The sequence below is a fragment of the Vulpes lagopus genome, chromosome 5 (assembly GCF_018345385.1).
Source record: "Vulpes lagopus strain Blue_001 chromosome 5, ASM1834538v1, whole genome shotgun sequence".
NCBI lineage: Eukaryota > Metazoa > Chordata > Mammalia > Carnivora > Canidae > Vulpes > Vulpes lagopus.
Window position 1 is genome coordinate 79,462,022 of NC_054828.1, and position 144,179 is coordinate 79,606,200.

Below are 144,179 nucleotides of genomic sequence, written 5' to 3' on the forward strand. Positions count from 1 at the left end.
GAAAGACAAAGTCAAACTTTTTTCTCCTAGTGATCTGCGCACAATTATTTATCACTGAGAATTTGGTCAAACAACAGAGGAGAACTTACCCAAAATCCTAGTCCCCTTCTTCCTCTGTTGTCATCGGTGAAGCTAAAAAAAAAAGTTCTCTGAAAGTAGCAAGTTGTGTAGTATTGCTTAATATTCCTGCCAAAAAAGGCTCAGTCTTTGGCTCACAGATGTCAGTGACAAAATCATGGCTGCAGGCAGTCTGCAAAGCAAGAAGCAAGAGCCACCGGGGAAAACAGACAAGGGTCTGGGCAGGAGGGGGCATCCTTTGCCAGGATCTTAGGGGAAAACCACATGGGTAGGGAGGGAAACACACAAATAAATACATTTCTAAATTAAGATGTAAATCCAGTTGGTGAGTCAGAGTTCCACCGTCCCATGAAAAATCTGAAAAGTTGTTAAAAAGTCAGAGTTTGCATTTTTTTTCTTTTTTTAAAAAGTGAAAAGTGTATGCATGTAAACATTACAAAGTAAACAATTTAAAGTAATTTCGAGGCTTCTGTCTGAACATTGCTCAGGCTCTTTCTGGGGATATTTTTATAATTAGGAAAAAAAAAAACCCAAACTTTTTATAAAGTTTCTTTTTCACTAAGAAGTGCAATTTCATCTGTGTGAACTGTGGCTAGCTGCTTCTTCCATTCATACCAGTGCTTCTGGCGGGAACCCCTCCCGGAAGAGCACTTTGTGGGGAGCCCTATTTGGTACAGCAAAAGAGTGCATCTCACACTTTTCAAAGGACACACATCCCAGGCCAGTTTTGGTCTCTGGGAGGATTGTGGTCCCTGTGGTCCCTGGTACAAGACCCTGGGATTTCTTCCTCCTCCATACAAGGCCCAAGGCGACTTGGAATTTGGCCCAATGATCAGAGGCTGGGGTCGGGGTCAGTGCCTGAACCTCCCTAGTCTTGAGCTACAGTGGCAGTTTGAAAGGAGAAGGTACAGCATGTGAGCACACGTTACTCTTCTTACTATCCGGTGTGATCCATCCATGGTTTTATGTCATACCCAGGGCCACCTGGTCACACCCACAGCTAAGTACCCTCTCCTCTTACCAAGAAGGGCCTGCACACACTACGACAATCCTGAATTTTCATTAAAAAGCGATTAACTGTGTGGGTTCAAAGGGCACTGGTGTCACTAACATAGCACCTATATATATGTTCTCAGTTTCCTTCTGTATATATAATCACCTGTGACCCACCTCCTCTGAAACAGCATGGATAAGAAAGGACTGGTAGGAAAGACCCAAATCTAGTGTCCTCCAGGCCTCCTCGTCTTCCTCTGGTCACCCACGCGCTGGTGGGGCAGACATGGGGCCTGAAGCGCATCTGTGCTGCTACTGTTAGTGCAGTGTCTACCACAAGTGGTCCCCCTAGGTGGGTGGGACACAAAGGGGAAGCTGGGTGGGAATCTGCCCCTCCCCGGGGCACAGAGATTGAGTGTGTGTGGGGGGAGACTGGGTGACAAGCGGGCAGCACAAGCAAGGGAGGTGGAAGGGACGATGGCGAGCCAGGGGTGGGGGAGTGTGGCTCATCCGGCCCATTATGACAAAGAGCCGCACATGAATGGCCATCATTTTGTATGACTTTATTGCTCAAAACAAATGAATCTTTTTTCCCTTCGGAAGACAGAGCAGTGTTAGATCCGTCAGAGCCGGGATAAAAGCGCAGAGGACTGCAATGCAGGGCATGAGTCACCAGTGAGCCTCAGAAAACCCCACTGGGATGCTTCCGAAAGGCCAGTGCTATGCAGGGGCACATGCCTTGGGGAGCAGAGGATCTCTTTTGGTCCGCGTCCTACTCCGGGTATGAGCAATTGGGCAGAATGGATTGCTCTCAGATCTACTTTGTAGGCTGTTCACATGGCAGGTAAATTGCTGGTTTCCTTCGTGTTCCTAACAGGAAAGCAAACATACCACAAAGCATACCCTTTCTCACTAACCCCCTGCAGGGGATCTTACAAAGACCTGAAGGGCTGAAAAGGTCATGGAAAATGCATGGTCTTCATCCAGGCAATTTCTGAGTCTGTGAAGTCAGGCAGTCTCGCAAGCAGCGGCACACCTTCAGGTGACGGAGCCCGCGCAGCCCGTGAAGGACGTGGGGCGTCTGCAGGTGCCGCCGCCAGTCCCCCGGTGGCCAAAGCCTCTGCCACCCACCGAGGGCAAGGGATGGGGACGAGGTGGCTTTGTCCTCCAGATGCCATCCCCGGGAGCCACAGCCTCCCTGCAGCTCCCGTGAACTACGGACATTTAGCTCCTAGGACCCCCTTGTGTCTGCTTTCCCTGGGGCCCCATGACCTCAGCACCACTGGAGGGAGGGCCCACTCCTTCCCTTGTCCCCAGTCTCCTCCTCCCTGAGGCCCTCTTTACTGCCCTGGACAGAGAAGGCGGTGTATTTTTCTTCATATTCATGTTCATTCTTAAGGCTAAGGTGGCAAGATAAGGTGCTTGGTGGAGAGCCAAATTCTAGATTCCAGGGCCATGTCAGCACACTCACATAAAAGCAAATATAAAAGAAATGGAAAGGGGGCAAAGTAGCAAAAAAAAAAAAAAAAAAAAAGAAAGAAAGAAAGAAAGAAAGAAAGAAAGAAAGAAAGAAAAAAAGCCTTTGGGCTCAGTAAGAAGTTAGATACTGCAAGTTTAGATTTCAAATGTGGTCTAAACCCCTGAAAATACGGGGATGGGTAGGGTGGTCAAAACCACCAGTTTAGCCTTCAGCACAGGTCTATGCAGGCCAGGGGGTTGCAGCCGGCGGCACTCCCAACAGGCAGCTCCGCTCTCCCCACCTCCCCAAGACCAAGAACTCTGAGAGCCATCATCCTCCCTCCCCGCAACCCCTCAAAACCAAACATACTAACGCACACAGGTCAGAGATCTATAAACCGGTAGGAGAAAAAAATTAGACAAAGGGTAACCATTAAAAAGCCGCAGCTGGGAAGACACACACGTGATTGTTCTACCAGAAAGTGCCGTGGGAAGAAGAGCCATGTGCTGGTAAACGTGTCCGCGCTCAGGACTGGACATGCAGAGGAGAGAGAGCGCCAGGTCCCACCTGAGATTAGAGAGGACTGGGTTTTAGTGTCACACACTTCGCATGAAAAGCTTGCTGTCCTCTTCCCGCCCATGCCGCTCCTGTGCCACCTCGGTGGCCGCTCCCCCCGCTGTGGTCCTAGTCCATCTCCATGGACATGAGCCGGCGGCGCTCACGCCTCGTCTCCTGCACCTCCTTCTTGCAGCACCAGTGGGAGCTGCAGTACCCGATGAGGCAGGACAGGAGCCCGATGACAGTGGACAGGCCCACGCCGATCAGCAGCGGGTACTTGAAGGCGTTCAGCACTGGGAGGGAGCAACAGAGGGATGCCGGGTTAGGCCTCGGGAAGCCCACTTGTCACCTTCCCACCCCATCTTGTCTCCCCCAGGGGGCAGCTCGGGCTCAGGCTGTATCTAGCACCTAGTGCGGTGCTAGAGACAGGAGCCCTCTGAGCCGTCCACAAAGTGAGCAGATGACACCTGACCCCGATCCGTGGGGGAGAAAACAAAAAAAAAAAAAAGGAAAAAGGATTTCATTTGATGTCTGCGAGTGTCGGCTTGCTTTTTAGGGTTTTGGCAGGAGATGGATCTTTAAAAGTCAGTATAAGGGCACGGTGCGTTCGACAGCAGATGCATCCTTAAAAAAAAAAACTGTTCATAAATCAATTCTGTGCATCAAATAACTGAAGTGTGTTGAGGGGAGCTATTTTAAGTAACACTGTAGTAAATTATCTAGCAAAGTGAATAATCGCTCCCTTGTATGGGAAATCTGGGTTTTCATATGGAGCTACTTCAAGCAAGGAATTTCTAAGATGCAAATAGGGTATAAATGACGAAGTGTCAGGAATGCACAAACACTACACAGATCGCACACATTCAAATCCCAAATCCCTTCTCCCAGAAGCACCAGCTCTCCTTGGGTGGTGGCTGACATGCTGGCTCGTGCCTGACACTTAATGTGGCTCACCTTTCAAAACAGCCCTATGAGAGACTGTTACCCCACTGCATGAGAGAGGAAACAAAGGATCACAAAGGCTAAGTCATCTGTGGACAAGCTGGGTTCCCATTCCAGTCTCCTCCAAACTGACATCTCAACAGGGAAACACACTCAAAGGCTCTCCTGATCCTCAGAGGTGCTGGGGCTTTTATTCTCTCCATGGAATCTCCCCATTCTCATTTATTCTGAAGCTTTTTGCAGAGAAGACATGTTCCACATTAGCCAAGGAACAACTGCCCCCACTCTGGGATGCTTGGGGAACAGGCAGGTGGGGAGGGGACCCTCTGAGCACCTAGTTAGAATGACTCTGGTGGTCAGTGTGAGCTAACAAAGCAGAGAGCCCCATTCCTATCCCCAGGTTCCTGAAAGATCCCCCTCCATGCTAATGACACCAGGTGTAGCCTCCCTTCTCAAGAAGCAAAACCAAGAGCGGGGCGGGAGTGGCAGGAGCCCACTCACTGCTCTCCGGGGGGACCAGAGCCCATTCTCTTGATGACATTCTCTGCCTCTGCCTAGCAGTCCATGCTGACCCCATACCAAGGAACATGGGTTTGCACAGGATTTGCAGAAAGCATCAAAAATCTTTCCAGGGAGTCTTGAGAATCATTCCCTGATGGTGGCTCCAGCGCTGGACACCATACCGGGGGAGGCCTGTTTGTGCTCCTTCTGGGTACAGGCCCAGGCCAGGTCTAGAGTGAGTAGGCTGTGCTGTGGCACATTCCTCAAATGGTAGCAACCTGAATCCATCAGTAGCAGCATGGCACAGACACTCAAACAGCATGTCATTCTTACCATCCATCTTCACAGTCACGAAGATGGGCTTGGAGTAGATCTCTGCCTCCTTCTGCCAGGAGCCTGTCGGGGACTTTACCCACGGAGTCACAGAGCAGTAGTAGTTGCCAAAGTCCTGGTCCTCAGAGCCATGCACCTGCAGTAAGAATTCTAACACGCTCACACGCTCCAGGCTGAGCTCACTCTTCCAGTCTCTCTCGGCTGTGGTCACGATGCCTTTCCGATCCAGGGATGATAGGAGGACAGGAGCCTTGTCCAGACCGAAGGAGTGCACGGCAAACCAGGACACGTCAAAGGCCATGTCATCTGCGGATTGATTGCAGACCAAGCCGAAAGCCTGGGTCAGCGCAACGGGCAGAAATCCCACCTATGGCTAACACGCATGCACCTCCCCAGGGGCCAGCGCTGCCCCCCATGCCTTAATCTCTCGGATTCCTCCCAACCCCAAAATGAAGGTACTACCACGTGCCCTGCCCTACCTTATTCGAGGTCACAGGGCCAGGAGCAGTGCACACAGCTTCACCCAGGGAGTGCAGCTCCACAGTCCACCCTCTCAACTGTGCCGCCGCCACCACCCAGCACATGGAATGCCCAAAACCATCCCCCGCAGGGGACACGGAACATAGAGCTGGCAGGCGGCAACACTGCAGGCTCTGCCTCCTAAAGCAGGGCCCTCTGATGTTTCAAGCAGAAGAGCCCAAGACCAGGAGGACGCTAACATAGTCTAGGACAAAGGGTACCTCAAGGGGAACCATACAAAATCGAGAGTTATAGGGAGGTTAGGTTTCAATGTTCGCTGTGGTTTTTCCCCTACAGATGTGCTGAAGTCCAAAACAACAGGAAAGACATGTCCTGCTGTTGTCCACTGGAAAACAGGTGAACAGTCCCAGAGAGAACGCTGCTGAATCTCAAAGCACTCTGCAAAATTAAGGTTCTCAGGGCCTCGAATAAATTAATGTGGGCACAGGAAAAAAAGATGACTCTGGCACAAGTGGTAATTCTCACAGAACGTAAAGATAAGAGTATAGGTCATAAGCCCCTGGCTTCTTCTGGCAAGTCTCTAGTGATACCAGCTGTGGCAGGCCTGGGGCACAGGAAGGCCAGGAAGGACTGTATGGCCACAAACACTTTTTATTTTCCATGCACTTGACAAGGCTTTCTTTATAAACATTAAATAGCACCATTTTCATTAAATAAAAAGTAACATCTACTCATTTAATGGAAATAAAATTTTGTCTGAAAGCAAATCATATCTGCTTATGTACTAAAAAGGAACATAAACAAAATGAAAAGCAAGACTTTCTATAAAATTATACAATGATGTTTCCTTCCCAACTCACTTGGAAATGTCAAGGGCCCATGCAAACCTCAATCCCACCTACAGGATGACGGCTCGCCACTCTAAGGCTCAAAGTACCTTCTTTCCCTGCCTGCGGGCCCACTGTGACCGTTGAGCAGAAAATCTGATGGTTGCCAGTGTTATGGGTCACCTCTGACCAAGAAGCCTGGCTTCCCGGGGGCAGAGGGAGTGCTGTCAATGCCCTCCCACCCTCAGGGTGCCGGAGCAGAGTGGGTCCCTAGACCCCGATTGTATGCTCATCGAAAACTCCAGCTCAGTGCTGTTGTGACCTGCAGGGGCTGGGTTGTTACTGGAGGCAAAAAGTTACTTGGGAGTAGATTCTAGCCCCAGTCTGGCCGTGCCTCATGGAGCTGTGGACAGCCTGCAGGGCCAGGCTACAGCACTAGACTCCCAGCACCGGTACTTGCTAGCCATGTGGCCTGGAGGAGTGACTTAATGCTCCGTGCCTCAGTTTCCTCAGCTGTAAAACGAATACTGCAATTTCATGCAATGAAATTTAGAATAGCACCTGCCTGGCACATAGTAGGTGCTCATGACCTGCCCACAACGAACGTCCTGACTCCACACTACGACATACACAGTCTAGGAATGGATGCTGCTAACAGGGAGGGCCTCACTGCCTGTAGCGGAGCCTCTTCGGGCCCGCCCTGGCCAGCTGCTGATGGTGTGGGCTGCTAACATTCTCACCCCTGTACCCTCTTCCGGAGGATAGGCTTCAGCTGATGGAAGCCGCCTCCTGAAGGTTCAGAAACACCCTTGCTCCCATAGCATTCAGCCTATGCATGGTGACTCACCAATGGCAGGGATCTAGAAGGCCAGTCCCTTTACTCTGTGGTACCACCCACGCCCCAGAGCTTCCCGGCAGGTGGTGGTGGATAGTTAGACTTGTTCTGAATTCACGTCGTTGCCTGGCTTCTTTCCCTGCTCTGTCTTGACTCCCTTGCTCCCTGGAAGCACACCCTTAATTAGTCACTTGCACGCTGATCTCAGGCTTTGCATCTCAAGATCCTGACCTAAGACACTGACCTGCCCTGTCCCTCCCGTCCTGGCACAGAAGTGCCTGGGTGCTTGGCCCACTCAGACAGTATGTCCTTTCCAAAAGAAAATTCCTTCACAGCCCATCAGATGAGTGAGGAAATACTAAATTACAGTGTGTGCTTAATTACTCAGAATCTTCCACCCACACAGTCCAACAGTGCAAAGTTCTGGAAAACTGTGATCCGCATGATAACAGCCACCTATAGCTTCTGTAATTACACTGGAGGAAAAAGACTTTTACATGAAGGGCGCACATGCTGACCCATTAATTTGCTGAGAAAGAACATTTCTTTTTTCTTTCTTTTTTTTTCTGAGAAAGAACATTTAAATAAGTTGTGTATACAGCTTACGTGAGCTTCAACTGTAAACATGGTAACGACTTCTGGATGGTAATCCCTGCCCGTTTCCTCTCCACTTTCACTTTCGTTTTCCCTTCTGAATCCATCTCTGTGTCCCTGATCCTCTGCACCTCGGCTTACTCAGAACTGAGGCTCCCCACCCTGTGCCCTTGAGAACACAGCCAACCAACTAGATGGATTCTTTTCCTTTTCTTCCATCTTCTGCCAATACTTCTTTTTCCTACCTCTGCAGCTCAACCAGGTCCAGGTTCCCTGTGAGAGCCAATTTGGTATCAGTGAGCTAGTCCAGGGGTCAGTGGCCTACAGCCCACAGGCCAAATCCAGCCCACCACCTGTTTTTGTAAGCAAAGCTTCCCTGGAACAGGGTGGAGCCCATTTGCTCATATGCTGTGTACGGCTGCTTTTACACTACTGCGACAGAGCTGAGTAGTTGCTGCAGAGACCATCTGGCCCACAAGGCCAAAAATACTTCCTCCCAGGGCCCTTTCCAGAAAACAACTGCTGACCCTGAACTGGTTACCACCTGCACCCTCGACCAGAGGTCCTGGAGGAGCTGGATCTCAGCTGGTAGCCAGCTTGGCCTCCCCTCAACACAAGCTCTGCCCAGGCCCCTGCTCATGCTGTCCACTCCGGTTCCACTGCAGGCCCTCCGCGCTTTGCTTATGACCTGCCCTTACTACAGAAGGCGAACCTGCTTCCAGATTCCACCCCAGAGCTGCAGGTCCAGTGGTCTCTGCACAGAACTCTGAGTCTTGTACAATTTGGCCTTTTCAAGGGGCCAATAGCAGAGAGGCCATGGCTCTGCTTGTGATGGGGCAGGTGATACAAAGCTGCCCAAGGACAGACCGGCCCCCCAGGCAGTGAAGAAGGTTCTCCAGTCTCATTAGAAGAACGCGGTGGTAGGTACAGTCACGCTCGGCAACAGACACCTTATGTGCTTTCAGTTCTTTTAAACCCCGAGGGTCTAAGAGTGAGGCAGGGACACTATCTGGTCACTGAAGCAAAAGTGTAAAACTGATGGCCCACGGATCTACGTTGGCAACACATATTTTTTTGCAAAGAAAAGGTATATAAAGATTTCCCAGGAACTTAAACTATGACAGCACCGCCTGGTCACTTGCTACCTGTTTACTCCACTCTGTGCCTAATCACAGAGATAACACTACCTGATACTGTATATAAGAGGACTGCTTTCTTGTCTGTCTCCTTAACCCGGCCACAAGCTCCATGATGACAGATGTGGACTGTTTTCATCCCTTCCCTATTCCCAGTACCTGCTAACAGAAGCAGCTCAATAAATCATCTGCGTGAATATAAATGCATCAAAGACAAAGTAAAGGAGTGGGACTCTGCCAGCAGGTTTTAAACCAGCTTGAATCGGCCCTGGAAGTGGCCCACCGACGGCCTTGGCAATTCCAAGCCCAAGGTCTTGATGTGTTTCCAAATCATCCAACAGATGGATGCATCCATTAACAGTATTTCTTAAGCTCCCCCTGAGTACCCATTACAGAGTGAGGCAGTTTGGGGATTCACGCAGCCCAAGCCTTGACCTCCACATCTGTGTCATGGTGACATGAGAAGCGTTTATAGAAAGCAACAAGGGGGGATCCCTGGGTGGCTCAGTGGTTTAGTGCCTGCCTTCAGCTCAGGGCATGATCCTGGAGTCCTGGGATCAAGTCCCGCATCGGGCTCCCTGCATGGAGCCTGCTTCTCCCTCTGCCTGTGTCTCTGCCTCTCTCTCTCTGTGTGTCTCTCATGAATGAATGAATGAATGAATGAATGAATAAATCAATCTTAAAAAAAAAAAAGTAGGGCAGCCCGGGTGGCTCAGCGGTTTAGCACTGCCTTCAGCTCAGGGCATGATCCTAGAGACCCAGGATCAAGTCCCGCGTCAGTCTCCCTGCATGGAGACTGCTTCTCCCTTTGCCCCTCTTTCTCTCTCTCTCTCTCTCTCTCTCTGTGTATGTCTCTCAGAAATAAATAAAATATTTAAAAAATAAAATTAAATTAAAAAAAAAAAAAGAAAGCAGCACGGGGTAGGGGAAGGAGAGAAGATGAAATACCTGGATCCAGTGCTCCTTCAACAGTGATGATACAAAACAATCTGATCAGATCTCCCCGGATGACTGACGGTGTGTCCGAATGCACGGAGGCGTTAAATACAGGCCCTGGAAGAGGGTGAGAGCACCGCATTATTCCCGCTCAGGCTGTTGTTTATATTCCATTCCTGGCACTCAAATGGGCATCCGTGTATGGCCCATCTTCCCTGGAACTGGGCTGGGTGGTGCTCTCAGGTTGCTATTCTCCTCCTCAGACACGTGCATCAGGCCATCCAAATAAGCATCCTCTTTAATTACAACCACAACAGAACTCTTGCTACAGGACTACTTTTGCAGGATACCGGTGGCTCGGTGGTTGAGCATCTGCCTGTGACTCAGGTCATGATCATGGGGTCCTGGGATCGAGTCCCACATTGGGCTCCCTGCATGGAGCCTGCTTCTCCCTCTGCCTGTGTCTCTGCCTTTCTCTCTGGGTCTCTCATGAATAAATAAATAAAATCTTAAAAAAATTACTTTTGTTTCTGGCTTTTCCTTTCCCTCTTCTCTGATGACAAACACAGTCCCCTTTGAGGGCCACCCCCACCTACTATCCTGATGCAGCCCAGGTGGCTTCTGGTTCTGCGTGGTTCACTTTCTGACAGAGGTGGTGGGAGATCAGAGGGAACAGGACTGAACTAGTCCCACTCTGGGCCCGATGGAGTGAGTGGCCTCGCTGTGCTGGGGACAGGGGCTCTGCCATTAGGAGGCTGCAACGCTGTCAGCTGACAGACATGCCTACAATGACGACACTCCATAGGGGACAATGGGAGCACCAGAGGCATGGCTCCAGTCTGTCAGGGAAAACCGAGGCAGCACACGGATATTGCTTCAAAACACAACCCAGACAGGATTGGTCTCACACACCTTCCTGAGAACACCCCCTTGATATTCAGTTTGCTTTGAAAGATTCTTTCCTTCTTCCAGAGGCCAAAAGATGTGTCTACCCAAACTGTGCAAGGCAAAGATGCGCCAAGGTTCTGAATTGTAAGCATAAAAATGGGCTACAAAATATGAAGTACAAAGACTGAACACATGGAGATAATTTAATGCTAGAATTTAATAATATTTACCACACAGTCAGTTGGATGCATTTGACTGTAGGTACAATTATTATGCTATTTGATTACGAGGCATAAATAAGTGAGTTTTGAATAAAAAAAAAAGTATGCCTTGCATGGAAGGAATCTGGCTCCTATCCCCTTCTTAGAGAGAGGGGCAATGTACTGCATTTTTTTTTTAAACCCTTTACTCTTCAGTTTTGGGTGACAGTGTTACACAGCTTTAAGCCCATCTGATCCTAAGAGCCTGTATTTATCTTATTCTAATAAGAATAGGCAAACCTAAAGAAGGTTCCAGAACACCAGTGCCATGGGATTTCCCCTGGGTTTCCTGGGAAGCAAAAAGAGACAGCCCTGGACACTGGTTCTGAAACTCATCAGAAGCTAAGAACACAAGTGTTACTACTTTTAAATCAGATCACCAAAAAGGAAAAAGTGCTTTAACATCCAAAAGAAATGACTGAGAAGTGTGTAAAGGTCACACAAACCAATGAGGCAAAGAGCTAAAAAAGCTGTATTTTCACTTCACCATGAGTGGAAGACAAACTACTCGGACTGCTTTCCTTATTCCAAGTCCCAGAGTAGTTGGTGTTCTGCTGGGAAAAAGGTAACAGGCAGGTGCAGGACCCAGCAACCCAGGGAGGTGGGGCAGCCCTGAGCAGGTGGTGGTGAGAGTTCAGATTAACCAGAGAGCAGCAGAAGGGCATCGACTCCGGGAGTAGGGGAGAAGGTAACAGAATGGTGGTCACAGGGCATAGGGAAAGGGATGAGAGCAGAGAGGACGAGGAAACCTGACCTACTTGTGAGCAGCCTGCCCTTTGATCAACTCCTCTCCCAGCCATGGTTCCCACAGGTCCTGACCACCTTGGATTTGCTCTGTTTATTGCAGCGAGGTGGGACAGGATCAAGCCAGTGGCTCTGCCTTGGCTCGGTGTTCATGCCTGGGGGGCACTTCCATACCTGGCCACTTGGGAATACAGGTTAGTAGCAACCAAGGTGGACAATGAGGACGTTTTTTTCTCTGACTAGAAATTTCATGGTAAGAAACCACAAAATGATAAAACGTAAAGACCCTCAAAATGGATTTAGTTTTCTAAATTGGAAACAGAAAAGACAGACTTACCAATTTGGACAAATCTCACTTTCTTTTCTTTACATTTCCAAAGAAAACCCAAAATGCCTTCTAGGTCACAAGTTACGGTTCTCATTTCCCCTATTGGCTGTGGATGTGGGAACAACAGAATATTTGTGCTAAGGCTCACCATGCAGACATGGATTGGGGAAAAGGCCTTCATTGTAAAATATTCACAGCAGTGGATTTCCTTCTAATGAAATCAACAACTCACTGTTAATGTGGGTCATTATCCCAGGCTGGGAAATATTTTTATTATGGTCAATTTCTGTGGTAATGCTGTTTTTGTGAGGGATTTTGTCTGGTTAACTTCACAGATGACAGACTCCGGCACGGAGAATTTAAGTGAACACCAGAGTCACTAGATGTCCCCCGATTCCCAGTCTGCAGAGAGTACATGGGTCACACTGAGCTTTTAAATACAAACATTGACAGAATCATGTGCTAACCCCACCCCCTAAAAAGTGCTGTACACAGTATTTTTGTGAAAGCCAAAATTGCCGACCATCTGCATGTCCATCAATAGGGTAATGGCTAACTAAATTCTAGGAGGTGTCGTTAAAGTTGTTATTTACCTAGAATTTGTTTTAACATGAAAACTGCTTATTTTAGAAGGTTAAGGGGGGAAAGATCACAAAACTGTATACCCAGCCTGATCTCAGAGTCATGAAGAAAACACGCATTGGGAAGATTTCCAGGAAGACAAACACCACAAATTAAGTATCTGGTTGGTTATGGGTAACTCTTTTCCTTCTACTTTATCGTATTTCCAAGTTTTCTCTATTCAGGAGAAAAACTTTGTTATTATCCTTTTGTAATGGTAAACGCCTTGAACACGGTAACATTTATTCTGTATTCTCCCTGACACTTTGGGTCAGTGAAATTCAAGACTCAGCAGCGCCCCTTGGAAACACAGTCCTCACAATCAAGAAGCAAGCACCCCATAGCCAGCGGATAGAAAGGTGGACACCAGGAAGGACCTCTTTGTTATGTGTATCTTATGGTGTACTGTTGATTTTTAGGAAGTGAAGACTCTTCAGTATCAAGTCAGTATTTACGGGGAGCCATTTGGGGCAAGGGACCTGTGCTAGGTGGATCTGATGGCAACTTCTCCTAATTAAATTGTCAACTGGCCATGACAACTCCGTGGACTAAATAAAATAAAAATCTTAGCCAGTCTATTCAGCCTGGAAGCTACAGTCATTTTTGTTTTAAAGATTTTATTTATTTATTCATGAGAGAGACAGAGAGAGAGGCAGAGACACAGACAGAAGGAAAAGCAGGCTCCATGCAGGGAGCCTGATGCGGGACTCAATCCCTGGACTAGGATCATACCCTGAGCCGCAGGCAGGAAGCCACAGTCATTTTATCTGTTATGCAGAGATTTAAAGAATTGAAAAATAGATGCAATACCTCCTATTCCTCACCCAGAAATACAAAAGATTTTATGTCTCCCCGGTTTCCCATAACAATTCTAGAGAAATATCAAATAACAAATGTAAAACAAGATGGAATAAACTCCTACAGAGAGTAAAACAGATACACAAATAAAAGACAAAAACCACATAATCATCTTAATCTCACTAGACACAGAAAAAGCATTTGACAACATTCAGCATCTCTTTATGGTAAAAACACTCAACAAACAGGTAATAAATGGGAAACTTCCCCAACTCAATAAAGGGCATCTATGAAAAACTCAGTTATGATGACTTTTAATGGTAAAGGACTGAAAACTTTCCCTGTAAGATCAGGAACAAGACAAGGATGTCCACTTGTGCACTACTATTCAACAACATTATTCTAGAGGTGCCAGCCAGGGCCATTAGGCAAGAAAAAGAATTGGAAGGTATTCAGTTTGGAAAGGAAAAAGTAGAATTGTCTTTATTCACAGATGCCGTTTTATTGTATTTAAAACATCCTAAGGAGGGGCACCTGGATGGCTCAGCGGTTGAGTGTGTCTGCCTTTGGCTCAGGTCCTGGGGTCGAGTCCCGAATTGGGCTCCCCACTGGGAGGCTGCTTCTCCCTCTGCCTGTGTCTCTGCCTCTCTCTGTGCATCTCTCATGAATAAATAAATAAAATCTTAAAAAATAAATAAAACATCCTAAGGAATCAACCAAAAAGCAATTAAAACTAATAATAAGTCTAGCAAGGTTGCAGAATCCAATAACAATACACAAAAAATCAGCTCTGTTTCTCTATACTTGCAAGGAATAAATGGAAAAGGAAATTGAGAGCAATTCCATTTACAATAGCATCAAAAAATAAAATACTTAGGATATATTTAATGAAAGAAGTTCAAGATTTGTACATTGACAACTACAAACACTATGGACAGAAATTAAAGACCCAAATAAATAGAAAGATGCTCCATGTTGATGGACTGGAAGGCAATACTGTTAAATGGCAATACTCTCCAAACAGATCTACAGATTCAACACAATTCCTACCAAAGTCCCAGATGTAATTTTTGCAGAAATCAATGGGTAATCCTAAAATTCATACAGAAATGCAAGAAACCCAGAATAGCTAAAACAATCTTGAAAAAGAACAAAGCTGGAAGGGTCATAGTTCTTGATTTGAAAACTTACTACAAAGCTACAGTGATCAATGTGGTACTGGTATAGGAAAAGACAAATGGGGCAACACCATAGAACTGGGAGTCTAGAAAAATCCTTAAATTCATGTTTGAATGATTCTTGACAAGTGTGCCAAGACAAGTCAAGGGGAAAGGAAGAGGCTATTCAACAAGTGGTGTAAAAATGGCTGGGTGTTCACATGCAAAAGAATAAAACTGAATCCCACCCTCTGCTACACACAAAAATCAGGGCTTCTGGGTGGCTCAGTCAGTTAAACATCTGCCTTCAGCTCAGGTCACGATCTCAGAGCCCTGAGATTGAGCCCTGTGTTGGGCTCCCTGCTCAGTGGGAAGCCCGCTTCTCCCTATTCCCCAGCTGGTGTGTGCATGCACACACGCTCTCTCTCAAACAAATAAATAAAATCTTTTAAAAATTTTTATTTAGAACAGATCATAGCACTAAGTATAAGAGCCGAAATTGTAAAACTCCTTAGAAGGAAACAGAGGCATGTTCTTATAGCATAAAAACGTTTTACTTAACGAAAAACAAAGTCAATTCAGGATAGACACAAAAATGCCCTTTTTTAAGTTAACCTTGCCGTACACGACTACCACCAATAACTATTAATGAACTGGTTGACAGATATATTCATCCATACCACCACAGCTCTGGCAACTCAACTAGTTGATGGGAAATCTTTTTCTAGTCCCAAAGCAAGGTGAGGCATAGGCTGGGATACTCATTTCCTGCGTGGAAATACTGGTCTATGAGCCAAGCCAAACACAGTACCCAGCACCTGCAGTCCTAGGGACCCCTAAGAGCAAAAGCCAGGGGCTTGATGCAACTGGGGTCTTGGCTCTGAACCGTACACATTTGGCAAGTCATGTAACCCTTCTGGAGACTCAGTGCCTTCTTTAATTATACTCCACCGTGTTCTCTAAGGTAGCTAAAATAGCTGGGTTTTGGTTTATCCATTAAAAATAAGAAATAAGCATTGTAGGTACACCCAAAAATTTGTACACAAAAATTCATAGGATCATTCCTAATAGTCCAAGAACTGGAAACACGCAAATGGCCACTAGGTGATAAATGGATAAAACAAAATGCAGTGTCTCCACACAGTGAAGTATCATTCAGTCACAGAAAGGTACTGACACATGCTACAACATGGATGATCCTCGAAATAAGACCAAAAAAGAGGGGATCCCTGGGTGGCACAGCGGTTTGGCGCCTGCCTTTGGCCCAGGGCGCGGTCCTGGAGACTCGGGATCGAATCCCACGTCAGGCTCCCGGTGCATGGAGCCTGCTTCTCCCTCTGCCTATGTCTCTGCCTCTCTCTCTCTCACTGTGTGCCTATCATAAATAAATAAAAAAAATAATAATAAAAAAAATTTTAAAAAAAGACCAAAAAAGAGAGAAAACGGTATGCTACAGGGAAAGAAAACAGACATGAAGAGCATACGTTATATTCCATTAATGTAACATAGATGTCCAAAACAGACGAGTTTACAGAGATACGAAAATAGATTCGTGGTTGCTAGAGGGCTGGGAATGGAAGGGTGTCAGCTAAGGGATACAGGATTTCTTTGGGGTATAATGAAAATACTCTACAGTTGACTGTGGTGACGGTTGCACAACTCTGAATATACTGAAAGCCATCGAAGGATACCCTTTAAATGAGTAAGGTATATGGCATGTGAATCACAACTCAAAGAGGAAAAGTGCTTAAGAAAAAACAGCCATTGGATCAAAATCCTAGGGTCGCTTTCTAGTTCAGTCTGTGGTTCAATAGGGTCCCTCGCTCACCTGCAGTTTGGAAGTCAATCTCAATAGGATTGGAGAGGCTGGTGGCTGCTTCTCGCCACAGGCTGCCCCTGACAGGAGACCAGGCTGTCACCATGCAGCGGTATAGCCCTGCATCCGAGACCTGAGTCTGGTACATTCGGTAGCGAAATTCATCTTCCTGCACTTTCTCCAACACGACGCCGTCCACCCGGGATGCGTCTGTCCAATTCTCCAGCTTCACCACAGAATCCTGGTCCAGGGAAATGATGTACTTGGTTTCGTTGGGGCTGGTGAGGTCCCCCACAGGCTTCTCAGCGGTGATGAGAACAGAGTAGCGAGGCGACTTAATATTCTTGGAAGACACTTTGCAAGTCATCTCAAATGTATTCCCTGCAGCAAAGAAAGGCTTTGGCTGCCTTGCCTTCACCACGAGCACAGAATCTAGAATGAAGTACCAGAAAGAGGTGATTGCCAACAGGACAAGTGAAAACAGATATGTGTCTGAAATGACAAGGAAATTGGACTTTATGTGCAAATTGCTGTGCGATAGCACTTGAGGAAATCAGAAGGAAAATATGAGTGTCTGTAAGCAGGCTACAAACCACCAGGCTGGATAAAGCAGAACAGTCTGATGTGATTTAATGGGAGACTACTGGTGCCCTCAAGGATGTGAGGCAGAGCTCACTCTTCGTTGTGAAGAGGAGGAGACATAGCGGAACACAACACCCAGGTCAAGGCCATAGGCCACGCCAGGTGCCTCCTCTCCCCTGAGGTTCTGCTGTGTGCAGGGAAAGTCTCCTGGGAAGAGCAGAGCAAGGGAGATATGGGCTCTTTCTGTTTGAATCATATGATGGTCACAGTACAGAACAGATTATTACTCGGGCAACTAGAACACATACTCCTCAATCTAGTGATTTCCACAGAGATACTGTTTTACCATTTTGAGCAAGTGTCCATGGCTACACTCACTTTAGATTTAAGTACATTACTCCCTGCTTCTCTGTGAAAAGAGAAATCCCGAAGCATTACATACTTTATTTTTTTTTTTTATTTTTATTTTTTTTATGATAGGCACACAGTGAGAGAGAGAGAGAGGCAGAGACATAGGCAGAGGGAGAAGCAGGCTCCATGCACCGGGAGCCCGACGTGGGATTCGATCCCGGGTCTCCAGGATCGCGCCCTGGGCCAAAGGCAGGCGCCAAACCGCTGCGCCACCCAGGGATCCCGCATTACATACTTTAGAAGTCATCTCTATTATAACTGCTCAATGTCAGGCACTTGGAAGGTACTTAAATACTTGTTGAATGGAAGAATAAATGAAACACATTCTTTTTATCCTTTAATAAGACTATTAATTCTATAATGTCTGATTATACAATGAAAGTTTTATGTTGGGGTTTGTGGGAAGAGCTGTTCCACCTATTAAGCAGAACACGCGTGTTATAGAATCTTTGGTATCACTGATTCCTAAGGCTCTAGTGAGCCACCCGCACACTCTCCTGTGGGGTTGGTAACCCATTCACTCCTTCAGCGAGTACTCAAGGAGAGCCTCCCATACCGCAGTCACTGGGAATATGCTGCAGTAGACAAAGGATACAGAAATCCCTCCCCTTATGTGCTAGTGAAGGACGATGAACAAAATAAATAAGTAAAATACATGGTATGATACTGAAAGGTGTTTGACAGAGGATAAACCAGGGAAAGAGGAGAAAAAGTGTGTGTTGGGGGGGTGGTGCTGCGGAGTGGCAGACAAGACAACACAATGTGAGACAGAGTGGCCAGGGATGGCATCCCTGATGAGGCACCAAGGAGCTGAGAAGGTGAGGGAATGAGCCTTGTACCCACGTGGGGAACAGCATTCCAGGCAGAGAGAGGAGGCAGCAGATGGCCAAAAGGCAGAGGCAGGTCTGGTGTGTTGGAGGAACCATGGGAAAGGCAGAGGGGATGAAGTGGAGTGACCACTGGGAAGGGTTATAGGTGAGGTCAGAAGGTAATGGGGGCCAGTTACCAGAGGGCATTCAAGGGTACCAACAGGACTTTGGGCTTTGCTTTCAGTGAGATAGTAAACCTTTGAAGGTTAGGGCAGAGGAGTTTCACGATCTGACTGACATTTTAATAAGACTGCTCCAGCTGCCGAGTGCAAGGGCAGAAGCAAGGAGTGCGGTCAGGCGAGCAGTGATATAATCTAGGCAGGAGACAGTTGGTGGCTGGCTAACGGGGGTGCATGGCAGTGGCAAGACTTTATCTTGAAGAATTAGGAATTAAGGATGAAGCTTTTGGACTGAACCCACAATGAAGGTGCTGGAGAAGGCAAAAAGGGGACCAGAAGCACCATTCGGGACAGAAGTTTGAGATGCTCATTAGACAAGTGAAGGTGTCAACAAAGCAAAAGAGTGTTCAATCAGGCATTCTGGAAAGAGATCTGGGGTAGAAATGTAAATGTGGGAGTTACTGGTGTGTTAAGTGTATTTCAACCCATGAAGTTAGAAGACATCACCAAGGGGATGGGGAGAAGACATCACTAAGGGAGGGAAAGTCAACTAAAGAAGTCTGAGGACTACATCCTGAGACAGTCTCATGTCTGAGGGTCAGGGAAATGAAGAAGATCCAGCAAAGGAGACAGTTGCTGTGAGGTGGGAGGAAGGCCCAGAGAGGGTGGCATCCTACAGCCAAGGGAAATCCAAGGTATTTCTGGGAGTGGGGGAGTGACCACCTGCATTACATCCTGCTATGTCCTGTAAGACAACGAACAACTGGATTTTGCAGGACGTCAATCACTACCAATCTTAACACAAGGTCTAGGGGACAAGTCTGATAGGAAGCAGGTGCCAGAGAGAACAGGAAGAGAGAGAGCGGAGACACGGAGTACAGACATTTCAAACACTTTGGCTATAAAAGGAAAGGAAGAGTAAAGGGAGAGGGTAGAGGGACTTGGCAAAGGGAAAGACAGAGGGAGAAGCCAGATAAAAATTACTTTATAAAATATAAAAACGGGAACAGGAGGTCTAGCCATGTTTATAGGTCAACAGGAAAGGTGCAGAAAAGAAAGGAATATTGACGACATAAGAGAGAGAGGGGCTGGCCTTTGCTAGGACACAGGCTGCGGGCTGAGCATGTGGAAGTTCTCTTCTGATTATTTCTGTTGCTTTAGGGAAGGAGAGAGTGGGACCAAGAGCTGAGAGTAAGGCTGGGAGAGGAGGTATGCAGAGAGAAGGTGGTATGCCATTATCGTTTTGGAGAGGAGAGAAGTAAACAGATTATGGAAATGTAGAATGATTGCCAGGCAGTGTTGAGAGCCCCGTTGACATAAATGATCACCGAATTAAAATGAAGCCAGTCAACACATTTAAATGTTTTCATCCAGCTACAAATGGAGGTAGGCAAGTAGCAGAGCGTTGGCTCTGAACTGGCTTGTGGTTTGGCCGGAGCGCAGAGCACAACAAGAGCAGGACAAGGAGACTCAGGGTGCAAGGGAGCGTTATAGCTGGCTAGGACTGTGAGTGGGGTGACTGCACATCTTACCCTCCCTTCTGCCCCTGGACATATCCAAGGATGGGAGGGGGTGCTGTTAGAAATGACACAGGGCAACAGGTGCAGACTGGACTACCCTGGACAACTGGTCCTACCAAGAGAGAGAAACGGAGGTGTTAGCAAGGCGGCAGGGTTCATGGTCTGCCAACCTTGGGGGGTTGAATGAGTGATGCTGGAGGAGTGGAGGAAGTGATCTAGAAAGACAGAAGGTATGTTTGGAGAAGAGGATGCCTGGATGTGAGAGCACGGAGGGTTTTCAGTTGTCACAACCAAGATGATCTAGTGCAGGGTGTGAGCACAGGAGGAAATGACAGAACCAGACAGAGGACACAAGAACTCCAGAGGGCTGAGGACTGAGAAAGAAAGGAACCCTCACCAGGGTTCCCAACCCTGGCTGTGCAGGAGAACCAGCTTAAAAATTCCATTGCCCAGGGGCGCCTGTGTGGCCAGTTTCCACTCAGGTCTTGGCTGGAGTCTGCTGGAGATTCTCTCCCTCTCCCCATTCGTGTGTGTGCATGCGTGCTCTCTCTTAAATAAATAAAATCTTAAAAAGAAAAAATTCCAATGCCCAGATTGCATATATACCCTCAAACCAACCACGATTGGACCTCTGCTGGGGCTCAAGCATCACTGTTTGCTTTAAAGCTCCTCAGGTGATCATGCTGCGTGGTCCAAGTGCGGGCCAGCATTGTACGTGGAGAGAAGCTACAAGTCAGTAGGAGTACTTGAGGGCGTGGCTATGAAACCAAAAGTTAACTGCTTCCCCGAGGGCACGAAAGGACCCAGGAGTGCAATGAGAGGAGGGAGCACGAGCTGACCGACAGGCCCCGCTGTGAGGAGTGTGGAAAGCAAACACCTCCACTCAGGAGACCCCAGGGCAAACAGTGGGCTCAGTGGGGAGTGAGGTTGGTCACATTCAATGTGGGAAAGAGAAAGGAACATTCCAAGCAGAGCGTCAGGCAACAGGAAATTGTGCTGACTCTGAGGGGGCCCTGTTTGGCATTGGGGGAGAGTGGGGGGTAATCAGCCAACTGAGGTGTTTCGAGGGACATGTGGTACTGCACATCTGGGTACAAGGGGGAACCTCAGAGGCCTGGGCTTCCTGTAGCGATGGACCTGATGAGTCTGATACTCCAGGGCAGATAGTGCTCTGAGCATTGAGAGGAGACGTAGCAAAGAAACTGTTTCCCTCAAGTTCTTGTCACCCCTCCCCAAAACAACCTCTCTGAAGGGATGACCAGCACCTCAGGGGCAGGTGCAACAGTCTGTGGCTGCCCCCGTTTGTGGCACCACATCCAGCAGGAACTCAAAGACATGAACACACCCCAACGGCCTAAGACCACCCAGCAGAGCAATAGTGTCAAGGGCTGCCCCCCACACACTGCGGGCACCTAGGAGACGATTGTCTACCACCCACTAAGCCCCAGCTCTCTCACTGCGATGGACCCCTCCCCAGCATCAGTATCTTAAAGAGGTTCATGCTGTTGGTACGAGCAGCAGGCATTTGAGCTTGCAGTGTCTCGGATTCCTCGCAGGGAGACTCAGCATCTAAAAATGTGCAGTGGGACGACGTGGGCCAAAACAGAACACCAAAATGTCAATGAAGAACAAAGCACCTACCTTCAGATGCCCAAAATATGTTGACAGGTTTGGAGAAGACATCCTTGCTCTTCACCCAGCTGTCATTGCGCTGTTTGGTCCACGCAGACACGACACAGTAATAATTGCCTCTGTCTTCCTCTGTAGTCCTTTGGATCCGGAAACTGAATGTGTCCGTGTGCTCCTTAGAAAAAATAAAGTCTCCGTCCTGGGCTCGCTGCTTGCTCCTGTCTCCATACTTCAGAGTCCAGTCCCCGTTCATGACCGCAAGCAGCTCACTGGCCACCGCATCATCACTGCGCCGGTTCACCCTGTAGTACCAGGATACTGTGAAACGGACACTGGCTTCAGAGCTCTTCATGTCCACTATCCGGCACTCCAGCTCCGTGAGGTCGTCTGAAAACTCGGGGACCTTTGAAGCATTCAGGTACACCTGGTAGTCTGGTTCTGAATGAGAGACAGGGGCCAGGATTTAGGGAAAAAAAAAAATCAGACAGCAACATACTAAGAATTAGCTAGAAGAACGAGACAAGCACTACTCTTGTCCTGACAATCAGAGGGCCATCCTACCAAGTACATGGATGGAAATGAAAGTCTTTGCCCTGGATTGGAAGGATCCAGAGTCTGTTACTGCAAAACTTGTTATAACAATGCTGCCACCACTATGGTCCCCAGGAAAGCTTTCAAGGCCAGAAGCCAAAGGCCTGCAGTCCCAGTCTTGACCTTTCCATGGTGGAGTGGGGGCACGGGGGTTGTCATCATGTCATCAGTTTCCCTGGGGAATTTAGTCTTTAAGAAGGATCTGAGAAGCTCGGTGCTCACACTCTGCCAAGGTTTTGCATGGAATGCCGAGAGGTGCCTACGGACCTCGGAAGTGCCCGCAGCACAGGAAAACCCCACACCAGAGAATATTCTAGCACTCGAGGCCAATCCCCACAGTGGCCTGGGTTCCTGCCATCCTTGGCCGCACTCTAAATGCAAGGCCCTCGGATCATCGCTCCCCCTAACAGTTCTCATTCTCGCTTTCCTGATCCTCTGACCTTTTCCACTCTATCTGTGTCCAATGGTCAATAAACACCTGTCCTCACGCTCCCCAGATGACATTCATTTGGGAGCCACGCGTTAACTGTCCCAGCCAATTCAGCCCGCTCCTTTAGGACCCCTCCACTCCCCTGCCAGATACAAACTGTGACAGGTGAGGGAGGACAGCCAGCCCCCTCCTGGCGTCCCCTACAACCCGTTGCAGCCCTCCCAGTCTCCATTTGTGTGGACACCCCTCCTCCCTCTGATGTTCACTGCACCCACTTCATCCGCTTTTGCAGCTCCGCATTTCTGTCTTCACTGACCCCAAGGCCATCATCCTCCATACCTGCCAAGAACTGGTATTGGAACCTCTTCCTCGCCTTCGTCCCTCTGTCCCCAACCCTCCTCAGGTCATTCCCAGTGCTTATTCCCAATGACCTGAGGATCTTCAGCACCCACACCGTGTCACACCACTGTGGTCACCTGCTGGCAGTGGCCTTCTCCTGTTGACCGCCCTGCCAACTTCCACTCATTCTTCAATGTAACCTCCTCTGTGGTCCCCTCCTGGGTCCCCAGAATGTGGTACCCTTTCTCCATACTTCCAGATGCCGTGGAGGGACACCTGTTCAGTAGCAGCCCCTCCTGTTATCACGCCCTGTTGAAGATCTCCTCTCCAAGCTCCAAAGACCCAGCCTTGTATGCAGGAGGCACTCAGTTACTGTATGCCGCCTGGCTTGTAGAAAAGGCCACATTTTTCTCCTGTGGTGACTGGTCTGCGAGGAGGAAACCAATTCCCCCTAAACAGAACTTTCCATCTGCCACCACTATCTTTATTCCCATTACCTCAATCAAACAGTTGAGTTTTATTTAATGTTGCTCTTATTTACAACTCATTCAGATTATAAACTGCTGAGGTTGAGGGACCTGTTCTTTTGTGATTTATGCTTCTAATAAAACGGGTAGCATTGTGACTTCTTCAAGAATGATTCAGTGGCCAGGAAATGGAAAGAACTCAAAATCCGCATTCCTTCAAATGTCAGCTTCACAAGCATTTAACTGCAAGTGAGTGTGGACCCCATGGCAAACAGGGTTAAACTGACGGGACCCGGCCGGCAAACAGGAACACGCTGTGTTGCAAGGTGGACACTGTACAGAGACACCACAGCTGCCAGAACATCACCCTGTCTCTTGCTCCACATAGGCGAGTGTGCTAGGGTTGTAGAGCTGGGGGGGTGTCCTGCCTCCTGGGCAGAGGGCTAGCACTCCACACTGCCTCTGCCGTAACCCCGACTGTGGAGTAAATACCATCAAAATGCCCTTACACCGTCTGGTGAGTAAGACAAGGTGTTCCCAAATGGCCTTGCATCCTAGGCTTCAGACCCTTTCCGTCTGGTGGACTTTGCCAGAGCAGCCCAGGTGCAGACAGGACAACCAGGTTCCTCTCACGTGGCAAGGACAGCCACGGACTGGCTGTGCACCTGGCATGATCGCATCCCTCTGTTGGGCTGCCCTGGAAGGCTGCACCATTGAGAGTGCTCAGGACATGGCAGCAGTGGCCACTGCCCCTCACAGAGCCCACCTCCCTGGGGGGCATAACACGAAGACCCTTCACCTATTCCCCTGTTCCCCCAAACAACAAACCAAGGCAGTGAAGAGCAATGGTGAAGAGCCAGGGATCTGGAGGCAGACTGTTGGGATCCTGGCTCTGCCACCTACTCGTACACTTGCGTACATTTCTTAACCTGTCTGGTGCCTCCCTTGTAAAAACTAAAAACAGAGACAACAATAGTAACTAGCTCACAATGTGGCTGTGAGGATTAAGAGTTAACATATACAGGGGCACCCGGCTGGCTCAGTCAGCAGAGTATGTGCCTCTTAATCTCAGGTTGTTAAGTTCAAGCCCCAGGTTGGGTGTAGAAATTATTTAAAAATAAAATATATTTTATATATTTATATATATAAAAATATGTATTTAAAATATATATGAAATGCTTAAACTGGTGCCTAACGTGTGCGTATGTATATGTACACATACGTATTAATACACATATACACACACACACATATGTAGGTATTTGTGAACTACTCTTCACCATTTAGAGATTTAAAGAGGTCAGTAACATGCCCGTACAGCTCCAAAGTGGCAGATATGAATCCAGTGCCATATCTCTGCTACCTTTGAAGTACATCCTCACCTCTCAGATGAAACAAGCTCTCTGACTTCTTTTTTTTTTTAAGATTTGTATTTATTTGAGTGAAAGAGAGCAAGCGAGCGAGTGTATGCATGCACAAGCGGGGGCGGGGGGGCAGAGGTAGAAGCAGGCTCTTTGCTGAGCTGGAAGCCTGACACGGGGCTTGATTGCAAGACCCTGGGATCATGACCTGAGCCCAAGGCAGATGCTTAACCAATTGGGCCAGCCACGCGCCCCCAAGCTCCCTGTCCTCTAAACTCTGTATTTTCTCACTACCACTGACTGGCTAATGACCCGTAGCAACATGGAATGCCACAACTGGCAACAACACTGCCACGGTACCAACACCAGGAATCTGACCCAGGAAGACAACTCCCCACGGGTCATCACCTCAGCCTGGATGACTAGCACAATCCAAATGGCCAAAGGCAATCTGTTGGATTTCTCTTCTGTCTCCTTATCAGTTACCAGCTCTTATAAGTAAATCCTTCAGTCCTTCATGGTTTACCTCCTTCCTCTGAGCATATTCCTTCAAAGTGGTACTTTGAAAATAAAGGCTGTCAAAGTTAGAATGAAAGACGGCAGAGAACTGGTGACATATGTGGTCAGAACCCTGGGATACATGGAAAAGGTGGCCACTAGCTCCCACACCAACCACCTGAGCAGCTCTCTCCCTCTCCTTCTACACTCTGGCCTGGCCAAACCCAGGGTCAAGGCCCTGGGAACCTTGGATAAGAATCCAGCTGCTCCCCTGGGTTCTTCCTTAAGCTCAGACCCTAACATGGGCACAGAGTGGGCTTCTAGGCATCTTGGTTTCATGCTTCCATGGCATCACCATATAGCACATCTGTACGCTAATCAACTCACTTCCCACCTCCCTCTGCCAGTGCACTTGCATGCACACACACACATGCAAGCATACATGCACAATCCCACATTCAGACACACATACACCACACTCATACATGTACACATACAAGACATAACACAAGCACACATTCATACACATGCACATACACTCATATCCATGCATGCATACACGTTCATACACACGCACACCTATGCACACGTGCACATATACATACATACTCCTATATCCACACACACACACACAAGCACACATTCATACACATACACACATACGTATGCATGCACACACATACATACATGCATACACATATATCCATGCACACATACACACATATAGAAGCACATATCCATCCATACACATACATATATACACACATGTGCATGCAGCTGACTCCCACTCTAAACAGACATGGCTATTCTTCCTCCTAACTTCTCAATTATTATTTCTCTGCCACACCAACCATTCACTCTCTTGAGTCACCTCCACCAGAATTGTGTGCCATCTCTGTCCACTCTGAGGGTCCCTAACTCTCACACGGCTCCCATTCTGGGACTTGCACATAGTACATGCTCTATAAATATTTGTGAACAAAAGTGGAAAAGCTCATCTACACCACCCTCATCTGGGCTCCCTTTGCCTCTGGCCAAGACAACAAAGATAACCTCCAAACCATCTCCAAGCAGAAGATACGGCTTTACCATGTCAGAATGTCAGGAGTACAGGTAGGTTCTGTGTCTTAGTGTACAAAAATTTCCCTTTATTGCTGTTTTACAATTATAAATATCGTTGGCAGAGACTGTGCCTATTCTTTGAAATCCATCATGCACATACGTCTTCTATCTAGCCTTTCCTATTAATGGAGAATGCCTACTTTGAACTCACCTGTCACACCTCGACTTCGTGTTCAACAAGCCTTCACAGAGACCCTACCTCCCACCAGGCTTTGGCTCTCCAAGGATTTTATCTCAATGCTGCCTTGATCTTTGATTATTATTGTATGTATGCCTTATGGACCTTCTCTAGGACTCTGCCCAGGGTCAGGGACTACCTACGTAATACATCTGCATGTACTATGCCTGCAGTGCCTTTTACATAAAAGACATTAATACACTTGCTCAACTGGAATAAATTTAATACTTTGCGTAAAAGTGCTCATTTCTGGGGATCCCTGGGCAGCTCAGCGGTTTGGCGCCTGCCTTCGGCCCCAGGCGTGGTCCTGGAGTCCCAGGATCGAGTCCCTCATTGGGCTCCCTGCATGGAGCCTGCTTCTCCCTCTGCCTGTGTCTCTGCCTCTGTGTGTGTGTGTGTGTGTGTGTGTGTGTGTGTGTCTCATGAATAAATAAATAAAATCTTTAATAAAAAAAAATGCTCATTTCTGACCTAAGCATTTCACTACTGATTAGCACTATATCCTGCTTGATCTCATCAAGAAATCAGCTAAGAATGCAATGGTGGTTATGTTGCAAAAATGCTTATCAGTTAAGGATGCATGCTAAAGCACTTAATGTCAAAATGACATGTGTCTAGGATAGGCTTTAAATTCTTCCAGAAAAAAAAGCGTGCGTGTGTTTGCACGCATGCACGTGCACAACTGCAAGAGAGACGAGAGATGAAATAAGATTAGCCAAATACTGGTAATTATGGAAGCTGGTACCTCTTTCTAATTCTGTGTTAAGTTTTTTTAAATTTGTATTTTGAAAAGTCAAAAAAAAAATTAACAACAGCCCACCCACATTGTAAGCCCTTTCACCAAATACTGAGGCCAGTCTAAGCATGACAGCAATACTTCTATTCTTACAAGTAAGGACCTGCCCCCTAATCTAGCTCCAGGATGCTATCTGCTCCTATGCACACCATCTCCTAAAGCTACGGCCACCAACACTGCAACCCCTTCCCCACCCCCTGCCCAAAGCAAGACTTGTTTTTTTTTTTTTTTTTTAATACAGGTCATTAAACTCCCATGTTACCACTTTCAAAAATGGTGAAAAGCTGTCAGAATCCTTGGCTAATTTATTAAAGGAAATTCTCTGAACCTACTGTGTGCATGGACCAGCACTGAAGGTTTTCACATAGATTGCCTCCTTTTTCTTTTCTTTTTTTCTTTTTTTCAGGTGTTATTTATTTATTCATGAGAGACACACAGAGAGAGGCAGAGATATGGGCAGAGGAAGACACAGGATTCAGGACGCGATCCCAGGACCCCAAGATGATCTGAGCCAAAGGCAGACAGTCAACCACTGAGCCACCCAGGTGTCCTGACTGCCTCTCTCACAATAATTCCGTAAAGATGGTATTATCATCATCCCTGTTTTACAATGACAGTCACAGCAGCTGGCACGGATTGAGGGCTTCCTATATGCCAGGGGCTGCGCTGTATTGTTTCCTTGCATTTTCGATTAAGCCTAACAACCTTATGACAGGTATAATTTTCATGTATGTTTTCCAAATGGAATAAAGAAAAAACAAAGCCAAACAAAACCCAAAGCCCAGACAAGTTGGGTTGGGAGCCTAAGGTCTTGCGCGACATGTGTGAGCAGAATTATGGCTGGGCTCCCACCAGGACCAAACTGCACAGCCTCCTCACACACCTGGTTATTAATGCTTTCTTGAAGCCCACTACGTCCCAAAAGGCAAGAGTGGTAATCATAGCTGAGGCACTAATCCTGAACTGTGTGCAACAGGGCCCTGTTCTAATACCCGCCTTGAAGCTTCGTTAGCTTGGGAGAGCTAATCAGAGGAGCAAGCTGCGTGCATGAGTTACAGGGAAAAGGAGAAGGTGGGCCCTTGTCTTTGTTGATGCAGAGTTCTAGTTTCTTGAACTGGGCAGGTACTCCACCGAGGTAGAGCAAGTTGACAGTCAGAGTTGCTACTCTTGTCAATTGCATAACAATGAAATGTTCCCTAATTTTTTTTTTAAGATTTTATTTATTTATTCATGAGAGACACACAGAGACAGAGGCAGAGACAAGGCAGAGGGAGAAGCAGGCTCCATGCGGGGGGCCCGATGTGGGACTCGATCCTGGGACTCCAGGATCATGCCCTGGGTCAAGGGCAGGCGCTCAACCACTGAGCACCCAAGCATCCCTCTTCCTTAACGTTTAAACAGACAAGGCTACAAAAAGTCTGTTGTGTTGGGGAGACACTTGACCCTTCCTTAGGAGAACCTTTATTATGAGGTTGTTTCCAGCATTAGCCTATTTTGGAAAAAATAGTAGTATCGTTTGGATGACCCTTATGCAGTTTTTCTATCTTCTTCCTTACTTGCTGCTCCCAGAGGCAGAAGAGTGAATTACCAGATTTGGGAGCAGGGGCAGGAAGGGGCCTGGGTGTGGTCATCTCAACCCCTTCTCCTTGGGAGCAGCAGCTTCCAGGACACACATCCCTAGCCCCTCCATGCCCTGAGACAGACTTGTATGCCTTAGTTAGGAAAGAACTTGGTGCAGGGGCACCTGGGTGGCTCAGTAGTTGAACGTCTGCCTTCGGCTTAGGGCATGATCCCAGGGTCCTATAAGCACTATAAGTGCTATAAGCACTTCGTGCACATTATTCCACGAAACCAAGAAAAGCAAAGCAACACACCCAACACAACACGGCTAGAAGATGGTGGAGCAGGACTCCGGATTGGCCCACATGCTATTCTGCCTTCAGAGGTAACCGTGGACAGAGAGCTGATAATAGCGGCCCCTAATGTTCCGCAGATCTGAATCTTATCTCCCGTGGATGGCACAGAACTCTGAAGTCTCTACCAAGTACTTAGCAGATTAGCAGCTCCTTTTAAAGAAAAATAATTACCTTCCTTGCTGGCACACTGCTGGAAGAGGGGACAGTCCTCTAGTGGGGAAGAATGCAAATCAGGTTTTTAAGACTAAAAAGCCCAACTCAGCTCTGCCTCCTCCTGCTCTTGTAGCTGAAACCCACAAAACCTCCTCCAATTAACACCGCAGAAGTCTGGTACTTTGGGCAGAGAGCTCAACCATAAACTGATTAGTATCCAATCCGTGCCAAAGGCTCATTTGAGACATCTGATTGCAGAGAGAGATGGCCTACTATGCAGATTAACTAGCCATTCCTCCACAGATTCTCCAGTTCTAGCCATAAACTAAATTGGATCGACACAAAGCAACATTTGTCCTCTACAGTAACTCAGCTTCTTACAGAAACTCCTTCACACACTTAAGATTTACGCTCTCAGCTTTTATAGAGAGTGGAGACGAGAAACATCCATTTAAACAATCACTCAGCCTTTCATAAAAGAACAGTTGAAAGCACTGTCCATTATGTTATCCAATGCCCTTACATAAAAAGGCGCATGATAAATTCAGTGTCAACAAAAAGTTTGGCTCTCCGTTTCCCTTCATCAGAGGTGAACTGTGCAATCACAGTTCTCTTTGCCCCAACTCTTCAAAACTTCAGAGGCAAATTCAGTGCTCGAGTGCAGCTAACTAATGCATCCCAACTACCTTGCAATATCTATCCTGATTTGTTTTTACCCTTTTTCATCTTGATTCTATATCTTACTTTATTTTTTTAAAGATTTTATTTATTTAGCTGACAGAGAGAGCAAGAGAGCACAAGCAAGGGGCACAGCAGAGGAAGGAGAAGCAGGCTCCCTGATGAGGAGAGAGCCTGACACAGGGCTCGATCCCAGGACCCTGAGATCATGACCTGAGCTGAAGGCAGACACTTAATGGACTGAGCCACCCAGATTCCCCATATCCCTTACTTTAAATTGGGCTTAATTTTGCAGGCCAACTTTGTGTGTGGTTTTTTTTTTTCCCTCCTTCAAAAGTAGGACATAAATCCTAGTAAAAGAGGCTTTTTCTTGCCCTCTACAAAATCACCACAGGCCACCCAGCTGCTGCAAGCACTCCTGGACTCACTGGACCCATGCACAGCACTGCCCTGATCTCCATGGAACATATGAGAAGACCCAAATCAGCTTCAACTCCCTCATCTGCTCTGTGCACTAACCCCAAGCAAATAAAGACAAGAATGGCCCAGCTTTTAGGACTCAATGCTCTAGGGTTTCAGGAATAAAGCTGATTCCCAGAGCCAAAATGTTTCCACATAAGATGACAAATACTTGGGACAGACTTGTCTTGGAACATAATTCTCTGTAAGTCATTCTAAACATTTCTTTTGAAATAAAAGAAACAAGCCTTCACCATTCGGTAGATTCTATTTTCCAAAGATGTCTACAGTAATGTTTCCCATCTTCCATGCCCTTTTGCTGTGTGACCTTGTTACTCTAAGAGATGGGGTCTCTGGGGCGCCTGGGAGGCTCAGTGGTTGAGCATCTGCCTTTGGCTCAGGTTGTGATCCTGGGGTCATGGGATCCAGTCCTGCATCAGGCCCCCTGCAGGGAGCCTGCTTCTCCCCCTGCCTATGTTTTTGCCTCTCTCTGTCTCTCATGAATAAATAAATAAAATCTTTTTTTTTTTTAAGAGACATGAGGTCTCTTTCTCTCTGTCCCTTTGAAGCTGAACAGACTCTGTGATGGCCATGACCCATAGAAAGCAGCCAAAGTGACACGGTGCCAAGGCCAGGGCCAGCTTTCAACTGGCTGGGAACATGTACTTCCTGCCTCTTGGAAGCCAGTCACCATGTAAGAAGTGTCACTGTCCCGAGAAGAACATGCTATGAGAAACCCAAGCCACATGCAAAGGGCCTGAGTGAAATGCCACGTGGAGATAGGGAGGGCCAGGAGAACAGTGTCATGCACACAAGAAAGCCATATGGAAGGGGATCCCCATCTCTAGTCGTCCCAGCTGTCCCTGTTTGCATGAGTGATGAACCCTGATGTGTCCTTCCCTAAATCCTGATCCTCAGAATCATAAGCAAAATAAAGATCAGTGATTTTCAGATGGGAATAGTGGCCAGTATCTCACTCACAAGGTTATATGGAAGTCAGATATTTAATGCACGTAAAGCCCTTGGACCAGTGCCCAATTTCTAGTAACCGTTTGATAAACGGTAATGATTATTTTTATCAAGCAACAAAACTCAAAGTTCTGTGTTAACACTCGCATAAGGAACCAACTTCCTCAAGAACTCTTTTGTGACAACATCCCATAATCACATAACTGAGGATGGCCTACATAAACAGAGTCCTTGGCGGGTCACCTGTCTTCCTGTCTTTTTTGGACACTCCTCCATCACCTCCAACAGGCCCCAAGATGCACGCGGTCAGGTATCCACATGCGTGCACGTACAGGTTGTGTATCTAGATACAACAATCCTATGGCATCAGGCCAGGCCCATCCATCTCTGGAGGTCCTAGGGAAAGGTCTGCAGCTGTACTCCTGCCCAACTCGCCTCCTGAATGAGTGTCCAAGCAGCTCTAATGGTGTGAGTCATAGGCAGGGTTAGGAGAAGATTCAAGAGGAAGAAAGAAGAATGCAAGCGGTTTTTCTACCATTTACGCTCCCAGAAGGTTTACCCATGTGCATGTATCTCTGCATATCCTCTAAGTTAATTGTCACTGCTTTCTTTGCAATTCTTGCTTTCCTGTGCACATACTTGAACACTACCCAGGCTTATCTAAACCATTCAGCCAATGTTTACTGAGTGTGCCCTTCATGTGCAAAACGACGTGCAAGGTGTGGGTCCTGCATACCTCCCATGGGTCAGCATAAAGCAGACTTATGACTTTCAGGACAGTGGTTTTCCTGGCACTCTGCAGGAAAACAAACAACTGGATCCCCAGGATAATAATGGAGCCTTTTCCCACAATTTAATCTCTTTATTTCTTCTCACCCTCTGGAGAACATCACCACCAACAAACCCCTTCCAGTTAAAAGAGCCCATTCCCTCCCGGAGCAACCCTCCTGCTTTCTGACACCCCCACTCCCCACCCCCACCCCACGTCTCCCCCAGGCACATCTCCCCCAGGCGATGCTGGGATCAGAACGACAGAACTTCAAAGAGGCCCTCACACTGGAGTGCAGACCAGGCTTTCAAAAAAAAAAAAAAAAAAAAAAAAACAGCACCAGAGCTGATTCTAAGTTGGAGGGGGAGGGGGTACTGGGAGTCAGCGCAGGGATTTGACAGCAGCACACAATGCACCGAGGATCAGAGCCGTGAGACAAATTCAGCTCCAGAGATGAAAAATCTTCTTTTCGGTGCTGACAACATCTGTTTTATTTTGAAGGTTGCTAAGGAGAGTTCTAGCTGGGCCAACATTGTTCCAGTTCAGTACTTCCTAGCGAGAGTCTCGCACAGGGTTCAGACGGCAGGAATAAAAAGCTCGCCAGATAAAGCCTGTGCCTTTTACTGTGCAGATATCAAAGAATCACTTTGCTACCAGGGATGATTAACACCCTGCCTGGTCTCACTCTGAATTGGCCAAGCTTCTGCTCACTCTCTTCTTCCACTTCACCCTGCCCCCTCGGTCCCCACTTGCCAACTCCCCCACTCTGCCAAATAAAGGCCCAAATAAAGGCGTAATGGGGAGAAACAGACAGTGAATGTGCGACTAACCCAGGAGATTTTGATGCAGAGACCAGGAAGAGCACAGCGTGAGATGGGGGTCATGGTGGGAGGATGCTCAGTATGACAACAGGGGAAATGATTTCCTGGCCTTTAAAGATCTGGTTTGCCCACTAACGTCAGAGGGATGCCAAATGCCTGCATTGGGGCTCAGAATAGCCACGGGACAGCAGAGAGATCGAGCTCAAAACAGCAGGGTAGGCTGACTGACTGGTAGGCTCATCTCCACCTTTGGACGAGGTAGGAAGGGAAACACCCCCTCCTCCAATCAACCCTGTCCTGCTTAAGGCTTAACCGGTAATTAATCACAAGCTAGTGACAAAAATTAAGAACGCTGGGCCTGCAGGGCAAGCATTTAGTGAAACGAGGGGCAGGGAAGATGACAGTGGTAAAAAAGAAAGGTATGACAATTTCACATATATGCCAAGCAGTTATAAAGTGAGGACCCGGTGGCCCACAGCTGAGAGCCACTCTGCTCCTCCACTGGGGACTTGTAGCGGGTGCAAGAGCCTGGGGAAACAGGAAGGCCATGCTATTTAACTGGTATCTACAAATAAAATCATTGTGGGATTCCAGGGCATTGGGGGGGGGGGGCAAAAAAAACCCAAGCACATTCCGTTAGCTCAAGGAATTCTTTCTGCTCTGGACTTTAGGAAACCACCACCTCCTGCCAGAGAGCACCTCAGAGTCTAGGATAGGAAAGGAAGAATGGCTCCAACAAAGATCCATTTCAAAGAGCCATTCAGCAGGGCCGACCCTGCAAATCTTGACAACAAAAGGAAACTATATCCTCTCAAATGAGGGTATTGAGACAACTAAGGCCACATTATCTAAACATTTCCCTTGCCTGCCAGATTCTGTTTCAGCCTGCTTTGCTCTCCTCCCCACCCCCAGCTCGGGATCTGTCCAGGCTCAAGTACGCTCACCCTGATGTAAAGAACGCCAAGATCCCGCAAAAGGCGCAGTGCTCTGACTCATCCTCATCTCCCAGGAAAGGGAGCAAGCCAGAGAGGCTAAGAGCCATCTTCCCTACCACTCACCTAGCCTGGTCACGTCCACACTGGCAGGGGCAGACCTGGCTTCGGCCACCTTGTGCCAGCTCCTGTTGTGTCCGGGTGCCCAGAGTGCCACGTGGCAGAAATAGTAGCCAGAGTTTTCTTTGCTAACATCTCGAACCAGTAAATGGTAGGAGCGTGCATCCACATGACTCAAAGCAACGTGGGGAGAGCTCTGCACCAGGGAATCCCGGTCCAGCCGTGCCAACATGAGGGAGCCAGGCAAAGTGCCATCCGGTGTCCTGCTAAAGTACCATGTCACCTCGGGTCGGACGTCATCTGCTCGGTCTGTTGTGATGTTGCAGGTCAGATCCAGCTCCTTTCCCTCAGCCACAGACATACTCCTGGCCACAGCCGCTCGTAGAACTTGAAAATGAAAAAAAAAATCTAGATAATCTGGGTTATGTGCGCCCCTCCTCCCCTTTAGATCATCTCCTTTTATGTTCTTATTTATGGCATTAAAGTTAGAAGGGTTTGTACCAAAATTTTAAGCGCTTGAGAAGTATTTACTGAATAAATAAAGGAAATCATAACGTATTTCTTTTCATTCCATGAAAACACTAAGAATGGGAAACACTTACATTTACAATATGCCAGGCACTGTTCTGAGTGCCTTGGAAACGTTAACCTTCAAAACGGCCCTAGGAGGTAACTACTATTTTTATCTTCATTTTACTGATAAGGAAACTGAAGGGCAGAGAAGTTAAGTAACTTGCCCAAAGTCACACAGGTAAAACACAGCGGAGTTGGGATTTAAAAGTAGGCTGTCTGCCTCCAGGGACCCTGCTCTTAACTGTTAACACTTGTTTGAAAAGAAGATGGACTTCACAAAACTAAAATTATACTTTCTCCATGTGCATAATAAGACTTGGATGATTTTACAGAGAAAGGACAGTTCAGTTCTGACTTGGGGACCAGGGATTTGGCGTTGGAGGCTGGAGTGCAGGAGGTGAGGGTACAACCATCTTCTGGGTAAAAGAGTTGAAAATCCTAAACAGAAGGACCAGGAAAATGAAACCAGACAAAAATGCCTTATGAGTCAAGCCTTCAAAATGCAATGCAATGGAATAGACGTAGAGCATCATTTATTCTATTAGGCATATCCGCCTTAAAGTCAAACATAAAGCATATTCTAAAACCAAAACACTGACTCTTGGATTATCCACGCTGCTGCCTTCTCACACGAGTGTGGATAATTAAAAGTAGACTATATTTAGATGAAGCACTGAAGTATCTAGTGTCACAGTCTCAAGGCAGATCTGGTTTCAGCATTCCCCTGTCAAAGCTTTTTACATGGAAACATTTTACGTTACTGAAGTTTTTTTTGTTTGTTTGGTTTGGTTTTTTTTGTTTTTTTTTTTTTAAGAAGCCGAACATCTGTAATCAGAGCAGAGAAACATTCGACTTGTGCTAATGCTCTGGGAACAACCCCTTCGATGAGAAATAGCTAACACTTCCCAGGGGATTCAAGTGGAGGCACAGCCCTGGTCTTCATCAGTGGCTCTCCTGAGTAAGCTCAGCAACAAAGGCTGGTGGCAGGTTCAGAAAAGGCTGAACCCCACAGGCCTTGTTGCCCTTCAGAGCGGACTGCTTTCCTATGCCTATTTCCAAAGCCTGACAACATTTCCCACAAGCCCTTCAGGCCAAGTTAAAGACCCACTTTGACAAATACAGAAAATGAGATGGGTAGAGTATTTATAAAAGGAAATTTAAAAGTCTGATTTCTCACCTTCACCCACCCTCCAAATTCTTCCTCCTCCTTCACCTCCTTAAAGGGGCCAAAGGTAATTTGAGGGCATCTTTTGAGAGGAGTCCGTATGGAAACCACTGCTCTGAGCCTGCACTGTGGTTCCAATAGTCCCACGTACAGTGCTTATGGTTAGGGCTGCTGGAATACTGCTGGAGTCCCTCTGTGCCAGCCGGAGGCAAAAGGTGGCCTGTGCAGTGGTATACATGCAGAGTGAAGTGCTCAGGACCATGTAGCCCGCAGAGGAAAAATACTCCCCACGAGTACTATCTCCTGCTTCCCTTCTCATATGAGCTACAGAGCAGCCACATGTTCACATTTATATGCAAGAAATGAGTCTGCCCATGGTCTTCCTAGCTGACAAAGCAGGAGGCCACAGCGACAGATCTGGAGATGTCAGACTCCCGGAAAACCAAGGACAGCCATCCATCCACAACAATGACCTCATCCTGACATGGTCTCTTTATGCTGTCTCTGCCAAAGCTGGAGGAGGCTCTATGAGGCCTGGGGACATTCCTCAAGCACTTCTGACCCCGGGGCGCAGACAGAGCTGATCACCCAGTATAGGTTCTTTATTAATGCTTGTTGGACACTAGGTCAATAATAACTTTTCTTTTTACGGGTTTTCTAAAATGTATCTTGTATTTTCTTACTTTCTAGCAGGCCTCAGAAAGTGTGTGTGTGTTTCTTCAAAAACAAAGCTTGGTTCACAGGTGAGAGCACACAGGACTTCTTGCAGGGAGACAGACCCCAGGGCTAGATGCACGCTCCTGGGATAAGTGTCATACACAAAACAAGAAGAGGCCCAGCTCGAGAGAAGTCTCACCTAGCTGGGATGGCACATCTGAGGAGACTTGAAAGGCACATCTAGAGGACTGAAGGAAGACCAGACATGTGGGGGTGACCCAGCTGCACTCCCAACAGCTGTGTGAAACGGCACATCCAGAAATTCAGGAAACACTCCATTAAGACAAAACAAGACAAACGGAGCAGAGTGGGGGAAGCTCTGCCCCGAAGCCCCTCTGAACACCAGGTCAGACCTCATTCTGGCACTTAAAGGGCCTTAATCTGTCAGCCAACAACCGTCTTAGTACTTTAGGCAGCCTGCAGCCAGCGTCCCAGGAGTACGAATCCAGACGAGAGGCAGCTGTAAAGCAAAGCTTAGGGACTCGGCACAAAAAACGCACCCTCGCCAAACTCTCACCGCCATCCTACCTGGTCCCCGGCCCCTGGACGCGAGGCCTCACCCGACCAGCACAAACCTGGCCGGCAAGGCCCACGGGGCTCCGCCTGGGTCGTTCCCCGCCACCCACCAGGAAACAGCGCAGCGCGCGCCCAGCCCGACCGCTCCCGGGGCTCACCCGTGGGCTGGATCAGCACGGTGGCCACTTCCACGGCCTTCTCTTGAATCTCCTGCCAGCCGCCCTGCTCTCCGATCCACTCGCTGACCACGCACCGGTAGGAGCCCTGGTCCGAGGCCAGCGCGCGCGCCACCGACAGGCGGTAGCCGTCGCCGCCCACGGTGTCCAGGCGCACGTCCCCCGCGCGGTAGCGCTGCTCGTAGCCGGGCCCCGGGCGGAAGCGGCCGTCGTGGCTCAGGCCCAGCACGCTCCTCCGGGCCGCGCCGCGCCGCAGCTCCCACAGCAGCGCCAGGTGCGTGTGCAGCGGGGACGCCGTGGACGCCGCGCAGCGCAGCTCGAACGGCTCGCCCAGGCGCAGGCCCAGGTCCGGGGCGGGCGGCGGGCCGGCACCCACGCGCAGGGCATCGGCCAGCACTGCGGGGAGGAAGCACAGCCGTCAGCCTGCCTCGGCCGGCCTCGGCCCATCCGCGCGCCCCTGCCCCGCCCCTCCCGCCTCCGCGGGCTCCTGCCCCTTCCAGGGCCTTCTGCGCCGGGCCCTGTTCTGATGCCCACGGAAGGGGGGGTGCGGGGGAACGCTCTCCCACTGTAATTCGGGTGTAATCTCAGCTGACTTTCTGATCTGAACAAGGAAAAAACAAAAGAGAAAGGGAAAAAAGAACAAGGAAGGGGAGAAAAGGAAAAAGAGGCACTAAAAGGACCCTTACTCCCACCAGAACTGGGCGGAGCACCCTCCCCCTTTTGGGAGCTATGCCTTGGGTATGTGTTTCTGCCACCCCTGAGCAAGCTGCTTTACTCCCCTCTGCCTCAGTTTCCCCAGCTCTACAAAGGGATGACGACTGGACGGTCTGGGGTGAGGGCAGTGGGGTGGGGGGAGGAGGATGACAGCTGGAGTGAGAAGCTGAGGTGCTTGGCACTCAGCAATAGTGGTAAAATAACTGGCTGGTACCGTCCAACACTCCTGTGGCAGGGCACCTGGCTACAGCAGGGAGCCTGAAGAATCTTCTACCAGCTAAAGCAACATGATCCCAGGAGGGCAAAAGCACAGCAAGAGCTGCCTGTGGCCTGAGGCCTGGGAAATGCATTAAGAATAACTAGGGTAGGTCAGCCCCAGACCCGGTGGCTCAGCGGTTTAGCACCGCCTTCAGCCCAGGGTGTAATCTTGGAGACCCGGGATGGAGTTCCACGTCAGGCTCTCAGCATGGAGCCTGCTTTTCTCTCTCTCTCTCTGTATCATAAATAAATAAATAAATTAATTAAATAAATAAATAAATAAATAAATAAATAAATAAATAAATAAATAGAATTAAAAAAAAAAGAATAACTAAGGTGAGCAGAAAGTATGTGCAGGATAGGAACCAGTCAAAGGAAGCAGAACCCTCAGCTGGGTACCCTGTAGTAGGGCCATTTGGGAAAAGCCTGGCTCTTTAGAGTCTAGAACAAGAGGGCCAGAAATCAAGAAAAGTTATTGGTGGGGGAAAAAAACTAAAGTAGGGATCCCTGGGTGGCTCAGTGGTTTAGCACCTGCCTTTGGCCCAGGGCGCGATCCTGGAGACCCGGGATCAAGTCCCACATCAGGCTCCCTGCATGGAGCCTGCTTCTCCCTCTGCCTGTGTCTCTGCCTCTCTCCCTCTCTGTGTCTCTCATGAATAAATAAATAAAATCTTAAAAAAAAAAAAAAAAAAAAAACTAAAGTATTGGTGAGTGCTACTGAGGAAAGGGAAGTGATAATCAAGATAACCAGAGAGGAGGCTCTACCAAGGCTCTACACTCTTAGGCTCCTCTATGAGCTGGATAAAAGAATCCTCAAATGCTACTATTCGTTAGGTCTTTGGTTTTTCTTGAAATTCCACTTAGAAACGAATTTGTGTCCTTGAGGAAAAGAACTGCTTCATTTTTACAAAGGCCTAACCCAAAGACAATTGTCTACTGCAAAATGAATATAATGACCTAGTATACCCGTCAGTCTGCGAGTCCAGTTAACATGACTCCGTTCTCGTAGTCAGATATCTGTCAACACATGGCTGAATGGTTTCAAGACCCACAGAGCTGACGGCCAGACAGACCCTGGGCCATGTGTGGCGGCCACCAGAGGCCCTACCTGGGCAGCCAGCCAGTCTCATTCATGGCCATCTAACTGCTTTCCTCACCCAAGAAAAGCTGCTTCTTTGCTCCTTCCTTCCTAAGACTGGAGAAGAAACAGGAAGACACTGGGGGACAGGGTCCCAGCGAATTCTCCTGCTGCCCCCTACTCCTCAGGATGAGAATTACAGGGGAGACAGGTGTGCATCTGACCTAACGCAGGTACAGTATGTGTGTGATAACTAAAAACAACACATTATTTACCTGCAATGCAAGAATGTCTCACGAGACTTTTTCTAACAAAACAGCTTTAGGATTTTCTATAAGGAAGAGGTGAGGAAAGAGGTAGATTCCATGTTTTAATACCTCCATAATGGATATGGTTGTTTTATTCCCTCATGGGTCGAATGTGGGGAACAGCACCTGAGACATGGCAGGGTTCTGTACATCATTACAGAGGGGATGAATACCTGGATCAGCCCCTTCTTCTTAGATCATCACGTACATCTTCTCCTTTCCCGATCGTTACCTACACTCCCTATTCTGATATAAATACTTTTTTGGAATAAGGCAGGCTACAAATAAATGTGTAATTAAGTAATAATAACAATAATCAGCTTTCTATGTTGTTGGCCCCAAACATCTTTCTATGTTCTTGCTCATTTGCCAATCAGCTGTATGATTTTTGGGCAAGTAATTAACCTCTCTATGCTCTTCCATTTCCTCATATGTAAATCAGGGAAATATCCTGCCTGATATTCTACATGGGGTTCAGAGAATTGAATGTGGGAATAAATCTAATAGGATTTGGAAAATGGAAAAACACAAAACAAAACCCTAAACCTTCCAGATACATAAGGTTTGATTCTCTGCAGAATGAGAACAAAAAGTTAGTAGGGTTCCATCATAAGCTAGCAGTTGACTACATCGTTCTTTCTCTATGTACAACCCACCCAAATTCCAGAACAAGTGGGCACTTATTTTTTTTAAGATTTTTTGTTTATTTATTCATAGAGACACACAGAAGGGGAGAGAGAGAGAGAAAGAGAGAGAGAGAGAGGCAGAGACACAGGCAGAGGGAGAAGCAGGCTCCATGCAGAGAGCCTGACGTGGGACTCGATCCCGGGTCTCCAGGATCATGCCCTAGGCTGCAGGTGGCGCTAAACCGCTGCACCACCAGGGCTGCCCACAAGTGGGCACTTAAATCATGAAGGACACAAACAAAGACATGAGCTTTGAAGTATCTGATATTTCCATCAAAGTGAATGTTATCATAACCATCACCTTCTCACTGCAAACCTTAGGAATGCTGACTCTGGAATTGCTCTGAGGCCTGATACATGTTAACTCACCTCATCCTCACAACAGTTAAGGGAAGCACTGTTTTGTAGAGGAGGAGAACGGGCCACATGGGCCATGCCAGGCCCACGGCCACACAGCTGACAAATGATAGAGCCAGCCATTGGACCAAGTGCAGGCTACCCGGCAGAGAGCTGGGCCCTGCCACTGTACCAGCCACGGGTGGTTCAGAATCATGATGAAGAGAAAGGGCCCTCACGGGTGACCTGGCCTAGCCTCTGCTTTGAATCAGTCAAGTAAGAGACCTCTGTACCTTGGCCAGGGGCGGGGGAGGGGGCAGAGTCCCAGAGGAGTTAAGTTTCTCAACAAAGCAGAGTGGCAGAGAAAAGTCTGGCCCTGGACAGGATGAGTGAGGACATACCTTTAACCTGTACCGTGTCCTCATAGTTGCCTTGGACGGTGGCGTCTGTGCTGGGGGTCGAACACTTATAGTGGCCCTGGTCTGAGGGCTGAACGTTCTTTATGTGCAGCTCCACAGCATCATTGGCGGTCCTTCTCAACGCGATCTCGCCCCTCTGCAGGCGCTCCCGGTACAGCTGGGCTGGGAAGCCCACCTCCCAGGTGCTGGCCAGCTCCACAAAGCCGCTCCCCGAAGACGAGAAGCTCCAGTCAAAGTTCTGCTCACTGGGGCCGTCGTAGTCGCTGACGTTGCAGGGGATGACCAGCTCGGTGCCCACCACCCGCACCAAGCTCCCCGTGGGGACTCTCACCACGCGCCCTCCGCAGAGTGCTGCAATGACAAGAGAGGAGAGTCACAGGAGGTCATCCCAGTCATTTTAGTGCTCCTGCTCCCAGGCTCATGGCAAAAATGGGACACCTGGCCAGCTGGGAGAAATGGTGTGCTGCTAGGGCCTGAGCAGACAGGAGATGAATAAGCCCATTCCTAGACCTGTGAGCCAGGAATACCACCCCGAAACAAATGCCTCTCCCAAAACAGTTTCCTAGGATTGATAGGGAAGAAGACAAGTATTAAAAGTAGGCTAACCATATAAACCTGAAATTATTTTAAGATTTGTGTGGAATCAGAAAAGACCCCAAATAGCCAGGGGAATTTTAAAAAAGAAAACCATAGCTGGGGGCATCACAATGCCAGATTTCAGGTTGTACTACAAAGCTGTGGTCATCAAGACAGTGTGGTACTGGCACAAAAACAGACACATAGATCAATGGAACAGAATAGAGAACCCAGAAGTGGACCCTGAAATGTACGGTCATCTAATATTCGATAAAGGAGGAAAGACTATCCATTGGAAGAAAGACAGTCTCTTCAATAAATGGTGCTGGGAAAATTGGACATCCGCATGCAGAAGAATGAAACTGGACCACTCTCTTTCACCATACACAAAGATAAACTCAAAATGGATGAGAGATCTAAATGTGAGACAAGATTCATCAAAATCATAGAAGAGAACACAGGCAACACCCTCTTTGAACTCGGCCACAGTAACTTCTTGCAAGATACATCCACAAAGGCAAAAGAAACAAAAGCAAAAATGAACTATTGGGACTTCATCAAGATAAGAAGCTTTTGCACAGCAAAGGATACAGTCAACAAAACTAAAAGACAACCTACAGAATGGGAGAAGATATTTGCAAATGACATATCAGATAAAGGGCTAGTTTCCAAAATCTATAAAGAACTTATTAAACTCAACACCAAAGAAACAAACAATCCAATCATGAAATGGGCAAAAGACATGAAGAGAAATCTCACAGAGGAAGACATGGACATGGCCAACATGCACATGAGAAAATGCTCCGCATCACTTGCCATCAGGGAAATACAAATTAAAACCACAATGAGATACCACCTCACACCAGTGAGAATGGGGAAAATTAACAAGGCAGGAAACCACAAATGTTGGAGAGGATGCGGAGAAAAGGGAACCCTCTTACACTGTTGGTGGGAATGTGAACTGGTGCAGCCACTCTGGAAAACTGTGTGGAGGTTCCTCAAAGAGTTAAAAATAGACCTGCCCTACGACCCAGCAATTGCCCTGTTGGGGATTTACCCCAAAGATTCAGATGCAATGAAACGTCGGGACACCTGCACCCCGATGTTTCTATCAGCAATGGCCACAATAGCCAAACTGTGGAAGGAGCCTCGGTGTCCATCGAAAGATGAATGGATAAAGAAGATGTGGTTTATGTATACAATGGAATATTACTCAGCAATTAGAAACGACAAATACCCACCATTTGCTTCAATGTGGATGGAACTGGAGGGTATTACGCTGAGTGAAATAAGTCAATCGGAGAAGGACAAACAGTGTATGTTCTCATTCATTTGGGGAATATGAATAATAGTGAAAGGGAATATAAAGGAAGGGAAAAGAAATGTTGGGAAGTATCAGGAAGGGAGACAGAACATAAAGACTCCTAACTCGGGGAAACGAACTAGGGGTGGTGGAAGGGGAGGAGGGCGGGTGTTGGAGGGGAATGGGTGACGGGCACTGAGGTGGACACTTGACGGGATGAGCACTGGGTGTTTTTCTGTATGTTGGTAAATTGAACACCAATAAAAATTAATTTAAAAAAAAAAAAAAACCTGAATAGCTTCTTACCTCCCGTAACTATTTGACATACCATTGTCACTCAATGTGATGTAGAAATATTTTAGGGTTGGTGTGAAAGAAAAGGACACAGCTAATCAAGTATTTACATTTCTGCCCACCCTGGATCAACCCTCATCCTTAGAGACCATTCCCTAGGGCTCCTGAGACCTGATTTACAATGATGGATGCCAATTTTCAAACCCTAGAGCAGCCTGCTGATAAAAAGATTTAACTCCGGTGATCTGACATTGCCTATAAATTAATATTAAAATATGACGACTCCACCAAGTATTAATTTTCCATTTTCTGGCTCATTTCCTTCTCTCTCTACTCTTCACCCTGATCTAAATTCAGAATGAGGGTAGGGAAGCACAAAGGGAGACAGTGCTTTGCTTGGCTGGTTGCTGGGCGTTGTTAGGAATGCAGCAGCTTGCTGGGGATGATGAGTTCAGTGGACAAAGCCAAGTGTTTACTGGTACTCCCTGCCCCAAGGGCACATACCTCCCAGGACTCATAGGGCCCTAGGGACCCTAACACCTGCAGGTCCTTTAAGAGGTCATCTTTGCTGTGAACTTCAGTGTGATTTTGTAGTGCATTTCTTATCTGTGCAGAGCATTTCAATTTGGACCATTTTCTATGAACAGGTACAGCGCTAAGGCAAACGGGAAACCATGGGCTCTGAACTCCAGGAGACCTAAGTTCGTTTATTTATTTATTTATTTTTAAAGATTTTATTTATTTATTCATGAGAGACAGAGAGAGAGAGAGAGAGAGAGAGAGGCAGAGACATAGGCAGAGGGAGAAGCAGGCTCCATGCAGGGAGCCTGACGTGGGACTTGATCCCGAGACTCCAGGGCGATGACCTGGGCCGAAGGCAGGCACCAAACTGCTGAGCCATCCAGGGATCCCCATTATTTATTTTTCTTAATTCAAAATTTCCTTTATTTTGTATTCCAGTGACGTAACACAAAACAAAACACCTGCATTCCGCACATATTCCTCATGCTGGGATAAGACCACATTCCGTAAGTCCCTCTAAACTAACTTCTTCAATATTAACATCAGGTATAGCTACTATGTTACTGAGAAACATCACTCAGGGCACCTGGGTGGCTCAGTCAACTGAGCATCTGACTCTTGATTTCAGTAGTCTCAGGACTGCAAGATCCAGCCCCACCTTAGCCCTGCACTCCCCTTGGAGTTGGTTTGAAGTTCTCTCTCCCTCTCCTCCTGCTCGAGTTCTCTAAAATAAATAAATAATTTTTTTAAAAAATCACTCAAGGGGTGCCTGCGTTTGGCTCAGGTCATGATCCTGGGGTCCTGAGATTGGGCTCCCCGCAGGGAACCTGCTTCTCCCTTTGCCTGTGTCTCTGCCTCTCTGTGTGTCTCTCGTGAATAAACAAAATCTTTTAAAAAAAAAATCACTCAAAAAGTATAAGAATTTTGAAAAGAATATTCAGTTTTAAAAAAATGGAATAAAATCAACACTATACTAACAATTATAATGGAAAGAAAAAGCATGAAGTTAGAACTATCAGAAAGAGCTCATTCCTGATACAAATAGATTATATTTTTATAAAGGAAACAGTTATGTTTTATACAGAAATCACACACAAAAAAAATTGAGTAATTAAGTAATTGAGTAATTGAGTAATTACTCAAAAAATTGAGTAATTATCCCAAAAAAGCTTAGTTCCAAGAGCAACTACCTCACCAGATTTACCCTCACATATACACTCTGAAGGAGACCTAAGTTTAAATCTGAGAGACTGACCTCTCTCACCATTGGCTTCCTCAACTATGAAATAGGGCAAGAAAGATTTATTGAATTTGTGCAATAAAATGCCTGGCTGAGAGTCTGCCACATAATAAGAGCTCAATGAGATGGGAACTTCTATGATGTCTTTTCAATTTTGTATTTTTATAATTTGTTGCGGATTGAGTTATGCTTCCCCCAACAAAACTCATATGATGAACCCTAGCTCCCAGGACCTCAACAAGTGATCTAATTTGGGAATGGGGTCACTGCAGATGTTTTCAGTTGCTGTTAGACATCATTGGTCGAGGTCATATGAGAATAGGGAGGGACCCTAATCCAATGACTAGCATCCTTAAAAAGGGAAGCCAGCACACAGACATGCATCCAGGGAGACGCCAAGTGAAGATGAAGGCAGGCATGGGGGTGAAGCATCTACAAGTCAAAGAATATCCAAGATGGCCCCCAAACCACCAGAGGCTGGCGAGGAGGCCTGGAGCAGAGACTCTCCATGATGCTCTGAAGGAACCGACTCTGCTGACAAGCAGGCTGCTAGTCTCCAGAGGGGCAAGAGAGCACGTTTCTGCTGGTTAAGCCACCCAGTTAGCGATTCCTTGTGACAGTGGCCCTAGCAAACTAATATACTATTGTTGCTTGTTTTCAATGATTTAATTCATGTTTTTCAAAGTCAAAGTTGCCTTTCAGTAGTTGTGAAATGAATTTATAGTGGTTGTGACCAGAGTATGTGTGTGTGTGTCTTAATAAAATTAAACAAAAGAGGAAATATTAGAGTCCTCTGCATTTAGTAAGGAGTACATACTGTTTGATTAGATTTTGTTAAGTACACAAAGTTGTGTGTACCAGATTATGATGAAAACATTTATCTTAATTTGTGGTGGGGTAAAAAAGAAAAAAAGTGTTGAACACTCTTTAAAAGCCATCTTATTTTCTCCTCCCCCTATCATTATTCTCTTTGAAAAGAGAAAAAGGGGAATGCCTGGGTGGCTCAGTGGTTGAGCGTCTGCCTTCGGCTCAGAGCATGATCCTGGGGTCCTGGGATCATGTCCCGCATCGGGCTCCCTATGGGGAGCCTGCTTCTCCCTCTGCCTATGTCTCTGCCTCTGTGTGTCTCTCATGAATCAATAAATAAAATCTTAAAATAAAAAAAAAAGAAAGAAAAGAAAAAGACAAGGGAAAAAGAAAGCATCCATAAGAGAGAGATGGGGAGAAGGTTAGTGTGTGCTCTGAGCAGGGGGCTCTCTGCCAGCCTGGCCAGGGATGGGTCTAGACTGCTGCCAAGTTCAAAGAAAGGATGTGGTACCCAAAAGCACTCTCTTTAAAAATAGAGTTACTGGTGCTAGCGACTCAAGATTATGGGTTACATCTCTTCCTGCAGATAACAGAACCAACCCCAAATATTCTTACAGAGTAGTGCTGAAACATGCTTTCTTCCTAAGGCAACTCAATGCCTATAGGATGACACCCATGACCTCATACCTACTACTTCTGACAAACACGCAGCATATCCGTGCCTGCTACCCAGGGTTCCTCAACTGTTCCTCAGATCTGGCTGATGCTGAATGTCCCATCCCAGGGATGGACACTGGCTGAAACCAGGTCAATCAGGATCCTCCTGGCTCATTTTTGCTGAAGCTACTCAGAAATTTTTACTTCCTTTAGAATCAGGGTACTATATGGATGATTTGTGAAAAAAGAGTCCAAGATGGTTGTGTAGGAAGAACCTGAACTCACCCTCTCTCAAGGACACATGAAATCAACAGCCACATACAGATAATTTCCCTTTGGAAGATTTGAAAACTAGATTAACTGCTCTCACAACAAAAGATAAAAGGACTTCACTGAAATGGTTAGGAGAGATGACACAGCCTTACAACACACCCACCCTCACTGCAGTGACATGTAAGAGGGAAAGATCTCACCAGACAGGCACTTCTCCTGGAGGAGTAAGGGGTCAGTGCCCCACATCAGGCACTCCAACCCTTTCGGTCTGCATCAGAGATGAGCTTCCAGAAACATCTGGCTAAGAAAGCCAGCTGAGCTGACATCCAAGGAACCCAAAGTGCCATAGGAAGTACCTGCAGTCTCACTTCCCTTCTAAATCCCCCCGAAAAAGCCCCAATTTCAAAAGCACCTGGACTGTCTGTAAAGGAGATTCATTTGCTGGTCTGGGGGCATCTGCTGGAGGGGCAAGGGATAGTCGGTGCTCTCTCGAGAGACAGATGCACTGGTGGACACCATTTATAGCCTACTGGTGCAGACTGGGTGCCTGGCCATACACCCTCCCACTGCCTTGCTGGGTCGGGCAGGGTGAATGGTTATGGCACTGTCCTGCTGCCTCGCTGAGCCTGGAGATCTTGGGCGGTTGCCACAATTCCCCACAACCTGGCAGGGTCAAGTGAACATAAACAATCACAGCATTCTCTCCTTCCCTTGCTGAAGTCCATGAGTGCAGGTGGCAGTTGTGACACTCCCCCACAGCCTCGCTGGGGCTGGTGAGCATTGGTGGTCATGGCATTCTCCCATGCCCAACTTGGGCCAAAGCCTGTATGCAGACAGGGTACTCTTCTGCTGCATCACTGAACCCCATAGGCATGCATGGTGGAGGCATTTTCCCACTGCCTTTCTTTCCCCCCCCCCCCCCAAAATTGCCTTTCTGAAGCTGGTGAGTATACCCCACTCCTACAACCTCCAGTTGCTCTGCTAAAGCCAGCAGACACACAGAAGCCACACAGGAGACACTCCTTATTGGCCAGGGCCTGGTGGCCAGGGGGCTGGTGTTACTGAGTTCCAAGGGATTGTAACAATCAGAAAGACAGTTCTTAGCAGGTCAATACCCACAGGGCCTTGCACAGACTGCACACTGACACATATGTACAGTTTTCCTGGGCAAAAAGGTCTATTCACTTATCCTAAAGCTTCACACTAAGGGACAATCATCAGGTTTCCAACACACCCAGAGGCCCTAAGGGGCACTCCCAGGGAACATAAACAAAGAGATACCATTCCTGTGCACCAGACTAGCCTCACTACAGCTTGATGAGACTTTCCAATGAGATTATACACCTGTGTAGAGCTCCAACTTTTACAACTGTTGCCCAGAGATCACCTGTAAATCTCCTTGGTCTGGAGGTCAGTGGGGTTTACAACTGCAGCCCCACAGGACTATACATATTTGCATACTTTAAAAACTGCTGCCTAAGGGTCTGGCTTCTATCAACCTGAAACTCAGTGATAAATGAGATTCGTCCCCTTGGAACACTGATAGGTCTTGGCACAACCTCAACAACAGGGACATATCAAGAATAAATCAGGCTACTTAGATAATCACAAAGGTTTAAGAGACAATCAAGAACTAGAGCAAGGTTGAACAAGAAGGATCATTTTCTACACAAGGCCATTCCTTCAAGACTGAGAGAAGTAGCTGTTTCACCTAATACGCAGAAACAGAGAGCCAAGCAAAATAAAGAAACAGAGAAATATGTTCCAAACAAGAGAACATACACACACACACACGCAAAACTTCAGAAAGAGACCTAATGATATGGAGATACAAAACTTTCTTTTTTTTTTTTTTTTTTTTTTTATTTATTGATGATAGTCACAGAGAAAGAGAGAGAGAGGCAGAGACACAGGCAGAGGGAGAAGCAGGCCCCATGCACCGGGAGCCCGACGTGGGACTCGATCCAGGGTCTCCAGGATCGCGCCCTGGGCCAAAGGCAGGCGCCAAACCACTGCGCCACCCAGGGATCCCGATACAAAACTTTCTGATAAAGAATTCAAAGTGATGGTCATAAAGATGCTCATCAAATTTGGGAGAAGAATGCATGAACTCAGTGAGAACTTCAACAAAGATAAGAAACTATAAGAAAGTGCCAAGCAGGGTGCCTAGGTGGCTCAGTTGGTTAAGCATCTAACTCTTGGTCTCAGTTCAGGTCTTGATCTCAACATCATGAGTTCAAGCCCATGTTGGCCCAGCATGAGCCTACTTTAAAAACAAAAAAAACAAAAACAAAAACAAGCAGAAGTCACAGAGCTGAAGAATACAATAACTGAACTAAAATATACAGAAAGGTTCAAGAGCAGACTGGATGAAGCAGGAGAATGAATAAGTAAACTGGAAGACAAACCACTGGAAATCACCCAGATGGAGCAGCAAAAGAAGAAAGAAAGAAAAAAAAAGAATTAAAAAAAACATTTCAAGAAATAATGGCCGAAAACTCCCCTGACCTGGAGACAGAACAGACACCCAGGTCCAATAAGCACAGAGAATTTCAAATAAAATAAACACAAAGAGGGTCATACCAAGACACATTATAATTAAAATGTCAAAAGTTAAAGATAAAGAGAGAACTTTAAAAGCAGCAAGAGAAGAGCAACTTCTTACATACAAGGGAAATCTAATAAAGCCAACAAAAGATTTTTTAGCAGAAATTTTACAGGCCAGAAGATGGTGGGGTAACATATTCAAAATACTGAAAAAACTTCTGACTAAGAATATCTACCTGGCGTGGTTATCATTCAGAACTGAAGGAGAGACAGTGTTTCCCGGATATGCAAAAGCTAAAGGAGTTCACTAAACCAGCCCTACAAGAAATGTTAAAGGGATTTCTTTAAGCTGAAAAGAAATGTCACTAATTAACAACAAGAAAACATACAAAAGTAAAAATCTCATGAAAAGGTAAATGTATAATAAAAGCAGTGGATTAACCACTTATAAAACTGGCATGAACGTTGAAAGACAAAAGTAATAAAATTAAAATTATAATAATTAGTTAACAAATGCATAAAATAAAAAGAGGTAAAATGTGACATCAAAACCAAAATGTGGACTGGTGGGGAGTAAAAGTTTAGAGTTTCGGAATGTGTTCATATTTAAGCTGCTGTCAATCCAAACAGACTGTTACATACATAGGACAGTAAATATATACCACACAGTAATCACAAAACACAAACTACACAAAAGAAAAGTAAATACACAAAAGAAAATGAGAAAGGAATATAACACTAAGGAAAGAAATCGTACCACAAGGAAGAGAAAAAGAAAGGAATAGAGAGGAACTGCAAAAACGACCAGGAAACAATTAGTAAAATGGCAATAAGTGCGTACCTATCTATAAATGTAAATGGACTAAATTCTCTAATCAAAAGACACAGAGTGGCTGAATGGATTTTAAAAAACAAGTCTCATCTACACACTGCCTACAAGAAACTCACTTTAGGATACACACAGATGAAAGGTGAAAGGATGGGATAAGATATTCCATGAAAATGGAAATGAAAAGACAGCTGGTGTAGCTATATTCATATCACACAAAATAGACTTTAAAATGAAGACTATAATAAAAGACAAATAGGGCCACTACATAGTGATAAAGGATTCAAGTAAGCAAGAAAATATAACATTTATAGATTTTCATGCACCCAACATAGGAGTGCCAAAATGCTTAAAGCAAATATTAACAGACCTAAAGAGGGAAATTGCCAGCAATACAATCACAGTAGAGGACTTTAACCAACCACTTCCATCGATAGATCTCTAGACTGACAATCAGTAAGGGACATCAGCTTTAAACAACACATTATTGGACCAGTTAGACTTATGAGATATTTTCAGAACATTCTATCCCAAAGCAGCAGAATACAAATTCTATCCAAGTGCACATGGTATCCTCTCAAGGACAGCTCACATGTTAGGCCACGAAGCAAGTCTCAATAAATTCAGGAAGATTGCAATCATCCATTGTGCGCGGTTTTTTTTTTTGTTGTTTTTTTTTTTTTTTTGTATTTCAACATTTCAATTTTATTTAAGAACTTGTTTTTGTCTCAAAAAATACAAAATTCATTCCACAGAATTCATCCAAATAAATGGTCTAAGTCCTGTGAGATACAAAATACATTTCCTAAATGGAATAAATGCAAGAGAAGACTCTTCCCCCCCTCAACAAAGCACATGCTGGGGCGCCTGGGTGGTTCAGTCAGTTGAGTGACTCTTGATCTCAGCATAGGTCTTAATCTCAGGGCCGTGAGTTCAAGCCCCACACTGGGTGTGGAGCCTACTTAAGCATCTTTCCCAACCACACTAGAAATCAATTACATGAAGAAAACTAAAAAAACTCTCCATATGTGGAGATTAAACAACATGCTACTGAACACCACTATTCAAAAAAGAAATCAAAAGAGGAATAAAAAAATGCCTAGAGAAAAATGAACAGAAATATGACATATAAAAATCTATACGAAGCAGCAAAGTGGTTCTAAGAGGGAAATTCATAGCAATGCAGGCCTACCTCAAGAAACAGGAGAAATATCAAGTAAGCAATCTAACTTTATGCCTAAAGGAAGTAGATAAAGAAGAACAAAAGAAGCCCAAAGTTAGTAGAAGGAAGGAAATAATAAAGATCATGAGCAGAAATAAATGACATAAAGACTAAAAAGATAATAGGAAAAAATCAATGGGGCTAAGAACTTTGAGAAGATAAACAAAAAAAATTTTTTTAAGATTTTTATTTATTCATTTGTTCATGAGAGACACAGAGAGAGAGAGAGAGAGAGAGAGAGAGAGAGAGGCAGAGACACAGGCACAGGGAGAAGGAGACTCCATGCAGGAAGCCCCATGTGGGACTCCATCCCGGGACTCCAGGATCACACTGTGAGCCAAAGGCAGATGCTCAACTGGTGAGCCACCCAGGCATCCCAACAAAATTCTTTAATAAACAGAACTAACTAGGCTTTACCTGGACTCACCAAGAAAAAAAGAGGAATCAAATTAATAAATTAAAAATGAAAGAGAAGTTACAACCAATACCACAGAAATACACAGGATGATGAGACTATTGTGAACAAATATATGCCAACAAATTGGACAACCTAAAACGGATCAACTCCTAGAAACATCCAATCTTCTAAGACTGAATCAGGAGGAAATAGAAAATCCGAAAAAGACCAATTACTAGTAAGGAGATTGAATCCGTAATCAAAAACCTTCTAACAAACAAAAGTCCATGACCAGATGGCTTCTTTGGTGGATTCTACCATACATTCAAAGAAAATTTAATACCTATCCCTCACAAACTCTTCCAAAAAACTGAAGAGGACGGAATGCTTTCAAATTCATTTTACAAGGCCAACGTTCCCCTGATAATAAAACCAGAAACTATCACCCTAAAAAAGATGAAAATTACAAGCCAATATCTCTGATGAACACGGATGTAAAAATCCTCAATAAAACTTAGCAAGCTGACTTCAACAATACATTAAATGGATCACATAGCATTCACACATACCATCATATATTATCAACAATACATTAAATGGATCACCACTATCAAGTGAGATTTATTCCAGGGGAGCAAGGCTGGTTCAATACCCACAAATCAATCAATATGATACACCATATCAATAAAATGAAAGATAAAAATCATATCATCTCAATATATGCAGAAAAAGCATTTGAGAAAATTTAATATCCATTTATAATAATTAAAAAAAAAAAACTCTCACTAGGGACGCCTGGGTGGCTCAGTGGTTGAGCGTCTGCCTTTGGCTCAAGGTGTGATCCTGGAGTCCCGGGATGGAGTCCCACATCAGGCTCCCTGCATGGAACCTGCTTCTCCCTGTGCCTGTGTCTCTGCCTCTCTCTCTCTCTATGTCTCTCATGAATAAATACATAAAATCTTAAAAAAAAAAAAAGCCTCTCAACAAAGTGGGTACTAAAGAAACATACTCCAACAAAGGCCATATACGACAAGCCCATAACTAACACCATACTCAATGGTGAAAAGCTAAAAGCTTTTCATCTAAAATCATAAGACAATAAGAGCACTCTCCTTACTTTTATTTGACATAGTATTGGGAATTCTAGCCACAATTAATCAAGAAAAAGAAATGAAAAGAATCCAAATCAAAAGACATAAAACTCTATTTGCAGATGACATGATGCTAGAGATTAAACAATCCCATTTATAATTGCATCAAAAAGAATAAAATACCTAAAGAATAAATTTAACCAAGGAGATGAAAGACTTGTATACTGAAGACTATAAGACATTGATAGGGGCACCTGGGTTGCTCAGTCAGTTAAGCATCTGCCTAAGGCTCAGGTCATGATCCCAGGATCCTGCTCAGCAGGCCGTCTGGTTCTCTCTCCCTTTGCTGTTCCCCTCCCCCTCCTTGTGCTCTCTGGCTCTTCCCCCCTCTCTCTCTCTCTCTCTCTCTCTCTCTGTCAAATAAATAAATAACTAAATAGATAAATAGATAAATAAAATGTTTAAAACAAAAGACATTGATGAAAAAAACTGAAGACACAAATAAATGGATAGGTATTCCATGCTCATGGATTGGGAGAATTAATATTGTTAAAATGTCCATACTACCCAAAGCAACCTACAGCTTCAGTATAATCCCTATCAAAGTTCCAATGGTATTTTTCACAAAACTAAAATGTTTACGGAATCACAAAAGACCTCAAGACTCCAAATCACCAAAGCAATCTTGAGAAACAAGAATGAAGTCAGAAGAACCACAATCCCAAATTTCAACCTATACTACACAGCTATAGTAATCAAAACAGTATGTTACTGGCATAAAAACAGACACATAGATCAATGGAACAGAACACAGCCCAGGAATAAACCCACGCATATCTGGTCAATTACTTTACCACCAAAAAGGCAAGAATATACAGTTGGTGCCGGGAAAACTGAACAGCTACAAGCAAAAGAATGAACACTCTATCTTAATACCATATATAAAAATCAACTCAAAATGGATTAAATATTTGAATGTCAGCATTAAACCACCAAAAGCTCCTGGAAGAAAACATAGGTGGTAAGCTCTTTGACATTCATCTTAGTGATGTTTTTGGGGGGAATCTGACTTCAAAGGCATAAGCAACAAAAGCAAAAATAAACAGACTACATCCAACCTAAAAGCTCCTGCACAACAGAGATTACCATTAACAAAATGGAAAGGCAACACACTGAACAGAAGGAGATATTTGCAAATCATATATTCAATAAGGAGTTAATTTCCAAAACATGTAAAGAACTCATATAAATAATAATAATAATAATAATAATAATAATAATAATAATAAAAAAGCCCAAACAATCTGATTTTAAAAAGGGTAGAAAATCTACATAGACATTTTTCTAAAGAAAACATACAGATGGCCAACAGGCACATGAAAAGATGGTCAAGATCACTGATCATCAGGGAAATGCAAATCAAAACCACAATGAGACATCACCTTCAACCTGTCAGAATGGGTATAATCAAAAAGAGAAGAAATAACAAGTGTTGCCAAGGAAGGGCAGAAAAGGCAACCCTGGTGCAGTGCTGGTGGGAATGTAAATTGTTGCAACCACTGTGGAAAATGGTACAGAGGTCCCCCCAAAATTAAATATAGAACTACCATACGATCCTGCAATTTCACTTCTGGGTATCTACCCGATCTTGAGGGTATCCTGCTAAATGAAACAAATCAGACAGAAAAAGACAAATACTGTATGATTTCACTTATACATGGAATCTACAGAACAAAGCAATCAAACTCTAGATACAGAGAACAGACTGATGTCTGCCCAAGGAGGTGGGGGGTGGAGGGCTGGGGGAGGTGAAATGAGTGAAGGGGATCAAGAAATACAAACTTCCAGAGGCTCCTGGGTGACTCAGTCGGTTAAGTGTTTGCCTTCGGCTTCAGATCATGATCCCAGGGTCCTGGGATAGAGTCCCAGGGCTGGCTCCCTGCTCAGCACAGAGTCTACTTCCCCCTCTCTCTCTGCTTGACGCTCATCCTGCTTGTACTCTCTTTCTCTCAAATAAATAAATAAAATCTTAAAAAAAAAAAAAGTAGTACAAAGTGCCAGTTATAAAATAAATGTCATGGGGATATAATGTACAACATGGGGAATACAAGTCAGTGATAATGTATTAACTCTGTATGTTGACAGATGGTAACTAGACTTCCTGAGGTGATCATTTTAAAACATATACAAGGGCTGAATCACTATTCTGTACACCTGAAACAAATATGGTATTTTACGGCAATTATACTTCAATTAAAAAGAGAGAGAGAGAGAGAGGATTTCCTCTGAAGCTGCACTGGGCAGCCCTCCTAACTAGGAGAGGAGGCCACCTAGGGCAAAGAGAGCCAGGCCAGCAGCACCTGGGCCAGAGAGAGGTGAGATGAACGTGACCTAGTGACCCAGTGACCCAAAAGCATCACACAAGCCACTGGATCCAGCCACACCGTCTAAATCATTCCATTTGCACGCACATGCACGTACTTCCTCCCACACACACCTCAGTTTCTTGTAATTTCACCCCTCCGCATTTACACTCCTTCAATGCATTTCTGTCACTGGCAACCCCAGGGCCTTCAAATTACTACATGACTATCCTGCACTGAAGCTGTCTGCCACCAGGGTTCACAAAGGAAGGTGCAGCCTCTTTTTTCTGTTTAATTTTAGTGATGACCAGACAATTCTGAATCTCCCTAAGAGCTTTCAGTCATGTGGTGGGGGGGGGGGGGGGGGGGGGGGGGAACACTTGAGGCACAGGGCAGCCTGGAGCTTAACCTCTTTGGAGCCAATGTTTCTCATCTGTGAAACAGAAACAGCCATACCCTCCCCTCTGCCCCCCACCGACCCCCAGATTGTTCATCCTCACCACAGGGCCCTGGGCTGGGCTGCGATGGAGCTGCAGCTATCTGCCCCGCAGACTGCACTCAGAATAACCTGATCACAACCTTTCCACTCCGCTTTCTTGGCAAGGTTTACAAAAGAATTCCCTAACATGTAAATCTTGTCAATTCCTGTCCCCTTGTCAAGACGTTGACGGGGTTAACAAGCTGCCCACAGCGCCCTCCAGCATGAGCCCACAGCCCTTATAAGGTCCCCACTCTTTCTTCCTAGTGATTGGAGCTTTGGAACCGGACCCAGCCCCTAGTCTCAGCTCTGTAATCCTTGCTCCACACGGTTGCCAAAATCGTCTCTGTAACACACAAATCATAGCCAGTTCACTGGTCCAGGTCCGTAACAGCTCCTCATCACCCCCAGAATACAATCGATCTTCCCAGCGCTCCCCCTCCCCACGTGATCACCCCAGTTCAAGCCACCATCCCTCTCCCATGAATTATTACAGCCTCCCATCTGGCCTCTGGCCTCCACTCGTGTCCTCCACTCCCAACACAGCAGCCAATGCTCTATTTTAAACACTTAAGCCCGATTATGTCATCACCCTGTTGCAAATTTGCCAACTGCTCCCCATCTCAGGTAAAAGCCCAAAGCCACAGAGGTCTCACCGAACCTAGCCCTCTGCTTCCAGAACCTCCCACCCACTCCCTGGATGGTAGGCAGTCATGCTCTCCCCTTATTTCAGATCTACTTCACCCTCTTACACATTCCCTGAGTGGTGCATACTCCACCTGCAGGCTCCTTAACCAGCTTCAGATCTTAATTCCTGGGTCAGCCTCTTATGTGTGCACATGCGCACACATACACACCCACACACATTTGTGTACCACCAAATTTTCTTATCACTTACCACTAATACACTTTATGTGTATTTGTACATTTTTACTATTATTTATTATTTGTTTCTTCTTACTAGAATATGAGTTCTACAAGAGCAGTGATTTTGACTTGCCTTGTTCATTGCTGAATGCCAGTGCCTAGAATGGGGCTTGGTACATAGCAGTTGCTCAATAAATATTTGCTTAATGGGTGAATAAAAGACATACAATGTCATTCATGGTCTGACCCATAGCTACCACCTTATCTCCTGCCATTCTCCTACTCTCTAAAGTTTATTCTCCAACAAAACAAATGACCATTCCTTTCTTGCAAATATCATGCTTTCTCGTGACCCACGGCCCCTGCTTCTGTGTCTCCTTCACCTGGAATGCTCTCCTTATCCTCCTGCAAGAAACTGCTCCACCACCACCTCCTCTGTGAAGCCTTCCTCATCTCTCCTGGGATCACTTGGGTACTCCTGCCTCCATGTTCCAACTCAACCTGCAAAAATACCTCTAATGCTGGCTCTGTTATTGTGCCACTGGGAAAAGTAAAGCAGGTATGAACAGATGCTTGAAAGATCAAATTCTAATCCAAAAAGATATAAACCCAAGCAGTGTCTTGCATGCAGAACAGAGACATCCTCTTCCATACAAATCAAGATTTTAAATTTTGGTAACAGAATTTCAACTTGCTATGAGCAGTCTGGGACTCAGCACGGATTCCCTTTAATATTGTTAAATAACAGCTAATAATATTTTTAAAGAAATGTAACTTGTAAAAATTAAAGCATATGGCTCTTCAAATCAAAAAGAATATCTGCATAGCCACACATTGCCAATTTTTGTCAAAACCTCTTGTAACAGTTGATAACTGAGGGAAAAAGAACAAAATTTTCCTCCAATTTTCCAATCTCTACCAGTATTTCAAAGTAACAGCCCCAGACCCTTAGAGGTAACTGAACTGTGTTAATTCAGCTCTCCGTAAATATGTCCTTACAAAGAAACAATTTTAAATTGTGGTTTCATTTGATTTTAGGGGTCAATATAAGAAACCTTCACATGAAAAGAATTTCTTGGGGCACCTGGTGGCTCAGTTGGTGAAGCACCGACTCTGCCTTTGGTTTGGATCATGATCCCAGAGTCCCAGGATCAAGCCCCACGTCCAACATTCTGGAGTCTGCTTCTCCCTCTGCCCCTCACCCCACTCATGCTCTCTCTCAAATAAATAAACAAAAATCTTAAAAAAAAAAAAAAAGCATTTCCTTATCAGCCTTGAAAGTACTATTGGGGACACTACTGTGTTGTTCAATAACCAAGAATCCGTATGATAAAACTCCCTCAAAATTCAGTATTAGAAAAAAATACCTACTGATGGACCGTTGTACATTCTTCCTCCCCAAAACAAGAAGTGTGCAGGTATCTCTTGCATTCAAGCCAGTTCACATGGCCCCAGAGTACCTTTGAAACTCAAGAAAAATAAGGGTACTCTAACATCACATCTGTGCAGTGATATGAAGGCTTCTATGCCAAAGCATTAGCACTCCCAATTCCTAAGTGGCCCAGCACCACATCCCAATGTCCTGATTCCATTAAACCCTTATAGCTAACTCTCAGCACCTTCTACTGTCTGCTAACTCCTGTCTTAAAAGAAAAAAAGGAAAAAAAAAAAAAGGAAAAAAAATTGCCTAAGCCTACAAAAAAGGCCCAAACAAAAAATAACCATCTAATTGTTACTGTTAACTTCATCTCTCTTTTTCTATACCAAATTTCAAGTCCTGTTTCCCCCAACTTCTATCAAAGTCACTTGTGATTTGTATCTTAGCTTCAAGCTCAGTACTAAATATGATGGTCAATGATGGAAATTATATGTTGTCAAAATTTCTAATGATTTCCTTTTTCTATCTCTATACCTTCCTCCTTCTTCTGTTGCCCTTGCACTTTTGGGTTTGTTTGGGTTTTTTTTTTTTAACCTTACTTTAAGGTCTTTCTTGGTTGTGCATGTGTATTTCACTGTAAATTGCCTCAAATACTTTTTTGGAAAGAGAAGAGGTAAGTAGAGTATAAATTTCAAAAGATCAATAATTAAGATTTCCCCTTCTGGGAGATTTTTGCTTTCTGCTATGATGGAGCAGCTTGCATCAGATCAACTCTGGTCCTGAAAACAACTACAAAAGACAGATAAAGTGCAAGAAATAGCTAATTGAATGCAGGGTGCATAAACAAGGTATGTAGGATCAAGGGGCCAGGATCACAGAAGAACACCACAATGGCCACTGCTTTTTCTCTTGGAACATTTGCCAACTTTTAAGTGATGCAGGCCAGAAATTAAGCAGAAGTTAGTAGCTCCAGAGTATTTCAACACCTCAAAGGGCTAAGAAGACAAGTAAAATTATGGACCCCTAGAAAATCATAGTTTGAGAAGCCAGGGCCCCAGAGAGAAAGGCAACAGCAGAGAAGCAAGGCTGACATGCTGCACTGCTTTCTCCTCAAGGCAAACAGACATCATGAAAGCTACACTGGGAGGGAAAGGGTTGGGGTTGAGTAAGTGGCTGAGAAGCTAAGAAGAAAGTAAATAGGAGGAGGCTAAAAGGTTAAGCAAAGTTTTCAACCATCTCTCAGTACTGGGGAGACAAAAATTGGAATTCTGACTTTACAAAGGAAGGTAGACAATAGTAAATACTCCAGGCTTTTGGTTACAACCCTGGAAGGCCCATATGCCCTTGGAGTGCCAGCAAAGCTGAAAACACTAGCTTTCACTGACACTGAAATCCAGTCTCAAAACATCTCAATTCCTCCCTGGATCACAGTGAGCTTCTCTTTTTCTGCTGGACTACCAGAAAAAATACAAGTAAATCTTCTTAGGAAAAAGAGAACATCATACAGAGTCTCCACAGTTTTTCAGTATTCAACCAGGATTTATGAGACATTCCATATGACAGGACCAAATTACTGAATACAAGAGAAAATAAAAACAACAGACAATAGAAATAGATCCATAAGGATCTAGATATTGGTATTATCAGTATGGACTTTAAAATAAATGATTCATTTCCTACAGAAATAGACAACAGGATTTCACCCTTTACCTAAAATCTATGAAAAAAATCAAATTGAGGGACACCCGGGCGGCTCAGCAGTTGAGCATCGCCTTCAGCTCAGGGTGTGATCCCTGGTCCACAGATCGAGTCCCACTTCAGGTTCCCTGCATGGAGCCTGCTTCTCCCTCTGCCTGTGTTTCTGCCTCTGTCTCTGTGTCTCTCATAAATAAATAAATAAATAAATAAATAAATAAATAAATAAATAAATCTTTAAAAAATCAAATTGAGATTTTAGAACTAATTTCAGAATATCTGAAATTAAGAGCTCAAAAAGGTTTGAGGGCAGGTTAGATGTAGCAGAAAGAAAGTCAGTACAAGTTATCCAAACTGAAGCCCAGCAGGCAAAACATGGATGAAAAGTACAGTAAATAGTGTACAAGACATATCGAAACAGTAGAAAAGGTTAAACATATGTGTAAGAGTCCTCCAGGAGAATGTGGTAGAATCAGGCAAAATTAACTTCTGAAGAGATAATGACCAAGATGTGAAACTGACAAAAGACATTATGCCATAGATTCCAGAAGTCCTATGGATACTACGCAGGATACATACAGAGAAAACCACACCTAGGAACATGATGGTAAAACTGTAAGAGCAGAGAAGGGACACAATTGACAGCTGACTTTTAACAGACACTGTTCATGAGACAATGGAATGACATCTTTAAAGTAATGAAAGAACGTAACTGCCAACCTACAACTCTACACAGAAAAAAATTTCCTTAAAAGGCAAACAAAATAAATGTGCTTTCCACCAACTCCCAACAATGGAAAGAGAATTAATTTAAAAAATACTAAAGAAATACCAAAAAGGAATACTAAAGGGAGTTCTTCAAATGGAAGGAAAATGATCCCAGATGGAATCATGGAAACATAAGAAGGCATAAAGAGCAACAGAAAGATAACAGAAAGGATGGAAAAAAAAAAAAAAAGATAACTGTGTAAATCTACTGAAAATTGACTATATACTACAATATTACTAATGCCTTCTGGAATTTAAAATATATGCATAATTAAAAATATATGACACCAACAACACGAAAAGTGAGAGAAAAGAGTGGAATAAATGGTACTTCATGTTCTTTTTTTTTTTTTTTTTTTTTTTTTTTTTTGGTACTTCATGTTCTAAGGTCTTGCATGATCCTGGAGGTGATAAAAGGACCACTACTAAACACTAATAAGTCAACAATGTATATTCTAATCTCTAAGATGACCACGAAAATGAAAGAATGATAACAAACTAATGGAAGGAGGGGAATAAAACAAAATACCCGATTAATCAAAGAATCCATCATTTCAGCTAAAATCATAAAAGCATTTCTCATTTATTTTGTCATCTGTTTACTTTGATTCATCAGCAAATATCTCTCAAGAGTAAGGTTGGTATAGTGTAAGGAGGAACAATAACATCCTATGTGTCTCTTATACCATGCACTGAGCTGGGTGCTATTTATAACTTACCTTAATTAACCCACAGAACAGAACCCTAAGGTAGATACTACCTCCCCTATCATAGGACTGACAAGACAAAGGACTGAAACCAAGAAAACTGAGATTCGGAGAAGCTCAATAACTTGCTGAAGGTCACTAGAGCTATTAAATGAGGGACCCAAACCCAGATTCATCTGGCCTTTACACAGCCCTATCAAGACAAAGATAGGTTGGACTGGTCTGCTTTCGATTGCACTCTCAATATTGCCACCTTCTATTGTTTTTTTTCCTTGCTCTTAGTAGGAAGAAAAAACAGCTTGAATTTCCCTATAAAATATTTCAAATTCTCCAAGGGCAATGTGAACCAGATAGGCAGCAAAGTAACAATGAGGTCCTAAGAGGAAATATTACAGATCCTCAGTATGAAACGGCTAGACAAGAGAAACAGAATTGTTAGAAACAGAATTGTTAAAAGTAACTTCCAGTTACTTCAAAACCTTTCCTGACCTATGGCCCTTATTATTTTAAGCAATGCTAACTCTAACATCTCAGACATTCATATTCAAAAAAGGTGAAAAGAACTTTATCCCAAAATCACAAAGGAAGGACTTTTGGAATCCTATTGCTGTGACTTTTCAGTGGTATGAATAACTAAGAAGCAAGATGTCATTATTTCCAGATTACCATTTCCCTACCTTTGAAGTATTTGGGGGGAGAGGGGGATAAATAAATGCCTTCCACTTTCTTGTGTTATGTAGAATGGATGGGGATAGGAAAGAAAGGCAGGCAAGTTTTTCAAGGTAAGCTATTCCTGCAATACTTGTTTCAATAATAAGTGCTTACCGGCAACCGTGAGGAATCATTAAGAGAGACAAGCTAATGAAGACTAAACTGTATTTATCTACCCTCTTCCACCCCTTCATGATATCCATGGGAAATATGTAGATTTTATTTCTTGGGTTATCATCAACATTATTCTAAATCAAGACCCACAGAGTACAGCATATCTGCGAAGGATTTTTCGCAATTGTTTCTATTATTGCTCAAATTTTATCATCTCACTGAACTGCCTAGAAGCAAACAATCTGACTTTCCAACCTGAGCCATTTGTAAGATAAATATTGGCAGTTACTGAATCCATTGGTACAGGTAGAGCTGAAATATTTTAACAAAGGGCTTATGGTATTTCAGTTTGCTTTGTCAAAGGACACCTAAATCCTTCTTTCTGAGTCCTTACGAGGCCATTAAAAGTGACTGGGGGGCTATGGATTTTCACATGCAGTTCCCAGTCCACATGTGAGCCAGAGACGAGCAAAGAGAAGGTCAAATTTGTAAGCTCTCACAGAGCCTTAACTGGAGGATCTGACTCAACAAACGAAAAACCTTTGTCTCTTCACGTCTGCCATTGAGAGCTCTGGCAGGAAGAGATCGTGCCAGCTTTCCCTAAGTGATGAAAATGCAGCAATGTACACATTAAACAAGTTACAGCCAGCAGAGAATGTGTAATGAAGTCACATATGGCAGTACTTCAAAATCCCATCTGAACGCAAATAAGGTTCTACTAGAGCAGGCCGTATAATCATTAAAGAGAAAAAAAAAAAAAGGTTCAGCTAAGACCTCGCTGAGGTACACTAGACAAATATAAGACAGTATTACTCATTCAACAAAGAGTCATTGAGCAAGAAGCCCATGTGCTAGAGGATATGGGAGAGAAAGGGTCAATCAGTCTCTGGATCTTCTTTTAAGAGACTCAGAGTACATTAAGGGCCATCAGGTCCATGTGAAAACTGCAATATAAGGAAACATATAAGAAACCAAAGAGGGGCACCTGGGTGGCTCAGGGGTTGAGTGTCTACCTTCAGCTCAGGGCTTAACCCCGGGGTCCTGGGATTGGGTCCCACATTGGGCTTCCCACAGGGAGCCTGCTTATCCCTCTGCCTATGTCTCTACTTCTCTCTCTGTGTCTCTCATGAATAAATAAATAGAATCTTTAAAAAATTAATTAATTAATTTTAAAAAAAGAAAAAAACCAAAGCAGGGTACTAACAAATGCCTTGGGGTTCGAGAATGATAGCATGTCCACCCAAAGGGATCAATGGAGAGCTTCATGCAAGTGTCAACATTTGGATGAGGCCTTTGAAAAATGGCTGGGAGGTGGGGCATTGGACAGGGGACACTGTGGACCAAGGTGACTAGAACTCAAATAAGGAGCATGAACAAAGACCAGGGTAGAGCAGGAGAGGGGGCAGGTGGGGAGCACGGGAGTTAGGGTAGTGTACCAAGGGCAGACTGGAATGGACACATGAGAGGTCTGTCGGGAGCCCTCTACACGAGGACAGAGGACACATAAGAACCCAAACCAGGGCAATGCCAGGAATGGAAAGGCAGCAGCTCTGAGGGCCATGCTAGAAGCTGACAGACTGGTGGCATGAGGGAGACAGCACAGGGAAGCTACCAGTTGCAGAAAGAGCGCCAGGTGATTTAGGCAAGGTGAAAGGTCCACCAGGCAGTGGGGAGGTAGACCCCCTAAAGGTTTCTGAGCTCCCCAAATTAACATGGAATCACACGCATGGAGGGAAGTGGGCGAAGAGGAACCCCGCCTTAACGGTGAGGATGTGGGATCACTGAGGTCACCAGAAGATTGTACGGAGAAGAGCCGGAGGGACAAACCATAGTGATCTCCTGTATTTCAGACACAGCAGAAGAAAGAGAAAAAAAAATCTCAGGCAGTTAGGAAGAAAACCAGAAAAGGCTTATATCCTAGCAGCCACAGGATGCAAGGATTTCAAAAAGAAAGGGCTGAGAATACATCTGCCATTCATTCCTGGACATGCCCATCTCCTTGCTCCCGGCAGGACCTGCCTCCTACCTACCCTGCATCCTGCATGGTATCTACAGCAGACTCCTGTGATGTTCCAGTTTGGGGGGGGAGGGGGGAATGAACAGCAATGTCCAACCTGCAGAAAAGTCAAGGGAGAGAACCGCTAAGAAAAGAAAATGAATTGATGACCGCAGATCATTGGTAACCGCCACAGGAGTGCATTTGCAGTGACGCCATGTGGGATCCGCAGAGAAAGAGCCAAGGGAAACGGAAGGATCAAGGAGGCAATAAAGAGAGGGCACAACCACGAGAAAGATCCAAAGCTGGCCAGAGGAGATAAAGGGAGCAAATGGGAGTTTATTCTGGAAAGTCAGCCCTGTTGGTTCCCTAAAGAACCTTTTAGGCCCTGTGGACATGCAGCCCAGGGTCCCTACTCATCAGAAGCTGGTGTTCTAGTTAAGGAGGAACAGCCCCGGAGGGCTGATAAATGCTCTCAACATAAAGGACCTGATAGGATAGTGACTGGGGCTGGGGGTTGAGGGGTATAGGCTGCTTTAGCCAGCGTGGTCAAGAAAGGTGACCCTCTCACAAAGTCATCTTGACCTTGAGTTCAGACCAGAATGAAGAGGAAAGGGGGAGGGGCTCTGGGGCAAGACTGTTCCAGGCACAGAGATCAGCTAATATAAAGGCTCTAAAATGGAGCAAGCTTGGTGTGTTCACAGGATAGAAAAAAGATCAGCGTGCCTGGATTATAATGAATGAGGGCCAGAGGCCTTGGGTTCTGGCTGAAATGGGAAGCACATAAGCTAGGGAATGACAGACCTTGTTTTGGATGAAGTTCGCCCCGGTTGCAGTGTGAAGAAGAGATTATGGCAGGGCCAATCTAGAAGCACAGACACGGGTATGGAGTACGTTATAGTAAGCCAAGTACAAGATGATGGAAACCAGGCCTCAGGTTGTAGTGGTGGTGATTGTCAGAAGGGGTCGGGGTCAGGATATGTCACGTACAGTGGATCCCTCAACTACATGGGAGTTAGAGGCGCTGACATCCCCATACAGCCAAAAATACACATAAAAATTTTTGACTCTCCAAAAACTGAGGTGTTAATAGCCTACTCTGGACTGAAAGCCTTATTAATATAACATAAATAGTCAATTAACACATATTCTGCCTGTTATATGGATGATATATTCTTACAATAAAGCTAGGGAAAAATATTAAGAAAATCATAGGAAAGAGAAAATACATTTATAGTACTATTATTGTAAAAAAAATCCATATGTAGGGGCGCCTGGGTGACTCTGTTGGTTAAGCATCTACCTTTAGCTCAGGTCATGATCCCAGGGTCCTGAGATGGAGCCTCGCGTCTGCTCCTAGCTTGTGCTCTCTGTCACTATGTTGGTCTCCCTCTCTCTAATAAATAAAATCTTAAAAAGAAAAGAAAAAGGAAGAAAACTAAAAAAAAAAAAAAAAAAAAAAAGTCCTGGGATCCCTGGGTGGCTCAGCAGTTTAGCGCCTGCCTTTGATCCTGGAGTCCTAGGATCAAGTCCCACATTGGGCTCCCTGTGTGGAGCCTGCTTCTCCCTCTGCCTGTGTCTCTGCCTCTCTCTCTCTCTCTCTCTCTTTCTGTGTGTGTCTCTCATGAATGAATAAATAAAATCTTAAAAAAAAAAAAAAGTTGGGACGCCTGGCTGGCTCAGCGGTTGAGCGTCTGCCTTTGGCTCAGGGGATGATCCCAGGATCTGAGATGGAGTTGCACATCAGGCTCCCTGCATGGAGCCTCCTTCTCCCTCTGCCTGTGTCTCTGCCTCTCTCTCCCTGTGTCTCTCATGAATAAATAAATAAAATCTTTAAAAAAAAAAAAAAAGCCCACATGTAAGTGAATTTGCATATGTAGTTCAAACCCATGTTGTTCCAAGGTCACCTGTGTGTCTCTGGAGCTTGGGGGAGGCCCAAGCAGAGACCTGTTTAAAGCCACAGGTTGCAGAGGTTCACACAGCGAGAAAGTATTTACATAAAGAAGAAAAAGGAGCCAAAGCTAAAGCCCTTACTTTTGTTAGAATTTAGGAGAAAAGGATGGGCAAAATTATAGAAAAGTTTTGAGGAAAAAGCTGGAGGGACATTAGGTTCGTCTCCAATGTCTCCGTCAAGTAGCAGAGAGGGGTTGAGACCCTTATCATGGAAAAGGTTCAGAACAAGTATTAGAAGGAGGGTACTTGGAAGCCATCACAGAATGAACACAAGGAGGACTGACACAAGGCAAAGACACCCTGACTTTTGGGAAACTTGGGTGGGCAGGGTTTGAGATTTTCCCCAGCAAGCTGATACAGCTCAGGCTCAGAGACAGTGGTCAGTGGGGATCACTCAACCGGAGTGTGAGGACCAGCAAAGGAGCACGGGAGAGGGTTCCGGTATGCTAACAAGCCCACTGCTGAAACATATGTCACAGGGAGTAGAGTCCAGGATGGTGAGAATGGCCCAGTGAGCTGGACAAAGCAATGTCCAAGATCAAGGATCACAATGAGGATGAAGAGTAGGTTCCAGAGACGGGAGGGGGAATTTGTTTTTTGTTTTGTTTTGTTTTGTTTTGGCACAGGGGAATTTGAAAGGAGTAAAGGGAAGAGGTTGTGGTCACAGAGGAAGATATCAGAGAGGACAATCAAGAAGGCGAAAGACTTCTGAGTGACAACCAAGTCCAGGTATGGCCATTAAATCTCACAAACTGTGTTATTTTCCCAAGGGCTGAGATGACCATGAAGGCACTCCCTGGTTCCTTGGTGGCGCAGGCTGGCTGCCGAAGCACAAGGAAGTGGCGGTGTACCCAACAGACCACAGGGAGGAGAAGGGTGCTCAGGAGATCTAAACCTGGTTCTCACCTAATCTGTACATGCTAGCTTCTGCCTCTAGTCTGTAGCCATTCATACCTGGAGATCTTGGAGTCTTCACACAGGGCAAGGAGGAGTAAGTATCTATAATCCCTGAGCCAAACAAGAACTCTGATATAGAAAGGAGACAGACTCTACTGGAAGGGACAGGCTCTTCAGGACCAATCCACCTTGACTTAGCTCTTGGGGCTGAGATAACCAGCACCTGTGGCACTACAGACAGGAGATGGCAAGGGAGACAGAGCTGCAGGGCCACCAGCAACTGAGAAACACAACTGTAAGTCACTGCTTAAAAGACCGGATCATTAACTGCACTTCTTACTAGTGAAATGCTGTATCATATAACCATGATGTCACCTCCAGTTCCGTGGCCTTTGAGAGGTACTGGGAGGCCAGAGCCTTACCAAATCTTGAATCCTCTATTACGAAATTGTGAGGATAGTGTTTGCTTGGCCAAATTGGAACTACTTTCCCAGACTCCTCCTCCCTGTGCAGTTCCAGGTTAAGAGTTAGACAGACTAGAAGAGCGTGTGAATCTGGGAGGTAGAAGCCAGGGAAGCCACAGCCCTCATGCTCTGGCAATCACCATCATTAATGGTGATGAGAGGTGGATGCACAGGTGCTGGCTGGCACTAGTTTGTCCTTGTTTTTCTTTCTGCTCCAGGTTCCTTCCCAACTACCATCCTTACCGACCAACGTATACCCCAAGACCACCAGATGCTTGGCTGCAAAGCCATCCCCACTTCCCCACCCCACGCTGCATGGCTCCCAGGTCCCTCTGCAGGCCTCCACCTGTCCACCCGTGCTTCAGGAGGGCTGACTAGTGCTTCTCTTCTGATCCTCCAGGTCTGCTTCTCCAAGCTGTCACTTCCCCAGCTCCTCCCATAATTGTGTAAAGATTAATCCCTCTAACACACGCCTTCTTCCATTCTATTTAGGGGGGCTCTCCTTCCCTGATGGAACCCTAACGGACACAGTACACCAAGTATTGAGCAGACCGCTTTGCCCTCAAGGACTCAGTAATTGACAAGAAACCACCTTACATTTATAGCACTGCTTTATAGTCTGCAAATCCTGTTCACATGATTGAATACTCAACCTTGAGAGGATTAAATAAGGAAACTGAGGTTCAGAGAAGTCAGGTGACCAAAGGACAGGTGCAAAAACCGCTCTGCAGCAGGCCACACTGAAGAAGAACCAAAATAACTCAATACTCATGCAATGACTGGAACAATTCTGTCCGGGGACCAGAGGCAGAAAAGGCCTATCTATCCACAAGGATTACTCTAGAGCGTTCTATCAAATTAACAGCACTCGCGGACCAGGCACTGCCCAGCATCCGTCACTACTCAACCATTTTCAATTCTCCCCATGTTCGAACTAGTCAATGTTGTCTGCCAAGTTCTGTGGGAACACCTGGTCCTCCTTTCAGCCTCTAGTAAAGAGAATGGGGCTTCCTATTGGATTTAAACTTGCATGTGGACATGAAAGGCACCTAAGGTAGTAGCTGAAATTCTCCTCTACTCCCTACGGTGAGCAGCTTTGTCCTCTCTCCCCATTTTACTATTTCCGGTATCCTTTTCCTGCTTTTCCTTTGCCTTGTCCACCCTTCTTCCACCACAAAGCCTTCAGGCCCACCCTTGACATCTCTAGGCATGTTGCCAGATGCCGTGGGTGGTGTGGCAGTCTCTGCCTAGCTTCCCCACTGAGGCCCAGTGATGAATAGTGTGGTAATCTGCCTTGGACAGAAGACTCTGGCTCCCTCAATCTGATTTTTCACTCCTCCACTCAGCAGTTCTTTATTGCACACCTAGTATGTGCTGAACCACATCACCAGGGAAGGTGATGAGCCAGTACCTTGCCCAGTATCAGAGCTGAGGAGAGGGAACAGGGTGGCAGCTATGCAGAAAGGCCAGGAAGAGATGAGTTCTCCAACAGTGGGAATCTTAAAATACAAGTAACTAAAGGACCTGAGGGGCTTAAAGCATTCTAGGGAAGACAGAACCAGGAAGGAAAAAAAGAAAACAAACAACCAAATTCCCCCACGACATCAGGCTTAAACTCCTCCAGGTAACATTCAAAGTGCTTCCCAATCTCATGACTTTCTCTCCAGTCCCAGCTCTTTCCCTCTGAAGAACCTGCAAGGCAACCCTCCACTCCAACCACAAAGGGTTTTCTTCCTTCATGCAAGACCAGCACACTCTTATAAATAGGTATAGGTCCACTTTTTACCCATTTTCTTCCTTCTGCCTAAAACAAAGAGCCCAGCCCTTCTCAGCCAGATAAAACCCCACTGATAAACAAGACTCAGTGGGCTCATGAGTCCACCCTGCGGAAGCCTTTCCTGATCCTCCCCTGCCTTGGTCCCCAGCCAGAGCTCTGAATGTGTCTGCTGAGGGTCAACTTGGCTCAGCCACTGCTAGCAGCCTGTTTGCTTATCTGCCTCCCTCATGGGACTGGGAGCCCCTCACAAGACTGGGAGCCCCATATCATTCCCAGCTCATCACCACGTCCCAGCCCAGCAACACGCCTGGTGACAGAATGATTGTCATCAGGCGGATCTCAAGGAACTTCTGCAAACTGGAATCTTAGAAACCAATCTTTGGATCATTGTCTAGTCAGTCAATGGGAGTTACTTAATCTCATGTATATCAGAAATGATCCCGGATTGGATTCCTGGGTGGCTCAGCAGTTTGGCGCCTGCCTTCAGCCTGGGGCATGGTCCTAGAGTCCCAGGATCGAGTCCTGAGTCGGGCTCCTTGTATGCAGCCTGCTTCTCCCTCTGCCTGTGTCTCTGCCTCTGGCTCGCTCTCTCTCTCTCTCTCTCTCTCTCTGGGTCTCTCATGAATAAGTAGATAAAATCTTAAAAAAAAAAAAAAAAAAAGGAAAGAAAGAAAGAAATTACCCCTGATCATTTTCTTTTCTTTCTTTCTTAAGATTTTATTTATTAGAGAGAGGGAGAGTGAAAGAGAGAGAGTGCACATGCAAGTGAGGAGAGGAGCAGAGGGAGAAGCAGACTCCCTGCTGAGCAGGGAGCCTGACATGGGGCTCAATTCCAGGACCCTGAGATCATGACCTGAGCCGAAGGCTGACGCTCAACTAATCTGGAGTCCCCTGATCAATCATTTTCAAAAAAGCTGTTTGCTAAGCTCATCACAGAAAGTGAAGCACACATGGCTAGAGCAACCATAACACACAGTAGCAGTCAAGAGACCTCAGAGTGGGGACTTCAGCCCCTTGGGATGTGAAACACAAATCACAATATTCCAAATCCCAAGTTCTGATGATCAGTTTTATTACCGCTCTTCTTTGGGGCTAGAGAAGCCAACGTACTTGGGTGCTTCAGAACCTTGTAGAAGGTTCTCACTATGGACAAGGCACCGAAGCCTAAAAAAATGCATAGACGGGTACAGAGGAGACACAGGTAGTAATACAAATAGGCAGAGAGGATTAGGTCAGTCATTTTACCTTGTCTATAAAGAGCACCTCTGTCTGAACTGGCCTCCAATACTCTCCCTTTTCTCCAAACTTTCAACATTTTTTTGACTCTAGCCATCCTGGACACTTCTTCAATGCCACCTTTCTTCCTGTGCGTGTGTCACACCTCCACATCTAGACAGGCAGCTACAGGAGTCACGGGACTGTGTCTACGTCCTCAAGTGCCCAGAGCTTGAGAATCATGCCTGGCACAGAGTAGATGGTAAGTAGGAGTCTCGAAGGAGGCAGACAGAAAGACAAGGCACCTGCCACCGGCAGCTCTACTGCCCCTGCCCTCAGCCATGACCAGAGCTGGCTGTTGGCCAGTGATGACAAGCAGTCAGGTCTGCGGCTGGGACTAATGCAACTGCGAGACACTTGAAGCCTGCCCTGCAAGGAAAGAAGTCTGTTTCTCCATGCTGTGGACAACCAAGACGAAGCCCAGAAAGGGAGGAGATGCCAGTTTGGGATGGGGGAAATTGTGTCGACACCACAAAGGGAGAAAGGGGTGGAGGGAGTGTGGAGACAATTATGAGAACCTATGAGTCGTTTGTCCTCCACACATGCTGCCAAGGAAAAAACATGGAGAAACTCTCATGAAGAAGAATGAAGACTTGTCCATCCTTTTGTATTCATGGCGGGGGGGCGGGGGGGGGGACATTCTCTTTTCTCCTACTCTGCTCCCCAATGCTCGATTCTAGAAATGGAGTCACAAGCCATTCTCTCAGGAACAGTGGAGTAACAAAAAAAAAAAAAAAAAAAAAGCTAGCAAGGACACATGGATAACCTCTGCCTCCTTTGCATCTCAAGATTTCATATGTGCATTTCACACAGGTGTCTTATGTCACAGGCAGCACAGATGCCATATGTACACGCATACTGCTCTACAGATGTTTTCTAAGCACACAAATTAATCACTCACGGACTTGAACTCCTGGATACTCAGATAAATGAAAATGGACTCAGTCCTGTTTTCATGGCTGGAATGAGACAAATACCCCTCCTAATAAAAAGATCATTATCAACTGATGGCTGCGCTCTGAAGGAAGTGGCTCAATGAGCACCTGCGAAAAAGGAATGTGTTCTGGGCCACCTTGCCCTGGATCTGAATGTGTCATCCTCTCTGGGGCAGCGAAGCTGGACCTGGGCTCCAAAGAATCAAACAGATGGAATCAATTCCAAGACGACATATCAACAAAAGGGGAGTGCTCCATACCTAGATTATGTGGTCGTTTCCAAGGGCATGGAGTGAGGGTCACCTGGGAAAACATCAAGAGGAGTCCTCAAAACCTGACTGTGTGTTCCTTTCTTCACACTGCTCTCTGTTTCGAGGCTCAGGTGCCCTCAACGAACATGCTGGACAGAACACAGAGCTTGCCTTAGCACTGCTGTTTCCTCAGGACCAAACTTTCACCCAGGTCTGTAATGACTCCCGTGGGTCCTCAGGCTGCAAATGGAGCTACCTCTGTGACACTACAGAGGTGTGCTGACAAAGCCCACCTCCTCCAGTTACCCACAAGCCAGGTACAAAATGACACTTTCTGGGACTTGTACTGATGTCCTGAATGCAGCTTATTGGTGGGATAAACTGTTATTAAAGTGGAACTCTGAACAGACCGCATGATTGCATAAACCTGGTTTTCACAGAAAAGCATCTAAAATTCCCCATCTTTCCTCTAAAACTTATCTGTGGCTCTTATCAAGTGTTAGGCCTTTGAAGAAACACTCTGATCAACTACCTAAGGGTACTATCGGTGATTGTTTTGTGAGCCATTATCCTTGTAGGAAACAATCCCAAATAGGATTATGGCCTGACTTATCACCTTAATTTAGCAGGCTACTTCCTGTAGGCCCCAGCAGACCTCACCGGCCTTGTGCATGTAGGCTCTGAGCTGCTCTGTGGGTGCTGACAATGCTGCCAACACCTTTCAGGGTGACTTTGTTCACATTCTGCTTCTCTGCCAACCTCCCCTCCTAAGAGTTTAATATCCATGTCCCCTGAAGTCCCTCTTACTGTTCCAGTTTAAGTCAGTTAATTCCCAGTTGGGATGCCAATCTGCCCACGCCGATCATCTCCCACCTCTAAGAAATGACACTGGTCATCTGAAATGCTCTACACTGCTCCTGGCTCACACGGCTTTCGAGTCCCACCTGCTCCGTGGAGCCTTTCCATAATAACAGCTCCTGGCCTTGCTTCTACCCCTGATTCTGACAGCCCCATATGCACAGCTATCTAATGATTCAACCGCTTCGATGTTTGAAAAACACCAACAATCAATTCTGTTATAATGGGTTCGGTCTCCAGGTCGGCCCCATTTCCTAATTCCTTTGCCATCTCCCAGTGTCAGAAACACAGTACACAGTCCCTAAATGCTGCTGAGGTCCTAAAAATTAAGATCACAAGAAAGAGCAGAAATGTCTTATATTGTAGAATAGGGTGGTGCTTGGGCACAAATGATTTATTCACAACCAGGCACTTTGCGCGACCTAAGCACCCACCGAGTGCCCGGCTCTGGGCTAGGCACTACGGCCTGAACTTGAAACTTACTGGATGAATTTCTCAATCGAAGATGATGGACTATAATGTCTTCTAATAAATAAGAAAACACTTGGACATGCCAGCCTTCGGAAAATGGAAAAATGAATAGCTGTGCCAAAAGTGGTTTTTTTTTTCGTTTTGTTTTTTGTTTTTTTTTAAGTCCTCACTGCAATCTAAGCAAAGCAGCAGCAACACTGGACAGACACCAAATCGGCTAATACTCTGCTTTGAAGACATCCTAGGGGACAGTGCGTTTATGATGCACAACGCACCTCTTCACCTCCGAGATTGTGCAAGCCAGCCAGCCGCTTTTAACATCTGCGAGAACTCACTCCCTAGAAGGCTCTCCATAAGCCTGAGAAATCTTCACATCCAAGATGAGTGAGAGAGAACACCACTAGGTCAGCAGCAAGAGTTCCGTCCCAAAGTAGCCAGGCTGCAGCAAAGACCAAGGCCAGAAACACAGCTCCCTAGCAACAACATGGAGGTTACACCCTTTTAGCTAGTGTTGCAGCCCAAATCACTTCTACCTCCCCCTTCAGACTAAGAGAATGAAAAGGAAGAAAGTCCCCAAACGTGAGGAACACATTTCTCAGCTAATTAAGGCTATTGATTGGAAACGTCTGAATTTCGACTCTCCCATCCTTTAGGAAAGTGGAAAATCCAAACTAGTGTCAATATTTGGACACATTTTAAGATGTCTTTGTCTCTTCTGTGTGGAGAGTATTCAGAAAAGGAGAGCCTGAGCAGCAAAACCATGTGCCAGGCTCTCCCCTAGACTTGAAGGCTAAAGGGGGAAAGAAAACACAAGTCACCTTTCTGAGGACTGAGAATTATTTCAACCCCAACTTACTTCTGGCTGATTTCCTCAAACAAAACTTGCCCCCCCCCACCCCCGGGCGAAAAAAATTAATAATAAGAAAAAGTCTGCCATCTAGAAATGCCCATTGCTTTCTCTGTTTCTGCAACTGCTCCCAGAGGTCCATCTAAGGTTGCAGGGAGCCTGGTGGTCGGACACCTTCATAACCTGAAGAACCGCCGGAAAAGATGGCCTGTTTCCCAGCAAGGGAAGAGGATCTAGAAGGAGAAAGTAGATGCCAATATGGAACAAAACAACAAAGTATTCCCAGAGCCCTCTGAGGCACCAGCCAACCCTCTGTGGAGAGGTGGCAGGCAGGTGAGAGGTGAGAGGGGCACGCTGCAGATAGGTGAGTGCTGCAGAAGATTCTCTAGGAGCCAGGGACGCCAGGGCTGGACCAAGCAGCCTATACGGCCACTAGTGGGGCTCAGCGTGGACTTGAGGAGTTCTGGAGGTGGAAAGGGGCCTTCCGGACCAACGAGCCCAGGCCCCACTTGACTTAGGCTAAGAGCTAATCAGCAGCTTGTCCAAAGTCACAAAGCTAGTGAGTGGAAGGTCAAGGGCCAGAATCTACGCCTCCTGTTTTAAAAGACAAGGAAACAAATGTTATCACATTTTGGCTAATTGTATCAATCCCGCTCTTATGTTTTGTTTTCAACCACATGCTTGACTCTGAGCATCTGTACTGATGGGGAGATGCAGAACAGCACACTATGGGTTCTGCGTCCAGACTCTGGAGCCAGGCCTGAGGGTCTGAATCCCAGCAGCTCTGTCAGGTACTATAACCTTGAGCAAGTTATTTCATGTCTCTGCAACTCAGTGTTCTCATCTATCAAATGGGGGTAATAACCACCTACTTCATGGGTTATGAAGCCCTCCTAAATGAGTTCCCATATGCTAAGTGCAGTGCCTGGCACAAAAGAAAGACTATGTAAAGAGCAGGAAGAAACTTCTTGGGGAGGAAATAACCCCCATATTGGTTTCTCCCCAGCCCTGAGTTCATCTTAGTCTCAGGTTACTGCCCTTTCCCTACAACACCAGAACATAATGCATCTAAAACTTTACACCACCGTCTCTGCATCCACCCAGGCCCAACCCAGTCAGTCACGAGAGGTAAATTGGCCAAAATGCCCAAAGAGGTAAAAATTGGCCAAGTGTCTATATTGGCTACTGCCCGCTCAGCCTACTGCCCCCTCAGATTTCCACTTCTGAGACCATGGATTCAGAAGTTACCTCTTTGGAGCCTCACCTCCTACCTTCCCAAACCACTCACTCCTGTGAGCCTTTGAATCTTTTTTACCCTCCAACCTTCAGCAATTCATCAGGGCTTCCAACCTCACTTACCTGCCTGTCCTAGCCATACTCCCTAGCCAACCTTCTCCATGACGGCTGTCACTAGCTCCCTACAGATTCCTGCATCCCTCATCCCATGGAGAGATCATACCATATCCCTCCCCTGCTTCCAGGCTGCCAAATTTGATGTAACAGTCATGAAACCAGGCCAATTGCCGACATGACAGACCTACACTAATCCCATCCTTCATGGCCAACTAAACACCTGCCATGTGCCCATAGAGCCCTCCCCGGCCCACTTTCCTCTAGCTCTGACTCTGACCATGGCCTTTGCCTCAGAGTTCAACAAGGAAGCCAAGGCCACAAGATAACCTATATGATGAGCTCCCTTCCAGGCTAGGGATTCTCGAAATTTAGTGGGCATTCAAATCCCCTAGGGATCTGGTTTAAATGCAATCTCTGATTCAGCAGACTGGACTGGGCCCTGAGATTCTCCCTGGGGCTGCCAATGCTGCTGGCCCCTAGACCCCACCTTGAGCGAAGTCTGAGGGAATCACATAAAATGTAATGTTTGCATTGTTCTAGATACGTTCTTCTTAATCTTCCTGACAAACCTGCAAGACAGATATCCATCTCATATTACAGATGCAGAAACTGAGGTTCAGAGAGGTTAAGAAGCCTGTCCAGAGCCGGAGGGCTGCTACAGGGCAGATTCCAAAGCCTGAGGCCTACTTTTCCTCTATGTAAGGGATTTCCAAGAGCAGAAACCATTTTAGAAAAGCACATGGAATGGCTTATTTGTAACATGAAATCTTCTTAGCTGATGAGGAGGAGATAAAGATGGGTTATGAAACGGCCACAGAGTCCCTGTGCTGGAGATTCCACTAACAGCTGAAGGCCTAAAAGCAGCTATTGAAAGTAGGTTAATTCCACCAATCAACATGGAAGAAGACATCCAACAGAGCAGGGGGAGAACTTTCCACTCGTGCAGAAACTGAAAGGGAACACACAGAGAACCTCTAACTGGCATGTCTGGGAACTCTGTGGCCATTCTTTGGGCTGAAAAGGTTGAAAGCAGAGCTGAGACCATGTTTCCCACACGGTACTGCTCCCAGCATATTCGCCCTCCACCTGGCCCTTCCCTCCTCTCTGGGAGATGACCTCGCACTCTGACCTTCAAGGCCAGGGGTACCCTGGGAATACCCCCCACTGCCCCACCTTCCCTGAGTGCAGACTCACAGTCCTCCCCAGCATGGGCCTCCCCGTAGGCATGCTGGAGGCCCCGAGGGCTTTTCAAGTCCCTGCACCCCAAGCTACTCCCCTCACGGTGCTCTTCTATTGGGGACCACTTGAAAAGGTGGATTGTGGCGTCTGCTATGGCTCTGCTCACGCCTCCACGTCAGTGAATGCTGCCTTTTCCTTCACTGTTGAGTTAGACACACAATCTCTCAAGCCAGGGCTCCTCTTCCTCTTGATCTTCCCACATTTTCGGCAGCATTTGACCAATACCTTTTAAGGAGTCTCCTTAAACCTTCTCTGCTGGCTTTTGACAGAGTGCTCTCCTGGATCTTCCTTGGTCCCTGACTATGCCTCCTAGAACTCTCCTTTCCTCTCCTTTCCTGGTCCTGCCCCCTCACTGCAGCCATTCCCAAGAACTTGCCCTTGACCCTCACCTCAGTCATCCAGGTGGTGCCACGCTTTGGGGTGATACCACTCACCAAAGTTCTGTGCAGCAACCTGTTCCACCCAGGATCGCCCACCTGAGTCAGCTCAGTTCACTGAGGAATCAGCACTCAGAATGGTGCCTGGGCTGCATACTCTTGGGGGGTCACTGAATGAATAAATGACCTCCCTGCCAGGTCACTGGGTTGCTCAACTTCCGTCCGCAAACAGCTCATCCCCAGGCCAGGCCAGGCCTAATAGGCTGTGGTTCACCAGGTAAAAGAGATAACTAGCAATCTCCATCAGATCAGAGCACACACAGGAAGTGATAATATCCATATGACTCTCTTCAGTAAACAGGGCTTCTGGTTTAGAGGCAGCTCTTACCTCTAAGCTCCAGGAGCTGAGGGCCTCAGCATCATGACACACCTACCCTATCATGGCCCACAGGCTGCCAAATTCTGGTCCAGACCAGCTCTAAGTAAGGACAAAGAAGAGCCACTGTCAGGATGTTCTTGGCTTGGTGTCACTTTTAAGGATGAGAGGTAACCCAATGGGTCTGAACACTGCTTCTGGTTCATCAGGATTCAAAGGTAGCACCCATTCTGAAACATGCCCTGAACCCTTAAACATAATTCTGTTCTTCACGGTGCTAAGCAAAATTCATCCTCCACAGAGCAACACTAGCCAGTGTTTCCCGATTCCCCTGAAATACCCTTAGTGATGTAAATGCTCACATTCCAGCTGCTTATAAAGGTGCGAAGCAGGATGCAATTAAGGTCTCAGAACATCATACTTAAACTTGAATCATGCTGCTTAGCGACTCCATAATCTCACACGAACACTTAGCGAGTATTGTGGAGAAACCAGCATTCACAGAACACAAACGTGTACACAGTGTCATTATCTCCAGTCTACTGGAAATCACATCGCTGGCCCACAACAGTATTCACTACTGCGTCTAATTCTGTTGCTTTGCAAAGACTGTACAGTTGGTGTGGAGGAAAAATATTCCAAGATCTGAAAACCACTAACTGTGCCAACTGCAGCGCTTCGCCTTTTCCAGAAGATAAATTATGAAGAATTTTTGCCAGTTCAAGTTATTTTCCCAAAGCAGAGTCGAATGGCCTTGCTACCCTGCCTTTAAGAAACCGATGCAATTAAACTGAATAGCTCTGAACTGCCCTGACAGCTTCCCCCCAACTTCATTTGATAAAGTGAGACACAGACACACAGTGACAGACAAGCACACACCTTATTTAACTGCCAGACACGGCGCCGATATGAAAATGTACATTCAATCTACAGGGTAAAAATCCGCTCAGCAGCTCATCACTGAAACAAAATAGCCATATAAATGCCGACCAGCCCCACTGCCTTGTAAGGAACGATCACTGACAACTACGGTCCCTATTCAGCAGGCTAATAAGAATAATTATAGCCAGGGCAGGCATTAATCAGCTTGGCAGATACAGGAATTCTGTTAACAAGGCTAAAATGAGTGCCAAGGAATCTCTGAAGGCCACAACACTTCAAAGACCGTTAAGCTGGATGGATTCACTAGGGTTCCTCCTGCCAGCCTTCCCCCTCCTTCAGTCCTTTCTGGAGGAAGCTGCCTTTTGGTCCCAATTCTCTGAGCAGGCGTGGTGACCTGAGAGGGGTTGCAGAGTCACCACATCTGGGAGGTGGTTCCTGGTCCAGCTCCTCCAGGAACCGCATCTGGACTGTACTCACCCCCCGCCCCTCACCCTCCTATTTTCAACTGTGCTCTGGCCGTCAAAACACGACCACCCTTTTCTGCAGAAACTAGTCTCAAGCAACGCACAGCGTAAGGTTATGGCGAACGTTAGTCAATGTTTTTTCCTTAGTACAGGCAGAATGGAATCCCGTGACCAAATCCTGGCTCTGCCACGCAACAGCTGTACGACTCTGGGCACGTGATTTAACTTTTCCAGGTGTCACCTTCCTCATGTGCAGTATGGAGAAAAGTGCAGCACCTTTCTCAAAGTGTTGTACGGATTAAATAAGAGAAATCAAATAAAACCTGATGTTCAAGATTTACTATCTAAATGGCAACCATCATTACTCCATTTGGTACAGAGGCCTCTGCAGAAACTAAGAGAAAAGAACAAACAAGACATTGAGCATATGAACACGTGCACGTTATAGGAGTGGCTTAGCCTGGGCAGTGGAGGATGTGCACATTTTCTTTTCACCTTACATCCTTTGCAACTGACACAGAGACTGCTAGCTCTCCCCTCAAATGCGTTCTTTTCTTCCACAGCCGGGGTGCTCTGAGGCTGCCAGGCTACTTTGCATTTCTCGGCTTCCCTTGCAGCTAGTGTGACGAGACTATGTTTTCTTGAATGGAATGTGAACAGAAATGATGCATGCCCCTTCCATGCCTGGCCTGTGAAACCTCCATGCATTCTCCTCCACGCCGTTTCCCCCTTATGGAGCTGGAGAGGGGATGAGGACAACTGAAGTGATCTTAGATGGGTGGAAAACAGGGGAGCTGCCATCAGCCTGGGAGCCAAAATGGCTCCAAGGAGCAGGGATACCACAGAAGCTTTTCATCTGAAGCATCCCCTTGGCACTGTTATGAAAGACATTTTCATTGTTTGAACAGTTATGCTTTGAGTCTCTTTCTTTGTTAAAGCAGCCTGGCCTACCTAATTAATAGAAAACTCTTCTTATTTGAATTTGAAAATATAGATGTAGTGCTTTTGTCATTTAAAACGATTTCAATGGATTTGAAAGAATTTTTTTTAAGACACAAATGAAGAGAATATCTTAATCCCTCCCCATGATCCTCCTACCTTTCACTCTCTAATTCAGGCTGCATTCTAGTGAGGACTGGCCTCCTCAAGCACATCAGTGTGTTGTGTCAATCTCACCCTGAGAGCTTTTAATGGCCATCTATTACCCACAGGTAAAGGGATATACAGATGTATTCATTCAGTCAGCCAACATTTACCAAATACCTACTATGTGCCAGACACCCAACTAAACAGGACGGATATCCTGCCCCTGGTGATATAATCAGGGTGGGGATTTAGACCAGAAACAAGACAATTATACACAGTGAGATAAGTAAGTGACATGACAGGAAAAGTACAGGCAGCACTCCCAAAACCAATGAATCCACCCCCCATGGCCCAGACTTCTCAGCCCTGCACGTAAAGCCTACCCCAAATCCCTTTCCAGCAGGCTCTCCCATTACAACCTCCCCCCTCCCATCTCCTGTGCCATGGCACTTACATGCCCTTCCTGAATAAACTGAGCACTTTCACTCATCCACACTTTAATGCCCTTCCACAAGTGTGCATTTCCTGGAACGCTCTTCCACCCTTCCTTTCAAAATTCTAATTATCCTCAAGGCTCAGCTCAAATGTCACCTCTTCAGCAAAATCAACCCCAAGTCAAAATTCATCCTCCTCCTCCCTGCTTCCTACCAGCACTTGGTTTCTCTGTCAGGTATTTCATTTTGTCTTGCAGTTAGCTGTTTTATTTACTATCTGACCATCCACTCAGGGAGACAGGGAGACAAATGTCTGGGACGTTCTGTGGACTCTCACGGGGATTCAAGAAACGCTGTATTGAATGGATGGACAAGACGGGTCAGGCACAGAAAACGGAAGTGAAAACCTGCTCCAGGAAGCTGAGTGGGTTCTGATGGGATCACTGAGAGGCAGACTTAGGAAAATTTCAAGGAGGAAGCGAACTTTAGGGGAAAAGAAAATACACAGGTGAGAAGAAAGAAGCAGGAGGGATGTTCCCAGATCATGCAAAAGGGAAAGGCCAGAACATTCACACAATGAAACTTAGAATGAAGTGTTTGATTCGGAGGGAAGCAAACACAAGGGGCAGAAATGTCCTCGGAAGAAAAACCATAAATAACCGACAAGCAAAGATGGGACTCCCCCCTCCCCCAAACTGATCCTTCTGGAAAATGATGAACTAAGAACGGAGGCTGGAAGGAAAGGTCAACCAGGGAGATGTTAGAAGTTATCTGTGGGGAGCTATAGCTATAGAAACAGGAAGAATGGGAAGACTTGAGTCTGTGCTGGCGGAAAAGCCACGAAATTGAGGGACTGTGTGAATGTGGAGGTCAGAAAGAACGGTGGCGGCAAGATTATGCCCAGGATGCAATACAAGAGGAAAGATGAGCTCGTGTATCAACATATTAAGTTTCAGGAGCCAGTACAACATGGAGGGATTCCCAGAGGTCACAAAGAAGCCACACTGAGTGAGATGCTGAGGGCAGAGCCATCATCTGGAACACCAAGTTTGAGAGCTGTTAGGTGGAAAGGCACTGGCTGGTGACACCTCAGATATTCCTGTTAACATGAAGCACTTAACATGAAATGCCCAGCCACTGCAGGATACCCTGGTGCACATATAACCAAGACCTGTCCAGGCTTTCCCACTTCTATTTTGGCTTTTGCCCATCTCTCTTTGCCCTTTCTCCCTTTTTCTCCCTCATTCATAGCTACTCAAGGGCATTTGTTTCAAATTTCTACATGGGCCCACCAACTGGGCCGGCACATGGGTAGTATACTGCACAACTCTAGGGGGTCATTCCCATTGGCTACAAACTAAGTAGCAGCTCCTAGAGTTGTGCAGTGCACAATCTGTGCAACCATGGGCGACGGCCTGGTTTGACCCAGACACATCAGCCAATTAATGGGCATGAACTATCACAGCAAAGAGAGAACTTCAAGGGTCCCAGGAGGAAAGGGAAAGCCCTACGCTCCAAGACCATACAAGACATGCTACAAAACTAAGCGAAAGATCTGGAAGCTTTCTGCACATGGTTGCCACTAGAGCAATATGACTGGATGAGGTCTCTTGAGAAGTGAATTCCAGAAAACCCTTCAAAGACGAAGAAAGAAAACAGGGTCGCAGCTGGAAAGGCGGGCCCATCAGCAGCAGGAGTCATAGGGGTTGAGACAATGTGGGCCCTGGTGTCAGCAGGATGGGAATGGCTGTGGAAGTCTTCCACTGGGACCCTCTGACTGTAAGTGCAAAGTAGTCGATTGCCCTGTGTGCAGCTGGGGCCTGGCTGGGACAAACAGCACACACCATGCATTCTGCAAAAGATTCAGATCTGCCTTCCTCAGAGGCCTGGAAGGGAACTCCCTGGGCAGGTCACAGGACTCCTTCAGTTCTGGCTGACACAGACCAAAGGGATCCAAGAATATTAAAGAATATCAAAGCACTGGGGGCAGCCCTCCAGCACCTTACAAACATGTATTTCTAGGGCTGATGGCTGCATCGTTATGTTAAATAACCATATTACCATAATCATGTGTATATACACGAAAATGGTGTCTGTGTGTATGGGGTAAAAGGAAAATGGAGAGGAAGAAAGAGGAAAAAAAAAATCAAAAGATTCCTTGGGCGGGGGGAGGGTGCTGGGTCAAATCACCAGGAGGCACCCAGGCTTGGGGAGGGCGGAAGACGGGGGGCCGTACAGGGACGAAAAGTAACAGGTAGGAAAAGTTGCAGAAGCCAAGGCCCCGGGTCTTTGTGTGCAAATGTGAGCCAGGCAGCTTCCAGAGGAGCTGAGGAAAAAGACTGAGGCAGAAAACCGAGCCGCCGCCGACAGGAAGGACGCGCACGCCGGCTTTCTCCCTTAGCGCTCTGGGCCGCCCCGTGACCTTCGTAGAAGGAAGTTGGCGGGTCGTGTCCCTTCCCTGGAAAGGCGACTCGGCGGGGGCCGGCGGGGCCGGCGGGGGCCGGCGGGGGCCGGGGACCCTCCGGCCGGCTCGGCCACGGCGGGGCACACCGCAGGCGCCCGCTGCCGCCCCCGCTGCGCACGCGGCCGGACCGCGGGCACCTTCTGGGCCCCGAGTTCAAGGTGAGCCGGGCTCCGGGCGGCCGACAGGTAGGGAGGGCGACGGGAAGCGGGCCCCGGGCCACTCCCCCCGGCACAGGTGGGGCGAGGCGCGGCCTGGCGGGGCCGCCCGGCCGGATCCGCGCCCGCCTGCCCGGCTGCCCGCGGCCCCCGCCGCCCCCGCCCCTCCCGGGAGCCGCCCCGCGCCCCCGCCCCTCCCGGGAGCCGCCCCGCGCCCCCGCGCCCCCGCGCCCCCGGGCCCCCGCGCCCCAGGCCGCGCGCCGCAGCTGCGCCCCGCCGCCCCCGCGCCCCGCCGCCCCCGCGCCCCGCCGCCCCCGCCGGCCGCCGGCCCCGCGCGCACTCACCCAGCCACAGGAGCGCCAGCAGCAGCGGCCTCGGCGCCAGGCGCCCCATGCTCGCCCCCGCCGCCTCTCCGCCGCCGCCGCCGCCGCCGCCGCCAGCTCCGGCTGCTCCAGAGTCCGCGCTCCCCCGCCCGGGCCGCGCGCCTGCTCCGCTCCGCTCCGCTCGCGAGCCGAGGAATCCCAGCGCCCGGCCGCCCGCGCGCCCCCCGCTCCGCGCGCCCCCCGCTCCGCGCCGCCCGCGCGCCCGCCCGCCCCCGCCCGCCCCCGCCCGCCCCCGCGCGCCGCCCGCCGCCCGCCGCCCGCCCCCCTCCGGCCGGGACCCGGAGCCGGGCGCCGGAGCCGCCCCGCCGAGCCGACGCGCAGCCCCGACCGCTTCCCGAAAGCAGAAGGAAGAGCCGCTGCGGCCGCCCGCCCGCCCGCGCCTCCCATCCGGCGCTCTGCCAGCAACAAACACAAACTTTCCCAAGCCCCTCCCCGCTCCAGGTAACGGGGCCGCGCCCGGCCCCCCGCTTAAAGGGGAGGAGGCGTCGGAGCGCCCCCGGCGCTGCCCTCGGGCCCCCGCCCCGCGACAGACTTTCCTCCGACCTTTAAAAGTTGGCCCGGGAAGGACGCGCCCGGAAACCCCGTGGCCCGAGCTCCGCTCCGGGACCCCCGCGCCGCCCCCTCCCGAGGCACCCAGCGCGCCTGCTGGCCCCGCAGCTGCCTCCCCGCCGCGCGCCCGCGCGCCCCAGGCTCAGCGCGCCCTCTCCAGCCCCGGGCGCCGGCTTGCACTTACCCAGGCGGGACAGCCCCAGAGAGGACGGGACCTTGAGGTCATGAGTTCGACCTCTCCGCGGCACAGGGGCCCCAAGTGCCAGGCGACCCTACCCAAGGCCTCGCGGCCCCGTGGCCAGAGCACAACCTACACCTCCCCGGTTCTGCCCGCTGCCCTGCGGCTGGGGGGACCTCCCTTCCCTTTCCAGGGTGCCTACGGCAGTGATTAGAACTCTCCCCGGGAATACACCCCAGGGGGGAAGACAAGCCAACCAAGTGTATAAATAGCTACAGCTCTTCATATGGAATGTACACTTAAGACTAAATATTTGTTGCTTTAAGTGGACACAACTGATTACCAATAAAGACTCCTTTTCCCCACAATAGGGTTTTGTGCCTCTGATTTGAATACAAAAGGCCTAGTATTGAAACAAAATTAGTGTTCATTGTTTAAAACCTCACAAGGGTAACTCACAAGGGGGTGCGCCTATAGGGAGCAACCCTGGTGCCCAGTGCCCCCCAAGACCACAGCCTTTCATTAATACATGCAAAAACACATCACAGATGTTAATGGACAAACTGCCCAGATCCGGGAGAGGAGGACTGCTTTTACTCTGAAGTATCATTATTTCCACTAACAAGCGTTCTTCTTTCCACCAACAAGTGTGTGATTAGCCAGGTATGGACCCCTATAAAAGGGACTCGAAAATTCTTTCCTGGTGGCACAACAATGTGAATATCTTAGTGCCTGTAAACTATACACTTAAAAATGGTAAAACGGCACTTGGGTGGCTCAGTGGTTGAGCATCCGCCTCTGGCTCAGGGTGTGATCCCGGAGTCCTGGGATCGGGTCCCACATTGGGCTCCCCTCTGGGAGCCTGCTTCTCCCTTTGCCTGTGTCTGCGTCTCTCTGTGTGTCTCTCATGAATAAGTAAGTAAAATCTTTTTTTAAAAAATGGTAAATTGGGTTTTAACATGATAAAGAAAGGATTTTTATTTCGTTTGTGCCACTGAGCCTTTCCTCACACATTTCACTCACCCTGAAATCCCTTTCCACCTCCCATCCCGTGGAACTCTCTAGAATTTCTCTGGGAAGTCTTTGAATTTAATTCAATCAGCCTCAAATGCAAGCCTAATGTTAGGCCTTGGAAGATGCTGAAACTACAGAGAAGAGAAAGGCCTGGCCTTCCTAGAAGCTCCCATCTTTTCCTTTCTTAACCACCCACAGCACTTAATGTCTGGACCACACATTTTGGCACTTGGTGACATTCAAGTTAGCACATGCTATGGACTAAATGTATTCACACAGACACCTCCATTCATTTATTAAAACCCTAATACCTCATGATGCTTGGAGATGGGGTCTTTGGAGGGTAATTAGGTCCTAAAGTTGGGATGGAGCCCTTCTGAATGGGATTAGCGCCTTTGTAAGAAGAGACACGATATAGACGTTCTCTTTACCATGTAAGGATACAGCTAGACAGTATCTGTCTGCAAGCCATGAGGAAGACCCTCACCGGGAACTAAATCTTGGACTTCTAGGCCTCCAGAACTATGATAAATAAATGTTTCTTGTTTAAGCTGCCTAGTCTATGGCATTTGCCATGGCAGCTTGAGCCCACTAAAACTACGCAACATACACACCACTCCCATGTTTGTCTAATAAAGGAATGAGTCAGTGCTAAAAACTCCTTTCTTTAACAAATAAGTATAAGTCTGGAAGTGTGCCTGGCACATAATAGGTCTTCAATAAATATTTATAGAGTGAATGATCCAGGTGCTGGGCCAGACCCTGGGAATACAGAGATCAATAAGACAGTGCCTGCCCTTGACGTGTTTATGGTCTGCATTTCGTGACTTGGTAGGTGTGGCAACAAATGCAAGGTGCCAGGTGTGATACAGGGAGCAGTCAGTCCTGGGAAAGATTGTCCAGAAAAGCTGCTCAAAGGGGATGTCTGTGAGATGAGTTTGGAACCATCGGGAGATCTTCAGCTGTGAGGTGTAGGATGTGTTTACAGTAGATGTTGTGTATTTAATATGGTAGGGATTCTTCTCCCCTGCCCTCTCCACCAGGTGTTATTAAATTAATGGTGCATTTTCAATCATGGAAATAGCAGTGGTTAGTAGTTGAAATGGAAATAATAAATAAGACTGTCTCAGGCAGGGCAAGCAGAATAAGGGCTAAAGTGGATAGCCTGTTGGCAGTGGGCAGTCAGCTGTGTCATGAGAGTCAGCCCAAGACAGCCGTTTGTAGCAGAAAATGAGTGTAAATTAATAACTCAAAACTCCAGGCAGTTGGTCATAACCACCGCCCTTTGCATAGCTCTGACTACCAAAGGATAAAATCCTAAGGAAACATAACGCCTGCAGCCGACCAGCACAATTTGATAATTCACGACTCTGGAATCTGATGATGATGCTTTTATTATGAAAGATAATTATTTACCAGAGTGAGTAACCTCCTCTACAGGTAAGGCTTTTGCCCCAACCTTTTGTTCTCAGTTTGGTTAGTCCGCAGGCTTGCCTGGGGCAGAAGGGCTCACTCTCCAGCAACTCGGACCCACACCCATCCCCAAGGAGATGAGCCCTACCCTGGGAGCCCTACCATTTCCTTTGCCAGATCTCAGGGACCCTGGGCGGCTCTGGTCACAACAGCCAGCCTTTGGCTCTTGATTATACGTATCTGTCTATAGGCATTGCCCCTGGAAACCCAGTGAAGGTCCTCACACTCTCATTCCTGACAGATTTTCCTACTGAGATCAAGAAAGTCACCCTATTATTTAAAGTTGAGAATGGGGTGCCCGGGTGGCTCAGTCGGGTAAGCATCTGCCTTCAGCTCAGGTCTTGATCCCGGGGTCCTGGGATGGAGCCCACATTGGGCTCTCTGCTTAGCAGGGAGTCTGCTTCTCCCTCTCCCTCTGTCCCTCCCTCTGCTTATGCTCTCTCTCTCTCCCTCTCTCTCTCTCTCAAATAAATAAATAAAATCTTAAAAAAAAAAGAAGAAGAAGAAAAAGAGTTACAAGGAAAGAGTGAAGAGTTACAAGGAAGAGTGAAGAGTTACAAGGAGGCCTTCATTTCCTGATGAGTGACAGTCATTCAACAGCGCCAGTAAGACCATGGGGGAAGTTATGAAACGCCCAACCTACAAGCTTGGAAAACAGTGAGGGCCTCATCTGTTGGGAAGGAGTTAAGCATGACTCTGCCGAGGGCTGGGCTCTGTGACCTTGGGTCTCAGGCTGGCACAGGAGATAGTGGAGAAAGTGTTCTTAGGTGACCAGGACTGCCCCTGATTGCACTTGTGCCAGGTCAGAAGTGTCTCCTGAGTCTCTGCCCTGCAGCATTGACTCCCCCAGGGACACAGGGCATCAAGAGTGTGGGGCAAAAAGAAGAGAATGGATGGAGGCAGGCCTTTTGCAATAAGAGCCCGCTAGAAAAGTGAGGCATTATGGCACCTGGGTGGCTCAGTGATTGAGCACCTGCCTTTGGCTCAGGTTGTGATCCAGAGGTCCTGGGATCAAGTCCCACATCGGGCTCCCCACGGTGAGCCTGCTTCTCCCTCTGCCTATGTCTCTGCTTCTCTTGCTGTGTGTCTCATGAATAAATAAAATCTTTAAAAAAAAAAAAAGAAAAGAAAAAAAAGAAAAGTGAGGCATTAGTATGAAGTACAGCATATACATGGCCCTTGCCCTAGAAGAGTTTATAATCTAGATTAATGTATCAAAAGAGCAGCAGTGCTGCAAAGGAAGGGAAGCAGGCTGATGCCAGTACAAAGTGCAACAGGAGGTGAACAGGTGAGGCACGGCCACTCTGTGTAGCCTTCTGCGGCTGCACTGACAACACCTCCTATGATGAGCACACTCAGTGGAGTTAATGATGGAGAAGAGCTGCCACGTGCCAGAGGTCCAAAGTAGCGAGAGGGGGCTTCAGGATGTCCGAGGAGGCTCTTCACCTAAGGCCAGGGCTGCCCCACCAGGCCTGACCTTGTTGTCCTGGCAGCTCGTGTGCCACGGAGGGGCCTTCCTGCCCTCACATGGAAGCACTTCACCATAGCATGGGGATGGAGAGGGGGGAAGGGGAGGGATGCCCTCCTTCCTTCCCCTTACCATTTCCCCCCTACCAGCCTTTCTCACCCCAGTTGAGCTCTGCTTCGGGATTCAACTGGAATATGATCTCAAGTCCTAGGCACTACATTTTTGAAATATTTGCTACCTAAAATGCATGCAGAGTAGGGCTGCTAGCTAAAATACAGGATGCCCAGTTAAACTGAATTTCAGATAAACCAGGGATACTTTTTAGGATAAAGATGTCCCAAATATTGCCCAGAGCACCCTCATACTTAAAAAGTATTCCTCATTAATATGAAACTCAAAGTCAACTAGGCATCCTGTATTTTTATTTGCTGAATCTGGCAACCCTCGGCCAGGGAAGTTACCTTATATGGAAATAGGTTCTTCTGGAAGACTTGGAGAAGACAAGGGTGTGGGGCGGGGGGGCAGCTCTAAGTAGTTATATTATTTTGAAGTTTTGCATTTCAAAGGAGGAGTAGACTCGCTTTGGGGTGTTATGTTGAGTCACTGGGTAAAAATTGCCAAGAGACAGAATTGGCCTCATTTGTCATAACCAGAGTGAGCTCAGTGATGAGGGGAGCTATGTTATTGGAATCCTCTCCTCTCTAAAAATCTTTCGACCAGACACTAAATGCCTACCTGTAAGGGTAGCCATAGGGGGGTTACTGCATTGAGTAGGGGCTCCAGAGAAGCCGCTCTCAGAGGCAATCCTTTCCAACGTTGAGATCCCGTGATTTACCTAAGGCCAGCCAATTCTCTTGCCTAGTCCCTCTTCCAAAGTGAAATCTTTGTCCATTCTGCCCCTACCTTTTCTAAAACTTCTACCCCTTTGGGCTGGGCTAGGTGTCTATCCTGCAGCTTAGAGAACCTAGCAAATTCATGCAGACACCACAGCTTTATTGTGAAAAACTAGGATTACTACCCCTGCTACCTACCTACTCTCTACTGGAGATTACTCAGATAAGTTGATTCTAGAACCCATTTGCCATTTTTGGTAAACATCTCCCATTTTTAAGCACTCTGTACCTCATAACCCACCTCAGCGAGTCACTTAGCAGAGGGGTACATTTTGTAATTTTGTCTATCTCAGAAGGTACATGGGGAGGGGCATTTTGCCAGCTAGCCACTTCATGGTACTTTACTGAATGACCTTTGTCCCCTGTAGCAGAAGCAGGCTTGAAGCACCTGTGTGAATGTTTTTTTCTGGTCTGAAATTGTATCCATGCTTTGTGACATAAAGCTGGCGGGGGGGGGGGGGGGGGGGGCGGCGTTCTTAATCACCCATTTGCCTCTGAGTTAGGAAGAATACAAAGTTCCTTCCTGAGGAGACTCTTGGGGACCTTGCCCATGAAAACACTAGAGGTCCACTTCTGAACCATGGTAGGCTGTCCTGGCATGGCCCTGGCATCTTCACGAGAGGATGTCAGACCTACCCCAGGTGGGCTGATTGATGGGTAGGGTAAGTGTTTCTGTGCTTAACCAGCCACCCGTCCCAGCCACCGTCCAGATGATGATTGCAAACTCACCACTCCATGATATTTTTAAAAGCCCAACTGAGTGCAACAATATTTATGGAAGATTACCTGAAGTAAATGCAGTCTGTACATTCCTCTAGATACCCTAAGATCCCCCTGAATTATGAGTTAAGTAGACCATCAGTGAGCTTGATACCTAGCTATAGCATATTGGCACCTCCATAAAGTTGCTTTTACTGAATCCCATTTTGTCATGATGCCATCAGTTAATATTGAGGGATGGCCTAACAAACAGCCCGGTGCACTTTGTCATTGTCTTCCCTGGAAGGACAGGTTTACAGATGCTCTTCATTACGTCAGGCAGCAGCCTCTCTACTTAGGACTCGTGGAAAATGTTTACTCTGTTCTCAGTACTACAAATGACTGTGCTTTCCCTTAGCAATTGGTTTCTTTTTACCTTCTGGATTCTGTACATGTTATAACTGGTGGTGTTTTGCTTTTCATGGTTGAGATTAGAAAGCTTTTGGTCAGATCTGTGCACACCCACCCTCCCACGCACCCCCCATCCCCTCGCAAATGAACAGGACAAAAAGCACAGACTTTGAATAACCTTACTTGCTACTTTATTTCCCCTTTCCCTCATTTGACTTTTTTTGTTGACTTCCTTTCTTTGAGGCTCATTCACATGTATAACACAGGAACCTGTTTCCCATCCTCCCTACTACTGTAATATTCTATTCCACACCTCCTGCCCTGCAAGAGACATTTTAAATTCTAACTCCTCATTTGCAAACTAAATCCAATGAGGTAATAATCGCAATGAACTCTGCTTCCAGAGAAAGTCTGGCATGTGATGAGGCTGAGTCGGCCACCCGAGAACTCGAGGTCCCGTATGGGAGAGGCAAGGGCATCCCATCAGGCACCCAGGAGTTCCAGAGAAAGGACATCCCTTTTGAGAACAGCAGACAGATGCCTCACCTCCCCTAACCCTGGGCACAGCCTTTGTTCATCTGTCCGCACCAGCTGGCAAATATTAGACTTCATGTGCTTTCTCTAAGCGCACAATGGGTGGAGGGTTGGAGGGGTCTGGGCAGATGGCACTGACTTGGGTGTGAATCATTTATTTGGGAAGTGATTTCAGAAAGCAAAGATGAGGAAGCAGGGGGAACCAGTCAGTGAGGGAGAGAGAGTCAATCAAACATGTGTTATCGAGGGAGGACTGCTGTGGGCCAACTGTGTAGAATGTGCCTCGGGACTGTCCCCTCTGTCCCCAGTGGAAACAGAAGGTTCAAGTATTACTCCCTCGTTCTCCAGGCTCCCCACCTCCCTACCCCCTTACCTCCCCCACCCCCACCCCTGCTGTGGCATTAATTCTTCTATCCCTCTGATTTGCACCTGTCTTAGCCTAGAGTCTTGATGCAGGCAGGTAGAGTGGCACAGGTGTGCTCCAGGTGGGTCACTAATGGCATTCACTGAACTGTCCCCCACAGCTTCGTGGAAACCCCAGGAGAGGCCAAGGGATGTGACTCCGGGCATCTGCTATAGATACCCATCACTCCTATTTCCAGGCTAGTGTCCCCCACCACACACACACAAGGGGGTGGATATCTCTACCTCCTTATTTAATGTGTGTCTTATACAACAGTCCTCTACATGTTCGTCTCCCCACTAATGAGCAGGAGGCTGCATTCTACTCAGCTTTGTACCCCAGTACCCAACACAGTGCCACACACAGTAAGCCTGGTCAGTAAATGCATAAGCTCCAATTTGTGTAGTTTGTAGCTCTCTCATCTGATGGAGGGTCACATAAAATTTTATTTGGGGGAAAAATAATCTAAAACCACTTATCTAGTCCAACTCCCTCATTTTACAGATGAGGCATCAGAGGCCCAGAGAGCCTAAGTAACTTGTCTGAGATTACACAGTATATTAGAGTGATTACAGAATATTAAAATGATTCCACAAAGTATGCCAAATGCAGACAAGGGAGCCAGTGGGAGTTACAATGTAAATTATTAGCACTTCAAATGGAGGGTATGACCACTCTGTGTTGGATTTCCAGCAGGAAATTGCTTAAAATAAATTAACTTGGAAAGTTCCTGAGCTCTGATTAAAGAGGTGAATGGCTTGAATGGGGCTCTCTCTTCCAGGAGAAAAAATTTGCCCTCTGTAAACACATTTTCAAGTAATGTACCAAGGACTTTGAATCAGAATGAACTTACTTAGCATTCTCTTCCTCCAACCCATTCATCTGACAGTGACAGCTATAGGGAGAGGTGTTTTAGGTTTTTTGTTTTTTGTTTTTAAGATTTTATTTATTTATTTAAGATAGAGCGAGTGAGAGAGAGAGAGAGAGAGAGAGCATAAGCAGGGTGGAGGGCAGAGGAGAGGGAGAAGCAGGCTCCCCTTTGAGCAGAAAACCCTGCCATGTGGGGCTCGATCACAGGATCGTGAGATCATGACCTGAACCAAAAGCAGATGCTTAATCTACTGAGCCACCTAAGCACCCCGAGATGTTTTCGTTTTTAATTTAAAAAAAAAAAAAAAGATGAGATGTGGATGGTATTATCTTAATAAATTGAAAAAACTCTCTGAACCCCGTCACCTGTGCTCCCTCCTACCTCTAGAAAATCTGCTGCTGCAGACTTGAACACATGTGTGAGATACGGAATGCCAGAAATAGTCAAAGATTTTGATGAAAACCGGGAAAGATAAAAGTTTACCACTCCTCACTGCATGCTAATATTTAAAAAAAAAAAAAAAACAGTGAAAAACTTTAACTTGAGTGGGCAGGGGAGATTGTGAGTCATAAGAACTAGTCGTCCTGCCAAATGAGAGGGTTAGAGCTCATTTGAACAGACTAAACTTTTCTTATTTGCCTGAACATGGGCCAATATTACTCTACAAAAGAGGACCTGGCTTAGGGTTTTTACAGTCCCTAATACTGTGACAAAACAACAACAACAACAACAACAAAACCCCCACCAATTTGATGAGTGTAAAGTAGATACCTGCTTCTCATCCATGTGGTGCATTCTCAAAAGTTCTCCTTCCAACACTCACTAGGCCAGAAGCTCCAAAAGTCAAGTGCTAAAGAAGTGACGATGTTTTTCTTTAGGAAAGGTGGAAATGAAGGTTAAGAGGACTGAACTGGAGTCACACAGTATAGGTGAACATTCAGGCTTGCCACTTACAAAAGCCCTTTGACCTGGCAGGAGTTATTTCACCTCTCTGGGTTTCAATAAGCACATCTGTAAAATGGGGATGATAATAATATTTATGGCAAAGTGTTATTTTGGGACATGAGAAAGGATTACTTACATATTGATGAAGCAGAAGCTGTTGGTTTGTTACTCAACAATGAGTGTCCCCACCTTCTACCAAGAGCGTGCCCCATTCCCCACTGTGGAATCATCACCCCAAACTGCTCTTCCTTCTGGGGACTGCATTTCCAGCTCCCTTTCCACCTAGATGAAACAGCAAAAATTACACAGAACTTTGAGAGGAGCAAGTTAAAAAGCAGTCATGTGGCTTTTTCATACTCTTTTCCCATCTGCTAGTTGGAAGCAGAGGCTTAAGATGACAGATCCTCAAGGTAGGAAACAAACAAGAGTCCCCAAATTTCTACATGGAGGAAAGCTGCCACTCAACGAGGAACACCTGCATTGGTCCTGTTATACTATTGAGAAATAAGCTTGGTGTTAAGTCACTGAAATGTGGGGCTTACTTATTTCAGCTGCTACAGTTATCCCAAGTAGCACAGCATCCTCCCTTTGTTTCTAAGAAACCCCACTATTTTTTGTTTTTGTTTTAAGATTTCATTTATTTGAGAGTGAGAGCACATGTGAGCATTAGCAGGGTGGGTGGTAGGGTGGGGAGCAGAAGGAAAGAGGGAAGCAGGCTCCCCACTGAGCAATGGGCCCAACCTGGGGCTCAATCTCAGGACCCTGGGGTCATGACCTGAGCCAAAGGCAGATGCTTAACAAACTGAGCCACCCAGGAGCTTCCTAAGAAACCTCACTGTTGATGGGTCTGCCCACCTCTGATGAGCCCTATGCAGCAAGGGAGGCTGGCTCCATTTGCAGTACCAGTGGGGAATTCTTGATTGTTCTACAACTCCAGATTTCTAAAGCTCTAAACTTGAAGACTTATAACTTTAATTCCCTCATCAGTGATTGGTTGAAGCATGACCAGCTGAGAAAACTCTGGCCATTGAGATGTGAGGGCATGTCTTCTGGAAGGGTCTTGCAAAAGTCTCTTTCTTACATCAATGTCACTCCAGCTTTTTTTATGATTACTGCTTTTTCTCATTTCTGTTTTCCTTCATTTTTAAGGGTTATTGAAGTATAATTTATATACAATAAAATTCACCACCACAATCATGGTAAAAAATCTTTACAGTGTACCGGGCTGGCTCAGTCAGAAAAGCATGTAACTCTTGATCTCAGGATTGTGAGTTCAAGCCCCAAATTGGGTGTGGAGATTACTTAAAAAAATAAAATCTTAAAAAGAAAATTCCATCTCCCACTTAAGATCCTTGTGCCCCTTTGTAGTCAATCCCACACCCAGGCCCTGACAACTACTGATCAACTTTCTATCACTGTAGTTTCACCCTCCTAAAATCTTATATAAATTGAATCATACACATATAGTCATGTATGTCTGGCTTTTTTCACATAGCATAATGCTTTTAAGATTCATTCATGTCATTATATGCATCAGTAGTTCATTCCCTTTTATTGCTGAGGAGTATTCTATTATATAGATATAACACAATTTGCTTATCCACTTACCAGTTGATGCACATTTTGGTTCTTTACAGTTTTTGTTTATTATGAACAGAGATACTATAAACACAGGAAAGTGTTCGTGTAGATATACCTTTTAGTTTTTCTTGAGAAAATAACTGGAAATGGTATTATTGGATCATATGTTAAGTTTTATGCTTAAATTTATAAGACACTGCCCAACTGTTTCTAAATTAACATTTTGAAATATATTACTTGGTATTCCTCCCTAAAGCATATGAGAGTTTCAGTTCCTTTGAGCCCTATCAACACTTGGTATTGTCAGACACGTTTAATTTAAGCTATTCCAATGGGTCTGTAGTAGGAGCTCATTGTGGTTTTAATTTGCATAGTGACTATGTGGAATATCTTTTCATGTGCTTATATGCCATCTGTCTACCTTCTTTGGTAAAATGTCTATTCAAATATTCTGCCCATTGTTAATTGAGATGTCTGTTTTCTTATTCCTGAGTTATAAGAGTTCGTTATATATTTTGAAGATAAGTTCTCTATCCAATACATTTTATTTTTTTAAAAAAGATTTTATTTATTTATTCATAGAGACACAGAGAGAGAGAGAGAGAGAGAGAGAGAGAGAGAGAGGCAGAGACACAGGCAGAGGGAGAAGCAGGCTCCATGCAACAAGCCTGATGTGGGACTCGATCCCGGTTCTCCAGGATCACCCCCTGGGCTGCAGGTGGCGCTAAACCGCTGCACCACCGGGGCTGCCCTATCCAATACATTTTATACAGATGTTTATTTCCAGAGTTGTGTTTCCATGATTTATCTTTTTTCATCCTTTTACCTTTACCTGTTGGTGACTTTATACTTAAAGTGCAGTTTTAGCAGATAGTATGTAGTTGAATTTTGCTCTTTTATCCATTCTAACAATCTCTGCCTTATAATTGAGGATATCTGAAACATTTATATTTAATGCAATTTCAGTGTAATTGAGTTTAAGTCTATGATCCTGATATTTGTTTTCTATTTGTCTCATCTGTTCTTTTCTTCTCTTTTAATTAGATTGAATTTTATTTCGTTTTCTAGTATTGTTTTATTTCTTCTTGTGACTTTTTGCTATACCTCTTTGCTGCTCTTTTTTAAAGTAGTTTCTGAATTTACAATAAGTGTCTTCAACTTGTCATATTCTACCTCATGTAAATGTAAAAGACTTACAACATAATACTTCCATCTCCTCTTCTCCTTTGTACTATTTTTTCCATTAATTTTGTTCTACATATGTTATAAATCCCAGACTACATCATTGTTATTTTTGCTTTAGACAATGACTTAATTTTTTTTTTAAATAAGAAAAATGTCCCATATTAGTCCACATCCTTACATTTCTAGAGCTCTTCATTTCTTTGTATGCACAGTTCACAATTTCCATCTGGTATTGTTTTCCTTCCACTTCAAAAGCTTTCTTAACATTTCTTGTACTGTAAGTCTGCTGGTGATACATCCTTTTAACTTTTGTTTACCAAAAAAATGTCTTGTTTTGTCTTCATTTTTGAAGGATATTATTTCCCCTGGATATAGAATTCTGGGTTGTAAGGTTTCTTTTTCTTTAGGAGTCTAAAGATGTCATTTTGTTATCTCTGCTTTGCAGGGTGTTTGACAAGAAGTCAGCCATTACTCTTATCTTTGTTTATAATGTATTTCTTTCTCTCTAAGTTTTCATCTTTATTACTGTTTTCAGCAATTTTATATGATGTTTTCTGCTGTGATATTCTTTGTGTTTGTCCTGTCAGGAGTTTATTAAAATTTTAAGATCTGTGCTTTTATAGTTTGTAGTGAATTTTGAAAAATTTTGGCTAGTATTTCCTCAAATATATTTTTGGTCTTCATTGTCCTTTTATCTCTTTCTGAACTCCAGTGATGTGTGTATATTAGTCACTTGATATTATTCCGGAGGTCACTGTGGCTCTGCCCTTTGTATGAAAAGCTTTTTTCTGTCTGTGTTTCAGTTTTGATAGCTTTTATTGCTATGTCTTCAAGTTCATTCACCTTTTCTCCTGCGGTGTTGATTATTCTGGTAAGCCCATCCAGTCAATTTTTTAATTTCCGGTATTGTATTTTCAGTTCTAGAAGTTCTATTTCATTATTTTTGTAGTAGTTTCCATTTACATTTTTATTGTTTTCATGTGTTGTCTGGAATTCTCAGACATGTTTATAATAGCCATTTAAATTCCTTTTTTGAAAATTCCACCATGACTCTCACCTTTAAGTCTGATTTTTCTTTCAGTTAGAAGTCACATTTCTCTGCTTCTTTGCATATTGGTTGCTGGGTACTGTGATTGTGATATTAAGTATCTGGATTTTGCTGTCTTCCTTAAAAGAGTAATAGGCTTTGCATGAGGAGGCAATTAGGCAATTACCTGTGAATCAGCTTAGTTTCTTTTTTAACAACTTAAATGTTTTCATTATTTGAAGTAATGTTTGCTCTTAATAGAAAAGTTGGAAATCTGGAAAGTATAAAAAAATAAAATAAAGCAGTCCAGAATATCATCATCCAGCAATAATCACTGTTTATGTATTTCTTTTCAATGTTTTTTTTCTGCCTCTTAAGGATACATTTTATTTTTAAAAATACATAGATATTATCATAATGAATACACAGCTCTGTTCCTTGCTCTTTTCCATGTAAGAACATTTTCTCATGTCATTAAAAATCTTATATAAGCTTAATTTTTTTAGTCTTTTATTTTGAAGCAATGTTAGATTTACAGAAGAGTTACAAAGGTAGCACAGCTCCTTCACCCAGCTTCCCTTGATATTAACATCTCCATTACTATAGTACATTTATCCAGTGTTGCCAGATTTAGCAACTAAAAACACAGAATGCCCAGTTAATCTTGAACCTCAATGAGCAATTTTTTATACAAGTATATCCTAAATATTGCATGAGACAAAATAAAAAACAAAAACAAAAATCCCCCCAAAACAAAAACCTTGATTCTTTTGAGCACTTTTTTCACCATTGTTAAGCAAGTTGCTTTTAATCTAGGGTTGGTTTAGCCTTACTACTAAGGCATGACCCTTCTGGAGTCCCTAGTGAATGCCCAGGTGTAAAGAGAAGACTCTCCACTCTAGCTGGCTGGAATACAAACAGCTGTCATTCCTGTGTGAACACAGAATTAGTCAGCTTCAAGAGTTGTTTTATTGCCCAGCCTCATGCAGTTTTACTCTGAATTAATGCAGCTTAGTTTCAACCAAAGACTCAAAGTTTCCCCTTGAGCAGATTACTGGGGGTTTTTCTGTGTGGTTTCATCTCTCCAGCATTCTGACTGCCCATTCTAAACTCCATGTCCCCAAACTCTGATCTCTGTCTCCCAAACTTAGAGAGGTTGCCATGCTCTGTGTGGGTCCCCCTCCTGCTCTGGGATCCAGAAGTGTCTCCAGGAAGAAAGCCAGGATAATTGTAGAGCTCATCTAATTTTTCCACTTCTCTTGAGAATCATCCTGCACTGCCTGTGTCCAATGTTGGAAAACAGTTTTTTTCATATATTTTTTCCAGTTTTGTAATTCTTTATGGCAAAAAGGCAGTTCCAATATCAGCTACACTTTCATGGCCAGAAATAGAAAATTCTCTTTTTTAACAAAACAAAACAAAAACTCACATACGTATATGATCTCCTTTTACCTGGATGGTGTTATGCCTGGCTGTGATGCTGTTTATGTGTAAGCCAATTTATAGACATGAAGACAAAACCAATATTATGAGAATGGCAGGGAACAAAGATGGAAATTACCTGGGTCCTTGGTGACATTGATTCATTGATCCAATTAACCCTGGAGCACGCCCCCCACCCCCACTTTGGAGACCTATTGCCACGTAAAAAAAATGTTTTTTTCTGAATTTTTCACCAGTTGGATTGGGATTTTTGTTATTCTGCCTTCGGCTTAGGTCATGATCAGGGTCCTGGGATAGGGATTCGGGCTCCCTGCAGGGAGCCTGCTTCTCCCTCTGCCTGTGTCTCTGCCTCTCTGTGTGTCTCTCATGAATAAATAAATCAAATCTTTAAAAAATAAAAAAATAAAAGTACCCTAATGAATAGGAATTCGTGTACTGATAAAATAGTAATTGCTCAGTAATTGTCAGTAGGTGATTTTTAAAATACAATTGTAGAGCACCGTGTGCCACCCAGGTAGTGTGCTAAGAGTTTTATATAGGCTATCTCACTATCATAGCAAACCTAGGAGGTACCTAGTATTAATCCCATTTTATACATACAGAATCTGAAGATAAGACAGCAGCACATTTTTCAAGCTTACAATGTTTAGTCTATGGCACGGCCAGGATCCAATCATGGCCTCTCTGTCTTCAAAGTTACACAGTTATTTAGTCTCTTCCAACGTTGGTTTTCAAGTCCTTGAGCTTAATCTAGACCAAAGTTCTTTTCACTAGAAAAGAGGAAACCGATCAAGGAAAAAGAGGACCCATCAAGACAGGGGGCTAGGACACTGAGTGTTAGTCCAGACCGAATAGTGGGGAGAGCTCTCATTTAAGCCTGTGTCCTAATTCCCCCTGCCTACCCATTTCTGAGATAAACAGTTTGAACATTTTCTGCAAAGTCATGACAGTTAGCTAAGGCTTAATACAAAATACCCAAACAGAAAACTTAAGCAAACAGGCACCCAGGAAATAGTAAGGTCTTCCGAAATGAGAGTCCCCGATATGCAGTGAGGTTGAGACCATCATCCAGGGCATCAGAATTGAACGAAGAACTGGAAGTGGGTGACACAGCAGGTGGGAAACAGAAGTTGTGGGGGAGAGGCCCCAGAGCCTGTGTCTTGGTCCCATTATGGGCAGGAACCTGACCAGTGCTAGTTTAGAGATACTGTCAAGAACCAAAATCCCTAAATCACACTCTCTGCCTGCTAGGAATACCAATGTCACAGTTTTAAGACATTGAGAAATATAAAAGATGAGACCCAGTCTGATGGTATACAAACACTATAAATCCTTTAGAAAAACCCTTCCCTTAATCACTTAATGTAAGCGAAGGTTCTGAGAGCTGTTATCAGGGAGAGAAAGAGAGAGAGAGAGGACTCTGGAGCAGTAGCAGGAACAGCAGCAGGGAGTGGGGAGGGGTGATCTTGGCATGGGCAGCATGCCCAGGCTGGGCTCTGGGAGGTCAACTGCACTTATACATCCTTCTGCAATGACACACTCCCGGCAGACTCATAACCAGAATGGGGGCATGAGGCTAAAAAAGCACATGTCTGTTCCTAACAAGTGCCTTTCCCAAAGAAGGTGGACAATGAACTCGAGTCAGCTAGTCATTGAAGACACATCAGAGGAGGGCACCTGGAGGGAGGGAGGGAGGGAGGGAGGGAGGGAGGGAAGGAGTGTGGGAGTGTGTGTGTGTGTGTGTGTGTGTGTGTGTGTGTGTGTTGGTGGGGAGTGAGCCAAGAGACATAGAGAAGGAAGGAGAGTCATCACTCTTTCCCCACTCCAATCCCAGAAAACTGCAGATGACAATAGTTTGGGTAGAACTGCCTTCAGAGGTGGGGAGGAGACAAGAGAAATCTAGGCATGACTGAGTAAAAAGAGCAATAAAAATCGCATTAGCTATGGAGGAGAACATGGAAAAATGAAAACAGAATCTGCTGGGGGGTGGGGTGGGGCTGTGCATTTTTTTTTAAGTCTGTTATTTCAATAAAGAGCTTTTGAAAAATGACATCCTGTGTTTGAGTCAGGATTCTATCTGGATAGTCCTGAGTCCCCTATTCCTGGAACCGAAGTCCCTGCCCAAGAGGCTGGTAAGCACTTTAAATTGATCCTGAGAACAAAGAAGGGAGGCTTTGCCACATTTTAATGGCCTCCAGCTGCTGGACCAGCCCCTCCCTTGGGCCTTAGCCACACCCTCAGTGGGCTCTGCTTTTTGGATAGACCGTGCTTCCCGAGGTTTGGCTGTTTGAGTTAGACTGGCTCCCTGGAAAATGTTTCTGCTAGTGTCACTAGTTACAGAAACCATCCTGCCTTTGGCATAAGGAGCCTTGCTGGCTTTGCTCTCCTTAGGCTCTCCCGTGGGAGAAAGCCACACAGCACTGATCTGGGGCCATCTCCCTTCTCTGCAGTTGTAGAGAAGTTGTAGAGAGGCTCCCTGAAAGGCATGGGCTGGTCAGTGAAGAATTGCCAAGGCCTGACAGTCCCCTTGCTAACTGGTCCACCCTGCCTGGGTAAGATGATGGCACCAACAGCCTGCCTTCCAGCTTTACCTACAGGATATCTTATGGGGGAGGGTAAGCAAAGCTAAGCCATTTTATAAACCACCAGATTTGAAAGTCATTCCTCCTTTCTCCCAACAAGGAGAACCTAGATGTTTAAATTGCTTATCTCCTGTTCTACTTAATTAAGTTCTTAAAATTCAAAGTGAAAGGAAATGGTATGGAGGCTCCTCGAGAAAGTCGCACATAGAATTACCATATGACCCAGCAATTACACTTCTGAGTTATATAACCCAAAGAATTGAAAGCAGCGACTCATACAGATATTTACACACCTACATTCACAGCAGCACTATTCACTGAGCAGAAAAGGTGGAAATGACCCAAAATGTCCATGGATAGGTGGATGGTTGAACAAAATGTGGTGTTAAGACATGATGTATTTGGCCTTCAAAAGGAAGGAAATCCGGGCACATGCTACAACATGGAGGATGCTCTGTAAATAAGCCAAACACAAAACCCATAAATGTCTTATGATTCACTTTTATGAGGTACCTGGAGTAGTCAAATTGAGAGAGACGGATGATAGAATGGTGGTTGCTGGGGGGAAGGGAGGAATGGGGAGTTATTATTAATGAGTATGGCACACCAGTATAGGATGATGAGAAAGTTCTGGAGATGGCTACTGGTGTGGGCTGCACAACAATGTGAATGTACTTAATGCCACTTGAAAGGTTCACCTAAAAATGGTTAAAATGGTAAACTTATGTATGGTTTGCCGAATAAAAAGACTAAATGAAACATAATACATAACTGAGTCATTCATTCAATCTGCAAGAATTTATGATGAACTTAAATGCCAGTGCCATCCTAAGAATACAAAAGTGAGCACAAAATACTACTGCCCACTTCCAGGGTGCCAAATACAGTGGTGCCAAACTGGCCTGGTTTCCTTCCTGAACTCTGTCAAGAGAATCCATAGATACAAGTCCATCTCATTCTGTGTGGCCCTTTTCTTTCTTGTTTTTAAGCCTTTATGCTCTTCTAGTCTTCCGCCTTCTCCCCTGTACTTAACTGCATTTCTATGAACCTTTGTTAACACTGTGTTGTATGTAATGTAATCATTGGCTTATGTATTTATTTCCTGTTCTAGACTCTTGATTTCCCTGCCTCGCCCCCTGTCCCTAGACCCTACGTCCATGAAGGCTGTGCTCCTGTGTCAGATGGGAACCTCACTCCTCAAAGTGTGGTCTGGAGACCAGCAGCGCGAACATCACTTGGCAGCTTATTAACAACACAGACTCTCAGGCCCCGCCCCAGACTGATTTAATCAGAATCTGCCTTTTATAATAAAAGATCCCCAGGTGATCTGTATGCATATTCCATTTTGAGAAGCCATGGGTTAGAGGCTGTTGAGGTGAATGGTGAACATGTGTTTGGGTTTATGAATTCAACACGCACTCTTTATGGGGTCTGAGCACCCCCAAAGGAGGCCCTAATTGGTAGCCTCTAGAAGCATCCCCTGTGATCACTCAAGCTGGCTCTGGTCTTGCTCACAACTTTCCTTATATTATATAAGAAGTAGAGAAAAATGGGCTGCATCGGAGAGGAATCCAGCCAGCGTGGGTGGAGCTCCATTCAGTCACTCCTTCAGACCAAATCTTATAACCATAGCAAACCTGGCTTGGCAAAATCCCTAGCACAGTAACGATTTCTACATTCCAGCTGACGGTCCACTTCTCTCAGGAAAGAACTGCAAAGATTCATGCGATTTTTTAAAGGTACTCAATTAACAAGCATTTGTTAGGCTTCGACTTTAATTCCTTCATTTCACAGGAGAGCAAACCAGAGGCCAACTGAGCTTGGAGGAACCTGAGTTGATTTGCCCCCCCTAGGATCAGCGCTAGACCAAAATTGCCAGCACCTGGCAGGCTAAATGAGTTGTTTTGAAATATTTGTTCAACACTTATTTAGTGACTTTAGGAATAAATTGATCTTCTATTAATAAAAAAAAATTGCATCTAGAAACAGATCCTCTTGTTCATTTATACCCACTGGCCAAAACAGACTCTCTGTTTTTGAAAATAAAAAAAAACCAAAAAAACTTGGCAAAATATTTTCCTCTTTTCTGATGTTCTTATTCTCGATTCAGTTTTCTTTCACAATTTTCTAAACAAGACAGCTTCGTGATAGGAATACAAAAGTGTTTTCAATTTAAACAAAAAGAATTAGAACATTCCATCTCAGTAAGTAGCACTCTGTTGCCCCATTCCGGTTCAGAATTCATTTAATTGTGACTTTTGGCTTCAGGTTTGGTTGCATCAAGCATGTGTATGTGGCATATCTGAGAATAATCCACAGAGATAGGTCAATCTGGCAGCGTTTTTTAGTTCCTCACTCAAGCGATGCTGTGTGTTTTCAGGAAAGACACCAATGTTCACATGACTTGGGGAGATATCTGAATTAAGTGGCAATCATTCCTATTTATAACGGTGGTGTTCTGAAACCCTGGGCAATTGCTTGGCTGGATCTTCTTAATCTATCTCTGATTGAAATTCAGATGCTTTTGGGCATATTTGGAGGATCAAAAGCACAGGCTGCCAGCAGACAATTTGCACGAAGGGGCAAGGAGTGTTTAGACTATCAGAAAAAGAGTCATCCCAAAGAATGAGACCTACAATCCTGTGCCAAGATCTCCCGTTCTCTAGTGGCACCTCTCTGCCCTAGGACAAGAGTAGGGGCTGTTGGGATGTTCCCTAGCTTCCTGCCCTTCCCCTTTCCACTCTTAGAATGGTGGACTTGACCCGGAATGGCAGCTCTGGCATCCAGGGCTAGCTCCACGGTTCCTCACTGCCAGCACTAGCAGCAGAGCATCACAGGACCAATGGAAAAGCAGAGAAGGAGAGTGGAGGATGTCGTGTGACAGCTGGAGGAGCTCGTGTGTGAGCACACATGAGTTTTCCGGAGGTCCCAAAAATAAGTAAAATAAAGGGGCCTTACTTGGAGAGCCAGTAACAGCACTTATGAGGGTAATCCTGTTTGCATCCTAAAGCTCCTTTGTCTGATGGAATACACAGTAAGCCAGGAGTCAAGAACTCTGCTTTTCCTGGGCTGGGTGACCATTGGCAAGTCAGTGACCTCTGTGAGCCTGTTTTCAATAACTGCCTGACCCCTTCAAAGGAGAATAGAGTTTCAAGTACAAAGTACTTGAAAGTGTTTTCTTAACTATAAATGAAAGTAAGCTGTCATTATTAACCAGAAGAAATGTCAACTCCCCCGGTCAAAGCCTAGGGGAAGGGGCTATAACATGAGAGAGACACCTAGGAATCCAATGTTAGAGATGTCACATTCGAGAGAACTAAGAAATGATGTGAGACAGCCAACTCACATTGTTGGCAGAAGAACTCGGTGTGAACAGTGCCCCTGGGGTTGTGCAACCCACAGCTCAGGTACTTTTCCCCCCACATGTTTTCATATTGTACTAAAACTTGATGTGAAAAAAAAAATAAAACTTGATGTGAGTTTGAATCAGCTCTCCTAGAAGTCATTGGGCAGGACGGTCAATGTGGCACCTTTTGCGGGGAAAAACCTGAGGAAGGTTTAAAAACGATAGACACAGCGTGAAGGGACATACCAACCTCCACATTCCCCTGGGTGGCTGCAGAAAAATTTAACCCGCTACCTCCCAGACCAACATGCCGTATCCTGTCTAGAAGAGGGCTTCCCCAGGCAAGGAGGAGACTCATTGGGCGTTATGCAGAGTATTGCTATTATGTTAGAGTCTTGGGCTTTCTGCTAACAGCCGACAGACCGAGAAGTGTAGGTTATGGCGTGCAGTACTCCAACAGGTCCTGGCCACACAAAGCAAGGTGGAGAAACCTTTCTATGAGTTATGGTAGCAATTGAAGTGAACCTCACCCTGGTGGATCCTATCACAATGGAAATGTTGGGTGTTTTCCCAGTCTAAGTAGGGTGTGCTTTCTTTGGGAAGGAATACAACAAAATGCTGTGCTAATCACATTTGGACAAAAAGTATTGCAAAGATTTCCTTGTCTCATACAGAAAGCTGTAGCAGTTAAACCAGAAAATGCAGTCTTGGCAGGGACCGCTGGGGTTCCTGGAAAGCTATTCAGTGTGGACACCTGAGGCCAGATCCTTGGAGCAGCGGAGGTATTCCCTTCTTCTCCTGGCCAGTGACAGCTGCTCTGTGGTCCACTCCCCAGGCTCTGATCGGTTCAGTTTTCAATCAAACCATCTTCCGTCGGCCACCAAGGTCCCTTTCAGCTTTACATTTCTATAAGTCTGTCATCAAATATCGATTGTGCGACTAAGTGTTCCATGCTCCATCGCTGGCACTCTGGAAATGATGTGCTTTTTTTTCTTCCCCTCCCCCCCGCCCTCCCAAGAGCTTCCACATTTGAAAAGTACATGAAAAAACTAGAGCACATTTTCTCGTTTACTCAACATCTTCTGTTAAAGCCTTACAAGCAAATTATTTTTCCAGATAACTGAAGCTGACTCCTTTAAGTGCCAGGATTTGATCTGAATCTGTTGGGATGGAAATTTTTTCAAAATGTATTGCACAGGCCTCTACTTTCTTAAAGCAATGGTGCTGACTATTATGTAGCTATTTGGAGTTTAATAGTTTAGGGTTGCTATTGATGTGCAATCATTTGTTCAATAAGTGTTTGGTAAGTGACTATTACCGGTTGGGCACTCCTCAGCAGGGAGGATGCACTGGTGAACAGGACACCAATCTTGCCCTCCCAGAGCTTTCAGGTGCTGTGGGAGATGGAGAAATCAGCAAGCAATCGCCAGACGGTGACGGACTATACACCAGGGTAAGCAGAGAGAAGACTTGATCTAATCTCGAGGTCAGGAAGATCTTCTAACAAGGTGCCCTCAATGCTGAGAACTGCAGCACTGGTGAAAACTAGTTGAACGGGAAATGAGGAGCTGAAGGGAATCCCTTAGGAAAAGGAACCTTCAAAAGCCAAGGCTAAAAGTCAACATGGAGTTTGAGGGAAGAGGCAGAGAAGCCTGGGGGGAGGAGGCCCAGTGGTGGAATGCCATGTTGGTAGTATGCACAGGACTGCTGGTGCCCAGGCTTGAGGCCAGAGGTGTTCACAGAGCCAGGACACAAAGAGCCTAACATGTCTTTGGATACAGATTGGATCTTTGTCTTCTTTGCAGTCTGTGTATAGCACAATTTGATTAATTAGCGGACAGATGTTAGTTGGCCACTTACCAAATGGCAGGTGGTGATAGAAATAATTGCTAACCATGAGTGCTTACTATATGCCAGGCATCACACCAAGCACTTGCATGGGTTGCCTGATTTCATTCTCATGTACCAAGTGTTAGTCTTATCCCCATTCTATGCATGGGTAAATGAAGGTTCCTGGAGTTTAGGCAGCTTGCCCGCAGTCACACAGCATACTGTGGCAGGTGCCACAGATGATGAAGTATCTGGGGAGACCTTTGTAGAAGGGCATGACATTATTTTTAAAATATTTTATTTATTTATTCATGAGAGACAGAGAGAGAGAGAGAGAGAGAGAGGCAGAGACACAGGCAGAGGAAGAAGCAGGCTCCATGCAGGGAGCCCGATGTGGGACTCGATCCCAGGTCTCCAGCATCAGGCCCTGGGCTGAAGGCGACTCTAAACCGCTGAGCCACCCGGGCTGCCCAGGGCATGACATTTTTATGACCTAGCTTCAGAGGTTGCACATCATTTCTGCCATCCTCTGTTGATGAAAGCAATCACAAAGACCTATCCGTGTTTAAAGGGAGGGGATTTGGGCCTTAACAGTAGGTGGGAGGAGTGTCTGTGTCATGACATGTGTCATGTCATCCTCAAGGGAGGATGCATAGGAGATATCAAGGCTGCCATGTTTGGAAAATGCTGTCTGACAGGAGGTACCTTGGGAAAAGGTAGCAGTTTGAAGGCTTGATCTACTGCCCCACCAAGTACCATTGTGCAGTGTACCTGCTACAGGAACGCACGTGGCACCCTTGGCCCCAGGGAAGACCTCTGACTGCGCGAACTGAAGGAGCGGAATGTCTTCTGGATCCCCATACTGTACCTCCTGGAATTAGTTTTACTTTGTGATGCCAATATCTTATCTCCAAGGCTGGTGTGGCGAGGTACATGGCTGGTAATAATTCCTCTGATGTGGATGCTCTGCGGTCTACCAAGCACGGGGAGCAGCTGGGAGTGGGGGAGGCAGCAACTAGAGCATTTGTCCATGAGAGTTGATTATATCTGGGTCACCACCTCTCCAGACAACAATGGGCTCTGCTTCATTCAGAATTACAAGCATCTTAGTTTCTCTTGGGGAGCTTATTTAGGATGTCGTATCCTAGAAAGGACTGGAATCTCTACTGGTAAAGTGGTTGGAGGCTCAATGTATCCCAGCAAACATGACCTCATTTGTGGGTGTTTGACCAGCCAAGCCACAAAAGCAAGAAAGTGTTAAAAAAAAAAAAAAACAGGCATGCAACTCAGGAATCTTGGATGATTGGATCCACTTTACTGCAGTGGGTGCACTGAGGAGTGAAACAGCGGGACAGGAGGTAGAACAGGGGACCTTGTGCAGCAGGCTAAGGCGGTTCTGCTTGCTCAGACCAGTCACTTCCAAACCTTTTTGATCATGCAGCCTGTTAGTGTGACACCTTTGGAGCACCCCTCATTGAAATGAATACTCATTACCACTGTACTAACATATGATTTACATTATACAACTTACTCGAGACTAGAAACCGAGGCAGAGGCCAAATAATTATCAAACATGATCTAGTATATTCTCTGTACCCCAACTGATCAATGCACACGCATGCTACCCTACTGGCTCAGATACGGGGAAAGCTTCTTGCTCTGGGGACAGACATAGTCAAGGTGGCATATAAGGAAAATACAAGCTAGTTGAGACTCAGGAAGAAGGGCTTGTTATCTGTGGGACCTGGGCCAGCCCTAGCTTTCTCCCTGGTTTTGTTACCAAGAGAACCTCTTATTCAAGTGTGAACTCACCTGGCTCCCCCCATGCTCTTCACATCGCTTCATTCCCAGCTGCTCAGGTGGGAATACTCATTGCGTTGTTCCACACACGGAAAGAATTGCAGTGAGTCTCTAGACCTACAACATTTCAAATAAAGGAAAAATCATATCTCATTCTGTCAAAGCTTTTTCTTGATCCATCCTGAGAAGGTATCTGGTCTATCTTCCTCTGTTGCCATGTGCTATAATTTCTCTCATCACCAAAATCTTGATAGGTCTCTTCCGCTGGCGGCTGGTGTTGGAACCCCATGAATCACCCAGTGGGCCAATAGTACTGCTCTGCGTAGGAGAATGTCTGATAATATTGTGTAATATGCATTCAGCAGCGTGAATACTCACAGCTGTTGAATGTTAATTCTCTCAGCAGGCTTAAACCCACGAGTACCAGTCCGCTGGAAGTCAGGCTTTGGGTTGTCTATACTAAAAGCCCTGGCCAGTCAGTTGGAGTACCCAGGCTTATACTTGCGAAAGGGGCATGGGAAGGCTGTCAGCCTATCCCCTTCCATTATTGCTACCTTTAAGTGGAGGTGCCTTTTTTTTTTTTTTTTTTAACATGTCACGTTTAATTAGAGTCTACTGGGGAGGTGAGCTTCTGAAGGGTAGAAAACATCAAGCCAGCACCTTGCTATGATTTTAGGGCAGGGCTAGGACTAGGGTGAGGCCAGTGAGATGCCTTTAAAGATATGGAGATATGGAGGGGCACATGGGTGGCTAAGCTGGTTGGGTGTCCAACTCTTGTTTTTGACTCACATCATGATCTCAGTGTTGTGGGATCGAGCTCTGCATTGGGCTCTGTGCTCAGCAGGGAGTCTGCTTGAGAGTCCCTCTCTCTCTCTCTCTTTCTTTCTCTCTGCCCCCCCCACACATCACCCCACCCCTGTTCTCACATGCACACATTATTTGAGAAAGAGAGAGAGAGTGTGTGTGAGAGCACACTCAAGTGAGAGCACAAGTGGGGTGGAGGTGGGGAAGGGCAGAGGGAGAGGGAGAAGAAGACACCCCACTAAGCAGGGAGCCCAACATGGGGCTCGATGCCAGGACCCTGAGATTATGACATGAACTGAAGGCAGACACTTAACTGACTGAGCCCCCAGTCACCCCAAATGAATAAGTCTTAAAAAATAAATATAAAATATAAAATATAAAATATAAAATATAAAATATAAAATAAAAATAAATAGCTATGGGGAGATGGATCTTTTTCTTTCTTTCTTTCTTTTTCTTTTCTTTTCTTTTCTTTTCTTTTTTTTTTTTTTTTTGTGAGATGGATCATTTTTTACCAGGGTTTAAGCAGAATTCCATCTGGTCTAAACATACACTAGACTGTGAGGTTTTCCCATCAGTCCAGAGGAGCTGAGCCCAGATGGAGTTGGGAAAGCAGTTGGTGGTGATTCAGAGTTTTAAAAAACCTCGACCTGAGGCTAGAAAAATGAAATAGCAGAGATTAGGTAGGTTAGAGGAGCAGAAATAATTCACGTCTCCTGCATATTCACACAAGGCATTGTGGCCTTTGGCAAGTGGACAGTAGCAGTTCTTCAGCTTATGGGGAGCAGTTGAATCATATGCCTGTGTCCCTTTGGCTGAAGGAGCCCTGACCTTTTGAGCTTTGGCTTGTGGGCCATCTGTTACCAAGTTAAAAATGTCACTCCTGCAAGACCTGCTGGTCTCTGGTACACACACCACTACTGACATCCCGGCAGCAATGTTCTGTTCCAGAATGAGCATTATTCTAGTCACTCTTTTGCATCTTCTAAATCCTTCGGTAAAGAAGAGCACCTATGAAATCCTTCCAGCTCACACATTTCTAACTTTTGAGTATAAACCTTGAGAGCAGGCCAAAGGTTATCAGAATGGCTCCAATTGCCCAGATTAAATGCCTTTCCTCTGTCTAAACACAGTTTGACATGTTCAATAAAAGGAAAAAAATGGGAGCAAAGATTGTTCTGTTTTTGTCTTTTCCTTTTGAAATGGTCACATGCTGGAAATAATCTAAAGGTCCAAAACTGGGGACTGGCTAAGTGAATTTTGGTACATCAACTTGAAGGCATGCTATGTAGCAATTAAGATAGTAAGAAACTACGAAATGAGTAAGAAAATATGACGAAAATACCCTTATAACATTACATGAAAAAGCCCACAGAATACAGAATTAAATGTTCACTCTGTGAAACGCATGAGTTCCTGTATGTATAAAATCAAAGGAGCAATTTTAGCAGTCACTGCTTTTTCTTTTCCATTTGAGCATGTTCTTCATGATGTTATTTATATAACGATATTGGTGTTTGAAAACTTCCTAAGCACTTTGAAGAAAATGAAGATGGTCTGATGAAGACAAGAGGTTTGTGCCTTTTAATGAACGTGCAGATCTTACTCTGAGAGGCCAGAGCATGTCCACTGGCTTTAACTGTCCGGCTGGAGACCCTTGGCCACTCTCTAGCCATATGACCTTGAGCATATACTGGTCTCACCTGTCAGAGAGAGATAAGAATGATGTCCATGTCATAGGCGAACGTTGGCCTACATTAGTATATGTATAGTGCCTGGAAAGCTTCCTGGCCCAGAGTGTGCACTCAATAAATATTAGTTCTCATGATTGTATTGTGGATAAGCCATTTTCCCTAAGCCACATCAGTTTGGGCAAAAACCCTGAAAATCATAGGATTTCTCTGGCTTGACCACAACCTGGTCCTGCAGATCTTTCCTGGGTTTTTCTGGGAAGCCTCGGGGAGAGGGGATTATCTGGCATACGAGGACTTCTTGCAGCTCAGCAGGCTGGCAAGAGGGAAGCCCCACCATGCTAGCTGCAGGCTGACTGCCCACCACAGAAAGGTTGGTAATTTCTTCCAAGGACAGGGGGGTGCCTGCTGCTGAGGCCACAGGGCTGACAGTCGAGGTGTCAGCTACTGCAGATGCCACAGCTGGTGCTGTCTCCTGTGGATGCCCAGTGTCACATGCCAGCCACCCCCCACACATCTCCTCTGGGCCCTGCCACCCTGTCCCGGTGAAAGCCTGGCTCTCACTTCCCACATGCATGCAGCCCCTACATGCTCCATCTGTTAGGATGGACACAAGTCTGGAGACAGATGCTGTGTTTCTGTTCACACTGCACCTCCTCTCTGCCAGTGAGCCAGTGCAAGGGATGAAGACTACTCGTGACTGGCTCTCCCCTCTTTCCCCCAAGGCCCCACAGGCCTTCCTGCCGCTCGCCTCCTGCCCTGCCAGAGGGACGAGTCCAGACTTGATCGGATCCTCACTCCAGGATGGTTTTGCTCCAGCTGGGACTCCGCGTGGCTCAATGCCAGACTGACCTCCGACCTGGGGAAAACATTCGGAGGCAGAAATGAGGCACAGATGCCTACACAGCAAGGTCAGGGATGGCCAGGGGTGGAGGGAGAGGGGGCCTCCTGCAGCTGCTGACTGGGCACTAAAGATGTGGGATGAGGACAGAGGAGGAGGCAGCTGCTGGAAAGGAAGAAGGGAGGTCCCTAGCAGATGCTAAAGGAAAAAAAAAAAAAACAAAAAACCATGAGGCTGGTTTGCACAAAACTGCTTCAACCTCCCCCAGGGTCAGGAAGACACTAGACCACTCCACCCTGCCCCACTCATCCTTCCCTGACTTCTAATCTATACAAAAAAGGGTATTGAGGGCGGTGGGGGGTGTTTGTGTGATTGTCTCACACACCCCATTCTAGACACAGACCCATTCTCTCCAGTGATGCTCTCCCCCTGCCCATGGGAGTGGGATTGGAAATGGGGACAGTGTTCCTTAATAAAGGGGGGGGGCACTGGAGGAAAATTGGATGTTGCGTAAGGGGAAGAAGATACACGTGAAAAAGCCCTGGTGGAAATAAAGTGCTCAACCAGTCCTGTATCCATTAAAGTAATAACATCTTAGCGTGGCAGGTTTATCACTCCCTTGCAGCTCCTCAGCGTGGGAGCTGTGGCTCTTTTTAAACAGGAGAACAGAGTTGTGTGTTGCGGCTCCGAGGTGGAAGGGCAGGTCTCCAGGTCCCTCTCCCCAGCCATCTTCCCATCCTCTTCCCCCAACCTTGGGCTTCTCCCAGCCTCAAGAACCATCACTAAAATTCATTTCACTCTTTAATTAGATTTCATGGAGCAAGGGATTGGGAGGGGTTTGGGGAAAGGCGTTCATCTGACCTCTTTCTGTAGAAAGGGGTAATGCTGTTGATAGGGTAGGTGGGACAATGGTTGCTATGGAGACATATTCCCAGACATACAGACACACACTCATTTTAATGCCTTTTTTTTTTTTTTCCAGCAGGGGAAGGATCCGGTGCCCTATTTTTAGTGTCAGATTTCAGCAAAACAATTCACTTTCATTTCATCACACACACACTGCTGGGTTTTAAAGTAGGTCACATTTTCTAACCATATCAGGAGCTCAGATCTGTCTTGCTTGAGTAGTGCAAGGTTCCACGGAAGATTTTACTGATTGAGACGAAGATCTCAGACTTGCCTTGGTGCGGCGTTCTTTTATCTCGGTTTGACAGGCTTTCGAATAGGCAGCATGAGTAGCTGCAGGTAAATTTACATTTTAAAGACGAATGCAAAATGTCTAGGTGGCAATAATAGCGAGGGGAGGTATAGAAATTAAAAATGACAAGCTGATCTGTTATTCTATTATCAGATTATCACTGATTATTATAAACATCGCCCTTGAGTGCCAATTCCTACGTAGTCCATGGGGGAAGAAATAAGTCCTGACTGGTGGCTGTCCAATTTAAATTTTTGATGTTTGTTCCAGTTTGACTGGGTATGTCAGAATATGTAAATCCAGAGTTTGGGGTTTTATTTCTGCCCTGTGCCAAGTTGCAATTTTTTAAGTGTTTCTGTCTGCATTTCTTGCTTTGTGCTCTCTGCCAAATCTCACAACCCCTCTGTGACTAGAATACCCTATTGACTGGAATGAGCACTGGACGTTCCTCAGCAGAACTCGCCTGAGGCGAGATTGTGAATTGGCTCAACATCTACAGAAGCCCTAGTCTCACCCACACCCCTGGATCATCCCAATGCCTCCTAATTTAGGAAAGGCTACTCTCTAGTCCCTTGAAACTTGGAATATATTAACAAAGCCCTTTTGTTTCTAATGGAGGAGTTATTTTTCACACTGATGACTTCTGGCTTCCCTTCCGTAACACGGGGGCGGGGGGACTGCCTGTGTGTAATAGAATCAAAGGGTACCTCGTGGTCCACAGCCTTAAAAATAATAGCCTGATAGAAAGAGGATGACTATAATGAAGTCATCGAGATATAACATTGACAGTGTCATCCCGGGTAGTAGGAGTTCAGCTGATTTTTCTCCTTCCTAACTCTGTGTATTTTTCAAACTTAGTGGAGCACACATTGTCTTCTTAATAACAAATAAAAAGCAAAAATTATTTTTAAAAAAGCAAAAATGATAATCTCATCTCGAATGACTATAATGTACTAATAATGGCTGTGCTATATGCTTATAGATTTTATTTATTTATTCATGAGAGACACACACAGAGAGGCAGAGACACAGGCAGAAGGAGAAGCAGGCCCCCTGTGGGGACCTCGATGCCAGACTCGATCCCAGGACCCTGGGATCACGCCCTGAGTCAAAGGCAGATGCTCAACCACTGAGCCACCCAGGCATCCTGGGAATGGACATTCTCTTATATGGATGCTCTATTGTCATTCTCATGAAACTCTATTAGTTAAAAACTTTGAATTTTGCCTACATAGCAATCTGCTGTGCAGGTTGTGGGTAGGTTCTCTCAACACCTCTTCAGAGGCCAGGGTCTGGGAAAAGAGGCACTTAGTCAGCCTATTCACTAATATTAGTCCAGCTGCTTTGTTTCTGAAGATGGCCTCATATGGTCTGGGACCCGAAATCTCTGGAGCACCTATCCCCATCAGTTATGTCAAAGGGAAATTCACTTCTTTTATCTTAGCATGATTAAATGCTTAGGTCTATTCCAGGAGCCATTTTGCCCATCTTAGCCAAGACATAAGTTGGTATTGGGATTTTGGGTTTGGGGAGTCTTGTCATTACACAATCCTAAAATGCTTGAACAGCAGGAAGAGTAGAAAAAGCTACTAAAGCTAAATCTATCCAATTTATAAGATGTTAGGACAGTGAGAAGGGATATGCTTCCCACCTTTTGCCTGCCATTTAAATTGCCTAGCAGTCCCACGGTAAGATAGATATTCTGACACCCGCCCCTGCCCAAAATATCCATTCATAAGCAGTGGCTCTAAAACCGTAGTAAGTTTCATTCTGGTGAGTGCCGTTAAAAGCTCTCTGCTAGACGATGGGTGACAGCTTAGCTGTTAATATCCAATTAAAGGTATTGCTTTCCTTCTAAAATGTACTGTTTTGGGGTAGCTCAACTAACTGCTGTTAAACTGGAGGGAGGGATGGGCAGAGGACAAATGTCTGTAAGTAAAAGCCTGAGTCTTCACCTTCAAACACCATTTTTAGACAAGATCTTGGGCTGTTGTTCCTTATGCATGGGACTGATGGAAGGCAAATGGAAGAGAGGCCTACCGAGTTTTGAAAGAATTGCATTCCCAGAGGAACCATAGACCAAATCTGCAAACGCCAATGACTGTTCAGTGCTAAAGCAAGCCTTGTGCCTCCACCACCCTCCACCTTCCAAAACAAGATATGAAAGCTGTGCAGAAAAAAAAAAAAAAAAGAAAGCTGTGCAGAAAAAAAAAAAAAAAAGAAAGCTGTGCAGAGTTCATACTCCCTGCTCCATGGCTCAGCTAGGGCCATGAGAGATAATGGACACAGGGGAGCCTCCCAGAGGACAGTTGGCTGGCTTCTTCTGTTTGAGAGGTTGGCCTCTTCTATTCTTGCTCAGCAGGATTTGATCATTGCTGTACACTGCGACTTCTTGGGCTTTCCCATTTTCTGAATGGTAGTTTTAATGGTGGTTTTCAGGTTCTAACTCCATCACTATGTATGGGGCACATATTTTGTGCACATATATTTTGTGGTAGGGGGTAGATAACTAGTTTTTAATTGATGGTTTGCAAGACCATGGAACATCATCTCTGGATTCACGCCAAGAGACTATACATCATCCACTGATCTTGATTTTAATCTGGAGGTAGTCCCTTGATACAATTTTGGTGTTTCTTCTTTTGGGGAGGGAATATATCCCGCATGTAAAAGAAGGGTACCCATATATTTTGGGGAAGTCAAAGGGGCAAACTATGGCAGAGACTGCTAAATTATCTGAAAACATTTGTTTTCCTTGATTTTAGAGTATTGAATACTTAATATTTAAGCAGGCAAATGCTGCTGGAAAGACTCCATTTCCCAGTCTTTCTGACTCCCTTCCAGCTACGTAAGTTCACATGATTAAGATTTGGTCAATTGGATGTAAGTAGCAGTGTGTGCACCTTTTAGCAAGTGTTCTTAAAGGAAGGGCGAGTTTCCTTCTCTTTATCTTTTTCTTCTTTCTCTGGAGTGCAGTGAAAGGGCTGGAGCTGAAGCAGCCATTTTGGACTATGAGATGATTTGGTATCATCATGGGATTTCATACAAGGCAGAAAATTAAGGAAAAGAAATCTGAGTCCCTGGGGCACCTGGATGGCTCAGTGGTTGAGTGTCTGCCTTTGGCTCAGGGTATGATCCCAGGGTCCTGGAAACAAGTCTCGCATCAGGCTCCCCAGAGGGAGTCTGCTTCTCCCTCTGTCTGTGTCTCTGCCTCTCTCTGTGGGTCTCTCATGAATAAATAAAATCTTAAAAAAAAAAAGAAATCGGAGTCACTGATACTGTGGAGCACTTTATAATCAGTGAACTACTTGACCAGGCTCATTGAAAAGAGAAATAAACTTCCATGTTGTTTAAGCCACTGTGTTTTTTTTTTTTGTTTTTGTTCTTTGTTTCATAGGGGAGAAGGGTAAGAAGAGTTCAACCTCCTGAGCCAAAGTTAATTTTAACTATTACATGAGAAATGACTTGCTTGAGTTATCCCAACTTCCTTAAGATGAGGATATTTTGGAGATTGAAGACCAAAAGTGGCTTAGGCCACAAATGGAAGTAAACAAGATGTCACCTTGCCCTTGATATATAAGTTAGAGGAGAATTCCATGTTCAGGGAATTCACATTCTGTTGCACCACAATTTACATTATTGTCAGTCTCTCTAGGAAACACTAATACCTAACCCTCTGTATTGAGATACTGGAGCTTCAGAAACCCAAATTCATTTACTTCTCTGGGTTTTAGCCAGGGAGCTTGTCTGCAAAGCTCCCTTATTAGACAACTGTCTGCCAGGTTGGTTTAGGAAAAATTTCCCAACTGGCACAAAATATCTGTGGCTCTGGAAAATGACTAAACTATTCCAAACTGTTTTAAAAACAAATCCATTCTTAATATCCCAACAACTGTTTAAATTTTGTTCCATCTAGTTTGGTATAAACCTATTTTTATTTCTTAACTCCTTATATCTCCATTGGCTGCAGTTTTTATATGGAAATTTTCATATTCTATTTCTTTCAAAATATATTTTATTAATTTGATGCTGTTGAAGCCTGCCTCTGATTCCACATCATTATTTAATCACCTCTGTATAGCATTGATTCAGTGATTTTGCTCTTGGTTACCTAAATGTTACCAGCGCCCTTCCGTTTCCTTTCTTGTACAATGATAGTGCTTGTTTATAAAACTGCTTTGAAATTACCAAGGGGAACAAGCTACATCAAGATGAAGTGCTGTGTTGTTCTTCCCTTGGAAATATGCCTTGGTTCAAATTGGAACTTGGGGTATAAATTGTAAAAGATTCTGCCAAGAGCACTCCAAGTTCTGATATGCAGCGTTGGATGAATCTGCTTCCAAGCCAGGTCATTGTGCAACTTGACGAAGAAGGGAAAGGAGAGTCTAGCAGGAGAAGGGTTTTATTCCAGGGCTATCACATGTAATCGTCACACTCAGAAATGGAAGTGGAGCTCCGTTTTCCCCTCTCTCCCTCCTATACCCCTCCCTCCCTTCCTTCCTCATTTCCGTCTTTCCAAAGTTCCACTCCCTTCTCTACTACCACCTCCGCTCCCTTCCTGCCTTCCTTCTGCCCACAGATACTTCTTGAATGCTCTGGTAGATGTCACCCCCCCTCCGATGAAGTTGGAGAGGTAATGTCATGTGAAAGCGCTCCAGACCACCACCCCAGCCGAACTCTTAGCCAGCAGTGAGCATCAGGGGCCAGTTGTATTCTTTAGGTGCCATGGGCTCCAACCACATGAAAGACTCCCAGTGAAGAACCACCCAGCCAAGCCCAGTCAACCAATGGGATTGTGAGACTAGAACAAACTGTTGTTTCAGTCACTACACTTCAGGATGCTTTATGATATAGCAATAGACAATTGAGATGAGCCAGACACTGTCCTAGAATTTGGAGAGTGAACAAAACAAATGAAAATCTGTTTCCTCATGAATCCACAGTCTAACAGGCCAGATAGTCAATACACAAATAGTAATAAAAGCCAAGGTGAGAAAATAAAGTAGAAAGGAGAAATATAAACTATGAAGGAGTGGGGGTTGAGGAAAGTTTGGTTAAGGTGGCTGGGGAAGGATCACTGAGAAGATGACTTGTGAGTCAGAAATGAAGGGTCAGCCATGCAGCTACTTGGAGAGCATCTCAAGGGGCAAATGGTAACTGTAAAAGCCCTGAAGTGGAAGTGTCTCAGGGAAAATCAAGAATAGCAGAGGCAAATACAGCCGGGACAGAGTGAAGGGGGGCGAAGTAGCTGGTGATAGAGGTTGAAGAGGGTGGGGATGCAGATCTTCAGGGCCTTGTGGGTCAGAGGAAGGACTTTGGCCTTCATTCTGGATGAGATGAGAGCTACTGGAAGACTTCGAGTTGGTGAGTGATGTCATTTGGCCTGTGACTGGACAAGATCACTCCAGTTGTTGTGTTGAAAACAGAGAAGGTCAGGACACCTGGGTAGTTCAACAGTTGAGTATCTGTCTTCGGCTCAGGGCAAGATTCTGGGATCCTGGGATCAAGTCCCACATCAGGCTCCCTACAAGCAGCCTGCTTCTCCCTCTGCCTGTGTCTCTGCCTCCCTCTGTGTGTTTCTCATGAATAAATAAATAAAGTCTTAAAAAAAAAAAAAGAAAAGAAAATAGAGAAGGTAAACATAGGCCCATTAGGAGCCCATTAGGAGCCTTTGTGACTGTACAGGAGGGATGTGATGATGGCTTAGGTGGGTGATGGCAGTGAGAAATGGTGAGGAGAGGTTGAATTCTGGGTTTATTTTGAAAGTGTAGGTGATAACGGTTTGAATTTGGGCTGAGAAAGAGAGGAATCAAGGATGATACCAAGGTCTGAGCCATTGGAAAATGAAAATACCATTAATTGAGATGGAGGATAGTGGGGAGGAAGTAGTCTGAGGAAGAATATTTGGTGCTCTTCCCTAATTTCCTAATTTATTTCCTTTGTTCCTTCCTGTTGAAGTGGGCTCTCTCTCTACCCAGTTGGAGATGCAAATAATGTGTCCAGTTGGTTTCCAGAGCATGTTATTCATGACCCTGTATGTTGGTGATACACAGGAAGTCTAAAGGGAGAGCTTTTCCCCTCCATGTTTGTAACCACCATATTATGTCCAGGAATTCTAGAGGGAAAATGAGTGTCCAGTCCAGTTTGCTCCTCTCTTAATGTGCTCACTGGGCAGAGAGATGCTAGCTACTTAACAGAGATTGGTCAACATAGGTCATGTTTCAAAACGTGGAAGTTGTGCCAAGCCCCTCTTGTAACAGCTACTGGTTTGACAATGCAATGCTATGCCTTGTGATAGCATCTTTCTGAGGGCTGGTCCACTCACCAGAGTTATGTTTTGTGATAGACACTCCTCAACCAACGGCCAGGACTGCTCAGAAGAAAGATCCTGGGGTCCTTCATTTTGTTCCTCCCTCAAGGCATTTCACGGACACACAAGAGCAGAGATTTGGACTGGGGAGCAATATTGCCACAAGGTGACTTAGAAACAAGGTAGAAGAAAAGTTGGAATAGAAACTTCATAGTTTGTTGAGTCTTCCTGGTAGAAGGCAAAAATTTCAGGAAGCTGAAGCAATTCCAGAATCTTCCAAGCCTGGAGGATAGAGATAGTACCTGAGTCCACTGCTCCAGTTCCTTCAGGATCCACCCTGTTAGTGTGCTCAGTTGTGAGGACCTGCACCCTAGCTGATCTCAGTCGATAAAGGCTGACAGAATGAATAAGTCTCAAGGGTTGGTCAAAGAAGTGCAGCTAACTGTTTGGCAACTGGCTGGAGGGAGAGGAGGGGGTGCTGATTCATAGTTTGCCAATTCTCATGGTGTAAATACTCCCACCATGGCTGCTTGCAAGCTACCAACACCATGGCACTAAAGGCAGAGTTGCAGGTGTGTAGCAGTCCACCATAGTAGGTATAAAGTCTCCATTATGCAGCTACAAGAGATGTATATAATCTCAGGAGCATAAAAAAATAGTAAGATGTGGTCAAATAATTAGTAAGTGATGAGTTTTGAGTATTTATTACCCTTGTTTTTAATATAATGATTTAGTTGAAAGTTTACATCATTGAATATTTAATAATGGGTACATTGAACAACTGGCTGGCAAAACTCCTGATAAGTTGACAATGAGTTCTCGCAAGCCAGAAGGAACCCGTTCCAGAACACCACTGGTTTACAGCTCTTACCAGTCAACTCTTTTGTCCACGCCAACAAACAGCCACCTCCCTGGAATCATGCTAGCTGTAAGTAGTAAGTTCAGGCCAGGTGCCAGTCTTTGCTACCTGGAGGACCCATCTGACTTAAGGAGGATCCCACTCTCTTGTGAGGCTTGCTACCAAGAGCTAGAGATGCCAGGTGCACTGTAGCCTCATGGGAACTTTACTGCCTAGCCCGAGTCATGCCACGGAACAATAGACTCTTAACTTTGAACCTCAGGGAGCAGGGTCATGGATTTTAATCCTTTCCCTCCCAGGAGACACTGGGCTTCAGGAAAACAGGTCCTCCGGTTCCAGAATGTCTTCATCTACATGTGAAAGAATGAGGAAGGTTGGGATCCCTGGGTGGCGCAGCGGTTTGGCGCCTGCCTTTGGCCCAGGGCGCGATCCTGGAGACCCGGGATCGAATCCCACGTCGGGCTCCCAGTGCATGGAGCCTGCTCCTCCCTCTGCCTCTCTGTCTCTGTGACTATCATAAATAAATTTTTAAAAAAAATTAAAATAAAAGAATGAGGAAGGTTTTCAGTGGTGAGGTGAGGGGGAAAAAATTGTTACAACTTCTCCCAGGACAAAGGGCCCACTTGTCCTACATTTATAGAACTAAAAGAGATTGTGAGTGGCTTGTCACTGAGCAAGGAATATCTGGTTCAGGATGATTTACCCCTCAACAGGACAATGGCCTAAACCTACTCCATTTGTATGGACTGCAGGAAGCCACTTAAGAGATTTTCACAGAGCACTTCAATGTGATTTTCTATCCTTGACTATAGAAAGAGGCAACTTCCACCATAGAAAAGCAAACCACAAGTTCCTCTGTGGTGTATCCCTTGGGGGAAACCTCTGGTCCCTCTCTCTCCCTTTTTATCTTCTCTCCCACCCTTCCTTCCTTCTCCAAACATTTATATAGTGCCTCTCTGAAAACGTGCTACCAAGTGCTAGGAATGCCAAGATGAGTCAGTGGTGGTGAATCTATTCTTGTTTACTTGCAAGTCTTTCTCCACAAATCTTCTGGAGTGTTTTTTTAAACATGCAAATAAAAAAGTGACCCAGCTCTCCTCTTTTCCATTCCTTTCCTTTCTCTTCCTTTTACTTCCTGTCTTGGAAAAAAATTGATTGGCTTTTTCACTTTCTTTCTTTCTTTTTAGATTTTATTTATTTATTCATGAGAGACAGAGAGAGAGAGAGAGAGGCAGAGACATAGGCAGAGGGAGAAGCAGGCTCCATGCAGGGAGCCTGATGTGGGACTCGATCCCGTGGGACTCGATCCTGGGACCGTGGGATCACGCCCTGAGCCAAAGGCAGATGCTCAACCACTGAGCCACCCGGGCGTCCCTGCTTTCTTTCTTCATCAAAAAAAAAAAAAAAAAAAAAAAAAAAAAAAAAAACCATGAACATGGGAACTGCAAGCTCAAGGAGAGGTGGTCGTGTGTGGCATGAGTTAGTGGTGTTGAGAGATGGGCTATCTAGAGGTAGGTTGAGCTAATGGAAGCCAGGTTTATTTCTCTTGGAGAAGGGAGGCACACATAAGGCAAGGGGAAACAAAAATAAACGTTATGGTGTTGGATTGCAGCTGGATCTATCAGTGTAAATTGTGGGACAGATAAGTAGATAGATGGATGGATAGATAGAGGATAGATTGATGGACAGATGGATAGAGGATAGACAGGAAATGAAAGGAAATATAAATGTGTGTGTATAGGACACCTGGGTTCCTCAGTGGTTGAGTGTCTGCTTTTGGCTCAGGTCATAATCCTGGGGTCCTGGGATCGAGTCCTGCATCCCTGAAGGGAGCCTGCTTCTCCCTCTGCCTGTGTCTCTGCCTCTCTCATGAATAAATACATAAAATAAAATAAATGTGTGTGTATGTGTACACATATGTGTTTGCTAGCTCTGTCCAGGGAAAGAACCTAGAAGGATTGATACCCCATGTAGCAACAAGAATTCCTTGTGCTCGGATGTCAGTTTCCAGCACTACTCTCCACCATCAGAGACATTGGCTTCCTTGAACAAATGGCTGATTCCAGGAGTGGGGCAGGGAAAGATCAGATGGTATAAGAACATTTTGTTGTACCAGAATGTAAGGAATTTCTCCAAGAATGATGAGGATGTATCAAAGGACACAGAAACAGTCTAGAAGGGGGCTTCTGTTGATCAACTTTCGGACAATTTGAAGATCAAAATAACAATAACCCACTGAATAAAATGGAAACCTGTAAGTCCATGTAGAGATATAAATGAAAAAAATGAGGAAAATTATTTCTTACAGTAGACTGTCACTAATAAATGCAGAAGAAATAATGGTATAAGGAAGTCACCACTTGACAATAGTTGGTGTAATAATTTAGGAAATAAATCTCAATAGGTAGTGGTGAATATGGGTTATACGGTGTGAGGAAAGAACTAACCTCTCCACCCTGTATCTCCTGGCCATTCCTGTATCAGAGTGGGAGGTAGTGCTCAGGCAAGAGTCCCTCAGAATTACATGTGCAGGGGCATCTGGGTGGCTCAGTCATTAAGTGTTCAGCTCTTGGTTTTGACTCAGGTTGTGATTTTAGGCTCATGAGATCGAGCGCCACATTGGATTATCCCTCTCTCCCTCTGCACCTCCCGCATGAACTCACATACTGCTCTCTCTCTCTCAAAAAAAAAAAAAAAGAATAAAGCTGACCAGGGTACATACTTCTGCCTGTCTCCTGGGTTCCTTCTCTCTCTCTCTCTTTTTTTTTTTTTATTGTCTACAACCTAATTCACGAGCTTGAATTTTATGGAAAGATTTTAAAAAAATTATTCCTTGGAATTAAGCACCATATACCTCATGTCTTCTAATAGAATAATGACAAAGGGAGAAGGACAAAATGGGTGAAGGGGAGTGGGAGACCCAGGCTCCCAGCTATGGAATGAATAAGTCATGGGAATAAAAGGCACAACATAAGGGATATAGTCAGATATGGTAATAACAGTAGTATGGTGACAGATGGTAGCCACACTTGTAGTGAGCATAGCGTAATGTATAGACTATGTTGTACACCTGAAACTAATGTAGCATTATGCGTCTACTATACTTAAAAAAACCCTCACACTGATTTTAAAAATTAGCAACAAAGCATTGGCAATTTAACCATGTGGCATGCTTCCCATTTAATTGGTTACTGGTTTTACACATATAAAATGAAGACTTCTCAAAAGAAAAAAAAAAGGAATAATAATAACAGGTAACCTTTATTGAGTGCTTACCATGTGCTGGGTGCTTTACATATGCTCTACTGATTAATCCTTACAATAATCCTTCCAGGAAGGACAGTTGGTTTTTTTCGTTTTGTTTTGTTTTCTTTGTTCTTTTTTTTAAGGAATGACAGTTTTTAGTTCTTCTACAAGTGAAAACACTTGGGCCCAAAGACAGAAAATAATAACTTAGCAAGGAAAGAAGCTGGTGCAGAAATGCCAACAATGTGACTCAAGGGGTGAGGGTGAGGGAGTGCCTCAGACAGGCCCCACAACAATGAAGTCTCCCCCACTAACACTGGCATTAACCCACCAGGGGAGCTCATGCCCACTCAGCGATGGGCCCTTGTCTTCCGGTCACATTTCTGTCTTCAAATGCATTATTTCTCCCTCCTGCACCTACTCAGACTGCCCCTGATGGCCTAAGTTGGGGGAGTGGTTGGAAGCAGAAGGCTATGGCTAAGGGGCCTGTGGGAGAAGTCGGCCCAGGTGCAGCCAATAAGGAGTGTATTAGTCTGTAGAGAGTTTAAAAATAATAAAACCAACTTAAAGCCATCTGGTTAGTATTATCACCATGTACTATGGTGATCCTAAACAATGTCAGTGACAAAATGCTCCTCCTAGCCAACGGCTGACTCTTCTACCCTCCGCCACCCTGGAATGCCACTGGTTGGATGAGATCCATCTTCCTAGACAGTGAGTTGTATCTAGTTTTGAATTTGCAGGACTGGCAGGGCCTTGCTGTAATAGATGCTCAATAAACACTAAGTTGGCCAAACATTAACTTGACCTCAGATAGGCTTGTGGCCCTTTAAAACTGGACTTCCCCAGTGGTGCCACTTATCACAAAGGAAACTTGCTGCAACACAGGCCTACTCTGTTAAAGCACAGAGGAAAATTGAGGCAAGCACCCAAAATATGTAGGCGAAGTTGGAGCTTTGCCAGAATGATATAAACAGCTGCCTTCATTTCTCACTCTGTGTTGGCAGTGGTTATCAGGCACGCTACCGAGTGGTTTTATTTATATATTTTATTTCCTTTTCTGTCTTTTTTTTAGAAAACCGGTGAAAATCACCTCATAATTCAGAATATTAAAGAATCCATTAGTTCTAGTTGGGCTTGGGATCCTAAGGGAAGCAAAGTACTTAGAGAACGCTCCTCCTACTGCACAGACACCCTCCTTACTCTTAAATTACCCCAACCAGCTCATAATTGGGACCAGCTGGCAGGAGGAGAAAGGAGGCCCCTGCAGAGCCAGGAATCATGTTACAAATTTCATCCCTAGAAAGAAGCTTGACTTGCTCCTTTAAGGGTTAAGATGTGGGAGGTCAAAGGCAGAGTGCTCAGGAGCTGGAATTTAAATGGCAAACAAAGGGTGCTGCAATTAGTAAGTGTGGCTCCTTGCTTTGTCTAGAATACGGTATGTAGGAAATAATCAAGGTGACCACGTAGGGCTACAGCATCAGCCGAAATTCACTTCAGTCTGTCTTTCTAGAATGGGCATGATTGATTTGTATCCTGCCCCAAAGCTTTCCGGTTCCCCAAGTTGTCCTTACATAGCAGAAGTGCAGACCTCCCATCTGTGCACCAGAGAGAGGGTGGGTTTGAAGTGAGTGGTGTCTGTGGCTCTGGGAGTTTCCTAACCTCGAGTATTTCTGGAGATCTGCTTTCTTCTCTTTCTTTTTTAAAGATTTTATTTATTTGAGGGCAGGGGAAGAGGGAGAAAGAGGGAGAGAGAGCACAAGCAGGGGGAGTGGCAGGCAGAAGGAGAGGGAAAAGCAGGCCCCCCACTGAGCAGGGAGCCCAGTGTGGGGCTGGATCGCAGGATCCAGGATCATGACCTGAGCCAAAGGCAGACACTTAACCCACTGAGCCACCCAGGCGCCCTGAAGATCAGCTTTGTGCTCCTTTCTCCATAGATTCCTCAGCCCTCTACTTTGCACCCAACCCCCTTTCATGAGGAGCCAGAGCTACAGCTCTGCTCTTGGAGAGCAACACATGCGGCCTGCCCTCCCTGCCTTGGCACTGGGCTCTCTGGTTTGGACTGGGAATCTGGAAGGAACGAAGCAAGCCCTTGGAGTGAGCACATGCTAATTCAGTACCGTCAAGCGGCAGCAGTGGTGGCCGTTAGTGGCTGGTGGCTGCGGTGCGGGTGGCACTGTTCCAACTGAGCAGTTTTCAGTGGTGTGACCTTGGCTGTCTTCTCTGGTGCCAGTCTCCTTTGGTTCTTGCCTGTTGGCCAAGCCAGATTCTCCGGGCTTCCTGTTGATTCTGTGAACTACTTGATCACTTTCCAATAATTTTTTTTCCTGCTTAACAGAGTCAATTTCAAGTGTCAGAAACCAAGACCCCTGACTGGTATAGCATCTGTCCCTGCAAGACTTAGGAAACCAACTCCAGGGCTTAGGAGGGAGAAGGAGAGATGAAAGATGGGAGAAGCTGAAAAAAAGAAGGGGAATTAGCAGAACAGAGGGAGGCATTGTAGAGGCATGGGGAGAAGGAAGGAGAGCCATGGGGGGCGGGTGGATGGGGAGGGAGGAAATCCAGGAATTGGCAGGTGAAGCACAACAGCCTGGAAGGGGTCGCCCACCTTGTTAATGCTGGTAATAGGAGCCCTGAAGGAAATTGCCAAAGTGGCCTCCCTGAGGTATTTCTATGTTTCTATTTTTGGCAGACAATGTGGTTTAAATGGTTTTATGTGACTGTTTCAGGAACAACAGCTCCTTGATTTGGATTTGCTTCTGGAAAGAAATGAAGGTGTGAGCTTTTACTTCGTGCATTTATCAAATGTGCTGCATGCTTGGAAGCACACAGATATATGGGCATGCATATGCTTACTGTGATATAAATATATGCATGAGGAAAGTGGGTCTTGGGCTAGTTATATAGGTGGGGAAATTTCATGTAACAAGCCTATTTAATATCTCAAAGGAAAAACATTACTTACTATGCCATATTAGCATATCATTCATCTTACTGGGAAGACAGAATGAAGAATATTTAACAATTAATAGAAATCATAGGAAGAATTATGATTAAGTGCCATCTGCTGGCTTCTGTGGGTTTTATTTTTATGCAGCTTCAAGCCGGTCTCATAATTATCAACCGTCTCTCTTGTGCTCAGGGTGAACTTGGCTGGTCTGTATTTGGCCTATTAATGGATGCCTCATTTTGCGGGTGTGTGCATGCATGTGTGTGTGTGTGTGTGTGTCTGTGCGTGCGCACACACGTGCGCCCATAAGTGTGGATGTGCATGCGTGAAAATGAAATTAATTTGGGAAAACAAATTCACCTTACAAAAATCCATCTTCCTCTAGATTCTGACTTGAGAGAGCAGACTTGGGTTTATTTTAAAATTCTGTTTTCGTAGCAGATTGCAAAAGCTCTGTGTGCTTAGCATGTGTATAGAGAGGGAAGGCAGGGGGATGGTTCTTTGAAAGTGACTTCTCTCTTCTGTTTCACTCCTCTCCTCTGAGAATGTCTATAGTTTGCATCTCAAAAGCTCTGTCTAGCTCATGGCAGGTGAAGAATTTCCGCGTCTCATTTTGATGACTTTGCAACAAGCAAGTGTCTAATCGCTCAGAGGTTAGTGGAAAGAGGGACAGGTTCCATGGGAGCATATTTGACCTCTTCCCCTGTGACTAGATTTGGAGCTGGAGCTGGAAGTGCTCTGCAGGAAATAGGTCTCGCTGTTAGTGAATTACCCTGACTTGTGTTTACATGGTGAGTCAACAGGCATAGGTCAGCTCTCTTCTCCAACTAGACCCTTGAGCTGTTTATCTGGGTAACTCACATTCTGGATCCATTGTTTGCCTGGCATTAATGAGATTGATTGCCAAGAGTTTCCAAGTAATAATAATAACCATTTACTGGGTGCCCTCTGTGTACTACGAAATTGCAATAGACTATTTAGAAATATATTAATACGAATACTTAATATTCAAATATAAGATATTCAAATACTTATCTATTTGGAATTCGTCTTAGGATTTCAACAATACATAATGTCCAGGGAGTATATTTATTTTAGCGTTATATTGAGACTCCTGGGTGGCTTAGCCGTTGAGCGTCTGCCTTTGGCTCAGGGCATGATCCTGGGGTCCCGGGATCAAGTCCCATATTGGGCTCCCTGCATGGTGCCTGCTTCTCCCTCTGCCTGTGTCTCTGCCTCTCTCTCTCTCTCTCTCTCTCTCATGAATAAATGAATAAAATCCTTAAAAAAATTTTTTTGCATCCTATTGACACAAAAAAAACATAGTTGTGTTCTAAAATATAGAATAAAATAAAGAGAACCTATCAGGTGACTCCAGATTGGAACCAGATTGTCACCAGTACGGTTTACAGTGTGGCAGATCCTTCATGTGCATTGGTTCTGTTTCTCACATTCTTATGATGTTGGGGTTGTCCTCTCCACTTTACATATGGGTAAATTGAGGCTCAGAAAGATAAAATGACTTCTCAATCATCCGCAACTGGTAGGGAGGATGGGCGGTGGTGGCTGGTACCAGGGCACAGCAGATTCCCTCCTCCCCCAAGCCCGGCCCAGGTGGCCCAGGTCACTAGCTCTCCCACCTCCGGGCTGAGGCCACATCACATTCCTGAGAGATTGCAGGCTGCACTGAGTCGTGCCCACGGTGCTCCTGCTACTCTTCGCAGCAATGGCTTCTTCCCACGGCCACCTGGGACACAGTCACCAGGGTGGGCCAGGCAGGTTTGGAGCTGCCACGGAGGGACTGACTCCAGGAGTGGCAGCAGGGAGTGCTGTCCGCAGACAGCCTTCAGCTGCCTGTCCCCGAGGGCATCATCTCCCTGCGGGGATCATCTCTAGAGCCGCCTCGCCCACAGTCCTCCCCGACCAACCACCAACGTGGAAGTATAAGGATCCAGCAGCTCTGGAGGGCTGTCCTAGCTGCAGACGTCCCCCGGGGTTAGGCCAGGGATGCTGAAGGCCTGCATGCAGCTCATCCTCTCCCCTGGACACAGTCCTATTTGCCACAGCTCTTTGCACAGGTGTCGATCCCAAGAGCATGTCCTGACCCCTCTTGCATGATCTCCTTTCAATGTCTGCTTTGCCATGGGTCGCCTGTGCTCTGTTGGCACAGGTCCCCGAGGACAGGGTAGATCAGGAGCCGGTCCCCACCCCTGCCTCCGTGGACGCATACTGTGAGTGAAGCTGGCCCTGTGTGGCGTCAAGTCAGTGACATCTGGGGGTTAATTTGTTACTGCAGGATGACGTTGTGAATTTGAATTGATCTGACTCCAATGCCTGCACTCTGTCCAGGCATCTATGACTTAGATTCTAAGTCATGATCTTATTCTCAACCTAAGAATGATGGTTCTTCGTCTGCCTTTGGCCAGCAAATCTAACCTCTACTAAATTTGGGCTGCATTTTAGCTTCTCACGTATTGTATCCTTTGGCCCTAGTAGTCTGGGAGACTGCTGAGGCCTACATCCAGGTCTAAACGCAAGGTTTCAGAGGCTTGGGGTGACTCAGCTGGCATCATGCCTCAGGGCAGGGACTTTGAGTCTAGACCTGGGTCTCTAGCCTGCAGCGCACTTTCACGAGCTGCATGACTTTGATTCTGTTTCTCCAGAACTCTAGCTCCAGAAGAGGGGAGAAGGGGGCATTGGTGCTTTTTAACACACGGGACATGTTAACTCCACACACATTTTTAAAGGAACTCCTGTGTACCATATGCTGAGATTCTGAAGATGGATAGGAAATGGCCCTGATTCTCACCCTTGTCACAGAGAGAAGCAGGTAGACAAATTACAATGCAGTGTTGTAAGTAAATAAAGGGGGAAGAGATGGGGCCCAGGGACCTGGCTGGAGAAATTCAGAGCTGGCATCATGGGGAAGATGCTGTTTGAGCTAGATCTTAAAGATTCAAGGATGCTCACCAATGGGGTAAGTGGCAGGAAGGGAATTCCAAGCAGAGGGAATAGTCTATGCAAAGGCACAGAGACAGGAAAAGCAAGGACTTTGGTTGCCTAGAGCAGAAGGTATGAGGCCAGAGCAGGGGTGGGCAGTAAGTCAGGACCTTGGAACGCATGTGGTCTGTAGACTTTCTTATGCAGCCAGAGGGATTTATATTACCAGATTTGCATTTTAGGAGGGAGGGAAGAGTCCTAATATGTATTGAGGAATTAGCATGAGCTATATATTCTATATAGATTATTTTACTTATTCCTTGTAAGAGCCTTATAAGATAAAGAGCATTATAATCATTTATGGATTACTATGCTTATTGAAAAAGCTACCTCTGGCAACAGAGTGGGGATAAACTAGAATGCACAGAGCCTGATGGCAGAGAGAATAGAAAGTGTGGGACATTCCGGGCAAGAAATGACAAGGCCCTGAGCTAAGGGGCAGCAGAGGGAAAGAGAGACAAGTTTGGAAGTCTGAGCTGTTTCTCTGGAATCTGGTGACTGATTGGCTAAGGCTAGGAAGCTGAAAGACCCCATTAACCATGGAAGGCATCACTGGAAGGGCAGTTTCATGGGGGAGCATGTTGTATTTGAGGTTCCTTTAGATGTCCAGGTAGAGATTTCTATGGAGGAATTGAGTATATGGGTTTAGAGACCAGGGGAGAGGCCTGGAGTGGTAATCAGATTTGGGATTCTCTCCCTGTTAGATGGTACATGAGGACACGGCAAGGTGAGTGAGAGCGAGGATTAGCCCGGACATCAAATCCTACTTCATCATTTCTTGACGGCATGACTTAAGCAAGTGTATCTGTGACCTCAGTTTCCTCACTTGTAAATTGGAGGACAATAATGCCAACCTCAGAATGTTATAATACACATGATGAAGGCCTAACAGAATGTCTAGAACATAATAAGTGGAGGAGGAGATGAAAGTGTGTCTAGTGGAAAGCAAGCAGGATGAGGCTGGCATCTTGGAGAACAGTGACATTCCAGAGGTAAAGAAAAAGAAGCCAGCAAAGGAACAGGAAACAGGGACCAAAGAAGTGCTTGGAAAAAGTTGGAAGTGTCCTGGAAGCAAAGGGAAAAGATCTTTTCTAGGAGGTGTCTCAGCATCTCAACGCTGAGATGAAGTTCGCAGGGAAAAAAAGATCAATGGCACATAAATATATGAAAAGATGCTTAATCATACTCATCATTACAGAAGCACAGATGAAAATAATAATGAGGTACCACTCTTCATTGTTGGATTGGTAAAGATGACAGCGTTTGGTGGTAGTTAGTCTTGGCCAAGGTATGTGAAACAGATGGTCCCAGACACTGTGGGAGCATACATTCATGGACATTCATGTCATTTTTCAAACAGCAATTTGTCAAAATATACCCAAATTGTGAATGCATATGTCCTTGACTCAGACACTGCACTTTTAAGAGTTTACAACAAACCTGCAAGTTTACAAGACGTATCTTCAGCAGTATTAATTATGACATTGTTTAATGTGGCAAGAGAAAATTAGAAGCAACCTAAAGGTCCATCAGAGGGACACCTGGGTGGCTCACTGAGAGTCTGCCTTTGGCTCAGGGCATGATCCCGGGGTCCTGGGACCAAGTCACACATTGGGCTTCCCGCAGGGAGCCTGCTTCTCCTCTTCCTCTGTGTCTCTCATGAATAAATAAATAATTTTTTTTAAAAAAGTCCATCACAAAGGGACGGGGTAAATTAAAAGTGTTGCACTTTTATATTTTACTGGGGTGGACTGGGAGAAGGTAGGGATTGGGATGGGGATGCAGAGGCCTTGGAATAGGCATGCCAGAGTTACTGTGTGTGTGTGTGTGTGTGTGTGTGTGTGTGTGTGTGTTGACAAGATACAGTGAATAGGGGCCAAAGAAGAATATGCCCAGTATGGGCTGAAGATATATGGTGGAGATATATATTGAACATAATCTTGTTTTGAGTGAGAGATGCTGTGCCAGACAATGTGACCCTACTCCCCAACTCCATCCATCTTAAATAATACTTTAAACACCAGAATATACCTGGTACGATTGGATTTCTTGTAAATGCTGGTCAAGGGGCTGAGTTTTGCATCAACCATGGCATGAAGACCAAAAGAATGAAGCCATGTAGATGATGTAGATTGTCAGCATCTGGGTCACATATGTGCAGTGCATGTATAAAGTATTCTAGAAGCGTATGCAACAATGTTACCATGCTGACCTCTGAGAAGTGAAACTGGGGATGTCATGTGGATATGGACTTTTCAGTCTCTATCCTTTCAAACCGCTGGCATTTTTACTTTAAAAACCCTTTTTTACGAAGGACACCACTCAAACAGTACAAGAATGGGACGTAATGACAACTCCTCACCAGCTGAATAGAGTCTCAACTTTCTTCTGACTGAATACTTGGATGATGGTAAAAAATGCAATGATTTTTCATAGGGAAGAGGAGGTGGAGAGATTGTGCTTGCAGAAGGTGGGAATGTGACACATTCCTGGAATTACATAATAATGCATTATAGAGAAAGTAGTGTTTGCTGTACTTTCTTATGTTGACATGGTAGGTTGTAGGTGCTCAACAGATTTTCTTGGCTTCAATAATATTGAAAATAGTTAAACTTTTGTTCAGAGTTAAGATATACATGTATACTCCCATTTCACTAGATTCTAAGGGAACCGCTACTCAGTATGATAATAACCCCCTGCTCTGTGTTTGGCATAAATTCTGCACCATTGTCCCGACTGATACCCTGTACGACCCATCAGACCAAAACATGACATCAGAGTCCCAGTGAATCACCTGCACGGCACTTAGAAGTTATGGACACGCTGTTTTCATTTTCAGGACGTCTGAGGCTCGCTTTTGCAAGCAGTTCTGAAACTTCACCCTTTCATCCAACTCTCGAGGATCGGGGACACCTTTCACAAGTTCCAGAAGTTGCTGTTGAAATCCATTTTGAAAGCAGAGTAATTGTTGGTAATGCGGCTCCCCCAGGCAGGCTGGAAGTGGAACTGGAAATGATCGTGGCTCGTCTGGCGACAGAAGTCCTGCACAGATTCCAAGTGACGCAGACTTTCTTGGCTGCACGCGAGCAAGACCCTCTGGAGGCTGGGGTCCCAGCACTGTGGCCCCTGGCAGGAAGGAGCTGCTTCCTCTGTGAACCCCCAGCGCAGCCCTACCTTTGGTTCTCCCTCTCCTAGTGTCCCAGTGGACTGATCCATCTGGACAGTTGATTTCCATGCACATGGCTGAGGCTGCTCATGGCCATGACAGCTCAGAGGGGCCGCTTGATATTATTTTTAACCCTGCCTCCTAACATTTTATTATAACAATTTCCAAACATTCAGAAAAGTGGGGGGAAAAAACAACTGCTACCGTGAACAACTGTATACTGAGCACCGAGATTTGAAAATTGGCATTTTACACTGTTTTGCTACACATGCAGGCCTTGTGTCTTAAGTACTGGTGTTCAGTTACCACATGAGGGTCCTGCTTTGTCCACAGAACTCTCCCTCTCCGAGCTCCTAGGGCAGCTGTAGACTTAAATGCACAACTTAACAAATGCATCCAAAGAGGCTCTAACATGTAGTATCTGCCTTGTGCCAGGCCCTGAGAAAGGCATAAGGTACTTTTACACCTATAATCTTACTGAATTTTTAACCCATGAAATAAATATTATTGTTGTTCCTAAATTATGCCTGTGAAAATCGAGACAGGGGATGATGGGACTTCCAAAGTTATTTATGGCTAAAATTATTACCATAAAAGAAATAATTGCAAGTGAAATAGCTTATCGTATTTAAAATGAAATAGTTATATTTAAATGCTCTTGATGGTATATAACTAATATATTGGCAGAATTACATTGCAATCATGGCATGTTGTTTCAGAGCAAGGTGTTTTCAAGTGGTTATTTGCATGCAACCATTGTGAGGGGGCTGTCTAGATGTCCACATCGAGTTCCCAAAGAGGTTTTTTCTTAGTTTCTGTAGCTGGTGTGGCTGTTTAATGTCAGCAGTTTGAACGTACCACTCCACTTTTCACCCCCTGCACTGGAGATACCAAAATGTGTCTTGTTTTGTTTTTCAGGGTTGCTTGGTAAGAATTCATGGGCACCGATGAGTTAGTGTAGATAATCTAATAGAGAATTGTGGACAACAGCAGAAAAGACCATGCAGCTTCTTACTCATTTACTAGCCTAAAAACTAGCCATAAAACTTTGAGTTATAAACAGCTGTTGTGGGGCCCTCTGCCCCCACAAGCTACTAATAACACAGTACACCAGGGACAATGGCAAGCATTCAAATGCACCATAAGGAAAAGCGTCTTAACCATTATCGTTAATGCTGATGGGACGGATGGATTTTGGAATGTGAGCTGGTCTCCAGAAAGGGGATACAGAAGTTGCCAAGAGCAAGCTTTGCATTGCTCAAGACCAGCCACTGGAGCTCTCTCCTCTTTCTTCCATTTTTGTAGGAGCCCCCACCCCCACCCCCACTAGAAGACACATCTATATATGATACATTTATAAGGCACTTTACAATGTAGAAAGCGCTTCTCTAGAAATTACCAGACTCAAACTTCCCAGCAACTAAGAAGGCAGGTTAAATGGTACTGTTCCCATTTTTCTAAGGCTGGGAAGTTAAATGACTTAACCAGGAGCATCGAGTCTTCTCCTACCTCACCAGGTAGAGCATGGGTCTTAGAGATGAAGGACTTAAATCTGAATTCTAGTGTTGCCTTGTACTAGCTCCAGGCCTCTGAGCCGCTGACTTAACCTTTCTGAAATTGTTAACCACAGGTAACAATGGAGATAATAAAACATATCTTGGAGGCCTAAGGTTAGGATTACAGTAAATTATACATGGGAAGTGCTCTGTAAACTGCAATGTACGATATGAATTTGTTATTATTACTATGCAGTTAATATGCCACCTGTGGGTAACATGTATTTTTTTCATTAAACTTTTTGTAATGACACTTTCAAACACACACTAAAATATGTTTGGAAATAATAAATATATTTATAATGAACTACTGTGTACCCATCACCCAGCTTTACTGTTTACCAACATAAGACCAATTGCACTAGAGAACCTCTACTATCTCACTCTTTACTTGATTATTTTTTAAAACAATCCCATATTAGTTCACATTTTAAAAAATATTTTATTTATTTATTCATGAGAGACACACAGAGAGAGAGGCAGAGACACAGGCAGAGGGAGAAGCAGGCTCCATGCAGGGAGCCGGTCGTGGGACTCGATCCCAGGTCTCCAGGATCACACCCTGGGCTGAAGGTGGCGCTAAACCTCTGAGCCACCTGGGCTGCCCTAATTCACATTTTTTTTAAAGTAAGCTCTATGCCCCATGTGCACTCTGAACTCACAACCTTGAGATCAAGAGTTGCAAGATTTTATATTTCATTAAAAAATACTTAAATCTCGGGGCATCTGGGTGGCTCAGTGGTTGGGCATCTGCCTTTGGGTCAGGTCGTGATCCCAGAGTCCTGAGATCTAGTCCCTCATCAGGCTCCCTACAGGGAGCCTGCTTCTCCCTCTGCCTATGTCTTTGCCTCTCTCTGTGTGTTTCTCATGAATAAATAAATAAAATCTTTTTTTAACAAGTTTTTTTTTAAGATTTTATTTATTTATTTATTCATAGAGACACAGAGAGAGAGAGGCAGAGACACAGGCAAAGGGAGAAGCAGGCCCCATGCAGGGAGCCCGACGTGGGACTCCATCCGGGGTCTCCAGGATCACACCCCAGGCTGCAGGCAGCACTAAACCGCTGCGCCACGGGGGCTGCCCAAATAAATAAAATCTTAAAAAAAAAAAAAAAAAGGAATTGCTGTTCATTTTTTTAGATGTGATAATAGTATTATGGATATATTTTTTAAAGAGTCCTTATCGCTTAGAGATAGAGATTTAACTATTTTTTAAAGATTTTATTTATTTATTTATTCATGAGAGAGAGAGAGAGAGGCAGAGACCCTGGGAGGGAGAAGCAGGCTCCCTGTGGGGAACCCGATGGGGGACTTGATCCCAGGACCCTGGGATCATGACCTGACCCAAAGGCAGATGCTCAACAACTGAGCCACCCAGAGTGACCCCAGTGATTCCTTAATACCATCTATCCAGTCAGCATAAAAATTCTGATGATCTCATAAGTGGTTTTTTTAATCTGAATCAGGATCCAAACAAGGTGCACACATTCCTTCTGGTGACATTTCTCAAGTTTTAAACAATCTATATGACAGTCTCCCTTCCAGCCCCAGCTTTTTTTTTACACTTGCTATTTATTTGTTGAAAAAAATTGGGTAATTTGTCCTACAAAATCTCCCCTATTTTGTATTTGCCTATATCCTCACAGTGTCTTTTTCATGTTCTTCTATCCCGGGCATTTGTACAAACTAGTGGTTCTGTCTGAAGGCCTGATCAGTTAGTGAAAAAACTTATGGTGAAAGTATTTCACAAGGGGCCATTTCCTGTTCCATCACACCAGGAGGTACCTATTTGGTCGTCTCTGTTTTGTGGTCTTAAGATTCATCAGTGCATTCACACAGTGATCCCAGTTTTGTGAAGATAAAAGTTTCCAAATTGAAGAGCTTCCTCTGTAAGAGCAAGAAATCAAAATTAGAAATATAAAATTAGGTTCTAGGCCTTGGAGTGGTACCATCCCTGAAACTGACCCTATATTAGTTCACAGTAAATCTGCACCTGGTTTCAGGTGAAATCAGTGTGGGCCATCCCTTATTATGTTCCCTGTCAGCATTGCATTATCTGTTGGTGATCATTGCCTAGATCCAATTTTCTTTTAAATTAAAAAAAATAAATAAAATAAAAAAAAATAAAAAAAATTCTACCATTCCTTGAATATTTATTACCTGGTCTTTTTGTATCAATTATTTGATTACCTTGAGAATCAGTCAAGGTCTAAGCAGGAGACAGAAACCACACAGTCATTTGAATAGAAAAAAAGATAGTATAAGAAATTGTTAAATAGGGACATCTGTGTGGCTCAGTGGTTGAGCGTCTGCCTCTGGCTCAGGTCGTGATCCCAGGGTCCTGGGATTGAGTCCCATGTCGGGCTCCTTGCATGGAGCCTGCTTCTCCCTCTGCCTATGTCTCTGCCTCTCTCTCTGTGTGTCTCTCAGGAATAAATGAATAAAAATCTTTTAAAAAAGAAATTATTAACTAATAATTGAGGATTAGCCAAAAAAGGTTAAGTAACTCTAAAGAATATAGGAATAGCAGATATAGGGAGTAGCTATACCTCCAGAACAAAGTCAGAGCACCCAAGTGGGTGACGAACCAGAAGAGGGTCTCCCCCACTCCAAGGATGGAGAGAGGGTGGCTGTAACCCACTGGGTGGTGGAGAAGTTCACTGAAATACTTTAGGCTAGGGCTGGAAGCAGGAAACCATCCACTGGAGTGCTGACATGGCTCAATAGAAAGCTGCCTACAGGGTGCTGCTAGAACATACTGAGGTATCCTTCACATTCTCGGCCACTGTGTACCACAGAAATAAGCAGAAAAGTCTCATAGAGCCAGGAGAAGCTCCTCTTCCTGCAATGTCCTTCTAGCATCCCGTACTGACAAATGCTTAATACTATGCCAGGTGACAGCAGGAGAGATGTTTACAGGGTCCAGCACCAGAATCACCCTGCGGAACCAAGAAGGTTGGATTGGGGGCTGAGAGGCAGTCCATTAGTAACTGGCGTCCCATGAAATATAGTTCATGCAGGAAAGGCAGGAGAGATGCTTTATTATAATTTCCCTTTAATTTCCACTTTTCTGAATGAGTTAGTGCCCCGGAAACCCCCAAAGATTGTCATCATGATGTCTATCATTGTTGTTTTGAAGCCATTATGAATTTATGAAATTTAACATATTTGAAGTGCTTTGTCCATTGAATTAGTATTCTTTGTGATGGGCAGCAGATATATATTTTTAAAATATTTTATTTATTTATTCATGAGAGACATAGAAAGAGAGGAGGCAGACACAGGCAGAGGGAGAAGCAGGCTCCATGAGGGGAGCCCCGTGTGGGACTCGATCCCAGGACTCCAGGATCACGACCTGAGCCAAAGGCAGATGCTCAACTGCTGAGCCACGCAGGCACCCCAGCAGCAGATATTTTAAACAGATCTAATGCATGAAGAATGCACATATTCTCTCCTTTAATGTTTATGGGAATTGAGACAGAAAATGATCTTAAAGCTTTTGGACACATTATAGCAGGGGAACCTATAGCACGAGGAATCAGTGCTTGGAGCAGTTCTATTCTGTTGGCTCAAAAAGTACCCCAAACCAGGTGGGAAATCTTGCCCTTGAGTGCCCATTAGTGAGAAAGTAGGGAAAGGAAGTTTTGTTAATCATAGACGGTTACTAATTGGTGTGTTATGAGCCACACAAACATTCCTGCTCTGTGTGTGCGGGAATCTGGCCTACCTGATGATTCACTTGTTAACTAACCCAATGCCAAGGGAGTGGTGCTGTGTGACGTCCGAGGCTGGATCAGAAAGTCCTCAGAGCCCCACAGGGGTTCCTGTGAAGTCCTGCCACCCCAAGTTGGCTAACCCGGAGAGGCCGTGGGCCGACTTTCTAGCTCACAGCCTGTGCAGACCAGCTGAGTCTTCAGATACTGTGACTCCAGCCAACTTAACCACAAGAGACCCTCCAGTGAGACCTGCCCAGCCATGTCCTTCCTGAACTTTTCACCCAGAAAATCATAAGTAAACTAAGTTCTAAACTTGCTCTAAGATGCCAACCTTGTGGTAACTGGTAACTCAGCAGTGGTAGCTGGTGTGAAGGCCTTGCAGGCTTTTTCAATATAGATGCCTGATCAAGATTGTGGGAGACCCACGAATTATAAGATTCTGCAGAGGAAATTTGCAAAATAGAGGTCCACTTCTAGCTCTGACCTGAGGATTCTTTGAGTGCGTGACCAAGCCGTGCTCATTCCTCAGAAGGCCATGTTTCTATGTCTCCCAAGTCACCTGTCTCCCAGGCTGGGGTGGCCCAGTACTCTCTCCTGGTCACTCCCAGGCATTTGCAGCCCTGTCACTCATTCTGGGCAAGAGCAGGAGAGGACCAGCAGGTTTCCTTCTGATGTATCTTGCTGTGTTAGCTGTCGGAAGAATATGCTATTCTTGGGAAACAGGGAGAGTGAAAGAAGGAATGTGGAATCCAAAGTCAAAAGACCTGGGTTCAGGGGTGCCTGGGTGGCTCAGAGGGTTAAGCATCGGATGCTTGGTTTTGATTCAAGTCATGATCTCCACCAGGCTCCATGCTGGGCAAGAGTCTCTGTTTCCCTCTCCCTTTGCCCCCACACCCTCCCCTTGCATCATGCTCTATCTCAAAAAAAAAAAAAAAAAAAAAAGGATCTGAGTTCTAGTGCAGACTCATTCATATACTAGCTGTGTGAACTCAAGGAGACAATTTAACAGCTCCAGCCTCAGTTTCCCCCATCTGAAAATGAGGAAAATAATATGTGTCCCATAGAAATGATTTGAAGATTAAGATTATACCTGTGAAACCCTAGGGGTTTCAACCAGTTTGTACTGCATTTACCCTTTTGATGCCTTTTCATTTTGTTTTCAGAAAATTAAAAAAATGTAGAAAATACAAAAAACAAAAAGACATTCATGTTCTCACACTGGGAATTGCCACCATTGACATCTTGACTTACTTCTGGTCTTTTTTTTTTTTTTCTTTTTAACAGCTAGAGTGTGGTGCAAGCACACAGTGAGGGGTGAGGGGTGGTAAAGGGAGGGGCAGAGGAAGATGGAGAGAGGATCTTAAGCAGGCAAAGGCAAGCAGGCTCTACGCCCAGGGAGGAGCCCCATGTTGGCTGGTTGGCTGACTTAACACTGAGATCATGACCTGAGCCGAAATCGAGAGGCAGTTACTCAACCAGCTGAGTCACCCAGGCACCCCAGTCTCTTCTTTTTAACCATTCTATAGGTCATTTTGGAGAAAGTGAGAACTATTATGTATTTAGTGCCCGCAAATAGGGAGTGCTTCACGAGGGTGCAAGTTGTCTGCTGCAGGGGCCTTGGTGATCCCTGTGTCATTCCAATATTTTCGTATCTGTGATGCCCCTGTTTGCATCTGGCACACTTTTAAATACTAGAATTTTTATTGGTATATAGGAAGAAATGCGGTCATTTCTACTGTCACTCTCTTGGTTCTTTGGACATCCTTTAGCCTAGGTCAGTCTTTGAGTACAACTATTTACTGCCCTGGCTGGACCCTCCTGTCCTCAGGAGGTGACAGTGTCTATTGTTCCAGACAGAAGGAGAGCTGATCCTACCACCATCTCGCTCCCGGCCTCTTTTCTGCAGCAAGTGGTGCTGCACCACATCCCACTGTCCGCTCAGCTCTGTATTCCTTCCGCTGTATCACTGCTGTTACAGAACGTATCATCGGTTGTATCAGAACCAAATTTTACCCGAGTCTGCATTTGGTGGCATGATGGTGAAGGCTGTGTGGTGTCCAGTGTGTGCATCATACTAGCAGAAACCCCAGTTCTGTTCTTCTGGAATTGCCTTCTCTGTGGGTCACATAGCAATCGTGTCCACACGGTTGACTCCATATCTGTTTTGATTTATTCTTTCCTCTAGCCTTTGTGACTTTGCAGCCTCTCTGCAGGAGTGGCCTCTATCCCAGGGCCCTGCTTCTCTGGGGTCCAGGAGCAGGGAAGGCAGTGCCAGCATTCTCTCTGGTAGTCAGGGTGGAGGTTTTTCTTGCTGGGCACATGAAACCAACTAAGATTCGAGGAGGGCATGCATCATCAGCCTGCTTTCTCAGAGACGACTTATTTTCAGCTCATCTGCACATTTTCCAGGAGTTCTTAGGAGCCTCCCAGGCTTTGGTGTGGACATATGAGCTCTCGCTATGAGATGGTAAAGAGAAACTATCATATCTGCTAAAGGAGAAATTATTCCTGGCCCCATTAAAGCAAAGTCAGGCAGACTTTATCACAGGGGGAATGTCATGATGGGTGTAGGGACCACTGCAGTGGGGTTTTGCAGTGGAAGAAAGAGAATGGGCTCAACTCTTAAAACAGAAGGGAAAAGTAAGAATTTATGACCAAGAAGCAGGGTGGGGGATGGTGGATGGGAAAGTAAGAGGAAGCGTTAAGGAAGGATTTTGGCTAACTCGATATATCAGGATTCTTGCCGAAGGCAGGCTAAGGTGAGGGAAGGGAGGGTGTTGGTGGTGGAGAATGAAGAGCCGATCAGATGTGTGGATGACCAGCTATTCGTGCTAACCTGACTCAGCAGGATTCTTGTTAAAATTGGAGAATGTAGGGCCAAACACAGAAGCCCAAGCTCAGGCCCTAGGTGAGAAGAAAGTTCAGAGGAGCCCAGCCAGGATTTGCCCAAGGAGCAGGTCTTTGTCAGAGAGCAGGTGTTGATCAGTGCTCAGAAATCCAGGTGTCATGACAACAGGTGACCTGGCACCTCTTGGTCCTGAGCTCCGGCGAACAGATCAGGTGCTGCTTGCGTCATTCTCAGCGTTTCTACTACCTGGGTTTCCCCAACCAAGAGGCATGGCCCTGTGAACATTAAGGAAACACACAAGGAGCAGAGGGCTGGAGGAAGGAGGACCTGCTTGGGGCCTTGGCAAAACGGGAGCGGAAGGCAGGAGCCAGGGTTTGAAGAAGAGAATTTTCCAGGTAAAAATGGCCTGGAGGGGCCCTTAGCTCTTCTCGGGGCATTTTCAGATTTAGTCCTTACTTGCTCAGTCTTCCCCTGACCCCATGGGCTGCTGGCAGGCTGATGCCAACAACCCCAAAGGGCCCACTTTAAAGCCGAGTCTTTAGAATAGTCCTCTTTCTCTCAAAAGTGCGTTTATGGATAATTTTTGCCCAGAAGCCACTAAACCTATTTGCGCTCATGTTAGTACAGGGCAGACATGGTAATAACTTGAGACATTAAGCCCAGTGTTTGGCTTTTCTCTTCCACTGCCACTGGCATTTGTATATGGAGATGGGAGGCTGCCCATTGCCCCAAAGGGGACTCCTCAGGTAAGGAAGAGACCTACAAAAGGTACCTGATTCCTGACATTTGGGGTCAAAATCAACATCTCTAGCAAGACTGAGAGATCTGAAGTACTAAGAGACAGGACAGGTTTCTGCCCAGCTTCCCCTCCCCACTCTAGGCACAGGCCTGGGAAGGAGTCAGTGTTGGGAGAGGAGATGGGGAGAGCTCTGGAAGTTCTGACAGCACACATCTTTATTCCCCTCCAAGAGGTGAGGGAAGCCAGGATCTAAAATAGAGTTGCCTTGGAGTCTGGGGAGCTTCCTGCTGGGAAGTGCTGGAAGGTACACAGGTGTGCCTTTGCCACATGGGCATGAGGAAAGGGACAGAGGCCCTGAGACATGGGACACTGTGGGCTCCTAAGTGGTAAGGAGGGCTCAGGTCCCATTTGTTTGGACTGAGCAGGAGGACAGTGCCTGTCGGGAAAGCCCAGGACAACGGATGCTGGTAAGAGAGATACTGGGACTCAGAGGAGAGCGAGGATGCTCCTTTGCTGGTCATTTTCAAGGAGCAAGGACTGGAACTGAGTGAGCAGGGCGGGCCAAGCTCTGCCCCCAGGGAGGGCTGTGCGCTGTCTGAGCTGAAAGCAACAGATGGGAAGAGGTCACAAGCCACAGACAGCACAGCACAGCGCTGACAGGGTGAGTTCCAGGGGCCCTTAACGTGGAGGGGAGGCAGTTAGCCAAGTCCCCTAGAATTGAACCTGGGGGGAAGCAGAAAACCAAAGATGGACATTTTAATTCTGAATATGAAATTTTGAAGAAGGCAAAAGATTACTGCATGCCCTTTCTATTTTAAGAATATTAATTAATGAGTTTTTAAAATATTTTGTTTATTTATTTGAGAGAGAGAGAGCGAGAGAGAGCCAGCACCAGCGGGTGGAGGGACAGAGGCAGAGAGAAAGAGGATCTCACGCAGACATCCTGCTGAGAGCAGAGCTCTATGTCACGACCCTGAGACCACGATCTGACCCAAAACCAAGAGCCAGCACTCAACTGAGCCCCCAACACCCCTACGTGCCCTTTTAATAGCCTCCTGTAGTGTTGCGACATTAGTCCGCCTGAGGGCCATCTGATGTTCTAGGGCCGTAGCCTCAAAGCGTGGTTCAGAGACCTCTGGAGGTCCCCGAAACCCTTTCAGAGGCTCATGAGATCAGACGATTTCCACAGTAACTCAAGATGTTATTTGCCACCCAAAAGGTACCGCCCTCGTTGGACTGTTAAGAGACAGGAGGATAATTCTGCTCCTTAGGGACACACCTTGACTGGATTGTCCAGTGTCCTTGTGCTTAGGTCAGATTAGGATGATGCCTTGCACTCCCACCCCTGCCCCAAAGGCCTCTAGCAGGGCCACCAGCCATGGTCTCCCCTCCGGCTTAGATGGAAATGGGCTTCTCTTCTTTGGCGGGGGGGGGGGGGGGGGGGGGGGGGGGGGGGGCGGCATCCTCAGGGCAGGACAGTCTTGGGGACAGCCTGTTGACAATGGCAGAAGAGGAGGCTGGATCTCAGATTTAGGGGAGAGCCACCTCTAAAGAAGAAAGCGACAAGAAATAAACTTTTATTGTGTTAAATCATTGAGCCTTCAGGGTTTATCTGTTACTAATACAATGAGCTTCACACCAGGAAGACTGAGGCCACTTATCTCGAGTTAACTGCTATTGTCGCATTCAATGCCTGGCAAATGTAATCTGACAAATCCCTCATTTGTTTGGCAGCCCTTCAGATTTTGACATCAGCTGTTATTGTGCCGCATGACAACCAGGCATCAATAATAAACATTTCACAAAAATGGTTGTAATAGCTCTCACTTTTGAAAAGACCAATTCATTTCCTTCTCTTTTTCTCCTCTGCGCTTTGTTATCATTAAACCGGGGCATTAATAGGCATATGATATCTAGAACAGGGGTGACGGATAATCCGGTGGTGGTGCAGCCTGGCCATCTGAGGACTGTGAAGGGTAGAACAGGTCACTCCAAAATGTGCCACTTTGGCACGAGGATTGTTTGGAGCTGGAGGCAGTTGAGAAGAAGCAGCTTCACGAAAGCTCTCCCCATCTGCCTGAAAGCAGGACATAAGTTTGGAAAGGTGTCCCCCTCCTCCCATCTTCTAGGAAAGAGGGAAACTAATCATCAGAGACTCTTATCAGCCCAGACGGAGGTCAGCACCAAAGGCACTCTTCGCTAAAACTTGCCCTTATCTACAGTTGGTTTTCCCAATATTTGCCGCCCTAGAAACTCAGTTTTTCCTTGGTCTTGTTGCTCCTGCACAAATTCATCGTTCTGTTAAGATCCTACACAAGCCCAAGTTCTAACCACCCTTCTGAGTTACTCATTACGGAGCAGCCCATCTGCATCCACGATGCACATGCTAATAAACTCCTGTTTGTTTTGCTCTCATTAATGCATCTTTTGTTAGTGTAATTTGCAGAGCTTGCCCAAGAATATAAGATAAGTAGGGGGAAAACTGTTTTTCCAGCTCTACCACGGGAACTTGGAACTTCCCCTAATGTTGGGCTCCCCTGTTTCTGTTGGGGAGAGACAAAGTGGAACCCAGGAAGGCATCAGCCAGGACGGAGAAGGGGTTCAACCCTGCCATATGGAGTGAAAGGCCGAGGGACTGGGAGAGAAACAAAAAACCCAGGAAGACGTGATAACTGTCTTAACCTAGTTGAAAGGCTGTCATGTTGAAGAGGGATTAGATTTATACCCTGGCCCCCAAGGGGCAAAACAGAACCAACTGGCTGAAAGCTCCTCATAAGAAATATTTCAATAAAGAAAGAACTTTCTAACAGGGTGAGAACATCCACAAATGTTAGGTGACTGGTGTGAAGGAGGAAGTTACTGCTGATTTAAAGGCAGAGAGGGGAGGGAGAGAAGAAAGGAAGAACAGGCTTCTTTGCAGAGGTAACAACACAGTTTGGTTTCATTGGAACGATAAGAGCTTTCGGCCCTGGGTTAGCTCTGAGGCAGACTACTTCACTGTTCTGGGGGGAGAAAAAAGAACACACTCCGAAAGAACCTTTTGTTATGCAAATACAGGACCGTGACCCTTTCCTGGTCTGACAAGTTGGAGAGCCTGGCTCTCCTGGTGCTGAACGGTGTCGCATAATAATGAAAAATATTTTTCATTTTTTTGTGGGAAAAGTCACATCTCTGCTGTTTGTGTTCTGGGGAGAAAAAATGCTTCTTTCCTAGATGTGGGACTACATGTACGATTGCTGTATTATGACTTGTCCCTGTGGAGGTAGGAATGTGAGTTCAGGCGTCCGCAGTTGCCCAGGACAGACCCCGAAGATGGTGGGAGCGTCAGGCCAGCCTGCCTTCATTCACCCTGAGCTGGAGACGGGTGCAGACCTGGACTATATCACACTTACTTCCTAGGAGTGCGTGAACCAGACTCGGAGAAAGTGCTGGTGTAGAATGCTTAGCTTTGAGGGATCCATCGTGAGGCTCTAGGGCAGTGTTCCTTAGAGCCTAGGGCAAGCATGGATGCATTCTGTGTCATCAATCACCAGTCAGAATAGAACATCAATTTCCAGATCAAGTACTCTGTAGGCCTTCCAACCATGGCTCCTTCATTCCATTGTTTGTCTTTAGTTTTAATACCTACGTATCCCTAAAGAGCATTTCTCAGCTTTGCCTGTTTCCGAACTTTAATTAAATGGAATCATATTCTCTGTATCAATCTTTGATTGGTTATTTTTACTCATGAATCATCTATGTTGATGTGTGTTGCTGTGTTTCATTTCTTTGTAGTGCTCATTAGTATTCCATATACTGCGATTTATTTGTCTAATCTACAACTGATGGGCATTCGGGTTATTTATAATTTTTTTTTGTTATTAAGACAACGATGCTATGGACTTTCTTGGATGTGTCTCTTGCTGCACATATGCAAGAATTTCTCTAGGGCATCAGATCACCTGGGAACTTGTTAGAAATGCAAAATCTGAACTCCCTCTCCAGACCTCCTGAATTAGAAATGCTGGGAGAGAGGACTAGCAATCTGTGGGTTTTGTTTTTAAGATCTTTTATTTAAGTAATCTCTCCACCGAACCTGGAGCTCAAACTCAAAACCCCAAGGTCAAGAGTCATATGCTGAAGAGAACCCCCCCACCCCCACCCCAGCCGTGAGTAGGACCAGCTCTAATCCAGAGGCAGCCCATCCCTGCACCTCCCTGGAATTTAAGCAACAAAAAAATATTCTGGTTGTCCGAGATAAGAAAACCATTCCCCCCCACGCCCTGACTGAAATGTCCCTGAACAGGTTC

The 144,179-nt window shown here is 45.7% G+C and overlaps 1 protein-coding gene across 1 annotated transcript; it reads right to left on the reverse strand.

The window, feature by feature from the left end:
• Positions 1-2,958: 2,958 nt before the first annotated feature.
• Positions 2,959-82,930, reverse strand: PTGFRN (prostaglandin F2 receptor inhibitor). The gene is made up of 9 exons (XM_041755895.1): positions 82,697-82,930; positions 40,942-41,310; positions 37,143-37,556; positions 34,020-34,400; positions 21,427-21,852; positions 16,297-16,716; positions 9,685-9,789; positions 4,865-5,170; positions 2,959-3,381 (listed from the first exon to the last, which is right to left on the reverse strand). The coding sequence occupies exons 1-9, from the start codon at positions 82,743-82,745 to the stop codon at positions 3,215-3,217; spliced, it is 2,637 nt and encodes an 878-aa protein (XP_041611829.1). The 5' UTR covers positions 82,746-82,930; the 3' UTR covers positions 2,959-3,214.
• Between the last annotated feature and the right edge of the window lie 61,249 nt (positions 82,931-144,179).

Coding starts and splice junctions, on each gene's coding strand:
- PTGFRN (XM_041755895.1), bottom strand. CDS start 82,745: ATGGGGCGCCTGGCGCCGAGGCCGCTGCTGCTGGCGCTCCTGTGGCTG. Junction 9,790..16,296: donor GATTGACTTCCAAACTGCAG/GTGAGCGAGGGA, acceptor ACCCTCTTCCAG/GGCCTGTATTTAACGCCTCC. Junction 5,171..9,684: donor TGAAGGAGCACTGGATCCAG/GTATTTCATCTT, acceptor ATCAATCCGCAG/ATGACATGGCCTTTGACGTG.